A 144,179-nucleotide genomic window follows, 5' to 3' on the forward strand; every position below is an offset into this window, starting at 1 on the left:
TCACAACGCCTCATGACACTCAGAAAGCTACTTTCTCATACAAGTTTAAATCATGTAAGCAGAGACAGACAACAACGTTGTGTGTGTGTGTGTGCGTGTGTGTGTGAAGAATCCACTAGGACATGCTCTGCTTGATGCATGATGTTGGAGAGAATCAGAAACTGAGAATCAGAAGACCTGAATTGCCTTCCTGACTGTACCATTAACAGCTGAGTGTGAAACTGTGGACAGTCAGTTGACCTTTAAAACATTCTTGCTGGAAACTAAGAATTGTATTCCTGACCTGCCTTCCTCATAAAGACATTGGGAAGATCAATATAATGGATGTGAACACTCCTTAAAATCCTAAAGTGCCATGCAGCCCATCACAGATACGCAAATAATACTCCTCGAGCTCTTTGATATCTACAGTTACAGAGAAATTCTACAAGTATGAATAGAAGACATTTTCTTACAATCAGTTCTCAAGATGATGTCTTTTTCCAATGTTAAACTTGAGAGTAAAGACAAAGGAGGAAGGAAAGAAATGAGGTCATATAAGAAACCTAAACAGATAAACAAAAAGTTTTTTATTTTGAAAAAAAACAAAACAGATTTAAGGAATTCATTTCTTATTAATGTTTTCTTCATTGTACACTGTAGGTAGAGCGTAAGTCTGAGCACTAAAGAGAAAAAGAATTCCTCAAAAGCTTTATAATCAGATTAAATCATGAGGGTAACCAAAATTCTTGAAAATTAGAGTGGATACATGGAAAAAGAGACAACTATGTAGGAACGGGTATTACGGGTGACTTTTTTTTCTTCCTAAAATTCCCTTTCACTGTTTGTTTAAAGAAGCCTTAAATGTTGCTCTAGACTGAATGTGTCCTCCCAGCATTCATATGATGAAATTTGATGGTATCCCCAACATGATGGTATCAGGAGGCAAGGCCTTTGAAATGTGATTAGGTCACAAGGGTGGAGCCTTCATCAATGGAATCAGTGCCCTTATGAAAGAGACCCCAGAGGATCCCTTTCTCCTTCCACCCACATCAGGACACAGCCCGGAGACCCAGACCTGAACAAGAAGCCAGCTCTCCCCACTGAACCTGCCAGTGCCTTCATCTTAGACTTTCCAGACTCCAGAATTCTGAGACACACATTTCTATTGTTTATAAGCTTCCCAGTCTATGGTTTTTCTGTTAGAGCAGCTCAAACTGACTGAGTTAAATGTAACTGAATGATCATGAAAATATATTGGTATAAAGACAGAAGAGGATACGGAAAGCTGAAAATGTTTCTGACATTGGTGGAAACAACATATTTGTCAAACTTTCTCTAGAGTTGGTCTTTATTTTTTTTAAACTGATAGAACTTGTTTTAAGAAATGCAGCTTTATTATTATCGACTCTATATAGTAACTTATACTCCCAACAAATAAAATGTTTTTCAAAATTAATAAATTTCTATTAGTCCTTTAAAAAATACATATTCGGGATCCCTGGGTGGCTCAGCGGTCTAGTGCCTGTCTTTGGCCCAGGGCGTGGTCCTGGAGTCCCGGGATCGAGTCCCGAATCGGGCTCCCAGCATGGAGCCTGCTTCTCCCTCCTCCTGTGTCTCTGCCTCTCTCTCTCTCTCTATGTCTATCATGAATAAATAAATAAAATCTTAAAAATATATTTAAAAAATAATAATAAAAAATAAAAGATACATATTCCTCTGGATTAGAATTATCACAAAACTTTGTTCATTTTTTAATGAGTCCTTTTGTGATCTCAAAGACCTGATTTTATTGACTAGGCTCATTATATCAGTGTAATCATATTTATACCATAATTGTTTTGCTTAGTGCCTTCTTCAATTTTAATACAAAGGTATACTAAAACTTAGCTTTCATCAAATAGTCTTACAAACTGGGTTATGAATTCATCCAGATATATTTATGAGCTTCTCTAAGTAGGAATCATGATTTGTTTTGTCTTTTCAATCTCCTCTGTCCTGGGAACTAGAGCAGATACAATGAATTCACTGAAGCCCTAAATACTCTCGACATTTTTCTACTTATAAGGAACCATCCATGTTATATTACCAGCAAACTCTAAAGATTAAAACACACATTATAGGATTTAGTATTTAACTCAATTACAGCTGAAAACAAGTGAACTGATCATACTTAAGAACTATTCAGGGACTCCTGGTGGCTCAGCAGTGGAGCGTCTGCCTTGGGCTCAGGTCGTGACCCTTGAGGTCACGGGTCCTGGGATCGAGTCCTGTATTGAGTTCCTGGCAGGGAGCCTACTTCTTCCCTCTGCCTGTGTCTCTGCCTCTCTCTGTGAGACACTCATGAATAAATAAATAAAATCTTAAAAAAAAACAACAACTATTTATGCGCTTCATAACAACCAAGCATGAATAGTAAGCAGTGATTTGACTCTATCCAATAAACATATCCAGCAGGTTAGCAATGAACAAAAAAAAGCTGGAAATGCAAAAATAACCAAGCCACTGTCCTGATCTTCCAGAAACTTAAATCGTGGAGGAGATAGACGAGTTTAAAACAGTTGTAAAATGGCATGGGTGAGGCTGATGCTCCAGATCTCTTGGTATGACAGCTCTAAAAGCACAGTGTCACTTTCTTTTTTACACCCAGCTTCTTAGAGCGCAGGCACCCACACCGCTTAACTCCAAGAAGCTGCGCCTTCCACTAGATCCCTCTCATCCTGAGCGTCCCTGGGACTCGTTGGAAGATGACTACCTCTCATACAAATCTCACTTGCCATCTCAAGCAACCCAGTGCTGTACGTGACACCACTGACCCAACCCATATCGGCAAACAGCATTGACTGTGTCCCCCCTTACCCCCAGCTTGCATCCCTTAGGACCATGGCGAAAGCCTGCCTTTTATGTAGAGCTGGGAACAACAGGAAACGATTGCAAAACGTAGCACTTAAACCCAGCTGCCATTTGTGGACCCTCCCAGATCCTTCTCCATCCTTCCACCCAGCTCTCAGGGCGTCAGGGTGCTCTGCAGGCCCACATGCTTAGCTCCTAAGCCTTCTGCCTTCTAAGGATTTGGTCCATGGGACCCTGCCAGTAGGAGCTGAGAGAGAGGTGAAAATAAAGACAGGATATTTTTCCCTCGGGTACCTCCTCTTGTAGTTGCCTCTGGATGTCCATATCCTTTCAAAAGCTATTACTCTTAGAGCCCACTGCTCTACATGACACACCTTCCAGGTTCCAGTAAGTTCTCCCCTTCCCACCCCATAGCAGCTCTCCTCCCCAGCTTCCTACATAGACTCTTATGATTGCCCTGCACCCCTCCAACTTTGTAGGTAGTCTCCTTATTAAGAATCCTTCTCTGGGGGCGCCAGGGAGGCTCAGTTGGGAGTCTAACTCTTGATTTCAGCTCAAGTCATGACTTCAGGGTCATGGGATGGAGCCCCGTGTTGGGCTCCACGCTCAGTGTTGAGTCTGCTTGAGACTCTCCCTCTGCCCCTCCACCTGCTCATGCACCCTCTCAAATAAATAAATAAAATCCTTCTCTAAACTTCCAAATTCAAGTGTAGCGTCCGTTTTCTGTTGACAGATACCAAACCACGATTGCCTGAGAGCACAGCACCCCCAGACCCAAATGCCTCCGTGAGGGCTCTCAGCCTGCCACTGTGCTTTTGGGAACAGTTTACTTCCCTCCAGCAGCCTTCTACTCTTCCAAGCCCAGAGAGAAATAAATGGTTTCCTACAAGTAAATATCATAGGCAAACCTAAGACTCCAGCTGCAAAGATAACCTTTGATATCCTTCTACAAAGCCACTTCGTTTCCTAGCCTCTGTACCTACACCTAAATGGTCTTTACTCTCCATCCCAGAGAGGACATTTGCTCTCCTTTACATAACCAAAGAGACCTGTGAGAGTGTGTTTGGGAAGGTGGGATGGGTACGGTTTGTCTGAAAGGAGAATTTAAACTTGGAGCTTAAAGATAAAGAAGAAGAAAGGCATTTCTTCCCCTCTTCAGGCTTCAAGGTTGAGCACAGAGATCTTGGGGCCCATCCCCAGCTGAGCACCCAATTACCCACGTTTGGATGATTACTAATCATGAGTCATCCCAGTCAGCCTGAAATGAAAGGCAGGGCAGCTTCCAGACCGCCAACAACAAGCTCTTTACTGATGAAAACGCAGCGAGGCCACCAAGTAGGCATCACACCCCTACCGAGCTTTGGGGGTCTGTTTAGGAAGGTGATAATTGTAGATAGATGCTCCTTCTCCTCTGAGTTTCTTATCAGGCCTCTCAGGTGGAAAGTCTCTCAATCCATTTTTAAGGAAAAACATAATTGCCCCACTTAACCAAATCTCATATCTTAGACCTCTGTAAACTAGGGATTCCCAGAAGGCTCTGCCTTTGGACCAGTCTTACTGAAGAATCTGGGAGGCCCAGCCCCTGACCGACCTCCCTGGCTTCTTCCGTCTGGCAGCCCCACACCTGCCATCAAACCTACACAGAACTGACTCACCCTTTGGCCCTGCACCTGCCAGGGAACTTCCTCTTTATCCTTAGATGTTTTGCTCCAGGGTCACTTCCTGTGAAAAGTGTCCCAATGCCAGGTGGAATGAGGCGCCCTCTCCTCATATTTCCATACTAACTTTTCCTTACATATCACTTTGTCTCCTAACACATTGTTTACTAATCCAGCTCACTCAGAGGTGGGGTCTTTTGGCAACTAGAACTGCCTTGCCTTCCATTAAGGTCTCACTGCCCAGCACACAGGAGTAGCTCAATAAGGATCCAACTAATGAATTAATTAGGAAATAGAAACCACTGCCTACCTCCCTGACTCTACAAGTAGTAAGAAGAGCTGGCATTTGTGGGGATTCTGTTCAAAGCTTGGGAGCTCAGCTTCGTGGAGTGGGTGAGCCGAATGAGCAGGACCAAAAGAAGGGTATGTGTTTAGTCCCATGATTGAGACTCTCCTGAATGCCACAGGATCCCAAGAGCCTGGGGCACAAGATGTCAAGGCACCACTTGGGAAAAGCCCAAGCACTACCGATTTTGGTGTAGTAAGGCTTTGTAGACGTCCAGCCAGAGCTATGACGGTCTCATAGTGCAATGCCAGTCCAACAGCAATTTCACAGATCTCACCATTGTTCGGCATCACTGAGCTGCTGCCTCTTCACATCTTTCCTTCTGGTTTGAAAACTGGTGGAAGATAAGGCTAAGGGGACTCCATATATCAAAGTGACTTCTCGCAGCTGTGCTGTGATGAAGGACCCTGACCATGACTTCGAGCCCTAGAAAACAGGTCCAGTTGCCTGGTAAACTGTGGCCCAGGATTCAATCCAGCCAAAGGCTTCTCTCTACACTCTTGCTTCATCGATCCTTTCTGTGCCATCTCTCTGGATTCTGAGTCACAGATCTGGGTGGGTCCAGACACTAGAGTTTGTTTGTTGGTTTGTTGTTGTTGTTTTTTTGTTTTCATAATTAGGTTACCGTACAGCTAGGGCTGGGAACCAGTACTCTCAGCAATCAACCAACTGGCTCTTTCACTGCCTTGTGCATCTGCATCAGTCAGAAAACCAGAAATATGGCTCTCAAGTGACTTTTTAGGTCTCCCTGCCTCCGCTCTTTCCCAAAGGCTTTGTACTAATCTAATCTCAAGACAATCTGTGTACCTTTGGTTTTACATTAGCCACTCAGCTAGCTGGTCCCATTACCCAGGGATCACTGCAACATCAAACTTGTTCGCTCTAATCCACACACGCTTGAGGTTGAGCTCCTTCTTCAAAAGGTGTTGTTGGGACAGTACAAGAGAGGCACTTTTCATTCACTCACTTATTTATTCATTTATTCATAAACAGAAACTGAGTGCTCATTATGGATCAGACACGGTGCTAGGTTCTTGGGAGAAAATGGTCTGTGATACCAAAGAATAGATCTATGAGAGAGAGACTAGCTTATATCACCAGCATTGGACAAGAAGCCTGATTCTGGGTCTGTTTTTTCTCTTCCTTTCACATATCATCCAACACAGATTCCAGACCCATGAGTGCTTGTCTAGGGCTGATGCTGGCCTCGTGGATTGCTTTGCATAAAAACTGCCACTTGCCATTTGCTCTACTCCTCAATGTTTGACACCAGTTCTCCTGATCCATAAATGATCAAACACCAAAATTCATTTACTCAGAATGATTGAGGCCCAAGCCTTCATCCCCAAATAGATTTCCTTTCTATAGACATCTTGGTTCTGGTTCCATGTGGTAATTATGTAGTTTGAGGATGGAGTCTTCCATGCCATGTCTGCACAAAAGACATCAATCAATCCATCTCCTCCCCCCATTTAAGACTCTTTTGAAATTCACATCCATGAGCCAGTGACCCTGTCCGTTGTGCTGGTTCCACTGCCAGCACTAATGAAGATTCCTCCTAACACAGAACGTTCCCCAAATATCCAAGTGTGTGTGAAAATATCTTTCCAAGTGGGGCCAAAAAACATGTTTGTGTCCATCACAGATGTGGAATATGACACCTATTCTTAGGAAAATGGCTGCCGAGGATGGAATGACTCAGCAATGGACATTAGTAATTCCATTATTTAATAATTTTAAGTTCTAATGTTTAGTTTTCCCTTTTAAGTTCTCAAACTAAATTGTATAGCTATATGGGCAAAGGCGAACCCCTCTATGTAGAGTCAGATTCAGGCTCAGTTGAAAGTTCAAAGTCCTTAGATATAGCTTGTCCCAGGGAATGAGAGCAAGGACTCTGACAGGGTGAGTTTGGATTGTGGGAACCAAGTCCTCATTCCTCTGGACATTGATTAGATACAAACCAAAAGAGAATTTTTTTAAGTCAGGGAAAAATTGATTTATAGCGATTTTCAACATAGGAAATAAGAACTGAGCAATAGGGGCAGCCCGGGTGGCTCAGCGGTTTAGCGCCGCCTTCAGCCCAGGGCCTGGAGTCCCAGGATCGAGTCCCGCATCAGGCTCCTGCAGGGAGCCTGCTTCTCCCTCTGCCTGTGTCTCTGCCTCTGTGTGTGTGTGTGTGTGTGTGTGTGTGTGTGTGTCTCCCATGAATAAATAAATAAAATCTTAAAAAAAAAATACTGAGCAAGAGACCTCAGAGATATGCAGAAATAAGGGCATAAAAAAGTATATCAAAGAGATATGAGCAGAGTACCTGGGGGACTCAGTCGGTGAAGCATCTGCCTTCGGCTCAGGTCATGGTCTCAGGGTCCTGGGATCAAAGCCTGTGTCGGGCTCCCTGCTCAGCGGGGAGCCTGCTTCTCCCTCTGCCTGTGCCCCTGCCCTGCTCATTCTCTCGCTCGCTCTCTCTCTCTCGCTCTCTCGCTCTCTCTCAAATAAACTTTTTTTAAAAATTCTTTAAAAAGGGAGAGAGATGAGCCATGTGTGCCAAATTCTAGGACTGAGAGAGGAGAGGATGACACGGAAGGTGGGTTCCTGTCGCATAGTCTCACCTCCTGGAAGCATTGCTCTCTTGTCCTGGGTGCGAATTACTTTTCGTAATACCTGCTTTCAACCTGCCTTTGACATGAGGATGCGCTGCTATGACGGAGTGCGTGTTGCCGCCAGGATCTGGAACACCAAGACGGCCCGCCCGGCGGGGCAGAGGTCAAAGGCTGCTTCTACTGTTTCTGATGACTTATGATGTCGGCCGGACTAAGGACTAGCTCGGGACCTCGGTGCACTCATCTGTCACTTGGGGCTAAGGTTGCCCACCTCACAGGATTGGGGGAGGACAAGACAACAAAAATGTTTAGTAAAGATCACCTTCCTTTCGTCTTCTTAAAATATTTTTGGAATAGACAATTGTCAGGAAAAGAGCAACATATTTGACTGGAAGGACGAGCACGTGAGCTAAGAACATCTAACACATTTAAAGAATTCGGAAATTTCACCTACTGCCCTTCAAGTCCAGGGTTGTTTGGGTTTTTGTTTGTTTATTTATTCATGAGAGACAGAGAGACAGACAGAGAGAGAGAGAGGCAGAGACACAGGCCGAGGGAGCAGCAGGCCCCATGCAGGAAACCGACACGGGACTCGATCCCGGGACCCCAGGATCACACCCCAAGCTGAAGGTGGCGCTAAACCGCTGAGCCACCCAGGCTGCCCCAAGTCTGGGGGTTTAGGAAGACATGCCTTAGATCAGCACTGAGGAGCAGAAGGTTCTGCAATGACAGCCGGGCCCTGATCCACGCGGCCCCATATGCCCACTTGAGAGGCAGCTGGTGCACCTGCGGGGTCAAGTGTTTAGCTTTGTTCACTTCTAATTATTATAAATTTGAAGAGCCACGCGTGGCTAGCCGCTGACTGAATTGGACGGAGCTCCTTTAGATCTTTCTGGATCTTTGACCATAAGGTGGGTTTTCCGTCACTGGTCTGGACTTAAGGAGGCAGAAGGGGGAGTATGGGTGCATAGGCTCTGGAATCGGTCTGCCTGGACTCAAATCCCAGCTCTGCCGCCGGTTCATCTCACATAAGCATCTTATGCCTCAGTTTCCTCCTCTGTGAAATAGGAATGTCAATGACGCCTGCCTCACAGAAGATGTCGGGAGGAGTAAATGGGTTAACGCAAGTAAGAGCCTCAGAGGGTGTTGTGATTATTTGCTCGATAAAAACAGTCTTCACGCTTTCTTGCAACTGTGCATTTCCTCCCCCGGCGCGCCACGAGGCTGTCAGCATCGCCCAACGCCAGGACCAAGCACCACGCTTGGCACGTTCAGACTCTCGGTCAACGGTTTGCAAAGTATTGAAGGGAGAGAGGGAGCAGGGGAGGGACGCAGGAAAGGAAGGGGAGCAGAAGGAGGAGGAAAGAATGAATGAAATGGGCTGCGAGGTTTGCCATGAAGGGTGAAAAAAGCTTCTAAAATAAAATGAATGACCCAATATGAAAGCTTTCAATAAAAATTCCGGTGGCGATGACCACTGGGGATGAAGACGGAGAAGGCACTCTGTCTGGAAGACACGCTCCCGCCGTGATAGTGAAGGGATTTGCTAGCTCCGAGGACCAGAGAGAGGGAAACGTGGACGTAAGGGCCTTTCTAATACCACGTCTACAAATGTTAAAGCTTCCATCACTTAAAAAGTGTGCTTCGCCAAGCTTCTTCCAGAGAACACGAGAGTGGGATGTGTGACCCTATCTGATCCCAAAGGGCCCCGCTGGCCTCAAAGCACGTGTTCTGGTCACTTTTCAGATGCAAGTTTTTATTGGCGCTATATTCACCGCCAGTTCCCCCAAAAAAGCAGTGCTGGGCAAATTCTCATAACTGTTTATTCATTATAAATAGTAAATATTTACTGCACTTTTTACATGAAAGACATTTTTACAACACATCGTTGTTGGTTGAGGCTGCAACACAAAGATAGCACTTCTCTCGACCCATCACCCTCTACGACCAATGTATGAACTAACCTGAAACTACGTCTAGTCTCACTAACCCACTACGTCATCGCTCCTAACTCTAAAGGGAATGTATTTGTGCCTACCTCGTTCATGGTTCCAAGAATTGAAAGAAATAAATAACACTGCCTTCCACCTTCTCGTTCCTCTTAACACCTCGAAAAACAAATTTATTGACATTCTACAATGTCACCACACAAACGTATGTAAACCTCAGTTCCTATAATCTTTTAATATTGGGTATCCTTGTATAATTTAAACAGTACATGAGAGCCACGTGGACATTTCTGCTCTTGCCCTGCCTTTCATAGAAAAAGAGAAGAATGTAAACGTCGTCATCTTAAAAGTGTTATTCTGGAACACGGTCTCTAGTCCAAAGGAGCAAGCCGGGTGTTGGATGTCCATTAAATGGCGAACGTCACGCATCCTACTGCAATGAATCATGGGCTGCGAAAATAAAGCACCTGCAAAAATAGAGTTCTGATTCTGTTTCTACGGCCCTGGCCGTGGCCAAAGCGTCCGTGAGGTACACAGTATTGCACACCGATAAGCAGCTGTGGGAATGCACGTCACTTCTTCTCCACCGCGCCCTCCCCCACCCGGCCAGGTTGGCTTCAAAATGAAAATGAACGGGGAGAAATTGTCCCATACCTGCCCCCCCCCCCCCCCCCCCCCCCCCGGGGAAGGAGACGAGCTTCTCTTCCTGCCATCCCACATCCTGGTAGCAAGGCCGTCCGCCCGGGATGTTTATTGACAACCGGGTTACCAATGAGGACAAGATCACAAATAATTTATTTGGGAGGTCCTTTACATCTAGCCTAACTTCCTAAAAAAAAAAAAAAAAAAAATGGTGCCATTTCTTTTTATATCAATTTCCAGTGTGTAAAAGTCAAGGACTCCTCCATTCCTGCTTCGGTACGTGAGCAGTTTTTCAATTGTCTAAGTGTCAGCATCGAGCATCAACCGGGTTATATTTAGAGTGCTCTCCGCCTAGGTTTTAGTACATTCTGCGTGCCTGAGCCAGTCCGGATGAGCCTCACACACACAGACACGCGCGCACGCGCACGCACACACACAAATGGAATGTTTTAGCTCCTTGATCATCGGCACTAAAGAGTCGGGGGATTTGATGTGTAGCCACGTTCAATCATTGCCTTAAAATGTTGCATTTATCTTTTGACTGTTCCAGGCCTGCCTTCCTTCCGCTGCTTCTGTCCGACATGTTCAAAAGAATTTGAAACCAACTACTGGAGGAAAAAAAAAAATCAATCACTCTTCTCCGTCTCCTTGGAGAGACTGCCCCCCACCCCACCCCACCCCAAAAAAAAGGTGATTTGCTTTTTTTTCTGAGAAGATCCTTCACGTGGAGGCTGTGGAGACCGGAAACAGGGCCAGTTTGAGCTTCCAAGTGGACAGTTCACTTAGGCGATATCTGGCTTGAGATAATGAAAGGCACCTGTAAGGAAACACACGTAGCTTTTTAGGTCACGCTAGGACAACTCACAGCACGGGGCAAAATCAGCTACAGGCTGACAATGTCATATTTAATACCGTGGTATCAAAGGATCGAGACTAATATTTTTATTCCTGAGACAAGTTTGACACAAGTCTGTGTCCTTGGGATTATACCCCAGATGATCCTTGAGCTGACCTCATTAAGAACATGTGTTTCTAATGCCAGGGGTTGTTTCATTTTGGCCAACCCTCGTGTTTTACCTAGTGGCAATCAGGTTTCACATCTCAGCAATTAATAACCGCAAGATGTTGTTGACATCGGTCAAGAAAATAATTATGCAAGGGGGCCCCGGCCGGAACCGTCGGCCGCTTCGCCACGAGGCTGCCAGGGGCCGCCGGGCCCATCCCGCCCCCGAGGGACCGAGGCTCACTTTGTCCGTACTGCCCGTACTGGTAGCCCGGCACCGGGTCCATGCTGTAGCCCGTGCTGCTGTAGGTGGGTGGACAGTAGGACTGAGACGTCGGCAGGCTGTCCAAGCTCTTCATGTGGTCTAGTCTCTGGCTGCAGCTGGCCGACACCGTGGTGGCAGGTTCCAGGCCCCCGGTGAGAGGCGACAGAGCGTAGTCGGTCTGGGGCTGGTGCGGCACGCCGCCGTGGTTGGCCAGCAGTCCCATTACCTGGAGGGGACAGGCGGTGAGCTCGCGGGGCGCCTTTGCCGACCGGCTCTTACGGCCCAGCTGTCGGCAGGGGGCTGGGTGCCACGGGGGGGGATGCTGGGTGCCGGGTGCCGGGCCGGGGGGTGCCCAGGGGAACGGCGGGTTCGAGGCGCAGGGGGGACACGCGGAGAGCGAGCCTCGCCGCGCCTCCAGGGATAAAATCGGACTAGAATTTCTAAATAAATAAATAAATAAATAAATAAATAAATAAATAAATAAATAGAATATCAAAGATGGGGGGAGGAAGGGGGAACAGAAGGAAGGAGGGAGGAATTATATCTGTTCATATCAAACACAGAATAATCATATGTACATCTGGAAGTTTCACATGTGACTTTAAACAGACAGTAGCTTATATATATTTTAAAATTCGATGGATTCAAATAAAATTTTGTTATGTTTTAAGACACCTGCATCTGTTCTTGTAGTATCCCCTCTTTTGTTTTTTTTTTTTTTAAGAGATTTTATTTATTTATGAGAGACACAGAGAGAGAGGCAGAGACACAGGCCGAGGGAGAAGCAGGCTCCATGCAGGGACCCGATGCGGGACCCGATCCTGGGACTCCAGGATCACGCCCTGGGCTGAAGGCGGTGCTAAACCGCTGAGCCACCCAGGCTGCCCACGTAGTATTCCCTCTTAAGAAAGTTCCTCTCCTTATCTTGGCCATCCTTAGGTCATCAGAGATAATTAGTCTCTCCCTGATGCCCCAGAGGGCTTAACTCATCCCTCGCACTGTGCAGTCATGACTTTGGTCACCTATTTTGAATTATGAGAGTTTTGAGGGCAATAACCTACTCACCTTTATATTCCTAGCACCTAACATGGTACTTGACACATATTAGGGAGGGAGGGAAGGAAAGAAGGAAGGAAGGATGATGGATGGATGGACCTGGTAATTAACTCTCCACCAGGTAAGTAACTGCCTCCATGACTTGTCTTCTCATTTCGTATCTAAACATTTAATATACAAGAAGGTGTTAAAAGGGAAGAAAAGCTCCAAATGCAAGCACGTTGTAAAAACTCTGTTCAGTTTTGTAAATAACCCTGAAGAACGAGAACTGTTAAAAGGAAAAACAAAAACAAAACCCCACCACCACCTTGTGATCACAGAACAAGGTTCAGATCGCACAGGGATGTGTTTTGCACACTCAAGCTCGCTGACCCTTGCAGCTCCTGGCCATGGAAGTAAGTGGCTAATTAATCTGGCAGCTGGAAAGGCCACCAGAGGGTGGGAGTGACTCTTCTCCACCCCGTCCCATCTAGCGGCAGGGGTCACGAAATAACTGCAGAAGAAATCAGGTACTGGGTGAAGAGCCTCCAACAAAGGGTGACCTGTTTCCCGAGTGTGTGGGTGCAGGAGCCCTTTGCCGCACATGAGGCCGTGATATCTCTGCCATAGCTGAGGAAGCCTGAAGCACACAGGGGTTGAAGTTGCAAGAACAAGAGGGGAGGTTAGCGGGAAGCCCCGAGCCCTGACTTCGGCCTCATGGTGTCCACCAAGGTCATCCAGGACACAGAACCCGGGATGTTAGGGGTGCCAGCAAGGTGGGACAGAGGGACTAGTCTTGCATCCCAGAGAAGATGGCTTAAATTAGATTCCAAAACCAACGATGCCACAATCCCCTTTGGGAGGTGTCTGGGTGATCCTCATAGCTAAACAAAATCTGCTTGAAATTCAGCTTTAAACTGATCTATTTTCAACAGCCCCAAGAGACAAAAGGGGCAGGTCTGCTCACCACCTTCTATGGAAGACCCTTTTTACCTCTATTTTAAACCAACCACCAATTTCCCTCACCTTTCCCTGTATGTCTCCTTGTCTGCCTTCTCATCTGAGTTGTGGGTGTGAGCGTGTGGGAAGTGGGGGCCAGCATGCGGAAAGCAACATGGCAAGACCCACTTTTTTAAAGATGGTCCAGGGGACCTAAATTTTCTTGAGTTATATGGTGAAATAGCGTTTTAAAAAGCTTTAAGAACGATTTGTATTCTAAAAAATAATCCTATGTGACAGAGAGTAGTTTTATTTCACTGGGGATTTGGGGAAAGTGAGAGTCACAAAATAAAGAGCCAGTAGATTCAGAATTCCAGGACAGTCACCAGAACGTGGGGCCCTCATGGGCTCTACCCAACACTGTTTATAGTAATTACTTCATTTTCTCATTTAAAAAACCTGAACATAACCCAGAATGCATTTAAGTTATTTTCTGAATGTTCTTCCACCTACATGGCTTTGTTTTTGTTTTGGGGGTTTTGGGTTTTGGGTTTTTGTTTTGTTTTTGTTTTGTTTTGCCTCTGAGTTTGTACAGGTGATTTATGGTACATATACTTGAAAGATTCACAAAAATGCTATTGATATACTAATTTATTATTAAGCATTTTATTGCAGCCCAAATTATTCAGGCATGTCTACTAGAAGAAAAGGATCTAAAATAGAGGTTGTTCAGTGTCAAGCATGTCATGCTCCCTTTCAACTCAAAGGTACCTCTTTGGTCTGATGAGCAAGAATGGATGGGGAAGATAAAAATATAACAAGTGTGACCACGTCCATGATAATGACACAGGGTGCAAATATTTTACTGTAAATAAACTGTGCTAAGTAAAAACAAACACTTAGGGGGAAAAAAGCAATTTTGTGATTATGTTAATCCAGAGAAGAAAAAAATGGCCAATGGACCGGGATAAAATAGAGTCATGTTTAAATCAATAGCATCCTTCATGAAAATACTTACTTGAAACTTAGTTAAAATTATATCACTTTAAGGGAAAATGGAAAACTCTAAACACAATCATAGTTGAAGAGTCAGAGCAAAATGTTATTCAAAAAATGCACACTCTCCCATGAGCTATATGTACATTTGTGTGATAAACTTTTTTTAAGCCTCTGCCATATATTTCTCGTTTGCATAACTTTGAAAGCAGTAATAATTCTGTCCACGGGAGGAAACCATGAAGATTGTAAAAGAGAAGAAATGACTCCTTCCTGTAAGCAAAATTCAGCTTATGATGTTCATGGAGCAACTTTCTGCAGTTATTGATTTAGAAAATACTTTAGGACAGGTCTTTACATCTAAGACCTAGAAGTACATCTCCCGGAGGATGGATAAGACACAGAGCAACATCCCAGGGCAACAGAAAGATAGTCCCTTAAGGTTCCAGGACACGGTGTCCTTAAGACGTTGGGAGCATGACCCAATGGAACAGAAGGAATCCATGCAGGGTCTTCCTTTCAGTATCACCCATGGCACATACTGGAAAGCCAGGGACAGTTTCTGCTGGAGCAAGAGCCCTTAGCTCAGCAGCCCTGCATTTGCCATGGCTAATGTGAAAAATTAAAAGGACCAACGATCAATTATCCTTGCTCCCCTTGACTTCCCTGATAGAGTCCAAGAGACAGACATTCTACCACAAGTTCTAATTTCCCCTGCGATGGTCACAATTTGTCATCGCGATTTCTTTCTTGAGAATTGTATAAGGAAGGGAAAGAGGCACTAATACTCTCCTACCTATGGCCCAAAATGGAAATTAACAAATAATTAGAAACTAATATGGTTTATTTCTATATTTCATGTGGATAAAACATGAGAAATAGACACATCTTTTTAAGAACTTCTAATTGAAAATTGAAAAGGAAATCTGTTGGAAAATAAAAATAGTGAACATATCAATACAAAATGCATTACTTTCCCCTAACATCATTTAAAACCTCAAACCTCTATGGAAGGGTCCCATTACACTTTTATGTACATTTCTTTAAAAGCTATTTTGTATTTCATGTGGTTGGAGGGAAGCTATGGAAATTTCTTTTTCGCTGTACAAACAAGTTGGTAAATGAACTTCTTTTTTTTTTTTTTTTTTTTTTTTTTTTGGTAAATGAACTTCTTAAAACTCCCACAAATATGGTTATGGAATGTCTTCCAGTCATATTGTCTAAGAATATCGTCACCACTTCTTTTATATATATATATATATATATATATATATATATATATATATATATATATATGCTTTTCCTACAAGCCATATGTCATTCAAAAATCTAAGATAAAATCTTCATTTGCTGCAAAGTGGGGTGTCTTCCTCCCACTCATAGACCACTAGTAAGCTGTTTCTACTAACAGGACTGGCATATTTGCCTGATTTTTTTTTAATTTGGGGTTAAGGGACGTATATTTATTATTTTTCAAAGAAAAATAAATAAACTCAGGGCTATTCATTTCTGTCTACGGAACACTGACCACACTCTTACTAAATGGCAGGTAAGTCCAGGAGATGCAATGACCAGAAAGAATTTTCCTATAATAACGTTCCCTGTTCTGCCCACTGGGAAGGGATGTAGGAAGAGAATTTCGCATTGAGTACAACTCCTAGGTAACACGTCTGGGGAAAAAAACAACAACTATTAAGTATATTTGTAAATCGTTACCTCCAAAAACACTTCTGAGACAACCTTTCTAAACGGTTTTATGGATAACCTTTTTAAAAAATCCAAAGCCTTAGAATCGTGTGCCAACACTTACTCTGATCTCTCCGTCATTTGAATTATTAGAGACATTTTCAAAAGATTCTTGAAGGTCATTTCAAGTTTCAGAATTCCAAATAGGTTGTTTATATCTTGATTGGAAGATTATATGGTTCAGGAAAAATGAGCCTTTTTACCATTGCTTCATGCCATATTTCTCTTGAATTAATTTTCCTATCGTATGATTAAATATAAAAGATAAAAATCTGTAGGCCAAATGAAGACTTACGTTCAAAACGATGTATCTGGAAAATATTTGTCTTAGCCTAAGTGTTATGGTTTTGCTGTCAGTTGCAAGGGCTCAGAGCTAATCAGAAATCTCAAATGATTTAGCAAATTATGCTGTACATCCAGGCGCGTCTTTTTTCCTTAGTAGGGATCCTGGTTCGTGTCCTTACTTTCTTTTTGATTCTTAAGTAATCAGATATCCTTGTGATTTAACATTTAATGATACACATTTCTGTATGTTTTAGAAAATATAGCTGTGAAATACAGCTACATATGATATAAAGAGGTTTGCTTTTTAAGTTTCTACCTTCCCCTCCAAAACTGTGTTTACTGGCTATATATATTTTTAATTTGGATACAATTTATTTTCAAAACCAAGCCAAAATGCTCACATGTCTAAATGTGTTTTGCTAGCACAGATGCTACAGGAGTCCTCTGATGGTTAAATTTCACTGACTGTATCCTTGAGCCTTGAAATGCCTAAATGTGAACAACTGAGAACCAGAATGTTGCCTTCAGATTCAAATGCCTTAGGAATTATCCTGCAGTTGATTAGAATCTAAATAATTAGATTTTTGGCCCTGTCTGCTTAAAAGCTGTAAGAGGGAAGTTGCCTGAGGGCAGAAGTTTCTTTAAGGTAAGAATGGTGACCTTCTCACCCACACCCACAGTTACGGGGAGGGCATGCCCGCCCTTTCTTTACCCAACCAGATAGAAAAACCAGTGCTTGTAAAATATCCAGCTAAACACATCCTTCATTTTTATTTCAATCCTTGGCTCCTTAGCTTCTATTTTGCAAGGAGCTATGTTTAATATGCATGATTAAAGAGTATGAGCGCCAGACAAGTGTGGCTCATATGCTGCATGTAATTCTAAGTTCTATTTGTAAAGAGCATAGTAAGTCTTGTCTCAGAAAAACTCTGAGTGACAGATGTGCTCTCCTCTGCAGCCCCATGACCCATCCCAGAATAACTTTTATGTCTCAGTGCTTTAGAGCACCTACTTCTCAATAGAGCTAAGCTGTTAAATTGATAACAATATTCTCCAGGCACTGCTGACTAAAATATAAATCCAGGCAAAACTCGACATAGGAACAGCTTGCAACAATGACGTGTACACCCACATACACACACGCGCATATATATATTGTTTACTTCCAGCCAATGATGATCGTGTCCATCTATTATCAATAAAATAAGGCCCATTCAGAAAAAGCCTATGCCACCTAAATGAAAAAGTATGCCAGTTAATACAGTTGGTATTTGACCATGTTAGACCCACCATGGGTCGTCATAAAATTCTCATATGTTTTAATTCATTTACGCATGCCTGCATTTAATATGCTTTGTGACCATGTCTACAATTAATATGATTTATGAGAAAAGAACATGTGCAATATTGGAGGTGGGGGGGGAGTGGATAGCATGGACTTTTTTTCTTCTATGAATGAAAAATATAACAAAACGGCTCAAGGAAAATTGTTGGCTGTTAGCCTATTAAGGTGGACCGACACAGCCCTGAGTTAACTTGAGGGAGTTAATGATATCCTCTTATCTGACCCTGACACATTTGCAGCATGTAATTTACAGAAGCTCTGTCCAGGGAATCTTGACAAATGCTCCTAACGATGTCAGGGCAATGTTCCATTCTAATGTAAAACAGATGTGGGTCAGATACCCTCATTCATCACTTAACATAGAGAGTCTCAAACTCTCTCTGGGAGGAATGGCATTACCTGCTGTTAACTCTTACCACCACCACCACCACCACCACCACCACCACCACCACCACTGCTGTCCTCCAAAAGGTAAGCCATCAAACCCGTCACCACTTCAAAAACCTGCCTGAACACATGACTGTGGAAAATCCGACATCTATCTTGGTTTAATTTCATGACTACCTCAGGACATGTTTGCTAAATACTAATTGACCCTTTGGGACCTAGGATTCCAAATCTAGGAAGGGAAAAGCTCTACACTTGGCCAGCCCACAGGACTTGAGGGAGACAGATTAAAACTTCATCTCTAATCGCCCATAAAGTAAACCTGCATTCAAGGAACTGCGGGGCAGATTCACACTCATGACCACTCATAAATGCAAATCTTGCTGCATCTTAACTGCCCAGCTCTAAGATACACACACACGTGTGCACACACACACACATACACACAAATATTATAAACTGGAAGTCTATGTTGGCTTCTAGAAAAAGGGATCTAAACTCTGCCCCTCTGAAACAAAGAATGTTGGGCAGCACTGTATTCTCTTTCCCCTGAAATTTTCCCTTGCACTCAATACCCTAACACAGAAGACAGACATTACAGCCTATTAAGGGAGGAAAACGGTGTGGCCCATCTCAACAAGGAAATCTCTTCTTTCCTCCAAACCCAGTGTGATGTAGGCAAATAGTTCTATGGCTGCCCAAAGTCAATGTCATAGGACTCCATCTACTAAATGCCTAAGATCACTGAAGAGAAGCTTCCCTACCCTTCTTTTCCTGTGAAAGAAAGTGTGTTCTCAGAAAGAGGAAAGAGTCAGCTGAAAAGACCAAGTGATACTAATTTAATGAGTAGATGTCAAGAGGGTTATCTCTATTAACCGTGGGAAAGCAGAGGACAGCCTTGCAGAAGCCTAAGAATGAATATACCTCTTAGGAAATACGTTCTGGCCTATTCCACAGGCTTTGTGGTGAGGCGGAATAAGCATCTGTACAAGATGCATGGAACCTTGTAGTAATTCTAGATATCGGACAACATCTGAGAGTACAGTCTCCCAAGAACAGCAGCTACTACCCCACTAACCTAAAAGCCTATGTATTTCAATTCCCTCCATTACCCCAGTTCCACGAGCGCTGAACAAATAGAGATGTTGTGCTGCTTTTCTATCTGAAAATTTACTTATGTCCTTGATCATAAATTGGCCAGTGGCTATGTCTCCTCTTGCATAGTCAACTGGATGTGTATGCTGGAACCATCTAGGGCCCACGGTGAAACCACTTACATAGTTCTTTGAGCTGCAGAAACGAACTCTGCTCCTCTAGGACTTAAAAATCCTCTAGGATTTATAAGGACAAAGTCCTTATAAATTTAGCGATTTATATTATTATTAAGGAGTCCTTATAATTTAGCAATTAAAAGAACATTCCCCGCTTGATAACTCAAAATTACTTGGTAAGATCGTCCCTTACTTTCTAAGACTTTTCCATTTCATCTGTTGTTTTAACTACCTTTACTCTTTCCTGAAAGAAATAGCATAGCCTCTATCAGATTTGCTTATCTTTGAGGAATCCAGGACCACAGGAGCTGGCTATAGATCTTTAAAAATGTGTTCAGGTCAATATTACATTTCAGTAAATCAAAATAAGAATAATAAAAGGAAACCATTAGCATAACCCGGTCTTTTCCCCCACTCCTGGCCCCATCCATGGTATAAAGGACCGTTGGCTCTTATTACTGCCATCCTGAGTTCTTATGTTATTGCAAACTGAATTTCTCAAACACAACCAAGTTCTGCACATTGTATTTCTAGGGACTATCATGTCTCAAACACATTACAATTACTGGCTCCTGAACGGACACCCGTTCAAGTCCTTAGTTCTTTAAAATGTCTGAGTAGAATACCTGAGAACACTCCAGTCCACCACGAAACTGCCTTTCTTTTCAGTTTCCACATTTGCCATCTTTGGCAGGACAAACACAAAGGTTTTGTTTTGTTCTGTGTCGTCTCCCAGAGGTTCCCAGCTATTTTGGAGTAAACAGTAGTGAGAGGCCTGCTGCAATCGCATGAGTGCTTGACCAAAAAGCGTTTGAATTTCCAAAGTACCGTGTTTCTCAGCCTCACTCTGTAGGACGATTCTTTTTTCAGACCTTCCCAGTCTGACAAGATGAAACAGAGGCTCAGATAGTCTAGGCAACCTGCCCGAAGACACCCAGCTGGCGAGTGACGCCTGAGCTTAGGAATCTGTGCTTTTGACCTGGAGGCCCCTTCTTTACATCAGGGTGTTCCATCCCCACAGCAGTCGAGTCACTATACAGGAGTTCCTTCCTCTCTCTACGTCTATCTGAACATTTTTAAGCAGTTTACAGCCTCTTCCTTAAAATTACTCTTTTGCCTGCTAAGTTATCATACAGATGGGGGTACGATGGTGGAAGGGGAAGATAACATCGGACATCACATACAAAGAAGAATCACGCGTAAAAAAAAACAACAAAAAAAATCAAGGCAGACGTCTTAGACGTGGACTAATCGTGAGCGGGTCTCCACCCATGTTTTGTCTCACTCAGCACTTCCTAGGAAATGTTCCTCGAAACCTGATAGTTTAATATGCAGCCAAAGGGCTCCACAGTTAAACCAGAAAACGCTGAGTGAGACAAACATGTTTCCACACTGCGAGACTTGTCAGAGCCTTAGTAGGCTAATGTGCCCTGGGACTTTGAAAGGCGGCGGGGTTGGGGGGAGCCTGGGCGGGGGGCTCTGTTGGTGAAGCACCTGCCTTGGGCTCAGGTCATGATCCTGGGTCCTGGGATCGAGCCCATGCCAAGCTCCCTGCTCAGGGGGAAGCCTGCTTCTCCCTCTGCCTCCTCCTCCCCGCTCGTGCTCGGTTTCTCTCTCTCAAATAAATAAATAAAATCTTAAGAAAAAAAAAAAAAAAGAAGAAAGAAAGAAAGAAAGAAAGAAAGAAAGAAAGAAAGAAAGAAGAAAGAAAGAAAGAAAGAAGAAAGAAAGAAGAAAGAAGAAAGAAAGAAAGAAAGAAAGAAAGAAAGAAAGAAAGAAAGAAAGAAAAGAAAGAAAGAAGAAGGGCTATAATTTGTAACATTTAGCAAACTGTTGATTCAGAATCCATTCTCCCCAAACCGCCATTTCAGGCAGCCCACTATGGGGTCCGAGGCTTTATGATGAGGCCCTGCTTTTTTCCTGGGTGTTCCAGGATGATCGGGACCCAGTCCCACGCCTCTAGAAGCTCCTGGTGAAGGGGGCCGTGGCGCATTGTCATATAATACAGCCTGGTTGTGTTGTGTGTTTTCACAAGGTACAAAGACACCAAGGTACATCAACGGAGGCTGAAAGAAAAAATTCTACCTGCAGGGTTGCCACTGACCTACAAATTTTCTGGTGGAGTCACACAGATAGAGGCTCAGCGTTGCAGATGGTTCGTCAATCAAAAGTTTAATTAGATCCTTCTAATGCAAGCTGCCCAAAATGAGACCTCAGCTTTTGGTGAGATGAGAAGATAAGTTATTTATTTTAAATAACGCCCGCTGCCTTCAGGGGTTCAGCGCTGGGAACGGGCTGCCATCCTGTCACAGGTAGGAAAGATTCCCTTCCGGGTGGAAATCCACCCTGTGAGTCTCCAAAATTCGTGGTCTCACAACTGCCCATCTTTTTTCGTTGACCAGCAGGAATGATGCAATCACTAACCTCCGGTACTCTAGTTCACTCAACTCTAGCTAAAATGTCAAGAGTAATTTTTAAGTATTATACCGTACATTCAAAAATACACACCTCTGATGAGACCCAGACTGTTTCGCAGAAACAGATTTCTTTAGAAAAAAAAGAAAACAAAAAATAGTACACAACTAATGAGTAAGTCCAGTCCTCTGTGTCTGCAATACAAAGCATACATTCAGCCCCTAATTGAATAAATATGCAAGTATTCAGATTTCTGTAGATATTGCCATTTTGCAAATGCAGTAATAAATTAAAAGCTTTACATCGCATTCCAACCACATATAAAGGGTTGATTCAGACCCTTGGCCTCACACTAGAATCCAGCACGGCTTGCCTATGCCTTACTGGCTACAAAGACAAACTTTTTATTCTAGTAGCTTAGTTGTAGGCCTAGCTATCGCACTCCATTGTGCCTCCCTGATGGCTAAAGGAATTCAAATGGGCCCCCAAACCAGAGGGTTGCTTCATCCGATGTGTCCAACGTACGGGGGAAAGTAGCTGACGGTGTTTCTCTTTGAATCAGTTCAGCAGACACACACACACTTAATTCGGCAAGAAAGGTTTGCTTGTGGCTCATTTCAGGGAGATGATGTAAGGCTCGGTCACTGATGCTGCTGCTCCCTGCCTTCTTTAAAAAAAAAAAAAAAAAAAAAAAAAGGAATTTGGGCCAAGTAGTTGTTTCTTGCAAAACTCTCTCGCAATCCGTAACAAAGTCAAGAGGCCCTGCCAGAGGTGACATAAAGCAGGGCTCGCCGCCTCTTCTGTGAGGGGAGCAAGTGCCTGGGCTCCGGCCTGCCCTGTTCCCACAAACGGATTACAGCGACGTGCCCCCAAGGAGCAGAGCCCACTGGAAACACGTGTGGTCACCGGTGATCCTGGTGGAGCCCAGGTGGGCTCATTGACGGGCATAAGCAGCCTGGAGCCTTCGCAACCCCACGTGCCTCTGCATCCCTGCCTCGAGCTCCCAGGCTGCCCCAGAGATGAAACAGAAGGAGGCTGGGGGCGGGGGCAGCCTCTTTTGCATGGAATGTCTCTCCGGCCCAGCTTTGTTTGACACCCAACCAATCTCCTTAATCAAAATCACTCCCTTTTCCTCCACAGGTGAGTTTCTGGAGAGTGTAAAGGGAAGGAAGTGCCTCTGTTGGGAAGCGGGTTGGTGGCAGGCCACCTGCCAGTCTGGCTCTGCACGGGGCTAAGGGCATCGATTCTGCAACCTGTGGGTGAGATGGACCAAACCAACGGCCTGGCCTTGAGCAGATTCTGCACGTGTCCCCCAAGATGGCCAAAGAAACAGCCGGAATGGAAGCCGGCCCCGCCAGCAGGGTCAACCTTACCACCTTCCCGTGGATCAATGGTCTAAGAAAAGGTCAAGGAGTTACCAGGCCACGGTGCAAAAGATTTCTCCTTCCATGCATGCAGCAAAAAAACATCCATCACAACTGTTCCTAATGACGATACCTCATCCACGTAACAAGCTGATCCGCGGTAAAGCCCCTATTCCTTCGCTGGACAAAGAACCATCATCTTGCCCTGCAGCTAAGGAATCTGAGATAATTGTGAACACTGTGGTGCAAGAAATGACAAGCAAAATCAAAAGGATTCTTGAGTTCTGTGTACACATATTAACACTTAAATGCTTCTCCCTAATAAGTTTCGGGATTAACAAATGTTTGTCAAAAGACACTGGGCTAAGCAATTGAAATCTGATTTGAAATGGAACCACGATGGTCTAATACATATATGCATGAAATGAAGAAGCTCCCTAACAAGCGTGGCTGCCACCAAATATGCAATTTACATACATTACACACTAATAATCTCAATTTTAATATTATTCTTTAAAGGCAACGGGATGGGTGGTTGACTTAAAGGTTTGCTTTTGTAAAATGTGAATAAGAACAAAAGTTGATCCCAGTTGTCTTCTGCCATTAACCACAGCCTCGTCCGTATGACGGTCTATCTGCTCTTTCTTGGGTCTGTCCCATCCCCACAGAGCTGTGATCGTGCGACCACACTTGACGGACGCGTGGTCCACAGGCTCGATGAGGTGTGCAGACCTATGTATGCTCCATTTCGGAAGTGTTGAGCGGCAAGCAAACATCCAAGCATTTTTAAGCCTGGTACGCAGGACTTTATGGGAATTTTTTTCTTTCCTCAGTAGATTATCCATGAAATAGGACAGGTGTACCGGTTATTCAATTACATCTTATCCAAGACCTGGATGAAAATTTGAAATGAGGCCTCCGAGCATAGCTCTTACCATACGGGTTTATTAATAACAGTTAAACGTTCCTCAAAACAAAACTTTTTTTTGGTAATCTAAGCCTATTTTCTTATTTTGTCATTGGTTTCACTCATAAACCAGAAACAAAAATCTCTGCCCATCTGCTCTAAACATAAAATGTGTTCATAATAATCCAGATTTATACCAAATGTATTTTTAAGTATTGCTGAATTGAGAGAGTGCTCAAAATTTATGGCCTCTGAGGTTGCAAAGAGGACTTCCTCTTTTTAAGGAAGAAAATGCTTAAAATGAACGGAGGAAAGGCTCAGAAAGCTTCTTGGATATCAAATGGCTCCGTAGGAAAAAAAAAAATGTCAATGATATAAGAGTAAATGAATCAAAACCATATGGATCAAATTTTCCCTAAAATACACAGTTTGAAAAATTAAGGAGGAAAAGTGCTTGGCAAAATGTGTTTTAGGTTTTACCAAACCCAAAACATTTGAAGAATCATTTGCAATGGTTGATGAACCCTAAATGCAGCCAAGTTGGCCCATTTTTGTATACAACATAACGGAAAAAAGAGAGAGAGAGAAAGAAGAAAAAAAAAAAAAGAAAAACTTTCTAGAAACCACGTAACCCCAATGATACTGTATTTCACTCAAGAAATCATTAGACGCTGTCACCAAAAACTATGGCGATTAGAGCCAAGGGACGGGGTAGGGCACAGAATGATAAAAGTTTGTTAAATTAATTGGCCTTGTTTTTGGGGTTTGGCTCTGAACGTTGTGGAGGAGGGGGCGCAGTAAGGGTAGTGTTTCTTGCGGAGGGAAAGTTAATTGGAGGAACACGGGCCAGATGTTAATTAGTCTCATGTCTTAAGCATATGGTGGGGTTTCCCTGGCACTCTGTATCCCAGACCAGCATTCCTTCTCTCCTGCATGTCCAGCAAGGTGCTGGGAACACGCCGCCTCGGCCTGCAGGGGAAAGGCATGGCCTCCCCGTGTTCTCTCCGTATTGTCCCCGCACAAGACAACACAACCTCTCCCCCGAAGGCCGCTACTGCAGGGGAGAGCCCTCGCTGCAGTGACTCCAAAGCTTTTCTTCTCAGAGGCTGTTTGTCGTCCAGTGAGAGAATCCCCCCATCTCCTCAAGGGCTGTGCGGGTCACATGAAATGCAATTCAGAGACAGTGAGAAGTGGGGAGGTCACAGCCCAGCCCCTCGGTCACCCATCGCTGAGGCTCCCGCCTCAGGTTCCCCCGACACATCCCGTCGTTGGGGGGATGTGAGGCCAAACCTTCCATTGGTAAAGCCTCTGCACCAGGCCTGCAGGAAAATAAGGCCAAATGTCAGTGCCGGGGCCTATGGAAAACTTGCTAGGCCCTTGCGCTTCTTCAGCAAGTGAATTGTGTAATTTGTGTTTACACGAGAATTAGTAACAAGTGGAAAAGAGGGAGATTTGGCTTATTTAGACGATGGTGCTGCATTGGTCTCAGCTTTTCCCTGAGAAAAATGGCCACATTCTTCAGATAGGGACAGATTCTCTCAGAACAAGATACGCTCACCAGAGATGGAGGAGTGCGCAGTCCCTTTCCGCAACTTGAGGAAGGATATGGCCAAAGTTTCTAAAAGTGTTTGTCAATACATACATACATACATACATACATAAAAGTGTTTGTCAGTATTCTGATCTTTTGTCAAAATACATGGTGGCCTGTTGCTACTCGAATCTGACCAGCTGGATTGGTGTGACCATCCTGAGTCACTGCCTCACACCTGTCCCTCACGAAGCTGAGGCCCTCCCTGAGAAAAGCTTGGAAGGTGTTGAAGACATACCACTTGGCTGAAGGCTCTGATTCCAAGTTTTAGAGGCGTCGTTGCTCGAGGGAGCAGATTGGAGGGAGAGGTTGGAGACTTCCAGAAGAGAACCAACTAAAAGACATGCACGCACAGAGAAACAGTTGTCATCCTGGTGTCTAGTAATTCCTCGACAAGAAACTAGAAAGCCCATTCCGCCACAGTCCACACACATTCTAACTCATGAGATCCAAGTCTGAATGGCCAACACCACTAGGGAAAAAGTCAAATGCAAGGCACAAATTATTATGAACATGTCGGACAGCCTCCACTGAAAAGATCTACAAAGATCTGACCAAAACGACTCAAAAACCTTTAGATTCAATTGTAATGATAGAAAGAAAGCAACGTGCAAAACTATATACACTATCATCTCAATTATACATATATTTTTAAAAGATGTAAGACCCCAGAGAGCCAGAAGGCAATATGTAAACATATTAACAGTGGTTGCCCAGGGGAATTTCTTTTTTCTACTCTGAAGACACTTAAAAAATTTTTTTGCCCATTTTCAATTATCTGGGGGAAGTTAAAAGATTGATAGGAAAAGTGTGTAAAGCCAAAAAGCATGCAGAGGGCATATTAGCGAAAAGAGTCAATTAACCTGCACCCAAAAGTTCAAGAAACTCATCTCCACGAAATGATTTTAAGATATGATGAAAGCCCCCTGCCTTTATTTTTCATGAAACCCATTCCCTCTCTGCCCAACCCTGTGCTACCATGGGGGCCAGCCCAGACTGAGCCCAGCATCCCGGGCTCCAGCCCCCATTCTCTCTCTGGCACCTGATGGTCTCCACAGCAGGCCTCGAGCTCGCTGAGCCTCGGTTGACTTGTCCACCTATTAGATGTCCAGGGAGAAACAGAGGAAGTGGAGGAGGAAAGGAAGGAGAGAAATGGTAAGATTAGATCCATCGTGAATACCGTGTGAGCCAACCTAGTAATAAGCACTTCTGCATAATCAGCAGGAAGGCTGAAGGGCCTTTCTTTACTCTCTTCTTTAGTTACCAGGTAAACCAGACTGTTCGAAGTGGGCTCTTGCCTTCAAATTTTCTTTAAGATATTCCTAAGAAAGCCAGACAACCAAAAGTAGGGTTGATCCCCCCGCACACACACACACACAGTTTGCTTAAGTAGAGGCAATCCTGCAAAGCTATGGATCCCAAGGTTACAGAAATCTGAGTCCTCATTTCCCAATCTCCTACTCTGTTGTTTTTTCGATATGTTTGGCGTGATTCTCATCCACTCACTCTCATTCCCTGACTCTGCTTTGAAGAAATAAGGAGGAACGTCCTTATATTATCTGTCCCTTTTCTAGCTTGTTGGGGGTGCCCCAAGCACGAAGACAACACGGATCCCTAGTGGTGGCTTCAGGAGGAAAGGTATGGTGGAAATGCAAAACACCCGGGATGTGTACAAAGAAGCAAGGACTTAACGTGGTATGTAAGAGCATAATAAAGAAATATAGGAGGAGTTGCCTGTGAATTTTCCACTGCTTGCTCTTGGAATGATTTCCATCCTACTGCCAACGCTGGGATCATAAAATCAAAGGTTAACAGTCTCAAGACGAAGTGCTAGTGACTCCAGCTACATGATACTAATAGACTACAATATAATACACGTATTATAACACACAAGCTCATACACTTCCAAGAAACTAGGAGACCCACTTCTGGAAAACAGATCCGTGTCATTATTTCTGTTCTGATTGAACACGAAAGAAATGCCAAGGGAGTCCTGGGTCCACCTTGCAGAAGCAGACAGGGTTAGTTGACTTTTTATGAAAACTTTCAACCAAATCGTGTTCAAAAAAGCTCTGCTACAGCCCCCAAACTACTGATGTTAAAAACCGCAGAGATAACCACTTCTGATGTTCCTTCTAAACTGTGGAAGAAGCCGATGTGCTATAAATCTGGGCATTTTAAAGAGGAGTCTACTAATAAAAGTCCATGATTTTCATGCAAAATCACACTCACAAATGCCAGCACTTGGAAATTACATTTATTAAAGTCCTGTAGGAAGGCACATTCATTGTTTTCATGTTGTTATTTTTCGGCCGAGGTTTAAAGCCACCTCTTATTTCTTATCCCAGGATGTGCTATAGGAATCTATGAAACTTAATTACATTGACTGTTACAAAAAAGGATTTATGAACTTTTGCCTTTAGGCAGAAATGTTTATTTCATTGCTTTTGCTATTCATTCTTTTCAACTCCGACGGCTTTGAACTTTTCAGCTGCTCAGAGTTATCACCGTTGTGCAGAGCCCGGGAACTGCACTCCCAAGACGCAAACCACAAGTTGAAGAAAACGAAGAAGGCAAAGATATAGGAGTCGTTATTTTGGCCACCCTTTGTGCCATTAAAATCTCATTTTCTGCCTATTAGAATGCCCTCTTGGTGCTTAGGCGGCGGTGATAGTCGGTGATTAGTGTGTAATTGAGTATAATTGTCTTTTCACTTTTCATTTCTGTCATTCTGAGCTTCTCTCTGTTTTTCCAACCACCAAGAGGAAAAAGGGGGTTAAGAAAAGATAAAGCTGTTAAAACTCTCACTCTCGGTCCCGAAGAGATTCTCGATCGCAATTATAGATTGCAACCCCTTTGTGACACTTCTCCAAATTTAGTGGGCAACTCTCCTCGCCACCTGGGCCAAGAGCTCTCTAATAAAATCAAGCGATCTGTATTTAAACAACCGCTAATAATGTCAACCTCAGACAGATGCCACATGGAGGAAATTTATCCAACCCTCTGACACGCAATTATCAAGGCAATTTATTAATACGATCTCTCAAGAAAGGCTCATAGTCCAATGCAAATTAGAAAAACAATTACAACATTCAAATATCTATATATTCCCAAAGTAGCAGTAATTCTCCTAATTTGCGCATTTATAGCTCATTTATCCCAGAGTTCTGGAGTCATCAGCTGGTCTCTCTCCACCCAACTTGCTTGCTTCCTCTCCAATTGTGTTATAAAAGCTTTAGTGTTTTCGGACTAGGTGCTTTTGTTCACAACCCTATCAGCCGATCAAGTACCTTTTTTTTTTTAAAGAGAAAACAAACAAACGACAACAACGACAACAACACAATGCGTGTGAGCTGCTGACCCAAAGCCCAGAACGAGGGGTGGAGCTGACTAATGCCTTGACAACTACAGATAAACACAGAGCCTCCCTGATTACATTAAAAATCACTTGGATTTTAAGTCCAAGCTACAACTTTTGATACAGCCTGTAGGAAGGGTGGAGAGAAAGGAAACCAGAAAACTGAAATCATGTGGCTTGTATAAAGAATACATTATGGTTTAAATTTGGCAATTCATTATATGACCGCCTCGGGGAATTGACTGTTTGGTTCTGGTATACAGCAAATCGTCTGTCTGGAAACACGGGACTGACCTGAGGTGAAAGGCCATTGCCAATGGCGGGGTTCATGGGGTTGGAGGGCCCAGATGGAGGCACAAAGCTGTCTGTATAGCTGGAAAATCCATGCCTGGTGCTGGGGAGGCAGTAGGCAGAGCTGCTGTCTGGGTTGGAAGGAATGGTGCTTTGGTGGACGGTGCTCGGAGGAAGCGGCTGAGGTCTGTGAACAGTGCTGCTGGGATCCGACACGGCTGCAATGAAGAAGACGGTCAGCTCTGCGGCCCGGGCAGGCCAGCAGGAGGAGCGCACCTCCCCGCGCCACCGCCACCGGCAGCCCCGTCGCTCAGACCAAGCCCTCGTTTCCAACTGCACTCCTTAACACGCACGCACGCAGCCACGTGTCCGCACACGAGCACAAGTACATGACTCACCTACACACCTCCGTGGCATGCCCCCCCCCCCCCAGCCGACGAATGCAGAAGTCACAGTACCAGTGATGACGAACCTCTGTGGGCAGCGCAGGTTATTAGTAACGAGCGTAAGGATTAACCAGTGTCGGAATGGCAAGTCTCGCAATTCATATCAAATATGCTCTGAAAGCACCTACGTGTTAGTGTGGGATGCCCGCAGTGCTATCTTTCCTAATCAAAATAACTCGGCCTTATCACTGATCCCATCCATCCGCCTCTGTGTGCCATCAAATAGTGACCCTATCAAAGCTTACCTCGGCTCTATTACTACCGCAGTTAGTGACCATCGTGGAGCTGCACTCCACTGCGGACCAGAGCACAAATACAGAAGGAGAAATTTTAACAAAGGAAAAGCAAGTGGCACACTGATGGAGGAAAGTTGTTTTGCGTCAGAATACCGAAATACTACGACATGAGAACACTTGGATCAGAGAGATCCAAATACGTCGTAGAACCAAGCATGCTTCCGAGATGTGACAGGTACATTCAGGATACCCTGATGTCATGTCATTAACACCCAAGCAGCTGCAAGGTCGGCATGGAGGATGATTTCCCTGCCCCTGTAAAATAAGCAGCAGAGAAGGCAATGGGAGTTATATGCGGACCCCTCGACTCCCTCCGTACCTTGCGGAATAGCTGTGGGCTGGTAAGATGTCTCCGACAGCTGGTATGTTGGCAGGGTCGGCATGGCTGTGGGAGGGAATCCCCCCGGAATGAGATGGTTGAAAGCCATCAGTTGATTGGCGCCAGCTTGCTTCCTCCATCTCGCACGGCGGTTGCTAAACCAAACCTATGGATTTAATTTAAAATTTGAGGATTTCACTGATGAAATAATAGTACATTCTTAATGAATTTTTCATGCTAAAACAGATTAAAGGCCCCTTACTGACAGGGCAAATGGATGCAAGAGCCCTCCCCTCCTGTGTTGTATTGTCAGGGGAGAAAGGAGAGTTAAATGTCAGGGGTCAGGAAAGGGGCTTCCTGGACCTTCCAGGGCCCTGCAGAGCTCCCACAAACGCCGCAATGGCCATGGGCAGGGATGGCTGAGCAGGGCTGGAGACCACAGGAACGCCCCACTGTCACCGTCACCAACACCTGCCCACCTCCATCTCTAACACCACTGTAGGGAGGGGGTACGAGCCTCTCTGACCTGTACATGACCTATGTCCAAATTTGGTCTTGCCTATCACACTAAATTTGCATTTGTTATTTTTATCAGGCTGTCTTTGCATTGCTATGATCACTACAGGTAGAGCTTCTGTATCATCATATAAATTGAGCAAGAGGCTAAGTGGAACCATTTTAGCATCCCTTTCCAAGTTGAGACATGGTTCTAATCTTAATGGAAATAAGATCAGACCTCTTTGGCATAAGGTAAGTGTTTCGAGAAATGAAAGCATTTTATCTAAGAAGATCCCTTAAATAATCAGTTTATGATTTCTTTCAACAACAGCTTTAAGCACCTCTAATACTCTGTGCCAAGCGCTATGATAACTAGATACAATTTGGGGGAAAAAAATTGGTATAATGTAATGAAAATCTTTCAAAGAGTTCAAAACCCATATATTTTGGCAAGTAGCTGGGGAGAAATGGTGATAATAGGAGTAAGACCCATAACTGGGCGTCTGAAACTTTAAGGAACAGCGATATGAGGTTTTTAATGGGTCCCATCATCTTGCCCAGCTTTTGCATCTGCAGCTTAAATGTGGAACTTTGAATCATTTGACAGAGTGCATTTATGAGGTTTCTCCCAAAACCACAGAGCATCTCTACCAATTAAAGAATATTCTAATTTCTATACTGAAAGTTTATCGAAAACTTCATTTGGATAAAGCACTGTGCCTGCAGTCAGAGGGAGAAAGGGATGAATGAAACGGTGGGAGAAGACGGGAATCCTCCGCTCCAGCAGCTTTCAGACCTACCCTCCCTTGGGAATCCACAGAGCCCTCACGGAAACCCAAATCACTGCTCACAAGACGTAGAGGCTCCATATTTGGAAATGCAGAGAAGCAGGGAAAGTTTGGAGTGGAGGCAGAGTTTGAACTCATTTTGGAGTACGGATACGATTTCAACAAAAGGTCACTCTAGATGGAGGTGATAATGCAGGAGACCAGCGTGTCTTAGGAAAGGTAGGACTGCGTTTCCTCACAGGATAGACTAACAATTACACAACTTAACTGTGATTTTTCTTACGTTGTGGACACTTAGAAAAGTGAGGAGGCAAAAAAAGAAAGAAAAGAAAAGTGAGGAGGCAGGAATTCCTCCCTTTTGGAGCAAGAAAGCCCAGTGTAACAAAGACATCACCAAGGCATCTTCTTAAACTCTTGCTGTTGCCCAAGCATCTGTCTGGAAAGGAATCTGCTCTTCTCCAGGCTTGTGGTAAGACACTGGTCAGGAAAGCTGCTTGAACTTCCTCAAAGTACTCACAGTTAATACTCCTTAAGTATCCAACAGGAAGCGAAGGTAAGTCAATATTTTCCCATGTTGATACATAATTGAATTAGAGTTTTACTTAACTTAATAAATTGCCACCTGGGATAATAGAGCCATGAACTAGCCAGCACTCGGCTTCGGGTCTGCATCAGTGTGTTGGCTCACTGCACATCTGAGCGTCTGTCACCATGATTCGCAGAAGGCCTTGGGACAAGCTGTTTAGGCTGAGGGTAAGAAATCTGGGCCGTTTCCATGCCTGAGTGTGCTGTACTACATACCACACACCGTGGCCGTATTGTATATTGAAAACCTTGAGAGGGCAGCCTGCGTGGCTCAGCGGTTTAGCACCGCCTTCAGCCCAGGGCGTGATCCTGGAGACCTGGGATCGAGCCCCACGTTGGGCTCCCTGCATGGAGCCTGCTTCTCCCTCTGCCTGTGTCTCTGCCTCTCCCTCTGTGCATCTCTCATAAATGAATAAATAAAATCTTTTTAAAAAAAGGAAAAGAAAAGAAAAGAAAAGAAAGGAAAGGAAAGAAAAGGAAAAGAAAGAAAAGAAAAAAGAAAAGAAAAGAAAAGAAAAGAAAAGAAAAGAAAAGAAAAGAAAGAAAGAAAAGAAAAGAAAAGAAAAGAAAAGAAAAGAAAAGAAAAGAAAAGAAAAGAAAAGAAAAGAAAAGAAAAGAAAAGAAAAGAAAAGAAAAGAAATTTGAGAAAGGGGCGCCTGCATGGCCCAGTGGTTGAGCATCTGCTCAACCATGACCTGGCTCAGGTCATGATCCTGGGGTCCTGGGATTGAGCCCTGCATTGGGCTCTCTACTCAGGGGGGAGTTTGCTTCTCCCTCTCCCTCTGCTACTTCCCCTGTTTGTGTTCTCTCTCTCTCTCTCTCTCTCTCTAATAAATGAATAAAACTTTTTAAAAATAAAAACTAAAAAAATTAAAACCTTGAGATGAATAAGTCACACCTGGCTCAGGGGAAACGGCCTCGGACACCTATCTCAACCAACGTATGTGCGGTGCACCACCAGCTCTAGGCTGGGAAGAGCACTGAATTTCCAAAGTTTCGATGCGATTTCACTCATTCAGACTTACGGTCCCTCCATTCCACTGGTGAGATCCTTTAGGAAGATCTCAGAGCTCCCACTTCTGTCGGTGAAAGGACACGCTGCCAATCTCTCTGTGCCAACTTCCTTCTGTAACCTTTAGATAAGTAAACCGAGTTTGATTTACCCAGTGGGTGGCCAAGCCTGATGGCTCTGTCGATCTCAACCTACTTTTGATCCAAGATCAGTCTAACTCCTCCATCACCCAATTTTTTTTACCTCAAAAATGTCTCTGCTCAGACAACAAATACCAAGAAACAACACAACTTTCTAAAGATATCTTCAGATTATTCAAAAGACCCAGGATGTAAGGTTTAGAGGTTTTCTTTTCATTTTTCCAAAATGATACAAATACAGAAGACACTGAGTAAACCCACCAGGAGTTATATTTAAAAGATCTTACATTTACAATACAATCTCTATTATGCCTACTATAAAAGTAGTAAAGAAGCAAATCTGTACTAAAAAATCTTCTACGGGAGGTTCAGAAGTTTCCCAAGGGGAGGAATTTAAATGATGTTTAAATTTAGGCTGAATAAATCCAGAAGGCTATTTATTCCTGAGAGAACCAGAGATTACTGAGGACTGAGGACTATCCTTCCCATCTCTGGACATTTAACCAGACTTTGTTTTATCATCTTGCCATTGTCAGCCTTCTGCATCTCCTCAGACCAGCTGTGTCTGCCAAAAGAAGCATTAAATACAGATAGATAGGGCTGGGGGGGCTCAGCGGTTGAGGGTCTTCGGCTCAGGGTGTGATCCTGGGGTTCCTGGATCGAGTCCCTCATTGGGCTCCCCACAGGGAGCCTGCTTCTCCCTCTGTCTGTGTCTCTGCCTCTCTCTCTGTGTCTCTCATGAATAAATAAAAAAAAAATCTTGAAAAAAAAGATAGATGGATACACACATACATACATATACTAAGGTTGTAAATGGGAAAGTGGTCCTTGCCTCCTTGTACTTTGAAACTCATAGAAGACATCTCTACTATTTTTTAATAGGAATAAGTTGCCCTTGAAATAGCTTTCATTTTAAATACCCAACACTGACCAAGCACAGTGATCCTGGGATCCTCTATGGCCCCATCCTCTACCGAAAGGCATTCCCTTTAGTGCTCAGAGGTCTCAGAGGACTCTTTCAATATTGTCTCACTAATTCCAACGCCAATGAATAATCTGCTAAGTGGGCTGCATGACTGTCTAACACCGAATTAGTTCATCTAAAATGGGTGGAAGGCATTTGTGATTCAGTTACAATCACCAGAAACCCCTCTTTGTTTTGCAAAGCGTAACAATGGCAACAGAAACAAACTGATTTTTGGCGTTCTAGAGCCGATCAGGCGTGTTCTGCCCATTTCTTAGCCAGAAGGGCAGAAAGGACACATCTCACAAAGTTGGCTATCACCTCTTAAATGTAACCCTATGACCTATAATTCGACATAATCTCACTCTCCCCACACATTACCCGGCCTTCGGCGTCACACCTACCTGGTACGGAAGTGGGGCAGGAGGCCTACGCCGGCCCATTACTACTATTAGCTACAGTTAAATGCTAATAATTGCCTGCATAACATCCCACAACATCAAAACACTCCCACAAGGCAAGTTTCTACTTCATTTGATGAACTGCAACCTGGTTTATCTTCATTGGCCCCTGGATCTTCCCCTACCTGTCTCTCTACAGAGCCCTTCCAGAAAGCCATAGTCATGCTTTTTGCAAACGATCTTCACACTCATTTCTGAAGTAATATAATATCCAGTGAGTGTTCTAAGCAAAATTTAAATTGAAAGATCCTCATCCCATCATAATAACCAGGGAGAAAAGATAACCACCAAAAAAAAAAAGAGGATTTTCATAAAATTTTCTCTTCGTGGGTCAAACAAGTAACCAATTTGTTCAGACTCTCAACAGTGTTAGTTGGGGAAAACTTTGTACTTTATTTTTTCTTAAATATTTATTTATTTATTTATTTATTTGAGAGAGTGAGAGAGGATACATGCGCATGAATGCAGGGAAGGGGCAGAGGGAGAGAGAATCTCAGGTAGGCTCTGCGCTGAGCACAGAGCCCAACATGGGGCTCGATCTCACGATCCTGAGATCATGACCTGAGCCAAAACCAGGAGTTGGACCCTTAACTGACCAAGTCACCCTGGCGCCCCAAAAACTTCATGGTTTAAATGATATAATAATACTTTTTATTCACACAGATGAAATGCAGACTAAGCAAAAGTTGACTCCCAGGACCCCCACCTTGCTAACTCTGGGACCTTGAACCGTTTATGTATTGTCTGTGGGCCTCTGCTTTCTCATCTACTAAATGGGAGGGGGAAAACTACTTCACAAGATTGTTGTGACAATTAAATGAGACAATACAATCAAAGCCCTTGGAAGAGTACCTAATTGGTATTAAGTGTTCAATAAATGGTAGGTATTAAGTATGAATGTTGCCATCTCTGTCTTAGACACCCAAGAATTAAAGCCTTGTTTTGTTTTCCTAGCCTGTGGTCTACAGCCAAAGCCTTTGTGCCCATGAGCAGACAGGAGAATGCCCAAATAACACCTCAAATAATTGAAAGCCAGTTTGGCTTGAATGGAGACTTAGGTCAAATTTGCTTCCAAGTTTCATGGATTAGTGCTAATTGTCCCATGGTGTAAGCCTAATTTTGCCCATCAAGAAATTACTAGTTCACATTTTTGGTGTGGTCCCCAAAGGCAATCTAACCTACATTATTCCAGATGGGTTGTTTCAAATGCAATTTGAAAATGGGGAGAGAACATAATACTTAATGCTCAGAAAGAGAATTCACAGCAAGATTTAAAATGCCCTGAGTGGCTCAGTCCATTGAGCATCCGGCTCTTGATTTCGATTCCAGTCATGATCTCAGGGTCATGGGATTGAGCCCCGTGTTGGGCTCCCTGCTCACCAAGGAGTCTGCTCCTTTCTCCCTCTGCCCCTCCTCCTGCTCATGCTCTCTTGCTCTCTCTCACTCTTTCTCTCTCTCTCAAATAACTAAATAAATCTTTTAAAAAATAAAATGCTTGATTAAAGCATTGGATTAAAGCATTAGCACTAGATTCAGTGGTGTCTAATGTGAAAATGCCAAATACAGTGCTTCCCAAGTAGGTAAATTGAGGACCAACTGCTCATTCCCTGGTCCTTCTCATTCACTCTCTTCCTCTTCTCTTGCCACATCACACTCTCCCAGCCCTCCCATTATTGCTGTTCTCCAGCTCTGACCACTGTATGAAGAGCAGATTGGGGAGAGAATGGGTAAGGGTGATGAGGAGAAGTGCCCTGCTCCCAAGAATGTCAGAGGATCATGGTCCCACAGAAAAGCATACTCAGCTGCATCTTCATTCATCCCAAGAGCAAACTCTCACAGAGAATTTCAGGATGATCATATTTATGAAATAATATTTCCATATTATTTTGGAATTCAGGCCAAATATTCCATGCCTATCTTAACTTCTGAACCATATAGATCTGTTGGATAGTGTTAAATCCCCACTGGATCAAAAACACAAGAAACAAGTGTTGGTGAGGATGTAGAGAAAAAGGAACCCTCATGCACTGTTTGTGGGAATGCAAACTGGGGCAGCCACTGTGGAAAACAGCACAGAGATTCCTCAAAAAATTAAAAATAGAGCTACATTATGATCCAATGATTCCACTACTGGATATTTATCCAAAGAGTATGAAAACACGAATTCCAAAAGGTATATGCACCCTCATGTTTATTGCAGCATTATTTACCACAGCAAAATTATAGAAGCAGCCCAAGTGTCCATCCATAGATGGATAGAGATGTGAAATATATACACAATGGAATATTACTGAGCCATAAAAGGAAAATGAAATCTTGCCATTTGCAAGAACATGCAGAGATCTAGAGAATGTAATGCTAAGTGAAATAAGTCAGCCAGAGAAAGACAAATGCCATATGATTTCACTCATTGGTGGAATTTGAGAAATAAAACAAGGGGAAAAAAGAGACAAACCAAAAACCAGACTCTTAACTATAGAGAACTGATAGTTACCAGAGGGGAAGTGGGTGCAGGGATGGGTGAAATAGGTGATGGAGATTAAGAGTACACTTAGTGTGATGAGCACTGACTAATATATAGAATTTTTGAATCACTCTATTGTACACCTAGAACTAAGATATCATTGCATGTTAACTGTACTGGAATTACAATCAATCAACCAATCAATCAATCCCTATTGGGCTTTGGTGAGAATCTCCGATTACTGATGAAAATTCATGGAGCTAGTTATTTTTAGTTGGGGTATAAGAGAGGCGGCAGTGGCATTTGAGAATATGACAAAGCCAGCCCCCTCCCCACCACTGCCCAGTTAATGCTCGTGTACACACACACACACACACACACACAGGCAGAGGCACAACATTGTGTGAACAGATCTCAAGTCTCCTAGACTTCCAGAAGTCCATCCATGATTATCCTTGTCATCTGTGGACCCAGACTGAGATCATCTGATCTAACCTATCCCATATTTTAAAATTTAAAAGAGAAAAAAAATAAATCTGAAGCCAGCAGGATTACTGCAGAATTAAGTGACTTCCTTAGCAAAACACACTTGGCAAGATGAGACTTGGAATCAGAAAACCCACATTTTCTGATTCCTCCGTATACGCTGTTTCCTCAAACAGCTTTCTTTGCTGTCTTCCATTATCTTGGTGGTAAAAGAGTGATGCTTCCCTGCTTTGTGGAGTTCTTAGATGGAATATTTACTAAAACTTTTGCACATCATAAATATTTGCATTCTTTCCCACAAAACTTTAATGCTTGCCATTATTTGCATGATAATACACAGGAGGTGAACTAGGCAAATTCGGCTTTGGTGTACAATAATTCTTAGGTTGTGTACTCAGGTTTGGCTGTGATAAACACAACGGAGCTACTGTCTAAACAGATTTTTATGAAATACTGACAAAGGCCTAAGTTATTATAGCTTTAGTGTCATCTCGATCCAGAAGACTTTAGAGATATTTTACTCAGGAAAAAAAGAAAATAGAATATAGACTTGCTTGAGGGGTTTTTTTCATTTGGTGTTTGGTTTTCCCAGGTGCCCCAAATTAAACTAACTCACACTTTCTGGCTATCACTCAAACTGAGTTGACTTTGCTACTGCTTTCCCAGATCCTTCTAAAAACTAAAGGATTTTGTTCTGGCATTTTAATCAGTGATTAACTACTCCCTTCTTTTTCCTGCTGTGTTAAGTAAAAGATCCATATGCCGGGTGTTGTAGGGAATTTGTTAGGCCGTAGATCATAGCTGTGGTGCAAGACATGATGTGTCTCAAGGGAACTAATGAAGCCATAAGGAATGTAAAGAGTCACCGGGTTAAAGCCACATTAGGACAGCTGTTAGGTTAATGAGGGCCCTGCTTTGGAGAGGAGGTCACTGTATAGAAAAATATGAACCACTCTTTATTGGTTTGATCCCATGTCCTCTGCGAGTTAATGGGCCTTTCTTATTCTCCTTTGACATTCATTGGGCCAGATGTGAACGCTGGGCACCACACAAGCTGCACGGGTCTGAGATTTATTCTGTCCCCGTCCTTGTTTTTGTCAAAGGCAGCAATGACCTACGACAACCCAAACACTTTCAGTTTTCCATCACTCTCTTTGTTTGATTTCTTTAAAAGTTGGTGTTTATTTTTTGACCCTGGGTGCAGAGCTGATCTTCTCTCTGTCTAAAGGACAGACTCGGGATGCAGGCTTGGCCAGCCAGGGAATAGAGGGACCAAATCCCGGGATGCAGCGGGCAGTCTATACCGGTTTGCTGGAAGAGTGGATCTGACTTCAGATTTAAACTAGGTAAACACAGAACTGTAATAAAAGCTATTAGATTTGATAAATGCAATGTCTGTAACCCTGCTATATATAAATCACAATACATACATGACATATTTTCTATATATAATATTTACATATTATGAGAATCTGTGGTTAGCGGTGGTCATTTCTGGAGAGGAGCACCATATCCCGATGTAACAGGTAAACAGAGTCAATAGCTCCAGCTGTAAAACATCTGCACTATAGGCCTCTCCGTATCTGCGACTCTTCTCTTCATTCACCCTTCCACCCATCTCTTGCTTACGTAATCCATTACCTACACTCCACCTTCTGAATACCTTCTGCCACTGTCCTGTCCTTTCCATTCCCGTGTCCACCAGCCCATTCATGCCCACAGCCTCCACTGCCCATCCCATTGACTCTGAGAGACCTCACCTGAAACCCAAGCCCTCCACAGGATGTCCTCAGCCTAGAGATCCAACCATATTCCTCCCACCACCCTACCTCTTCCTACCCTCCACCCAAATCCAATGATTCACTGTTCCTCTGACATGAGCAAAAATGAAAGATCATCAGGTATGTAACTCATGTGTGTCCAACCGTCCACGCTTTTGCTCACATCATTTCCTCTTGCTAACGTACTCCTCCCACCCTCGCTGTCTGGAGAGCTTCTATTTAGCTTCCAGTATTCATCTTAAATCTGCCTTATTTGTGAGCCTCTCCTTATCCAGCCAAGATCTCATTCTTTCCCCTTCTCAACTCCCACTGCATTTTGTTTCTCTTACAGTACTTATCATATCTGATTATTATTATTATTATTATTTGTATTTACTTTATTAACCATATTAGACTGAAGCTCCTTGGGAGACTTGTCCTACTCCATCTTAGCATTCCTTCACTATCTTAGCAGGACGATTATACATGGCAAGTCAAGGTCAATAAGACAATGGCTCTCACTGGGCTCTGTAGCCTGGAAGAGGCCATTTCTGTAGAAGCCTAGAATAGGAGAGGTAATCAGCTGCATAGGAGAAAGTGCTGGTCAATCGAGGGACCATATCAACTGACTAGTTATTGCTGAGTCTCCAGCCTCAGTTTGACTTTGAAAGTCAAGTAGTTGGGAAGAACACATTTGCAGATAAGGTAACTTTGCTTAACAAGTTTTAGGACACCCTAAGATATTTTTAATACTTCAAAGACAGTATTTTATTATCTCTATTAGTGATGAAAATGTTATTCTACCAATCAATAGAAACATACCAAAGTAGCCTTTCCAGAGAGTTCAGAGTAATTCTGAAAGTTCAAAAGATAATGCGAACAATTCTTAAAATAATATAGCCTTTTGAAATGCTTCTAGACTGTGGCACCCATAGGAGGAATTGTACTTGATACACCTTTGCCCATCTTCATAATTTGAAAGACCATTAAGAGGAAGTATATGGAATCCAATTATTATATGGAATCCAGCATTGACTAGCTTCATGACTTTGGGTAGTTACTTCAATAGTCTGACAAACTGGTGATAATAATAATAATAATAATACAAACATACAGTTTTAATGATGAAGAAATGGGTTAATTCATGGAAACACTTAGAAAAGTGCCTGGCACAAAGGGATCACTCAAAATTTGTTTGCTCTTGTCTATATACTGCCCCTAACGTCCAGATAGTACCCGGTATATAATAAGGATTCCTGAAATCCTTTTTTTAAAATTACTTCTGGGTGTACACCTGGCACACTTCTGGGTGATATATCTGATATAACCATATCCTCCTAATAATGATAACCAAAGGCCAACATAAGAATGCACATTTTCATAAATAACCAAAAAAAAAAAAAACTGCTCAGAATGCAAAGAAAACAAAAAGGTCACTTTGAAATCTCTCCATATAAAACACTTGTATCAAGCAACATGACAGAAAAGGAGTCAACCCCATTTATCACATGGATAAATTTAAGCGGACTTACCAGCCTATTAAGTGAGAAAAAAGTAAAATAAAGCTGTGACCAGTTAGCCGAGTAAAAACCCCGCTGTTTACACTCGACACACCTAACACAAAAGGGATTCAGTGCAGGGGGATGAGGTAAGTACAAATGAAAATTACAAAGAGGTCACGGTCCTGCCAGCGAGGCAAGGCAAAGAGAAGGCACAGGAGAGGGGAGGGGGAGCTTCGCGGCCGGGCTGCAGCTGCCCGTGAGGAGCCTTCCCTAACATGGCCCCAGGAGCCGTCCCTAACGTGGCCCCAGGAGCCGTCCCTAACGTGGCCCCCGGAGCCGTCCCTAACGTGGCCCCCGGAGCCGTCCCTAATGTGGTCCCCGGAGCCGTCTCTAATGTGGCCCCCGGAGCCGTCCCTAACGTGGTCCCAGAGCCGTCCCTAATGTGGCCCCCGGAGCCATCCCTAACGTGGCCCCTGGAGCCGTCCCTAACGTGGTCCTGGAGCCGTCCCTAACGTGGCCCCCGGAGCCGTCCCTAACGTGGCCCCCGGAGCCGTCCCTAACGTGGTTCCCGGAGCCGTCTCTAATGTGGCCCCCGGAGCCGTCCCTAACGTGGTCCTGGAGCCGTCCCGAAGGTGACCCTTGGAGCTGTCCCTAATGTGGTCCCAGAGCCATCCCTAACGTGGTCCTGGAGCCATCCCTAACGTGGTCCTGGAGCCGTCCCTAACGTGGCCCCCGGAGCCGTCCCTAACGTGGCCCCCGGAGCCGTCCCTAACGTGGTCCCCGGAGCCGTCCCTAACGTGGCCCCCGGAGCCGTCCCTAACGTGGCCCCCGGAGCCGTCCCTAACGTGGTCCCCGGAGCCGTCTCTAATGTGGCCCCCGGAGCCGTCCCTAACGTGGTCCTGGAGCCGTCCCGAAGGTGACCCTTGGAGCTGTCCCTAATGTGGTCCCAGAGCCATCCCTAACGTGGTCCTGGAGCCATCCCTAACGTGGTCCTGGAGCCGTCCCTAACGTGGCCCCCGGAGCCGTCCCTAACGTGGCCCCCGGAGCCGTCCCTAACGTGGTCCCCGGAGCCGTCCCTAACGTGGCCCCCGGAGCCGTCCCTAACGTGGCCCCCGGAGCCGTCCCTAACGTGGTCCCCGGAGCCGTCTCTAATGTGGCCCCCGGAGCCGTCCCTAACGTGGTCCCGGAGCCGTCCCTAACGTGGCCCCCGGAGCCGTCCCTAACGTGGCCCCCGGAGCTGTCCCTAAGGTGACCCTTGGAGCCGTCCCTAACGTGGCCCCCGGAGCCGTCCCTAACGTGGCCCCCGGAGCTCTGCGGGCCGGGCGGGGCCGGTGCCTGGGGTCGGTACCTGGACTCGGGCCTCGGTGAGCTTGGCCCTCTGTGCCAGCTCCTCCCTCGTGTAGATGTCGGGGTAGTGGGTTCTCTCGAAAGCTCGCTCCAGCTCTTCAAGCTGCTCCGCGGTGAAGGTGGTTCGGCTCCGGCGCTGCTTTCTCTTGAGGGGCAAGTCTGGTTCCGAGTCGATGTCCGAGCCTTCGTCCGATTGGGGCGCGGAGGCTAAATGCACAGGAGGGAAAGCGGTAAGCCGGGCGTCGACACAGTCTGGCCGCGCTGAACCCCTCGTCCTGGAGCGTCCCCAGGGGCCTCCCGCGGACGCCCAGCCCCTCCTGCAGGGTTACTTATCAAATGATAAGCAATCTCTTGCCCTACTTTGTCTCCGAGCCCCCCAGGCAGATACCACTGTCCTCGGCACCTGTCACTCCGGGCCCACTCTGAAATCTCCGAAAACAGGGACGGGCATTATTCCAGCCTATGGTCCCGGAGCTTCGCCCTGAACGGTGCTCCATTTGTGTTTGATGAAGGAATCAAATTAATGTGGTTCCAAATAAACCTTCACTACCTTTTACATGACGAAAGCTGTTAACAAAAGTAATCTAAAAAAATTCCAAAACTGACTTAGAATCTAAAAAGTCCATAATGGGGGGGCCCCTGGGGAGGGTACTCAGTCGGTTAAGCACCTGCCTTCGGCTCAGGTCATGATCTCAGGTCCTGGATTCAAGCCCCAAGGTGAGCTCCCTGCTCAGCGGGGAGCCTGCTTCTCCCTGGCCCTCTGCCTGCCGCTCTGCCTACCTGTGCGCTCTCTCTGTCTCTCTCTCTCTCTGTCAAATAAATAAACAAAATCTTTTTTTTCAAAAAGTCAATAATAGCAAATGGTTACAGGATTCCTACAAATTTATAGACTCTACTCCCATGAAAGAAATCATATTTAAATTTAGTCTCTTATCACTAGATACTGAGAAATATTTAAGGAGAGTTTAGATATTAGTAATGAAAACCTCAAGAATAGGCTCAAGGAAAAGCAGGCATCATCTAGCAAACTGTCCCTATGCCGAAGTTCAGAGGCCCTGGGTCTCTCTGCTGAATGGTGAGCAGCTGCCCAGGACTCTGCCCAACTTGAGGAACACAGTGCAAAATAAAAATGTTCGTCCCTGTGTTCAAAAATTATTACAAATTTTGGGATGGCCACAACAGAGCATAAAAACCAGAGGGCCCTCTGGGCGTGGGGCCACGGGTGGGTGACTGCATAGGTCACACGTCCCTGCAACCAGCCCTGCGGCAGGCCCTTCCCGCAAAGTTTGAAGCAAAGTTTGAAGTTGCCTGTGTTCGCAGGCATCAGGGGAGGAGATCTTCCACACTGAGCGTGCAGGTATCTCTACGAAAGGGAAGGAGAACTGGGAAATTAGGAATTTGCCCCGATGATATGGTTTGACGTCGGTGCATTCTGGCCTGTAACAGAGCACCTGTCAGCCTCTGCAGGGGTCTGAGGTTGGAGTCCAGCGGACACAGGGCTCTGGGAAGATAGCAGCCCTCTCCCCGAGGCCTTGGCACATCCAGGCGCTCACAGATGGCCATCATGGGGCTCCCAGGCCATCTACTCAGCAGAACTCAGCAGCCCGAGAGGCCTTGCTCCTGAACACATCCAAACACGCTCTGAAAACTCCCCCCAAATAACTGGGGGATCCTCTGGGAAAGGGGCTGAGATTGCTGTTAGCAAACAAGGAAGGAAATCCAGAAACTTGTAGATTGGTAGTGTCACTGTCGAGGTAACTCCTTTGCACGCTCAGGCCGTATTGGACCTGGGGAGATCCATCCAGGTGGTGCCAAGGAGCAAGGTCAACATGCAGTACTTCCTACACCACTCATTCTCTTTTACCTTAAGCTCAAACTCAACTCTGCCCTACAGAAATCCAAAATGTCATTCTACGTCAGGATATAAGCTACCCAAAGTGGCGTGCATCCAAATAACCAAATAAAATGACATATCATTTTAGGGATTTTTTAAAAATGTCTAATACTTTTATAATTTATTCACATTCAAATCGTAAAATTAAGAGAGTGAATTCATAATCTATATGACTGAGGAAAACAGGTGCTTGTAGGGACGCCTGGGTGGCTCAGGGGTTGAGCATCTGCCTTCAGCTCAGATAGTGACCCCAGGGTCCCGGGATCGAGTCCTGTATCGGGCTCCCTGCCTCTTCCTCTGCCTGTGTCTCTGCCTCTCCTCTCTGCGTGTCTCTCATGAGTAAATAAATAAAATCTTTAAAAAGAAAAAAAAAGCAGGTGCTTGTACATAAAAGTAGAAGGGAACTATAATACATAGTGCATCTACTCTCTGTTAGCCATTATGCTTACTGATTCAATCATGTTGTGTCATTTGAGATAAAATGGTCTCATTTGATATAAATCTCATTTTAGGATTCTGAAAAAAATAAAATAGACCTGCTTTAAGTATGGGAATAGTTTAAAGGAGAACTAACATGCTAAGAAATGTGCCATTGATTGTACCATAAAATTCAAAAGCTCCCAATACAACTTACATGTGTATATGTTTGCTAAATGTGAGTCAAACTTTACAAAGCGATAATTGGTGCATCATTGCCGAGCAATGGATCTTGAACTTTTGGAGCATTGGAATCACCCAAAAAGCTTATTAAAATCCAGACTGCTGACCACCCCCTCCAGTTTCTGTTTGTGCGGGTGGTGGATGCCAACATTGTGGGTCCTAAGTGACCCTTTGAGAATTCCCTCAATAGAATATTTCAGATTATTATTTTCTCTCTTGAAATTCCCAAGTACATAAAATACTTCCGGCTGCCACTTATCCAAACAGTGTTTCCACATACATATTTTTGAATTATAAATAATATAGATTTCCCAAGAAACAGATTATTCTTTCCCCTAAGACAATAAATCACCACGCAATGGTTACCTTTCTTCACTTGCTCTGACTTTTCCGTCTTCTGTGAATTCAAGTGAAAAACCCAACAGCATTTAAAGACTGACCAAAAGATTCCCCTGCCTGTGAAAACCTTAAATCTTTGCTTCCACTCTCTCTTACTATGATCCCATTAGGATAATAGTATGTGGAAATTTTCATGTTTCCTCTGGGAGTCTCTAAGGTTATTAAATCCTCCCAAGTAAATATGATGTGCCATGCACTGTCAGGTCAATTAATCAAAACCATCTCTAGTTTCTGAAGAAAAAGGGGCTCCTTCAATTTACAAATACCAGTGAGAGTTAATTCCGAGGGTCAAGACCACCATGTTTCACCCTAACAATCAACATCCCCCAGAATATAAGCTTTGTGAGCTCAAGGCCTTTCTCTGCCTTGTTCACTGCTGGTTGCCTTGGAACATAGTAGGTGTTTGATAAACACACGTTGACAGAATGGAAACTAGTGGTAAAATTGCAGTTTTGAGCCAACACTGATTTCTCTGCCATTATTTTGCACCTTTAAATGGGAATTCTGCTCTTCTGAGTCTCCCAACATCTACTCGAAGTGAAATCTGGAAGTTTCGATCCTCAAAAATGATCTAGAAGATTTTGCAAGTATTTGCCTACCTGAATATTTCCGGGAAATAACTGTCCATTTTTTCTGAGGATTGTGATGTTTAAAAAAGGGAGAAGAACCACCAATAGCTAATGATTAAAAAGACTTAGAACATCTGGGAGTTCCGTAGGACAGCCTTCACCACTAAAAATCAAATTTTCTTTAACAGGCTAATAAGTCACTACTTGTATTTCTAGACTGTTTATTCAAAAGCAATCCAATGGTCGTATCTAACTAGGAAAACCTCTGCAAGACATCATTTCAAAAGACACTGACTTGCCTGATTTTTCTGCTGGAATGCTATCTGAACCAACTAATCCTTTTTGGCAATATGAAGCCACAGTTGTACAAGTTAATTCTAACTTTCCTCCATCTGTACACCCCAAAAGGATGTGGGCTTTAAAATATGTTAAGTCAGCAACCCAAGATTAATCTACCAGCTATGAAATACTAGCTATTTCTAAAGATGGAAATACTACTGGGTTTTTCTTATATCACTCAATAGATATAAAATGTATACTGAACATGACTGACAATAATGTCATGAACTTGAACCTTCAGTTTTTATCAAAGACAAATCTGATACTTAAAACCCATTTTGTTTATTTTTTTTTTAATTTTTATTTATTTATGATAGTCACAGAGAGAGAGAGAGAGAGAAGCGCAGAGACACAGGCAGAGGGAGAAGCAGGCTCCATGCACCGGGAGCCCGATGTGGGATTCGATCCCGGGTCTCCAGGATCGCGCCCTGGGCCAAAGGCAGGCGCCAAACCGCTGCGCCACCCAGGGATCCCTTAAAACCCATTTTAATAGCACAAAAGAAATCATTTTGTTGAAATATCTTTATTCAACTTTAGATACTAGATACAAAGTACCCAATCTGGCTAAATATTACACCAAAGTAAAAAAAAAAAAGGCTTTTTTTTTTTTCAGACAGCCCCACGGAAAGATTGCAAGGCAGTTATCTAAATGAGGTAACAGATTGCAAGGATACAGCAATGAGATTAAATACACTCTCTTCGGTAAAATGATCTCTTTGGATTATTTCTGCTGCCTGACCCTAATATTGAGGGGACATTTTCAATTACATTTAAGTTGCTCAGTCATATTCTACACATGCCTTCACAAAGTTTGCTCTATTATTCATTAAATAGAGACATTGTTCCCCAATTTGAAAATTCGGAGTCGTGCTCCTAGGAAATCCATGTTAACATACATACACTACGTGTTCATTAACTGAATTTAAATTTAAAACATTTTTTAAAAAAGAAATCCATGTTAACATATAATACGTGGCTTTTTAAGTGGAGATTGAATTGCTTTAAATTGTGTAATTCTCAGATTTTATCCCAATCCATATTCTTGTCAGATTTTTTAACTCTATTTTCAAAACTCCTTCACCACCCATTCTCTGACTTACCCATTCATGTGATTCAATGACTCTAATGAACCTGTAGCAAACCTTAGCAAGAAGACAAGGATTTCTCTCTCTTCCTAATGTTACTACACAAAGACCCTGTGAAATAAATACACCATTGTACAGAAAAAGGAAACTGAGACTCAAAGACATTATTCAGATCACATGACCAAGGATGCTAGGATTTGACCCAGGTCTATGGGGCATCAGAGGACATACTTTCTCTCTTCTAGCCTGGTATGTTCTAAATAGGTGCTAAGTTCCTCTCTCTCTTTCTCCCTCTCCCTCTCTCTCTCTCTCTCTCTCTCTCTCACACACACACACACACACACACACACACACACACAGAGTCCTTTTAAAGAGGAGTACCAGAAACAAATCCAAACAGGAATTCCGATGCAAATTATTTAGCTGCTTGCTACCTATTACTCTCCTCTGTCCCAGATTTTCAAAAACATCCTAGAATCAAATGAAATTTATGAAAGCACAACAGTTTGATTAATATTATACACCGAGGGGGATCCCTGGGTGGCGCAGCGGTTTAGCGCCTGCCTTTGGCCCAGGGCACGGTCCTGGAGACCCGGGATCAAATCCCACATTGGGCTCCTGGTGCATGGAGCCTGCTTCTCCCTCTGCCTATGTCTCTGCCTCTCTGTGTGTGTGTGTGTGTGTGACTATCATAAATAAATAAAAATTTAAAAAATATTATACACCGAGTCAAATAATTTTCTAATTGAACTTAATTCAATCAACGAACATTTATTGCATTCTTTGCATATTTAAGTGTAACTGTTAAAATAAGGATAAAGCTCTAAGAAATGAATCAATTTGCCAAAATAATGAACTTAATTCAGAAAACAAAATAGTCAGTCTGACCATCTGCAGTCCCCTTTAAGAATCACCACCGACTCCTGGTCCTACAATTCCCAGGTCCATCTAGAACATATTATTGATCACAAGTGGTTGAACTGATCACTCATTTTCTATCTTTACTAAATCCTTCTCTCTCTCTCTCCCTTTTCTTTTTTTTTTTTTTTTTTTTTTTTTGCTATTAAAAACATGGTAGTGAAAGGATCTCACGTGCTGGAAAGTAACCTCAAACTATTTTTGGACACAAGTGCAGGAATAAAAAACTTGAAATCTGTTGGGATAGTCACAAGCTATTCAGCAGACACCCTAGAGTGATCACAGGATGATATTGTCTCTCCTCAGGTGCCTCAATGTTTCAGCTCGGAGCTTTGTAAGAAAGTTCTTTTCTTCCTTTTCTATCTCCAGCTAATTGTAGGTCTTAGGAGCCAAAGTTTTTAGTTATCCCAATGATTTCACTTAACTCCCAAGATTAACCTTGGGAAAGTGATCAGCATCGATTTAAAAAAAAAAAGAAGAAGAAGAAGAAGAAGAAAAGAAAAAAAAGATCAAGCATAGGCCACAATCATACCCCGCAGGATTACAAATTCTTCCTTCGGAAACAAATCAAACTGGGAGGGGAACGCAGAAGTATTACCACCAGCGGACCAACCATGAAGTTTAATTAAAGAAGGAATTACAGAATTAGAGAGTATGTCTTTGTCCGTTAACCCCTTGTGACCTCTTCTGTAGCCCGAAGAAATATTTCATCCTAGTTAACGCTATTATACATGAGATCTTCCCTCAATTTTATAGGGATTTAGTCACGTGGAATTCTATAATTATTGGTTTCCAGACCGATATAATTCAGAGATGGGAGACAGGCAAAAAATGGAGAAACAAAATAATTCACAAGCATGAATTTGGCACACTGTCTTTCTTCTCAGCAAGACCTTTCATTTGAATAATTAAAGAATCAAAACATGACAACCATTTAAACTCTATGTTTGTCCCAGATAGAACACAATGCAATTTACAGACACAGAGGAGGTTTGGGGGGGTTGGGGATCTCTCTCTGCGGGCTCTGAGGCTGACGTCCTTAGTCATCGGTCATTTCCTCGAAGATGGCCCCAGACCAAATCGGATGAGGTCTTTCCATCTGTCATCTTTGCAAGCTAGACTTTTGTACTTAAAGCTGTGTCTCGCTGATTAAAAATAATAATAATAATAATAAATTAAAATGAACCTAGGAATCGTGCCTGAGAGCTCCCTGAGCTCATTTCCTCCCATGTCTGGCAGGGATATTCCACAGGGTCTTCCAACGGGTCAGCTCGAAGTCGGGTGCACCTGCTTGGCTGACCGCGGACTGTCTCCCGTGCTGGCGAGTCTCACCATGCAACGTGAAGGGGACGATGGGACAGCTCACTGTTTTCTGCTGTGAAGTGAGTGGCCCTTTTACACTGAGAGAGATGTGAATGACCTCTCTCGTGTTTACTCGGGTGAAAGCCAGGAGGAGGGAAGCAAGACCGATATTCCCTCACAGACCCAGAGTAAATGACAAATGACATTTTCCCTTTGTGATCTTTGGGATTTTTGTTGACTTATTTGGAGCCTTTTGTTGGATCCCAAGAAATGGCCTGTGGCTGAGGCCTATTCTCCCGATTTCCACGCTCCATCTGTGGAATCCATCAACGGGGCATTTACCCTCATTCAGGGCTCTGACACCTGCCTGGCAGGGAGCAGCAGACACAAAGAAAGCCGGGAGTGGATGAGAAAGGGGAGGTTGGTTTTTTTTTTTCCAGAGGAGGGAGGAGAGAGGGGGAGGTTGAAATGGATGCACAGTAGGGGTTAATCCAAGCCAGTTGAGAGACTTCAGCACCTGGAAGCTTCTCTTCCACATTAATTCACAAGCTGAGAAGTAATCGGTGACATTATTTTTTTAAGTGTGTTTAAACTGTACACACGTCAAGGAAAGAAAAGAGATACAGGAAAGGAAAGAGATACACCTCGGAAAGCAATAAACGGAAGATTTAGGAGAGAATCCCAAGGTAGATCTAGAAAGCCTGCTTGACCTAACACACCATCCAGCATCAAAGTGAACTCCGCAGAACTCCTAAGTCAGGAGCTAGGAGCTGAGGAGCAGTAATTTTGTTAGTTGCTAAACCAGGGGAGATGGTTTATAACCTCATCAGTGGCCCATCTGGGGGGGGCGAGGGGGGCTTGTTTTGTTTCTGTTGCCTCTACAACTTCTCCAAATGTGCCAGCCTCGAATCTTTAACAAAGTCCAAAAAAGATAGAATAGAATAGAATAGAATAGAATAGAATAGAATAGAATAGAATAGAATAATAGGATAAGATGGGATGGTTAGGGATAGGATGGGATAGGATGAAAATAATAAAATAAAATAAAATAAAATAAAATAAAATAAAATAAAATAAATAAATAAATAAAATAAAATAAAATAAAATAAAATAAAATAAAGTAAAGTAAAATAAAATAAAATGTAGGACAATCTATGGTAAGAATTTCGTGGGCTTTCTGGCAGAAAGGTTCTTTTCAGAACACTAAGTCTAACTCGGAGCCTCCGCCATCGGGCACTCCTGCTCCTGCCCCGCAGCCCGCTTGGGGCTGGAGCACTGTAAGGCTATCCCCCTCCCCTCTGACCCAAGCCCTTCCCTCCGAAGCCGCCTTCTCCCAGCACGGGGTCATTAGAAGGAAAATAAGCTCCTGCCAGGTTGGTGCTAATCAAAATAGCACAAATAAACCCTGACACTCAACAACTCCCCGAGTGCCTGCTGCCCTGGGAGGAGAGTACAGATTGGTTCTGAACCCGCCGGGGCGCGGGGCGGCAGCCACAGGCCCGCCTGCACCCCCCCACACACCACCACCCCCCCCTCCCCGCCCGGCCTCCAGCCCCGGGCGAGCGCACAACACGGACCGCTGGGTGTTCACCTAAGATAAGGGCGCCCGAGCCGGCACACCTGGCCAGGCAGCTCGCGAGCCAGGTGACCCCAGGGCTGGCGGTCCCAAGAACTTTGAATGTCAGGTGCAGGCTTGGACCTAGAAACCTCGCTCTGGATGCAGTCCCGTCCCAACAGCTGTCGCCACCTCACCCTTCGTCACCCAGAAGGTCCCCTTTGTAACAAGGAGGCTAGAGAGAGGAGCCTTGCTTTGCCTGCGAGCGTCGCAGCCCTGCTCGTGGGCATTCTTACTAACAGGACGTTGAAGCACACAGCGTGCTTGCGCCCTTCTCTGCCCCGACCCGGCAGCAGCCCAACTGCTTGAAACCCCAGGCTTCCCGCGAGGAGGACGCGCTCCTTGCTCAGAGGCCCTGACGCTGCCCGCATGAACTCATGGCTCTTAAACCCTTTCTGCCGGGCCGCGTGTGCACAAGGGCTGCCTTTACGAAAGGAATCTGTCACCGAGAAGAGATGAAGTCGCCCTTCCCACCCCACCACCCCTGCGAAGGATTTTTATTTCGCAATTTTTTTTTCTTTTTTTGATGATTGCCTTGAAAACTCCATGGTAACTGCCACCAGGGCGTTTCAAAGAGAAAACGAGAGGAAAGCCCCAAGAAAATGTGTTGCTATTCAATTAGGAGAGCTGATGAGTTAACTAATTAATCAGGGAACAGCTTTCGAAGAATAGTCTCCCGTGATAAGAATTTTCCCCCCTCAAGAGCTTCAAAGTCGGTCATAATTAAAATTAAGACCCAGCGCTCTCTCGGCAGGCGAGTCTCGGTGGCCCTCGAAGCAGGGAGCCGGGTTCTGGTCTCCCTGGGACCGGGCGGCACAGGGCAAGGGAAGGTGACTTGCAGGCCGAAGGGGGAACAGGTAAACAGTAGCCGCCGCCGAGAGAGGAAAGGAGCCAAGTGACTTTTATTTACAATCGCCAAGAGAGAGGCTATTACTGACCATATGTGCCACAATTGCCCTCTTATCACGGGCTGGCCATCATGTCCTTTGGGAGCTGTTAATGAACTGGGTAATTGAGCTGCTGACATGTGTTACCAAAACAAAACAATAGGAAGAAGAGACAAATGAACATTTTATTTGCCAATCAGAGTAGGTTCAGCTTTTCACAGAGCTGCCGCTAAGTAACTGGCTGAATGCATAAAACAGTGCATTGAAAGCAAGCAGATGCAAGCACAATAATAGTTAACTGACAGCTTATGGCCCATCTGTGCTTAACATTTTGTTAAAGAAATTACTTGACTTGCTAAAGAGACAAATCATACAGCTGCCCCGAGCGCGGCATTGTAAGAGATAAATCATTAGCTAAACTGTTTCATGCTTAAAATGACAATGCTTATTAACAGTTATGTGGGGACATTTTGTCAGCACAGCTTGACGCAGTTATTACTTGATAAAAATGTGGCAACTCGTAGATATTCAAGAGGACGGGGTTGGGGGGGATCACCGCGCACAATCTGAAAGAACGGTGGGCGTTTTGAGTCTCTGATGGTGAAATGTGCATTTCTAAGATGACACAAATGGAGGGAAAAAACAAAACAAGACAAAAACAACACACAAACCAACCTGTGAAACGGACCACAAGACCATGTGCCATGGGGCAATCACGGACCTTCCTGCCATTTGCACCTTATTGACCCAGGACAGCAAATGCTCCCATTCTGGGGTGAGAGCCATTGATGTCACCCATGATATCAGAACAAAAAAAAAAAAAAAATAAGCAGCTTAAGGAGTAACGGCGTCTAGCCCCTTTACTTTCTCAAACATATTCACCTTCCTCCTTCGGAAAAGGATCTCTCTAAGAGGGAAAGAAAAATCATGCTGCAAAAGATTGGCTTTATGAGAGGACTGAGCTTATGTTTTCGTTACTTGAATTGAAACCACATTTTTTTGGGTCCAAGCGTGGTTCAGCCAGTGCCATGGAGAGCGACTTACCTCTGAAATCATTTCTGTGTAAACTGGTTAACGAGAGGCAAAACAGGGATCTCTCAAAGCCCGTTTTGTGATGATTCCTTTGACATTCTGGGCAAAATTAACTCAAGAGTAGCTATCGTGGTATAAAAAAAGGCTGCGATTCTGACTCACTGACAGCCTATGAGGGCCAACCCCTGCTTCCTTCCTCCTTTAGGTATATTTTCTTTCATCTCTCCCAAAAAAAAACCTATTTGGAGGCGGATTGTCATCCCCATCTTATGGATGAGAAAAAAAGGAGGTCTAGAGTAATGTAACCTACGTGGTCCATGAGAACTCGGAAAGGTTATCCAAATATAAGATCATATATATAGAATATGAGATCTAATTAACATCACCATTGGAGGAACAAAACTGATGTGGGTTGGAAGGAAAACTGAAGCCAATATCATCACATTTTTTTCCCTTCCTGGCCTACCGTGCCAGGACTCAGATGTCACAGTCAACCCTGTAAATCAGTTGTGAAAACATGACCATAAAAGGTGAGCCGTATTCTCGGCGGTGGTTGGTGGATGTGAAAATTATGTTATGCACAGTTACTAACAAAGTTTCTGGCAGTGAAATGTAAACCCTAGCTATACATACAGAGCTTTAAATAAGACACAATTAGACTTGTGACACGGTCGACAAAAACAAAGAACCACCCTGCCTTCATCTTTATTTCCCACAATTGGATATTTTTGCGATTATGAGCACCAGTCATGTTCAAGTCAACGAATAAACCCAAGCAGGATGTAGAAAAGAGGTAACAAGTGACACAAAGAGCCTTTCATGGGACAGGAAACAAAAGAATGCTTTTGCCACCCTTATTAAGACAAGACTACAAAAGACACACAAAACCTAAACAACTAAAATGTTATCCACAGCTACATTTTGCCAAGATTAGCATGACAGGAGATGTTTGGAAAAACAGAAGAAAGGCAGATTTTTTTTGTTTTTGTTTTTGTTTTGTTTTGTTTTGTTTTGTTTCGAAAGGCAGATTTAAGAAGAAAGTTAAATACCATACTTTTTTCGTGCCACAAACCTCCACCAAGAGATAAATGACTAAGCGACTGGAGATGCCAGGGCAAAGCATTTACAGAACTGCAGGCTCATCAGATCCCCGGAGGCCAGCCCCTGCGTTTCGTAGCTGAAGCCCAGGGAGCAAGGAGGGTTGCCCCAAATCACACATCCTTCAAAAAACAGCTATGGGCTGCCTCGGATGTGGCTGATACGGTCTCTTCGACACCAAGGTTGCAAATGTGAATAATGTATGGAGGGGGGGCCCGGGGGGCTCCGGGGTTGAGCGGCTGCCTTCAGCTCAGGGCATGACCCCAGGGTCCCGGGATTGAATCCCGAATCGGGCTCCCCGCAGGGAACCTCCTTCTCCCTCTGCCTGTGTCTCTGCCTCTCTCTCTGCATCTCTCATGAATAAATAAAATCTTGAAAAAAATAATGTATGGAGCTGAAACTCAGAAAGTAAAACTCAAATCACCAAGCTCCCACTGCAGTGCTCTCTCCACGGAGGCCACGCAGGAGTCTATATAGCAGATAATCCAGCCATGCCCTGCAGCAACAGGAAGATTAAATGGCCTCTCAAGGCTGAAAAACCTAGATACATTATTTACCAAATAACAGAGCCACAGATTCTGTGAGCCTGCGATCTTTACTATAGAGACCAAATTAATACATAGATGCTCTAGCTGACGCCCCCCATACGGCATTTCGAGATTGTTTCTTTGCTTTTTGTTTCCTATAGGGTTCCACAAGGAAGAAAGGGGGCAGCGCAGGAAGCTTGTTTTGAAAACCCAAATCTTATCTGGATCCATTATCGCTTGTTGGGAGGTAGGAAGGTATTAAGTGGACACAAGTGAAAGAGGAAACTTTTCCTGGAGGCCACAGAGAAGCCTCGGCTCCCTTCTCGCTGGCACAGGAATTAGTGGAGACATCTAGGTCACCATCAGAAATCATGCACGGAACGGCCACCGGGCAGGAAAGGCTTCGCCAGAGGCTGGGAGGAGAAGGATGAGGAAGAGACGGTGATCGCTCCCCTCGTCCCGCACAGGTATGAGGCTCAGGTGTCGGGGGTTGGCCAAGCGGTCAGGATGACTGCGGAGACCATACGAATGACTTACCACCCCCCTTAGATGGGGACAGCTGCTTTTGGAAATTTTGTTTTCTCTTCTTTGTCACCACTGAACTCAGAAGAGGTGATCGATTCCAGAGGTTTTGGCAAACGAACTGTAAGTCTTGGTGGAAGGCCTCCTGCTCTGGAGACAAGTCGATCTACTCCAGGTGCCCACTTGGCTGGCCACTTCCTCTCGGATTTAGGGAAAGTTGTTTAACCCTCCGAGCCAGCTTTTTTCCTTAATAAAATGTGGTTCAAAACACCTGCTTCCAAGACTGATTTATAGGAAAGGTGATAGGGGCACCTGGGAGCTCAGCGATTTAGCGCCTGCCTTTGGCTCAGATCGTGATCCCGGGGTCCTGGGGTCGAGTCCCGCATCAGGCTCCCCGCGGTGAGCCTGCTTCTCCCTCTGCCTGTGTCTCTGCCTCTCCCTGTGTCTCTCATGAATAAATAAATGTTTTAAAAAAATAAAAAGGAAAGGTGATAGATTGTAAAGCGCAGAAGGGTTCCCAATAAACGAGATGTCCTCGGCAAACGCAGCCCCCTCTGCCTCCTTCGCTTTTGTATCGTCCAAGCTCGCCGGGCATAAAGGAGTAGCAGGAGGAAAATGCTCTCTGTGTTTTAAGACTGAGAGAAAAGCAATCACCGGAACTTTCTAAGAATTCCCAAATTTGTGAGATGAGAGCATCGTCCAATGTCTCATCTGCTCCCTCTTTCGAAGATCCTGCCCATAATCAGCCAATGTGTATGTATTCACTTAAAAGGATATTCAGCTCTTGCACCATTTCTAATTATCTTAAAAATCCAAAGCGTTGGCCAGGGTACGCTAGTCATGGCCCAGGACACGTGCCTGCACTGTGGGATCAACGATGAAGGCAGCTATGAAAGTGAATACATTCTGTGCTCCCAAGTACCTCGGGCCTACACAAGAAGGCTGGCTGAACAAAAACCAGGCAACTAGCCTGAAAGAAATGAAGTATACTTGGGCTCTCCTTTATGCCAACATTCATTTTGGTTTCCATGGGAAGGAACCTTGAATGTTGTCTGTTTGGGGGCAAATCCCCTTCTTCCCTCATGCCTCTTGATATGTGTCTAAATAGCAAAATGAAATACAGCTTTGAGCAATTCACTCTCTGATCATTTTGATTCGTGTCCACAGCTGATGCGAACAGGTCAGGCACCCAACCTCAGGAAGAAAAAAAAAGAAAAATGCCAAGCATTTCTTCAGTAGCCGGCTGCTTCATGAATTCCTGGACAACCGCCTTGCCTTTTCAGGAACAAGGTTTCAGAACTGAAGGGGAATGAATAAGGATGTGCTAGGAAGAAGAGAGTAATGGAGAGAAGAAAGAAGAGAAGAGGGTCAACTTTGCCATCCTAGCAAAGACGAGTCAGAATGCGCTAAGTGACTTCAGAGTCAGTGGGCTGACCCCGGGCACTCCTTTCCCAAAAGACTGATGACAAGTCCTTTTGAGTTGGGAAGGCCTGCTCGGAAGGACGGGAGTGGGAGAGCGAGGCTCTGAAAACATGTCCTGATCCTTGGCAGCTTTGAATAAATTACAGACCCTCTTGGATGCAGACCAAAGATAGTCCTACTCATGTTTTCCACCCACGCCAGCCAGTGATTTTTAACTGGGAATCACCCCATCAATACGTCAGGGCAACGCCAATATTTAATTCAATTCAAACTCAAGTTCTGCTCTTCTGCTACCCAACCGTTAAGTTTATTCCTAAGAAGAGTTTGTCGGACAAGATATAGTTCCTATTTTTGGTACATTTTTCTTTTCACATTATAAATGTGTATTATGTTATAAAATGAAATTTGGGTGGTGCCTAAAAATAAAACTAAAAAAACAATAATCCCAGAATCCAAAACAACACTTGATTTTAAATTATAGGTTAAATAAATGGTTGGTTGGATGGATGGATGGATGGATGGAGCAAAAGTGAAATACTTAGTTTCTTTTCATCCTTTTGTTCTGTGTATATTATTAACAAAATGTACGTTTTTAAAAACTCTTTCTTGAGGACACCTGGGTGGCTCAGTGGTTAAGCATCTGCCTTCAGCTCAGGGTGTGACCCCAGGGTCCTGGGATCAAGTCCCGCATCAGGCTCCCTACAGGGAGCCTGCTTCTCCCTCTGCCTGTGTCTCTGACTCTCTCTGTGTGTGTCTCATGAATAAATAAATAAAATCTTAAAAAAAAAAAAACTCTTTCTTGATCCACTACACCTTAAAAAGGTAAATAAAAAACTTAAAAACAAAATAAAAAAGTAAATAAAACTTTTCCCTCCTGCAAATAATTCCAATGAGTTTATCTTTGTTGTTTTAGTCACCACAATAGATTTGGTTGATAGTATGACTGACATGTGAAAATTTAATTTGAATTCTGAAATGATGTAGCACTGTTCCTGCCAGTTTGCTCATGTACACCTGTAGATACATTTGAATGTGCAAATATGAGTGTTTGCCCGTCTCCATACATGAGGATCACGATGAATGGCATGTATTCACATTGCGTTCCCATGATGCAGGCATGTAATTCATTCAAACGAGCACAGAGGCCGTTCCTTACATCTCGCTATAAATGAGCCAGTTGTATTCAGATCTTACCAAAGCCTGAAGCGTCAGAGCTGGTTGTCTTTACCGACCACTCCTGTCAATCCTCATCCCCATTTCTAACCAGGCTGTAGCTAAGTAACCAGGGCCTCTGCAATGCTTCCTTCTCCCTGAGAGAAGCCAGAGCAGGACCAGTGCGTGAATATCTGAGCATAAGACTGTGCGCAGAGAGAGACAGCGGCTAGAGAAGAAAACCAACAGAAGAAAATCAGCTGAAGCACAGCAAGACGATACCCCGGGTACATAATAATGTAAACTACAGGGGCAAAAATTAGGAATACGTCACTGTTTAAAATTTTTGTTTCCACTGCTTTCTGGTGATCATGTTGTTGTTGTTTTAGATTTTATTTATTTATTCATGAGAGACACAGGCAGAGAGAGAAGCAGGCTTCATGCAGGGAGCCTGACATGGGACTCGATCACGGGACTCCAGGATCATGCCCTGGGCCGAAGGCAGGCGCTGAACCGCTAAGCCACCCAGGGATTTCCCTGGTTTTACGTTAAACTTGAGGTTTGGCCTAGAATGTGAAAAGCTAGAAATCACTTTAAATCATCATCAGATATTTAACCTTACAGACTAAAAGCAAAACAAAACTGAGTTTCAAACAGATAGCATGACACCTCTATCAACACCTGGCTTGTTAGTAGCAGAGTTAAATCTCAAAATCTCAAAACTCAAAACCTGTGAATGCTAAAGTCTGGCTCTTTCCTCTCTATCACACTGGCAATTCATAATTTTCTGTGGATCTCTAGTTGAATTGACTTATATTTTTCAATCAGCTATAGTAGCTAGAGTCCCCCTACTGAAATCACTGAATCTAAAAGATGATTGAGGAGCACCTGGCTGGCCCAGTCGGTAGAGCACATGACTCTTGATCTCGGGGGTCTTGACTTCAAGCTCCATGTTGGATGTAGAGCTTACTTTAAATAAGTACATACAGTATACATAAATAAAAATACATAAAAATACATAAAGCATTTTTTTAAGAAAATTAAAATGAATAAAATGAAATGAGGCACTTTGACTCAAATAGGGCCTGGGGGAGAAAATAAGCATTAACCTCTCAAGCATTCCATATACACATAGCCAACATGATGCTGTTTTTGTACCTAAATTTTTTTAAGGATTTTATGTATGTATTTATGAGAGACACAGAAAGAGAGGCAGAGACAGAGGCAGAGGGAGAACAGGCTCCATGCAGGGAGACCAATGCGAGACTCGATCCCAGGACCCCAGGGTCACACCCTGAGCCGAAGTCAGACGCTCAAACGCTGAGCCACCAGGCGTCCCTGTGCCTAAATTTTAACATTCTTTACCTCATAGCTTTATTACAACTCTGTGAGTTGGACATTGTCATCCTTTCCTTAAAAATAAAGTTGACGCAAAGTGTTTAAAAGGACTTGCCCAAAGTCTCAGCAAGCCAACTAGGTGTTAGTCAACTAAGCGCCAAGAAGATAATCACCAGTCTTCCTCTTAAAATGCACAAAAATTATTTCTATCATCTATTAGAGTCATTCACAAGTTTCTTCACTCCAGTAACATGTATATTCAAATATTGTTCACTGATAACTATTGTTCTAAGAAATAACGATTTATGTATTTCTGAGTAAATCGGCTTTAAAACATAGAAAGTTATTAATTAATGTGAAGTTGAACATGTACACAAAAATCTGCTAAGGGTTCACTGAGAGGAATTTAAAGTTTTATTTGGACCAGAACAAACCCGTGTTCCAGAACCCCAGGGGCTTGCCAAAATAGGCCAAGGAAGGATTGATCATATCTTACTTTCTTGCCCTCACTCATTGCTCCACCTGGAGTGCCTTTCTGCCCATCTTGACATGATGTCCACATAGGTCTCAAAACCCAGATCCACAAAACTTCACCTGAACCTCCCACTCATCAATACCCTTCCTTTCTCTGTACTTTGAGAGCACTTCATATTTTCCATATATTCAGCACTTGTCATTCTCAACTCAACTACTGACCAAACTTTAAGGTCAACTCTTTAGCAGCCACATAGTCCTAAGACTGACCTCTTCCTTGGATTTGTATGAATTTAGCTGTGGGTCCCAGCAGACTTTTTCATTCAAAGGGTCAAACAGTCATAGGTCAGGAAAGCAACTAGTAAGTCCATACAGACAAATCTAACAAATGCAAACCCTGCCAAAGAGCAGGTTCTGAGAAATCTTGGTTCTTTGCTTGCCAGTTGAGTAGTTCTGCAAGCAAAAAATTAGAGGCCATTCTATGAGCAGTGGCTTCATGTCTCAAAAGTCAATGGTTACTTTGACTGCTGTGATGCTGGGAAGCTTACAAATGAAGAGAAACAGACTGATGGTGCCGTGGCTTTATCACAAAATTAGGGAAGAATAACTGAAAGAAGGCATGAGACCATTCTACTTCAATCTTTCCTCGGATTCCAGCTAGTCTGGGAGGCATCCACAGGCCATAGGTAAAGAGACCCTTTCTTGGCTTCAGCAGTTACCAATGAGAGAACAATATGTGAAAGTATTCAGTAAAATGTAATATTCACAAAACATATATGTTTTTATCATCATCACCGCCACATTGCCATTATTATTATAGTAGATAGTGCAGCACCAATTATACAAAACTTACAAGCCAATAGTAAATTAAAACTGCATTATATTAAGCCTTTCACTTTCCCTAGAAAATAAAAACACACATGTGTAAGAGGTTCTTCTCTGATCAATTAAAACACTTGCCCCTCTTTCCCCAAACGTCTCTGTTTTCTTTGAACACAGGAAGACACACAGTGTCTACATGTTCGTTTCCCAGAGAAAAGCTTTCCTTTTCACTATTTCTTCTTTAACCTTAGGCCTTAGAGAAGATTAACTCTCGCCTTCCAGAATCTTACATATCTCTCAACATAGATGTTCTTCTCCCCTTGCAAAGAAGTTTGAGTAAGTCCCCAGCCTGAAAATAGACAAATGTTTCATGGAGTCTATAGCCTCTATAGTTGGGGGGGGGGGGGGGGGGCGGGGAGGAGGGAATCCTCTAGAAAAAAAGAAGAAGAAGAAGAACACAAAACTCGCTTAATTTTGCATGTTTTACAAAATCACATGATATTGTTGGGGCCTTTGCAGGAATTTAAAAGGAGTGCTTATCAATGAAGGCTCTGAAGTTTGCTTCATTGTAAACCCACTTCTGCTCATGAACCTCTGGTCAAACCAGAGAGGCCCTAAATGCAGTGCATAACGTAGAGATATTCTCTTTCCAATCCACCCTTCCTCCCACCAAAGGTGTCAATCATCCCTCAACAACAGCAATGACAACCCATTCTACCACAAGCAGTAGAGACAGATGAGTCAACCAATACTCATGATTATAAACTACCTGGAGTCCTCAGAGGCACCTGGGTGGCTCAGTGAGTTAGGCACCTGCCTTCAGCTCAGGGTCGTGGCATTGAGCTCTGTGTTGGGCTCCCCGCTTAGCGGGGAGCCTGCTTCTCTCTCTCCTCTGCGCCTCCCTCTCACTCATGCATGTTCTCTCTCTCTCAAATAAATGAAACCTTTTTAAAAATAAACTAAAATACCTAGAGTCCTTCACAGGGGCATGGCATTTCTTCCTCAATTCTGCTGAAATCAACCCTTGAAGTAGGCACTTCCTCAGCCTATCAAGAAAGCTTATCCAATAAACCATAACCATGGAGACGTGCACATCATAGATAGTTCAGAGAATCTAATGGTGAATATGGAAAGCTGTTTTGCTTTGTTTTCTAACCTTAAGGAGGAAGTATCTTGGAACCTGAAGCACATCCTAGGTAGCGATCTCATGAATGTGGTGATACCCTCATGAAATCACTACCATGAGTGTGGCACCTTTATGTGTATGTTGCTGATACTTATGAGGCCTCAAAAGGAATGCATTGAAATAATTTGGAAAATTCTGTTTTAAATACTTTTCTGCAATAGATATGTATGACTTTTATTAATAATGGAAATAGTTCCAGTATTGAGAAGTATCCTCATAAAAGCTGGGGTATTTTTTACAAGAATCTGCAAATAACCTTGTGAGTCAATTCAACATTTTTTAGCCAGCGTGAAAAATCTTTTTATACCTAAAAGATGACACCACTAGTAGCCCCCTAAACTTGAAAATAAAATCAGAGTAAGAATCATAAATCCCACAAAAATGTTGTGCATGTAAGTCAACTTTGTAACATCTTGCCTAGGAAATATTTTGCACTGCGGAGACTTGGAAAGAAATATGGTGAAAAATGAGACTTGCACCAGACTTAGTCCAGTGCTCTAGAAATTGAAGAGGAAGAAATAGGACGATCACAAAATTACAAGGAAAAAATAATGCTTTTCCTTCAATTGTTTGGCTATTCCAGGCACCAGGATATTAGAGCTTCACTTAGCCAAATATTACCTTGCATTTCTTCTTTACTTGCATCTGAAGATGCAGTTTTATTCTCATCTGAGATTTCTTAAATTCTGAATATGATACAGGATTTCACATAACTTTACCCCAAATGACTTACTTGGGACTAGAATTCTTTACATTTCTTCCCACTTGTAAATTGATCAAATACTAATTTCTGCTCATTCAGAACACTTCTAATACATCACATGAGGAAGATTCACTCAACATGAAACTCAGAGCCCGACCTTGCTAAAACCCCACAAAAGTGGAAACGCATATTTGCACTGATAGACCACCTACCCCATCACTTCCATTGTCTTCTAGAAGATTCCATTTGGATAGCCAATTTGGGGTGAGCAAGGAAGATTGCCGACACCCTGTCACATGCTCTGCTGCATAACCAGAAGCTGTCAAAAGAAAGAGCTCGAATGATGGGCATCACCACAAACCCAGATATGGTGCTACGGAATAAAATCATTTCTTCCAATGGAAGACGTGAAGGTCTACACCAGGAATCAGCCAAACACAAACCACTGCCTGTATTTGCATGTCCTATAACCTAAGGATGGTTTTGACATTTTTAAATGGTTGGGGGGAAAATCAAAAGAATAACATCAGCACAGGAACACTTAATTAAGTCTTGGTGTTCATAAGCAGAGCTTCTTAGAATATAGACACACCCATTCATGTATGTATTTTTTTATGATCACGTGCTACAAATGCAAGCTGACAGAGACCAAGGGTCTGCAAAACCAAAAGTATTCACTATATAGTCCTTTACAGAAAAAAAAAACAAAAAACAAAAATCAGCTGGCCTATCCAACCACTGACACTATACGGGCACTCATCATACACAGGTACCATGTCAAGCATCTCTACTTGCTCTCATTCATCTAGTCTTCAAATTAACACTATTCTCTCTCTCTCTCTCTCTCTCTCTCTCTCTTTTTACAGAAACAGTAACATAGTTTGGTATGGAGTGGAGGTGGCATAACACGTGTAGATATTCACGTTCATAAATTCTGTGCCAAACTTCATCCCCACACTCCCTGTCGCCACTAAAGCCTGTCATCACTACCACCATCCAAAGGCAAGCGAAATACAGAGCTCAAACTCTCACTCTTCCATGACACGACACGTCCCAGTCCTCCTGCGGTGTGGATGGAGGGGCACCTTGTCCTAGCTCCTCCTGCTGTCACTCCCCCGTGTCCAGGCGTGGATGAAGCCACACCTGTAGGAGACTTTTTCCCACGACAGTCCAGGTCTCTGTGCCATTACTCGACCTTACATGGTAGGTGCCAGGTGTATTTCATGGACTACTTACACCCAGGAACCACGCCATTGCTCAATTCACAAGGAGAGAACAAGGAAACGCTCTTGACTGGACACCAGTTTTCCAGGTGATCTGAAGTCTTGCTGCCACGGTTGCTTTAGTATAATGTTGAACCTTGCTTTGACTTCAGACTCCTGCGTTATCTTGCAACTCCATGCTGTGCACTCGACCTGGGCCACGAAACACTCACTGGCTACACCTGCAGAAATCCTGGGACCATACTTGTCGACTCACTCCCTCTGCCCTGATGCCCCATACACTACTCCCATCCTTTTTATCTAAATAGCCACCGCCAGGGCAGCAAATTTACCCATCAGATAAACAGAGAAGCTTGGGGCAGCGCAAAAGAAAGAAGCGGTGTTCTAGTCCCAAGATTCCAGTCTCAACCTCGATGGCCTGTTGGGCAAGTTGCCTAAACTGCGTTGCTCTCATATTCCCCACGTGTAAGGAATAGTAACAACCCACTGGTGATTGCGAGGAACAAATTTACAGGGGTACGATAGACTGTGCAAAATGCAGAGTACTACAGGAAGGTGAAACAAAGGCAAGCCGCAGTGGTGAAGTATCCAAGGTGTGTCTTGGCTGGCAGCAGCACGCTGACCTTCTCAAACCCTGAAGACATTTTGGGCTGTGACTCGAAGATCCAAAGCTTCACACTGACGAAGATCCTGTCGGTCTACACGAGCCAATGGAGATGATGCACCATCAGCAACAGCAATAAAACAAGCTATCAAAGCTGTAGCCAGAGGCCAGATCACAGGACACAACCTACAGCACGCATATGTTTAGACATATGCTTTCTTTTCTAGGGAGGGAAAAAAGAAGCCAACGTGTTTAAAAGCCTCATCACAAAAAAAAAAAAAGCCTCATCACAAAATGTTCCCCTCCTTCTACCTTCAGTTACAGAGCAAAGACTACTTGGTGCCCACTGTCTGGCCCATTCTGTGCAAAGCCACACACGCAAAGAGGTGAACAGAACAGAGCTCGCAACCTAGCAAATACCGCATTTTCAAATGGTGACATCCAGTCTCCAGGAAATGCCAATTGCCAATGTCTTGTTCTGTTTGGTTTAGACGGAGAGTTTCACTTCAAGTTTTCAGCCCGACATGTTAGATGGTCAACTAGATAACAGTTGGATTTCTAATCCCATTTTCTGTTCGGCGGATGTGTTATTTGTCGGGGAATGGGGGAGGGGGCTGTCACAGGCGGTCTCACCTTACGTTTACATTGCTTTTGTTGCTCTGAAATATGCTTGTCTGTGCTGACATGCTTCCTCCCGCTGTAAGCACCATCAACGCTTCATTTTTTAATTTTTTTAAAGATTTTATTTATTCATGAGACACACAGAGAGGCAGAGACACAGGCAGAGGGAGAAATGTGGGACTCTATCCCGGGACCCCGGGATCACGCCCTGAGCCGAAGGCAGATGCTCAACCACTGGGCCACCCTGGCGTCCCACCATCAACGCTTCAGGTATACAAGGTTACCCTACAGGTCTGAAATTCAGTGTCTCTTAGAAGCCCAGAAAGACTTTTGGCAATCTGGGTTTCCCAGAGTCTCTGAGTATTATTTTATCACAAAGGCATCTCTGAGGGGCACCCAGGTGGCTCAGCAGCTGAACGTCTGCCTTCCACTCAGATCATGACCCCAGGGTCCTGGGATCGAGTTCCACATCAGGCTCCCTGTGGGACTGTGTCTCTGCCTCTGTGTGTGTCTCTCATGAATAAATAAGTAAAATCTTTAAAAAACAAAAAAAAACAAAGGCATCTCTGAGAACCTCCTCTGGGTCTGCCCCTGAACTGATGGAGGCATCACTGCCGTGATTACTAAGATGCAAGGGAGTACAGTGGCTGGCTGAGAACACGCGGAGATCTCTTCGAGACTATTTTGTAGCATTTTCCTATCACCCTGTCGTAAAAGCCAGTCAACTATCTTAGTATCAACAAGCATTTGTCACAGAATCCCACGTGATTACGGAAGACATTCTGTTCTCAACTCAGCTGAGCATGTTGCAACATTAATAGAAAGAGGACTTTGGTTCAAGAGCCAGACGGGTTGACAAATTTCGCAGGAGAAAGAGGGCACACGTAGTCTTCAGGAGTCACGGGATCTGATTTTATTTTTTTTATTTTTATTTATTTATGATAGTCACACAGAGAGAGAGAGAGAGGCAGAGACACAGGCAGAGGGAGAAGCAGGCTCCATGCACCGGGAGCCCGACGTGGGATTCGATCCCGGGTCTCCAGGATCACGCCCTGGGCCAAAGGCAGGGGCCAAAGGCAGGCGCCAAACCGCTGCGCCACCCAGGGATCCCAGGATCCGATTTTAATACTGAGAAGGAGCAAGGTCCTGCTCTCGAGGCACCTGGTCGGAAAGGTCTGTCCCGCGTCAGCAGGATCCAGGTCTCCAGCAGGCGGGTCAAGGGGGGTCCGGGGCCGCGGTCGGTGACCACGTGCAAATCCTCCACCAGCATCTTGCTCGGACTCACCTGAGCTGCTCGCGGAACGTGGTGATTTTAAGCTGCACCCAGACCAGCAAAAACCAAGCTCCCCCGAATCGGACCCAGCAGGATTCCTCCCAGCGAGGAGCCCAGGAACGGGCAGTAGCGGCAGCAGCGCCTGTCGGGCCTTCGCCGGGCTTGGCCGAGCGCTTCCACCGCGCCTCGCGCCCTCAGAGCGCAGATGGAGCACGTCGGTGAACACGGGCCAGAGGCAGTCACCCGCGGACAGGAAATCGTGGCTCTGGCCCCCCTGCGCGGGTCGCTTAACCTGCTCCGACCCCAGGGAACTCACGCGTCCGTTGGGGTGATGAGTGTCACCTTGCGGGCTGTCGTGGTGGCGCGACTCGTCCCCGGAGGGCCCCGGCGCCCACCCGAGCTCAGGCGCGAGAGAAAGTGGCCGTCGTGGGGCCGCCGTGAGGCCCACCTTGGGAATGCGCCGTCCCCCCAGGCTTGGGGACCGGTGTCAGGGCCCCGGCCTCCCTCCGGGCCACCTGCAGAGTGCGCCCTGCCAGGCCCCTCCTGTCCAGGGGGAACGCGGGCCCGGGCCCAGCCTCCAAGGCCCTTCCAGAGTTTCCCCAAAGGACGTTGGCTGCTCACAGAAAAGCCACTCTGCCCTCCAACCGCCCACGGACTGTGCTCACATCCCCTGGAAGATTCCTTGATCCCGCCTGCCCGACCTCCTGGCCCCGGGCTAAGGCCCGGCCCAGAGCCCCTGCGGTCCCTCCTTGATCCCTGGGCCCCCCCATGAAGGCACTTCCTGACCCCCACGCCCCTGCCCACTCCCACCGAGACAATCCCCTGGGCACAAAGACCCCCTAACCTCCTCCAGGCTCAGGCCCTGGGGGGAGACTCGGAAACTGCTCTTTGATTTCTCCACTTCGAGGAATTAGCTGTAGCCTGAGGTCTCAACTTCTCACAAACACAAAATAAAAATACTGTATGTGACTGTGATGTTGAGGGGGGCGGGTCTGTGGAAGTTGGGGTCCTCAAAATCGGAGAGGGGACACGAATGCGGGACCTCCAGTGGGATGCCGGACTAGGCGACTTGTTTCAGGGCCAGTAACCTGACCCCGCCGAGAGCAGCCCTGCAGCCCTGAGCGCTCCCTGCACGGGCTCCCATGCCCGCCGTCGGGCCGGACTCCCCCTGGGAGCACCCGCGGGCCCCTCAGCGCCACACCCCGCCTCACCCACCTGGAGCCCCACAGTGGCCAGAGAGTTGAGTTTAATAAGGCAAGTTGGAGACAGTAAATATAACTAGTAATAGTTACAACACACTGTATAATGCACTGGTAAAATCTGGAAAGTATTCACAGAATGAGCACTCCCAGGCCCAACAGGCCGCAGGCTATGGTGAGGAAAGCAGTACGAAATGGGGGGGGGGGGCTTCCACATAGATGCACAGTTTAAACGGTCTACACTTCATTTAAACGTCTCCAAGTGCCTTCTCCCAACAGGGCCACAATAAATATTTGTTCAGTAAACGGCTCAGTGTGCTCGGAACCCTCAGAATTTCTCATGCTTCACCCTCTTTGTCCGACTCTTGGAGTTTGCCCATCATGGTAATTCAAGAACGGATTTTATTTTCCTTTGCTTTTAACTCATGCAGCCAAACATAAAGGGCCAATTAATAACACACTTTCATGTTTTAAAGCATTACTACAAGCCTAGAACAATTATTTTTCTGCACCAACAGCTACCAGAAAAATGAAAAACCCGCATAGCTTGTGAATTTTTAAGGCATTATTTGAGGCTTTATCACCCTAATTATGGAGACCCCTGTTCTCAGAGATCTCCCCTGAGTCACTGCCTGTTTTCCAGACATTGATGCAAAATCGTCCTTCATTTGGGGGTAGAAAAGGTCATCAAATGAGCTACCTGCCTCCATTCAGCTGTTGGAAGGGCCAGAGGAACACAGCCGAGGCCACTGATCCAGAAGTCCCCCTGCCCAGATTTTCCCAAGAAACAATGGGGAGTCGAGGAGACTTGGGGGATGGGGTGGGGGAGGACAGTTCGCATGTGAGCGCCCCACAGAGCCAGGTCCTGGGGGCTGGGAGGCTCCTGGCCCCCGCAGGAAACCGACCCTTGCCTCCAGCACTGTGGTCGGGCTCCCCCGTCCTGGACTGTGAGAACCCCGGAGGGTACAGAGGAGCCTTGTCACCCCAGACTTCAGACCCTTCTGGGTGAAAGGGGAGAAAAGGGGACAGCCTCAAGGAAGAGTATTCCAGGGACACCTTTCCATTCCAAAACTGGCTTGATTTTCTGGAGTGCTCTCAAGCACATTTATATATATTTTCTGTTAAATCAGATTAAGACTAATTCACATCCTCACCATCCAATTTTTTTTTTTTTTTTGGAGGAGGAGCTATAGTAGTGGAAGGAACAGTGTGTTTCTCTGCCTCTTACTATCTGCAACCTCAGAAGAGGGGCCCATCTAAGCCTCAAGTATCTCATCCGCGAAGTGGGCATATTTACGTTGCCTTGACGACTAAACTACACAATGCACGTCAAGCTTTATTTTAATGTTATCATTATTCTTACTCCACGGTAGTTATAAGTCAGGTCAGTTTTTATTCCATCATTAAATAATCTCTCCTAAACCGTACAGGGTGATTTAAAAGACAAAGTGAATACCTTGCCACAAATTTATTTAAATACAAAGCTTATATTCAGAACTCGAAGGATGGCCCTCCCCCCACCCTCCTTTTCACTGACCTAGAGGTCAACTTTGACCCCTTGTTTGATAATCACATTTTTCTGAAGATTCCTTGTTCCTTTCAAGAAGGACAGCTTGACCCCAGAATCTGGAAACCGACATGCTTCAATATACCTCTTTCCTCCCTCGTTGGCTTGCCGGCAAGAACCTTTAACCTTTAGACTTGATTCCTAAACCTTGCATATTGTTTGCAATGAGAGACTATTTGGGGCAGCTGGAGAATTTGTTTCGTTCGAAGTTGTTGTATCGGTTTGCTGACTACTATCTTTCTAAAGTGTGGATCTGAAATTCAATTCTTAAAAAAAAAAATTCTCCTTCTGGTAACGCTGAGATTTTTTTTTCCTGAGTCTTACTCTCTTGGGTCGAGTCTGGGATTGACTGCACGGCGCTGATTTAACACACACTATAAAAATCTCAACCCCTGAGGCATCCTGTGAAGTGAGCCGCTAAAATGACCTCGACGAGAAAACTGGAATCAGGCAACTTTTTCCCGCAGATTTGTACTGTTTATAGCTTCCTTTAAAAAATCAATCTCACATTCTGAACTTTCCTGAACTAAATTTATTCTATATTTTACCTTTTCCACAGCAGCTGAGATGTACTTTCCAAGCATGGTTTGTGGGAAAGGAAAAACTTGCTCCCACTGCTTCTAGCTGAACACACACGTGCACACGCATTTGCACACATGAACACACACGTAAACACTTGGGAGCAACCAACACAACTTATCCAACAAAATATCATTGTTGAATACACCCACTCCCTGCGTCCGGCTGCATTCTGGGATGGAAACTCAAATTTTTGGAATCCTGTTACATTAAAGACAGGAATCACATTGCTTCTGCCTGTTTTATATCTAGATCAGAAGGTAAGACTAAAAGATCACACAAAGCAAATGAGCACTTTGCAGGTAATACATGATATCTCAAATATGAAGACTAGGCATGGGAGTGAATGGGTGACGGGCACTGGGTGTTATTCTGTATGTTAGTAAATTGAACACCAATAAAAAAAATAAATAAATAAATAAATAAATAAATAAAAACCTCCAGTGGCTTCCCATTGCCTCCAGAAAAAAAAAAAAAAAAAAAAAAAAAATGAAGACTAGGCATGGCGTGATAACAAGCAACATCTACTAAAAACATCAAAATAAAAGGGGTTTGATGACTACTACTCCAAACAGTGAAAATACGCTGGAAAATAATACTGATTGTGTTCAGAGGGAAAAAAATGCAAGTGACCACATTTTTAAAAAATATTTCAGGGGCACCTGGGTGCCTCAGTGGCTGAGCGTCTGCCTTCAGCTCAGGGCGTGACCCCAGGGTCCTGGGATCGAGTCCCACATCAGAGTCCTTGCAGGGAGCCTGATTCTCCCTCTGCCTGTGTCTATGCCCCTCTCTCTGTGTCTCTCGTGAATAAATACATAAAATTTTTTTTAAAAAATTATAAATATTTCAAAGTCAGAGCTGACACTACAGAATTCAGCACTTTTGTCTTTTTCTTTTTTGTTTTAATGGGGTGAGGGAATCAAATAACATTTGACTTAGCATCAGAAGTTTAGTACTTTGGAGTCATCATTCCCACAGATACTCAGTAGGAATTTATCTAAAAGTAAAATGCCACTCACGCTGGCCTCAGGAATGGGGTTCTCACCCTGATTCTGCTACTTACTACTGACTCAGTGGCCTTGTATCAGTCACCAAAGTTCTCTGAGCCTTACTCTCTTCATCTCTGAGGTGGGGAAAGCAATGCCCTTCTGCAGCCCACCACAACACTAAAGTGGCTAATAAAAACTACATGTAGGAGAACTAGAGAAAAATAAAACACTGTAATTATCATTGCTGGATTGCGATCATTTTACGGAGCTGGATTTCTATGTTTTTATTGAACTAGGAAATCAAATAATTACTTTTCATTTACACGTGGCTATATTTCAACACCATAAGGTCTTAGTTGAGGAACAAAAAAAGTATTTCTAGTAACATAAAATTTAAGAGTCATACTTTTCTTAGAACCATTGAAGAAGCACATAGAGCCACCTACACTTTGTATAAATAATGAACTCCATCAAGTAGCCACAAACATGTCCAGTCTCAATGCAAAACTCCTAAAATTACTTAACTGATAAGCTTTAACCTTGGCTATTCATCTCCACATATAGTTTTTCAGGAGTCACCTGAATTAAGCAGATTTATCTAATCCAAAGTTTCCAAAATTAGACCGACAAACTGAACTCCTCTGGCAGGCCCAGGATGCACATAACAAGCTGCCAAGATGTCCAGGATGACTGGTTTTAACAACCTCCCTCGAAAAACCAGGAGTTTTACAGGCCATCTCTGCCAATTTGAGTTTTACATGTTGAATCTTTAGTTATATTTGAGATTCAAGTGTTGGATCATTGGTAAGTGTGAAACGTTAATTCTATTCTAAATGTTAGAAAATGCGTAGGGAAACAACATGCTAAATTCCTGGCATATGTGTCAGTTTTTATAAAACATGATGACAGGGCATTCAAAGTTCATTGGAACTTTGCAATGAAATTCTAGACTGGGAAGAAAAGATATCAAGAAGATTATAACCTCTTTCTCATCGTCCCCTTCTGAAGCAAAGCACAGGATGGTTTTCTTTCTTCACTCAAAGCAAGAAAAAAAAGCAAAACTTCCTACCTTCTACTTCCCTCTCTGAGTTCCTGATATTTTTTAGCTTTTAATTCATGGGCCAGAACATTGACCTGGAAACCCTATAGTATTGCACATTTGCAAATGTTTTTGAAAGGACCCAGACTTAAAACCATATAAATTTAATAAATGATGAAAAAAAAAGCCAAGGGCAGATTGACCTGTTCTTCACGAACATACATCAAATGCCTTCCTTGTTCTCTGAGGCTGATTTTTAAGTGCTGCATGACAAATGCAGGAAACAGGTGAAACGTGTGGTGATTCAAAGTTCATCTCTGGTGTAGACAGCCTTTCCTCGACTTCTCTGACTTACATAGCCAAACGCTAAAACCGGGCACTTATATAGAGGAAGAATTGGTGATAGAACATCCCCAATTTGGGAGATAATTTTATTAATTTTACATGCAATAGAAGTAGATTCATTTTATTATCATTCTCTGATTTCCAAAACTCTTCGACACCGTGACAAAATAGCTTTCAATAAGCAAATTGTTCCCAGCAGGAAATGTATATGGGAAAGCAACAGAATAGTGAAGAATAATTTTGAAAAAGAAAAAATGGTTAGAGGAATCACATTACTGGATCTTAAGAATTACTACAAAACTATCATGATGAAGACATTGTGGCATTCGTAAAGGGATAGGCACATAAATCAATGGAACAAAATAAAGTACAGAAACAGACCCACACAAATATGGCCAGTTGATTTTGACAAAGGAACAAATGCAATTCAGTGAAGAAAGGCCAGCCGTCTCAACAAATGGTGTTGGAACAATTGGACATGCAGATGCAAAAAATAAATAAACAAACCTTGCCCTAAATATAAAACCACATGCAAGAATTTACTGAAAAAGGATCATAGGCCTAAATGTAAAATCTGTATTTTATATGAGAAAATCTTCATGACCCGAGGCTAGGGAAAAAGCTCTTAGATGTGTTACTAAAAAGCACAACCATAAAATTAAAAATTGACAAACTGAACTACACTGAAAGCAAAAATTTGTGCTGCAAAAGACACTGTTAGAAGAATTTTAAAAACAAGCTAGAGACAGAAAATATTAGCAAATCACATATTTGACAAAGGACCTCATCCTTTTTATTCTGTATCCGGAATATAAAAAAGAACTCTCAGAACTTAACAATTTAAGAGATGAAATAGCAATTTAAAAATGAGCTAAAGAGTGGAACACTCACCAGGGAGGATATATGGATGGCAAATAAGCACATGAAAGACATTCAGGATCATTAGCCGTTAGGAAAATGTTCATTAAAACCACGATTAGGGGATCCCTGGGTGGCGCAGCGGTTTGGCGCCTGCCTTTGGCCCTGGGCGCGATCCTGGAGACCCGGGATCGAATCCCACATCGGGCTCCCGGTGCATGGAGCCTGCTTCTCCCTCTGCCTGTGTCTCTGCCTCTCTCTCTCTGTGTGACTATCATAAATAAAAATTTTAAAAAATAAATAAAAAATAAAAAATAAAACCACGATTAGGGGCACCTGGGTGGCTCAGTCGGTTAAGCGTCTGACCCTCAGTTTTGGCTCAGGTCATGATCTCAGGGTCATGGGACTGAGCCCCACACTGGACTCTGCACTGAGCATGCAGCCTGCTGAAGATTCTCTCTCCCTCTCCCTCGGCCCCACGCTCCCCACCCCCAACTCACACTCACGCTCAAAAAACAAACAAACAAACAAACCAAAAAACCATGATTAAGTTTCACTGCACATCCATTAGAATAGCTAAAATCTTAAAAAAATACCAAGGGCCGGCATGGACGCAGAGCACCTAGAGTGCCCACGTACTGCTGGTAGCTCGCAGAATGGCGCAGCCACTGTGCCAAACAATTTGGCAGTTTCTTATAAAGTGACTCACACGCTGCCCAGGCCATTCAATTCCACGCCTAGGCATTTACTCCAGAAAATTAAACGTGGGTTCACACAACACTTTTACACAGACGTTTGTAGCAGTTCTGTTCGTAATGAACCAAACCTGGAAGGAACTCAAATGTTCCTCAGGATCTATGATTGGATAAACAAACCCATCCACTCAGTAGAATATTATTCAGGATTAAAAAGGAATGAAATGTTGATACATGTAATGACTTAGATGAATCTCTAAGTAATTCTACTGAGTGAAAAAAGCTAATCTCAAAAAGTTACATACTGTATGGTTCCATTTATAGGAGGCTCTTTTTTTTTAAGATTTTATATTTATTCATGAGAGACCCAGAGAGAGAGAGGCAGAGACACAGAAAGAGGGAGAAGCGGGCTCCCCGCAGGGGACTCGATCCCAGGACCCCGGGATCACGACTTAAGCTAAAGGCAGACACTCAACCGCTGAGCCACCCAGGCATCCCTCGATTTATAGGATATTTTTTTAAAAACAAGACAACATTGATGGAAAACAGATCAGTGGTTTCCAGAGTTAAAGGTAAGAGGAGGGTGTGATTTGAAAGGGTTACCAGGGGGAGCTTGGGGGGGTGGTTAACACTATTCCCTCCCTGAATATGATGGCAGTTACATGAATTTAAATGTGTGTTAAAATTACAAAAAAAGAGGGATCCCTGGGTGGCGCAGCGGTTTAGCGCCTGCCTTTGGCCCAGGGCGCGATCCTGGAGACTCAGGATCGAATCCCACGTCAGGCTCCCGGTGCATGGAGCCTGCTTCTCCCTCTGCCTGTGTCTCTGCCTCTCTCTCTCTCTCTCTCTCTCTCTGTGACTATCATAAATAAATAAAAAATAAAAAAATAAAAAAAAATAAAATTACAAAAAAAGAACAAATACACGTACACATATGTTCCTAGCAGCATTACCCGTAATAGCCAAAAGGTAGAAACATTCCAAATGCCCACCAATGAATGAATGGGCGAACAAATGGCAGGATGTGCATACAATGGAATATTATTCAGCCATAAAGAGGAATGAAGTACGGATATAGCTACCGTATTGATGAACCTCTAAAACATTACACTAAGTGAAAAGAGTCAAGCACGGGAGGTCATATATCATATGATTCCATTTACATAAATTAATCAGAACAGCTAAGGCCGCAGAGACAGAACACAGATCGGTGTTTGCTAGAGGATATAGAGACCTATTCCTTTTACTTTTGCTTAAAGGGTACAGGGCTTCCTTTTGGAGTGACAAAAATGTTTTAAAATAGTGCTGGTGGTTGTACCGCACAATGAAGGTACTAAATGCCACTGAATTATTCAATGTTATTTGATTCAAATAGAAGAAATCCAAAAAAGTCTATTTTACTATATGACAATTTCAAAAAAAAATTTTTAAACACAAAAGGAAGGAAAGCATAAAATATTAACGAGTTTGTTACTCCATGCTCTGACTACCTCCTTGAACAACGTATAAAAGAAGGGTCAGAGTAAGGTTATGTTCTAGAAGACTTCCTGTTTCTGTGCATGAGGCTCCATTCTTCCTGAAAATGCTCCTGCAAAATGGTCACTTGTAATAGAGAATTATCTTGTCCATTAAAAAAAAAAAAAAAAACCAACTGTATACAATTCATTTTCTTTTCTAACAACATTTAAGAACCAATGTTATGGGACTCCTGGAGGGCTCAGCAGTTGAGCATCTGCCTTTGGCTCACGGCATGGTCCCGGGGTCCTGGGATCGAGTCCCACATCGGGCTCCCCGCAGGGACCCTGCTTCTTCTCCCTCTGCCTGCATCTCTGCCTCTCTCTGTATCTCTCATGAATAAATAAATAAATAAACCCTTTTTTAAAATAACCAATGTTAAAACTGATCTACCTATTGGAACAACACAGATGAACCTTCAAGGCCTTATGCTGAGTGAAGTAAGTCAGAGAAAGACAAACACTGTATGGTCTCACTTATTTTTTTTTTTTTATGGTCTCACTTTTATGTGGAATCTAAAAAAGCCAAACTCATAGAACCAGACAACAGAATGATGGTTACTAGGGGCTGAAGGGGGACAGGAAAAGAGAGAAATTGGTCAAAGAGCACGAACTTTCGATTAGAAGATGGCTAAGTTCTGGGATCTAATGCACAGCATGGTGATTACAGCTAACGATACTATATTAGATGCTTGGCTAAGTTGCCAAGAAAGCAGATTGTCAATGTTCTCCACCCCCCCCCCCACAAAAAAAAAGCTATTAATTATGTGATGTGACCGGGTGTTAGCTAAGCAATGGTAGTAATCATTTTGCAATATAGAAGTGTATCAAATCATCACAATCTATGCTTTAACACAACGTTACTTGTCAATTCTATCTCAATAAAACCGGGTGGGGGAGGGACTGACCGAGCCTTTGGAAAATGTGGGTTTTTTGGTTTTGTTGTTTTTTTTTTTTAACCGAAGAGACACAAAGAGAGGAGCTTATTTTGCCTTTTAAGACTGAGGAATTCTGGGGACAGGGCCCCTTTCAGCCGCTTGCCCATTCCCACCTCCACTATGTGTTTGGCTGCTCTGAGCATTTGCCAATGCTGTTCCCTTGGCCTGTAATGGCTTTTCTCTTTTGTGCTTTTTTGCTCAGGTCAACTCCTAGCCATCTTCTAAAATTCAGCTCCGAGGTCTCCTCCATGAAGCCTCCCAGGGCCTGCGGATGGCCAACGGTCACCTCCCGCGTTCCCACAGCGCACTGGCCTTGACAAGTGGTAAAACAGGTGTTTGGGGTGATCCGCCCCTGTGACCACCTCCCCCGGCCACCCTCCAGGTGGTCGGCCCCTGAAGAGAAGGGGGCCTCTCTTGTTCACCGTTATTCTCCCCAGTAACCCCCGCAGAGCAGACATTCACTAAGCCTGGTAGGTTCGCGCGGATTGTTGTATGTTCCCCATAAAACGATCTGAATGGGCAAGTGGACAAGTTCTGGTCTCTCCTCATTCACACAGGTTGCTGCCCTCGCTTTACAGTGAACTTTGATTCTCTGGGTTCTGTTTTCCCAGTTGTTCTATGTTTAAGCCTCAGGTGGATACCTAACATGTGGAGTAAGGGTTTTTTCCCCTCTCGCAGAATACCAGGAGTTAGGACCTTTGGCAAAACAGACTCCAAACAATTCCAGAAAAGGATGATGGCTTCTGGCTTCTTTAGCTTGTGCGCATTTGCATAAAATCTGACGTAACAGCTAGAAGTCTCAGTTAATGCCTGAGAATGACTCAAACTCCTAACCAACCAATCAGAAAAGTAAGCCACCCCCCTCCTGCTGCCAGAACCCCGCTCCCCCGGTGCCAGCGAGGGCATCTCTCCAAGGGCTTAAAAACAGGACCATCCCAATAGTGCTGGAAGTATCCAGTAGTTGACCTAGGTTTTGAGGGACTCTCTTTTTAAAATAGATTTACAAACACAGGAAACAACAGGTGTCAGCGAGGATGTGGAGAAAGAGGAAGCTCTTTCACCGTGGGTGGGAGTGCAGGCTGGCACAGCCACTCTGGAGAACAGGATGGAGGGTCCTGCCAGAAGTTGAACATATTGCTGCCCTATGATCCAGCAATTGTACTACTAGGTAAAATTTACCCAAAGGATACCAAAAATACTGATTTTAAGCGATACCTGCCCCCCGATGTTTATAGCAGCATTATCAACAATAACCAAATTATGGAGAGAGCCCAAATGTCCATTGATCGATGAATGGATAAAGAAGATGCAGGATATATACATATACACACACACACATATGCGGTGTATGTACATATAGAGAAAGAATATCACTCAGCCATAAAAAAGAGTAAAATCTTGCCACTTGCGATGATGGGGATGGAGCTAGAGCGTATTGTGCTAAGCGAAATAAGTCTGAGAAAAGACAAGTACCATATGATTTCCCTCATATGTGGAACTTAAGAAACAAAATAGATGAACAGAGGAGGGGGAAAAAAGGAGAGAGACAAACCAGAGAACAGACTCCTCACTATAGAGAACTGAGGATTCCCGGAAGGGAGGTGGGCATGGGGGGCGGGGGCTGATTAGACGGGAGAGGGGCATCAAGGAGGGCACCTGTGATGAGTGCTGAGGGCTGTATGTACGTGGTGAATCCCTAGACCCCACACCCGAAACTGTTACACTATATGTCGACTAAGTGGAATTTAAATAAAAACTAAAAAAAAATAATTATAAAATAAAATAGATTCACAAATACAACATCCAGGTACAAAGCATCCAGGTAAAAAGTGAATACTTGCTTAGAATGGGGGGGACATCGGGGGAAAAAATCATGGTAACTTACTGGAGCTCCCTGTTGTGTGTATCTGTCCAGACGATTTCCAAGGAATGCTTACACAGAAACGATTCATGATCGGGGTGCCTGGGTGGCTCCGTCGGTCAAGCGTCTGTCTGTCTTTGCCTCAGGTCATGATCCCAGGGTCCTCGGATGGATGAGTACCACTGAGGCCTCCCTGCTCCACGGGGAGTCTGCTTCTCCCTCTCCCTCTGCTCCTCCCCCTGCTCCTGCCTTCTCTCTCTCCCTCTCTCTCTCTCTCTCTCTTTCTCTCCCTCCCTCAAATAAATAAATAAAATCTTTAAAAAAAATTGGTGACCACATCCCGGTTTCATCTCCCCACCTAGAACACTTCACAATGCCCAGCAAACCCCCAGCACTCTCGAGGGTTCCAGGCGTAAGAGCCCTAAACCTTGAGCTCCTTAGCTTCCTGGGAATCTCACCTCCGAGCCACACCCCACAAATAAGATTAACAAAGATAAAACCTGAAGCCTACCGAGGGGCATGAAGCGTCCCTGTGTATTCTCTCCTACAATTAATTTTGAATCCCCTTCTGTAAGGCAAATACTGGTGCCCTTCCCAGGTCCCCTTGTCCCCTTTCCCAGTGCTCCCAGCCGGGATGCGCTTGGCACCCTCCTGGCAACAGCCCCAGGCCTCTGAACCTGCTGAAGGCCGGGCCTTCCCACAAGCCACAAGCCAGTGGCACAGGTGGCAGCTGGAGCCACAGGTCCTGGAGTCAAACCCGGACACCGAGCCCGGCTCTGCCTTTATCAGCTGCACCCCTCAGCCTCCAAACTTCTGCATCCTTAGCCACAAAGTAGGAATCGCATTCTTCGTTTTTTAAAAGAGTTTATTTATTTGAGAGTGAGAGCCATCGAAGGAGACACGTGCCGGGGGAGGCAGAAGGGAGAAGCAGATGCCTGCAGAGCAGGGCGGCCCAGGTGGGGCTCGACCCCAGGACCCCGAGATCATGACCTGAGCGGAAGGCAGGTGCTCAACCGACGGAGCCACCAGGCGCCCCTGGGAAGTACATTCTTAGGGCTGCTGTGCTGCTCCCTGCCTGGGCCCTAAAGGGCTGACTGTGGACTCAAGCATCAGTTCTCGTTCGGGAGAACCCCTGAAACCAGAGGATGGCCAGGATCACACAGTGCACGGGATCCCCGCAATCTCTAGGAAGCAGCTCCAGATTGGGGACGGGGCCTGCCAGCGTCGCGGCCTAGGAAAGCACGCGGGCCCAGCGGGACCCTGTGGCTCTGCTGGAGCAGGTCCCGCCCTCGCCACCCGCCACCGGGCACCAGGCGGGGACAAGTACTCGAGCCCCCCTGCCTGTCGGAGCCCGGCGCACCCAGAGGTGGCTCTGCGGGCTCGGGCGGGCGGGCAAGGCGACAGCGGGAGGAGAACGGGGGTGCAACTTGCTCTCCATCTTCACGGTCCCCAAGCCTTCGCTTCTCCACACAAAAACCGAGGGTGCGTGTGGGAACAGGAGTAGGAAAAGTTGGCGGAGCTTCGTGAATCACCCAGAAGTGGGAGAGAGCACGGGGACGGCACACGTTCTCAGTCTTCCCTCCAGAGCTGACTTTGATCTGAAAGTACATCAGGATTTGGGAATATTCTAGGATCCTGGACATCTCCTACAATTTCCAGATGCTGTGATTTTTAGTCACCCTGAAGTAGGACATCAAAGTGAGTCCTTTGAAGAAATCACTTCGAAATAAGAAATGCCTTCCTTCTAGAAGCAGAAAAGTTTCCATGGTTACTACTGATGAAAATGTCTTAGCTTACGTATTCGATTTTTATTGCCCTTATTTTACAAGGATCGTTTGCTTGGGCTTTTATTATTTTGGAGAGGGGGAGGCAATTCTGTGGTACTTTCCTCCCAAGACCCCTAAAGGAATTTGCAAATTCGTGTAGTCCATTTCTGGGATTTGAGCAGCTACAGCTCTGTTGGCTGTTTCTGTGGTAGAAACGCCCCTTTGCCCCTCAAACATTGTTCCCTTGTAGCATCAAACAGGGCAGGAGGGAGAATGGATAGGTTGACTCTACTAAAGAGCTGAAGTTACTCACAGATTAAAAAATTAACCATATAATTAATTTTTCTAATTTTGTATCCAAAACACCCCCAAATCAGGATTTTCTTAATTTTTTTTTTTTTAAGGAAAGCTTTCAAGCACCAATGTACAATCAGTGTGTTAAAAGGCAGAGTGATTGGGTACTTGTTTCAATAATGGACTTTTTACAAAGGCAGAAACTGTTATATTAATAGCTACATTCTGGAACGGTATGTCAGAAAGCTGTGCAACAGACCCTCAGATCTATTACTGTTCCTCTAAACAAAATCCATTATGCACGAGACAGGGACATCAAACAACAATCTGCAACAGCCCATGTTACAAATAATCTGAACAGAGGCCTCCTCGGGGCCTCTTTAGGAGCCGACCCCTGCCTTTGGTAATCCAGAGACACAGTTCGACTTATGTGCAGACATGGATTTGGGTGCTCGGGGGTTTTCCTCTCTCTTACCTACTCTCCCCTCGATGAGAACCCGGAAATCTTTTCTTAAAATTGGTTTGCTCACACTTTTCAAAGAAACGCTTGGTTAGTGAACGTTGTTTATTTTTTCCCCAATGACCAATAACAGCGGAATGCAAACTTCCCCTCCTCCGCACACTAATAGAAAGCGATCCAGCCGCCCATGGACCCCTGGCCCTTGGAGGGGACGTCTGCACCCCAGGATGGCTTTCCAGCCGCCTCCGCCCCAAGGGTGTGTCAACAGGCAGGCACAATGGGGCAGAGCTGGGACACAATCTCACCCGGAATCTCCTCTTCTCCACAAGGCCAGGGCAGAGCTAAATTAGCCAAATCCTTCATACACTGTAAGCACAGCTTTTGCTGGCTACTTTTTTTTTTTTTTTTCCCTAAAAAAGAACTTTCCTAGATGGGTAAACATGTTTGTCTTTAAGCGTTGTTCAAGAAGAAATCCTGCATACTTCAGCCGGCTCCAGATGAAACGAGTTAAGTGATTCTCCAGCATGCTAATGTTTGAAAATGCCATATTTGTGCCATATTTGGATGTTTTACTAGGAACTCGACTTCAATGCAGCCCCCGCCCCCTTACAGCCCCCTCCCACCACCCCCCCCTCCTCCTTTATGTATATATGTTGCATAATTACGGAGCAGTGAGTATTTATCACCTTTTCTGGGCAGTAAGCAGAAAGAAATATAATACCATTACTTCCAGTTACTGCCTTTCCCAAGATAATTAGGTAACACAGCAGAGGGAGCCTCCGTCCGCCTAACGCTGTCCAAGTTAAGTGATTGACATGGCTCTGTCTGGCTGCTCTATTAACTGTTTCATTTTGTTGCTATTTGCAGTTTGCTTGGCTAATACTCCGAACAAATACAGACTGTTTCTTTAGCCCTTTTTTTCTCTTTGACCTTCTCCTGCCCATTTTCTTTGACTCACTTCAAACTGCCTTGAAAAGGCCTGTTGAATACACACAGTCCATCAGAGGTCCAGGTTCATCCCTACCCTTGCTCTGAATGCCTTACTTCAAAGATGGGCCGCATTCTTTAATTGCCCTTTGAATTAATATCAAAGGGTCACAATGCGAGTGCCAAAAGAGAAAGGGGCTTTAATGAAGCGAAGAGCTGCCATTCATTTGCAGATAAGCACGTTTTTATGCCTGAATGGTCACCCCCAGCTAAAGGCTTGGGGACAGGGATGGGGAGGCTGTCCGGAGAGGTCTTTTCCTTAAGTAGTGATTAGTTCAAACAAACAAGATAAACAACAACAACAAAAAAGTCTACAAACACTGACAACATAAAATAAATAATAAGGCTAAATTCGTCAGCCGCACACTCCCCTCCCCTACTTCCTTAAAAAAAAGAGAAAGGAAAAGAAAAAACTGCATGTAATTAGCAAATCCATTCACCATTTTTAATCCCATATTTCAACACTGAGACTCCAAGGGCGGGGCTCAGCAACGTGCCTGAGATCAAGTATTTCCAGCTTGAAATTTTACGCCACAGGTAACACGGAGGGAAAATGTTATGACTTTAACATGTAGGAAAACCCATAACTTTCGAAAATAAATAAATAAATATATATATATGTATATGTAGTCCCAGAGCTCACGACATCATTACTTTGGATGTGACCATTTGTGTTTAAATTATTGATCCTTCCCTAACTCTTCCAGTACAGAGAATTTAGTTAGGGTCTAACATAGGAAAACACATCTATGTAGCTATCAATCTCCCAGAGGTGGAGGCCAAATTCCCCCCAGGGCCATCACCGTTTGGTGGCCGCTGTCCTCTGTCTCCTTGTGATACATAATCCTGTAGCTGCAACTACAGGAGATGCACCATGGGCCCTGGAGGTCAGCATAAGGTAAAATACAGCTCACATCATAAATGATGACAGAGCGAAACAGTAAGCCACCACCCTCTTTTAGGAGGGGTTGCTGATTAAGGAAAGACTGCAGTCCCAGTGAACTTAGCATCCTAGCGCAGGCTGGAAGGACATCCTTGGTGCCCCGCTACCAGGTGGACCACGACACCTGGACTCCCCTCTCTCCAGCCGATGGCTGATAAGCAGGGTTTCTGTTACTCTTGGTGATGGAACAGGGAAGATCCCTGTTGGAATGTTTCAAATGGTCTCCAAAGGTCAGGTACCAATTTTGGACTGGGCGCGTGTACCATTGCCCCCTCCAGGTCAGACGAAAGGAAGAAAGGGAGTGCTCCCTCATCTTGGAAGAAAGCAGAAGCATCGCCTCCTCCCCGGCCTTATTTTCCATGAGCTTGTCCATCTGGTTCAGAGTTGCCAGAACAGAGGGAGAAAAGGGCAGCAAATAAATGTCAGAGAGTCAGCCAATCTGCATAAATCTCCAACTCCTTCCAGAGCAACTCCTTCCTGGCCTGCTGGGCTTTCTAATCTTGTGACATGAGCCAACAGGCATCGGAACAATGTGGGAATCAAAAGCCTTATTTAGCCCAAATCCAAACCCCCGAGCAGCACTCTCTCCCAGACCCGCTCATCCACCAGATAGGCACCAAAGCAATGTGATCTCAGCAACGACGTCCCTGCCGGCACCGGGGGACAAAAGGAATTGTGTATTTTGGCCTGGCCACAGGAAGATCCACTTAATTCCTATTAACCTGTACTCTGAGGAAGCATCTAGGCAGCTCGAATCGGCTACCAAATCTTGTGTCAGTAAGTACAAAAGCAACGAGCAGGTCACAAGTAAACAACACTTTATGTTCCATCAGAACTTCGAACGTGTTCAAGGCCGCTGACCTATCACAACAAGCCTTCGAGGTAGTGAAGCCGATAGGATCACTGCCACTTGGGAAGGATCCAGCTCAGAGGGGCTGGGGAGTTCCCCTCCATCACACAGCCAGCTGAGCGACTGAACTGGGACAAGTCAGTCTTTTCACCGCCAAAGCCTTTCAGAAAAATCACAGTTGCATCTGGTGCCGAAGTAGATCTGGGCGGTCCAGTGTGCTCTGGGTTCTTCCAAAACCCACAAGTGGAAAAACCTCAAGACACTGCAAATTCAGCTTCATGGGCCACAGGAGAAATGTTTGGACCAGTATTTCAACGCTTCCCAGGGTGCTGCCACCAATACACATGCAGCCGTTGATTAGCTCCATCGCACAAGGCGATAGTAGTGATACCAATGGTAATGATTATCCTTTGCATTTGTCCAGGGTTTTCCACTTAAAAGTGTGTGCACACCTGCTATCTGATGTTATGGTATGACTTTTTTTTTTTTTTTTTGAGACGAGGAAATAAATGTTTTCACCCTAATTTCAAGTGCCTAGGAATCAAGCAATGTGAATCGCCCATAACGCCTTGGTGTCAGGTGAAGCAAAGCAACATGAAGTTCTCAACCCCCAGCCTGCTGCCTGAAGCCGCCCGAGGGACAGGTTTCTTATTTCCTACGTAACTCTCAAGAACACCGAGGGGCATCTGATACCCAAGCACAATTCATGTTCACCGAGGGGCATCTGATACCTAAGCACAATTCATGTTCCCAAGGAACGAATCACTCGGGGCGGCGTTCTCTCCTCCAGCCACTTGGCCGTGTACAGCCTGAAACAGTGCTCCTGAAATGCAGGCCCCTGGGCAGGACCCCTCTCGGAAGCCCATTATCCCACCAACTACGAAAAGGCAACAGGGACGGCATCCCCACGCCACTCGCAGCTGTCTTAGTAAAAGGCTTGCCTCGACTTAAATGAATGTCTTGTCCAGAGGCCAGCTGGACCTCCGGCCCAAAGGGTGTCACTTTGTCCCCATCACCGAGTCCCGGCGTGGCATGCAACCCTCCCACCACGCCACCTGGACCGCGGCTCTGATGACTGCTGGGCGCAGGCTCCGCTCCTTCTCCCCGTTAGGAATCAGAAGCCCACATGCAAGAAGCTCTCACCTCCGGCGAAGAAAAAGCGGAGCCGCCTGTCCTGAAATGTAGACTTAGAAAAGTCGTATTCCTGGACTTCTTAAAAAAAAAAAAGACACACACACACATTAACTGTACCTCTTCCGCTCTTGCTGCTGCTTCTCCCAAGAACCAGTGCGGAGTAAGTGTTATGTCAACTAAAGAGGCTTAAAGGGGAAGAAAATGTGATCTAAACAAACCCCTAGGAGCAGACATCCTGCTGTAGCCTTCAATGGGAAACATTTGTTATGAAGTAATAAGAATTTGCATAATTTTGGGGAAGACTATTTTCAAAGTCATTGCCTTTTTCACCTGCTTAGGCCTTTGCCGTGTATGGCTTTGGTTAAGTTTTGTTGATGGAGGCTCATGTTTAACCAACTGTTTTTAATTTACAAATTAAACTTGTCAGAAGTAGAAATCCTTCCCTTGGAACTCTTCCAATATGTCAAGAATTAATTCTAATGAAAACGGCATTGCCTAAATGCAGGATGGCCAGTCACTTATTTTATTTACACAAAGTCCTTCTCAGTTTCTTTGATAAAAGCAGCTAAATCTTTTTCCTCTTTCATGTTTTGTCAGCACTTGATTCCTTTTGTCCCTTGGCTATTTGCCTAGCTGTGGACAATAAGGCAGGAAGAATAGAAGCAGATTGTTGGAATGGCCCTCAATAAACCTAATTATGACATGTTGACTGCCCTCACCATGACACAGTCAAGGGACCCAGGCTTATTCAATTACCCTTGCCAGGTTTCTCTTTCAGACCTAAAGTTATCCTTTGACTGTTTGTATTTCTGAACAGTATTCATGTTCATTGTGAAAGAAAATCCCCTGGACTTTGAGGGGTTTTTAAGTTGATGCTGTTATTGTAGCTAATTTTTATTAACTGAATGATAACATGATAAAGAAATAGACTTTTGTTATGTAATAAGAACAAATCAGTGTGTGCTGAAAGTTACACCTCTCTTTCCTTTCTCTTCCAGCCAGGCTGGCAGGACATGTAACCTGGATTAATAAACAAAATAATTTCTTCAACCTGCGTGTCCCTTACAATAGGATACTGAGTCTAGCTCTACAGAATGGGACCGTTGCTTCAATGGGATTCCTCGTAACTTAAAAATAATAATGACATGATCAGGGGGTGGGGGATGTGCGTGTGTGCGTTCTGTTTTGTTTTGCTTTTTAAGCACCAAGGAGGTTCTCTGCCCTATTAACACCAGAGAACATAAGTTCATTGATACCTTTACGCCAACAGCTATTTCTGCAGCTGTTTGAGATAGACAGGATGGACAGTATTTAATTAAAACTCCGGCTGCTGGTTGGAGGAGCCCTTTCCTCCTCGAACAGATTGTTCAGAGATCACGCCAGTGGGTCCCGCAAAGCCAGTGTATAAAAGCTGTGTGTCAAGTGAACAAAAGAGTGGAAAAATGAAAGAATGCCAAAAATCAGCTCCTGATCCATCCTAGCTTTTAAGTCAACTAGGTCTGATAGAATTAATATTCGATTGTATTTAGAGCCGTACAAAGCTTAGCAGGAACAATTGTTTTGGAAGTTACAGCATCCCTGGGTAATTTCTTTTTCTTCTTTTTTTTTTCTTTTCTTTTCTTTTTTTTTTTTCTTTCTGTTGAGAAACTCATTGGTTTTTTTTTTTTTTTTTTTTTTTTTTTTTAGGTAATTTGGTAGCCCTCAGGACTATAAGAGAATTAAAATTCAACCACAAAATGACAAAGTAGGTGCTACAATTTCTGAAATTTGTTTGTCGACTCATTCCCTCTGTTAGAAGATTCCCATCATTCAAATAAAAACAAGGAAGCCAAAATTGTGATCTGCCTTGTGAGTGAATTTGGAGTTTGGCGTTTATCTGCTTTCTAGGGAAATGACTTTTTTTTTTTACTCCTCATGTGAGAAATCAACTTCACAACAGGCTTGAAAAGTGAAATACACGGAATCCTTAGCGTTTGAAGAATGTTCAGCACTCTCTAGAATGTGTTCTGCTCTGCTGGCCCCTCTCCTTGCACACAGCAACACTTTCACTTTCTCCAGATCCTAAAGGCATCCTTTTTATCTCAAACATCTAAAACGAAGTGTACAGCAAAGTCTTAGAGCATCATTAATATAAACAACTTCAGTGCAATGTATCTCTACCTTACGTTTTATAAAATGTCATTCCACAGTTGGGCTTTAGCGTGTGATCTCATTTCTTTCATGCACATAAATCTGTATTCACACTGACTTTAAAAATCCCTCTGGACAATTGCAAAAAAAAAATTCTAATAGCACTCTACTTACAAAATTTTAAAAAACCACCGCCTTAAATAGCAAAGTGGCAAACAGTACATGTATCAATCAGCAAATGTAACCTCCTGTGTAAAAGAAGTCTAAAAAATAAGGCTGCCCTCGCTACTTTATAGTGGAAATGTTGTTAAAATACCCGAGATGTCTCAATATTTTAACCTGAAGCATATGTATTTCCGCCTTCCCCACAATACTTTAATGTTTTTATATAGTTAAATAGAATGGCAACTCTTCTTCGAACCTCCACTAGCACTTCCTTAAGAAAACATGAAAAAAAGTAAGTCGAAGAAATCAAATACTCAGATCAAGTACTGCTCGCCACCCCAAACTTGGCAAAGCATTACAAATGTCTGCCCTTCTAAAAGTTATATGGTTATCTTACTATTCGAACTACATTAAACAAACGTTAGCTCTCACCAAATCTACTCCTTCAGACCTGTCGGAGCACAAATTCGGGCAGCGGTGTAAGTCAGAGGTTCGCTCACGGATACAGAAAGGAGAGTCGACAACTCGAATTGTTTTGATTTGTATGGAGTTACTCGGCAAAAATTCTAATGTTGGCTAAAAGTAGCAAAGATCAGATTTCTTCTTTAATCTACAGGTCAAGTAGTGACTTTCTCTCTTATCAAATAAAAATTTTAATTTGCGATTCAGGGTTCAAAATCGCAGTACATTTGATCTGAGTACAGGATAATCACTAAGAAAAATAGAAACAACCCCTTTCATATGGTAAACAGTAGTACTTATTATTCTGAATGTATAAAGGGGCATATATAGTTCCTCTTCCCGATGTTCTGGTTTTATAACGTTCAGCTTCTATTTCAAAAGATTAGTAGATATTTTGTAGCAATATTCGCTCACATGTGTTTCCACAAATCTATTTGTTTAAGATAAAGAAGGCTACAACAAACCTTGAGCCATAGATTATCAGATACATGAGAAAAATTATGCATGCAAAGATTAGTTTGGATATTTCATGTGCTCTAGAAATTCTTCAAAAAAATAAGTTTTCACAATGCATTTGACATTGTTGATTTTGTCATTGGGTCTTTGCTGTTAAGGTCCCCTGCATTTGAATGATTCATCGTCTATTTTCAGAATATAAACCTAAAAAGTCAATACGTAAATGTTGACTTTAGAAATGATTTTCTTCCGCCAAAATAGAAGAGTGAAAAAGTGAAGAGGAAAAGATTATTAAAATCTCTACTTGATAGGCTGTGACATCTTTCCTTGAATTGTTTTCAGCATAACAAAAATATTTCTTACATTCAAGTTTCTGAAATGCTTAATTGCAAAGTCCTTGCAAAAGCAAGGACTAAGCAAAACCTAAATATTTTTAGGTTTGAAATTATCTACCATTTAATCTTTGAGTTTTCCCTCAAAACTCAGCTTTTCATGGAAAAAATTAATTGATTCAAATCCAATTTTTTCCCTGTGTCTATGCATGTCTTTTGACCCAAGGCAAAAAAAAAATTCTTATTTATCTGATTCAGTTTTTGACAACTACTAATGAGGGAGTTAATTTACATTTACAACACCACAGCAGAAACAGATGAAGTGAATGGACCATCACCCGATTCTCTCTCCTCAAGCCTGGTTTCTGGCGTGGACTTGGTCAGCTACCAGAAATCTCATGTGGCCCTCTCTGGTCACACAGAAAAATATCCAGACACAGATGACTTGAAAGAGGGAATGTTACTGTCCTGCTTCAGCAAATCTAACCTAGGGGGAAACTCTCAAAACCATACCCCCAGGGGTCTCCAACTCTTCTGGAAGCCACAGTTTTGACAGGAGGTGTAAGAAACCGTGCACTGCCCTGCGTGCATGGGAAGAGGTGGCCTGGCCACCTGTTCCGCAGCACAGCAAGCTTCTAGTCCTCCTCACTGTTCCAGCACCTTCCAAAGACGAGACAGGTAGGACTTCCTCACCTGCTAAGACATCGAGAGGTCACAGGCCCCTCCATCCCTGCCCTGACTCCCCGGCTGCCTGGGGCTCCCGAGGGTCTGCCGAGAACGGGACCTGGCCGTACGTCCCGCCAGAGCCGGGAGACACCAGAGCCTTCGCCTCACCAGGGCTTCTGCTTCCCGCAGGAAGGGGGAGTGAGGAAAAGCAACCGGGTCATGGGCATGGTTTTGGAGACCTACGAGAGACATCTAAAATTTGCCTCATCTAACTTTTACAGCTGAGGAATCCAAGTCCCCCCACCCCCAAAATTAGGGCTCTTGCCCACCTGCCTGTATCCCACGAGTGGACAGATGTTCCTCATCTTCTTATAAGGAATCTGTGCAGGATCCCTCTAAGGGGCTCCCTGCAAGGACCAGGGATATTGTGTAGTATAAGGGCCACACAGGTCAATTCTTAGCAGCTCTGGGTTGCTACACCCAGACTTTGGCTCCATAAGTAAACAGGATAAGGCATGAGAAATAAGGAAGCCTCCTGACAACCCTAAAGTCCAAGACACAGTAGAGGAGAAATTATTATTATTATTATTATTATTATTATTATTATTATTATTACTATTATTATTTTGCTCTCATACACATCCATGCCAGGCCTTGTCCACACACAGGGACTGTCTCTCCTCGCTTCTAGCTTTCCTACCTGAAACCGAACAAAGACGAGGATAGATGCAGTTTTGTGGGACTTGAAGCCTTCATAATCTAGGGAGCCCCTCTTAGAAGCAAACACCAGCATATCTTGATTTTGTGACATTTGCAGAAACCTAATAGCATGAAGATGGGTGGGGCCCACACAGGTGAGGATCCCTGGAGCTCCAGCTTCATCCCCTCTGCAGTACGCTCACCTCGACAAGGCTCCTCTTTCATCCTCCACTTGAGGGGACCTGGGGGAAATGTAAACTGTTTCTACATGCTTGCCTCTGCTGTCGTTACCTCATACTTATAAAACATCGATCAAGTCTAAATGCCAATTTTGGGGGCTCAGCAGGAATTCAAGATCATTTCATAGTTCACAAACATGACAGGCTCTTTCTGAACCCCATATATCACAGATGGAATAAATCCCAGCTGTTCCCTGGGGCGTTCACGGCCTACAACCTCCGAAGCAAGGGGCTCTCCGAGACCCCAGCACTGAAAGTCTAGGAGTCTCTGGCCTTCTAGAAGCCTCCTGGAAGTGCTTCTGTGCACTTTCCAAAAGCTTTCCCAGCCAGCAGATCCATCCTGGCTGCCCCTTGGGAGCTAGTCCCTTTGATGGGGGGAGGGGAGGACACGACTCATTTCTGCTGACCTCTGACATCAGTCCAGGTGCAGCTAAAAGTGTGAGAGAGCTTGGGGCGCCTGGATGGCTCAGTCAATTGAGCATCTGACTCTTGGTTTTGGCTCAGGTCATGATCTCATGGGCAGTAGGATGGAGCCCTGCATCAGGCTCTGTGCTTGGCAGGGAGTCTGCTTGAAGATTTTCTCTCTCTCCCTCCCCTGTCCCAGCCCCACTACTTCCCTCTGAAAGGAATAAATAAATCTTAAAATAAATAAACAAAAAGTGTGAGAGCTCAGATCAGATGTCTGCTCCTTAGAAAAGGTTTTGAGCTCTGACGTAAGACGGGCCCCACAATACCCTCCCTGTCTACAGCTCTAGGCCAGACCAGACCTTTCATGTTCTTCTGGCCCTGCTCCTTGCCAGGAAGCCCAAAGGACACAAGTCAAGGCCCTTCCCCGGCACCCATGAAGTATGGAAAATCCACTTGTGATGGAGAATGCTCTCGGCCCCACCTGGACCTGCCTCCTCCTGGACAGCTCACCAGTGGATACCATGCCCTGGCAGGTCAGACTCACCGGCAAGGAGCTCCCTCACTTCAGAACCAGTCTTGCCATTCACCATGAAGCTAGGCTCCACAGGGGTGTGTTTTGAGGGGCAGCAGAAATCCATCCCTTTCCTCCCTGCCCCCAAAAGGTTTCCTTCCTACGGGGGCATGTGGAATTCCACCATCAGGGATTCATTCCTCCGTGTTAGGTTATCAGCTCCCAGGGTCCTTCTGGGAACTGCAAACACCCCAGGGAGAGGTAACCAGTCGAGTCTCCAAGCAAACCAGGAAGAGGTTGGTGGAAGGATTCGTCACACGTGTGTGTGGAGTAGGGGTGCACAAGAGGAAGACAGGCTAGATGACGGCAGGACAGTGGTGGGGGACACAGGGAAGGAGAAGGAACAACATCTGAGACAGACCTCCCTCTTTTACCCAAGGTCAGCCCAGAGAGGCCTTTGTAAAAGAAAATGGGGGGGAAACACTTTCAAAGGATTTGAAAGGCAGAGTGGGGCGGGGGCGGGGGGTGCGGTGCGGGGCTGGGAGGTTTTTAAGCATCCCTGTAAAAAGCCCAAACTTGTTCTGGTAACATCAGTTCCTACAAACTCTGGTTTGAGTGACAGTTTTATTTTTCCTAAAGCTTTTCCAAAAGGATTTTCCAAGTACCAGGAATTTCAATGTGAAAGATAGTCATTGTCTTTTCTAATGAATTTAATTTGTGTTTTCAATAAAAAAAAATAATAATCATAATAAGAAGGATTCATTTCATGGGAAGAATTGTTAGTTTAAACTAGTAACATTCAATTATAGTAATTCAATAAAATGATAAAGCCAGACAGCAAACAAAATTCAGACCAAATTTGGTTTTCTACGTCATTTGTATTTTGTAATAAGGAAATCGTTCCTCTCCTTATCTGCCCAAGGTATACGCTCATACTCCAGTAGGAAAATCAAAGCCTGGGGAGCACCTGGGTGGCTCAGTGGTTGAGCATCTGCCTCCGGCTCAGGACGTGACCCCGGGGTCCCGGGATCGAGTCCCACATCAGGCTCCCTGCATGGAGCCTGCTTCTCCCTCTGCCTGTGTCTCTGCCTCTCTCTCTCTCTGTCTCTTGTGAATAAATTTTTTAAAAATTTCCCTAAGAAAAGGACAGACCACACGGCCCAGAGTGCGCCAGGCAACGAGTACCTGCTTGGACCAGCACCCCACTCCGCTGACCACTTCTTGAGCCTCTGAGGAAAACCAGGTGAGGGGGCCTTCCCAGCCCACTGGCTTCCCACCCAGGAATGTCCCAAGACACCCGCTGACACCTTCCCCAGGCAAGAAGACCTTGAAGAGGCAAGGCCCCAGTAGGTCGCTGAGAAGCTTCCAGAACCTGAATCCCACGGAGGCCACTGGCCTTTGCAGCCGGGCCTCCACGCTGGAGCCCGGGCCCGGGAGAGCCTGGCCTCACAGTTGCCACCCGCCACCGGTGCTGAGATCCCGCCCTTCCCCTCGCCAGCTCCTTTGCAGACAATTCAGCAAGTATTCAGAGCCTGGCAGGCCCAGCAACCACAGGCAGGCAGGCGCTGGCTCCCAGGAGGAACTGGTAGACGGGGCCTCCCCTGCACCCCCCCCCCCCCCCCCCACAGCAGCCAGGCCGCCTGCCACCTGGACGGAGCCCCCAAACCGTACCCCTCTCTTGTGCTGCTGTCCCCCCCGGGGCTATGAGGACACCCCATTCATCAGTGGGACGTCCGGAGACAGACTCCTAGCCCCTGCCCTCAATGCTCTGAGGGGCCTCAGAAGCTCCAGGGCTTTCCACCCAGAAGCCAGGATTTCGGACACTGAGACCCTATTCGTCAGGAAATCATGAGCCCGAAAGTGCAAGCACTTCCTCCAGGGGATCCCTGGGTCCCTTTCCATTTGGAGAAGGTGGCAAGTCTCCAGATCAGCAGAGGGAGCGGCTCTCACTCCGATCCCTGCTCGCCCACCCGAGCCAGCCACCCCCGCCACGCCCCGGAGAATGTTCTCCCTCGACCCGGGCGCGTGAGAACAACGTGGGGATGCGTGGGCCTCTCCAGTGCGGTGACTCGGCCTGTGTCACCGACAACCTGACCAACCCATCAACATCTCTGCCAGATGAAGCCCCCTGAGGCCCTCCCTCCTGTGTGGAGGGCCGCACGCGTTTGCAGGTACTAATCAGACACACAAACTCTGGGCCTGATTCAATCCAAAGTAAGTACAGAGCTGGGGGGGCGGGGGGGGGGGGGCTGCTTTTGATTCTTCTCGGCTCTTTGCAGATGCTCTTAACACCGGGCCTGTTTACACGTTCAAACGGACTCCCTCCGAGTTCCCTGAGCAGTTCCCTGAGGGGCAGCGGGGAGAGCGCCCAGAGTGTCCATCTAGCTGCCTTCTCTCCAACTGCAGACAAAAGTTCTAGAGTGAGGAGAGGGTACCTTCCTGCCCCGGCCTAGCTCCACCGTGCTGGAGCCCGGCTGACCAGGAACGGTCAAGAGAAAAGATTGGTTTTGTTTTTCTGATCTTTTTTAAAACCAAACCAAGATACTGCTTTTCAAAAATGAATCCTTAGCTCCTAGCTCAGGCTCCTGTTTCTGAAAGACCCATTCCTAAAAAAGGAATGACCTGAAACAGTTACTTCATCATATGTATTGGCGTTCACATCTTCAGTTTTCCCAGGAGGGTTTGGAGAGGGTTGTTTTTCTCATACGCCTGAAACACAGTTCTTTCTGGCTCATTTCACAGACTCGGACTTCCAGCTTAGGTAAGCCAGGTACTCAGCAGCATCAAGAACTGAATTCCTGGGCATCAGATTTAAGGGAAAATAGGCTGAAATGATTTGAGGGAGGCAAGGTATGTGCAAAAACATAAAAAGTCCTTTGTGCATAGAAAGGAATGGATACATGCCCCTTAAAAGTTCGTAAAATTAAAAATCAGCCTTTACCAAATTCAAGAAACCCCAAGAACACGGGGCCAGCACTTCTCAAAAATTAGAAATATAAGACCCTGTTTTATTATTCATGACCTGCTCTCTTACTAGTTCAGCCCTGATTTGGTGACCCTGACCAATTCTCTTTTGCAAACTCAACAATCAGAGTAAGTCACCTCTAAATTGTTATAAAATCATCCATAATTTTTCCAGCACAGAACAAAAAATAGCCAAGAATGCTGATCATAAATATGTTCATACATGATGGGAGGCAGAGAGTGAAATGAACAGGAGACAAGGGAGAAAAAAAGAAGAATCAAAAAATTAAAGGAAAAAAAAAGCTTTCCTTGGATTTAGAGAATATTCCATTTGGAACAACAACAGATTAATTTCCAGAGGGTAGTCACTGTTGGAAGAACAAATCCCTAAGCACAACTTTGCTTCAAGAAACGTCCAGGGGTAGAGAAAAGTGTCTCATTTTTCCCGTGCACGTGGCCACAGCAAACAGGCCCCTGCTCCCTGCCTACCAGGCATTCCCCGACCTGTGCTCAGTGCAGTCCTAAAATGCCACCGAAGCTATCAAAATTACAAATGCCTCCCCTTTGTCCCTAGCGTGGACGAGTTATTTTACAAATAAGCTCACACACATGCCAAATGGTGCCGTTCGACTGGAAACTCTCCGATGCTAAATAAATCATCATTCACCAGCGCAATGGAATACTATACAGCTGTGCAAACAGGCCCTGACACGGACTTGCTGCGATCTCGGCTCAGGGGGGCGGGAGAGGGGGTGTGAGGAAGGGGAAGCAAGGCCCAGGATGGCCTCTGTAGTGGGCTACCATGTGCACAAAGGGAGGAGAGAATCTTTTTTAAAGAGGGAAGGAGATGGAATTGCTTATTTATGCCCAGACCCTCTGGGAAGGCGACCACGATACTGAAGGACACGGATGGGAAGAAAACCTGTTACTCTATTTTCCTCTGTATCCTTAGAATGATGTAAGTGAATCTGTTACCCCGTCAAAATAAATAGGGTGATTTAAAAATGAAATCTGACAAAGCATATGTTTCATGTGACTGTTTGCATCAACAGGAGTGCAATGCCCGGAATCAAAGACTGTTTCCCTTTTGAGGCTGAGGGTTGGCCCCCATAATCCAGGAGTCCTCCTGCATCTAAAAGCCTTAGTGGGGTGGGGGTGGGGGGTGAAGGGGGGAAGCACACGATTCAGAAGGAAGGCCTGGTGGCTCGCCAGCAAATTTTTAGCAGTTCACTGGGGGCCGCCAACCAAGGCACCCAGGCTGCCTGCCGGGACGCCTAAGCCCCAACAGCTGCATAAACTTGCTGTGCCCCAGCCTGACCTATTTCGGAGACAGGTCAGACCAGTGCATGCAGGGATAAGAAAACAACCTTGCTTCTCTGCAGTGGCTGCACCAGCGAGCTGCTCCAGCGGGGACACGCGGGGCAGGGGCTCTCGGCACCCCCCTCAGCCCAAAGCCTCACAAGCCAGGCTACTTTGTTTTCAGCTCTCGCGTTGCACCCACATAACACACAAGTCCCGAGCTCTGGGAAATGGATGGGGGGGAATCAAATAGAAAGGTCCTTGAAATGTATCCTCCAGCTTAACGCACGTTCCTTGGGAACATTTCTTTAATATTTCTGAACTCATGTTTGAGAGGAGGGAAGGAGAATCATGCACAAAGAGGAATGTATACAATCTCACATGCGGTGCAGAGCTAAGAAGATATTTAAGAACAATGGAGTTAGAAGAGGGGGCAGAAGGAGAAATGGTGCAAAAGCGATTCTGTAAAACCAGGCACTGCCACAGAATTCCAGGAGTGGGGATGCATGCATGCATGAGACTCATTTTCAAAAAGCAACTAGTTGTCAGTCTCCGATGGAGCGAAAAGAACGTGTACCCCAAAAAAAAAATCAAAACAAAACAGAAACAAAGAAAGAAACGTTCAGTTTGGAGGACTCTGAAAAAGCCAAATTAATCTAAGCGAGAAAATCTGCAGAACTTGGAGAAAAAAAAAAAACAATTTAGAAATATCTTTTGACAACCCAGTGAATGGGTTTCGAATTTTGTTATTTTTCCTATCTAGTATGTCAACAAAATCTATTATGCTAAATAGTTGCTTACCAACTCAACTTTTTTGACTCAGTGAAAGTGGAGTGAGTGTGTGTGTGTGTGTGTGTGTGTGTATTGCTTCATTGTTGCTCCTAAGCCCCGAATTAAGCTTTTTATCTGCCTTTGGGCAGAGCCCATCTGCCAGCAGGCTGGTCACTTTCTGCATGTTCGGAGAATTTTTCTCCCCCAAGATTTTGAGTTTTCCTATGATACATGCGATTTGCACATAACTTGCATCTCCTCCTTCTCTTCTTATATCCCCCTGGATGTTGGTATGATGTGCCTGCCCCATCTTATAGACGTCAGAACTGAACTTTGAGGGGTCACACCTGAAATGTGCGTGGTCTCAATTGCTCTAAAGCTGCAAGAACAGGCCACTTTTTGCCTTGGGTCCTGGGCTCTTGCAGTGCAAGCAAAGGCAGGGAAAGGGATGTGGGGGTGTGTTTAAGTCAGAACAGACAAGAAACACTCAAATGCTTTAGTGAACCTCATCGGGAAAACGGCCAAGTAGGGATTCAGAAAGAAGGAACCTGTTGCTTTTCTTATAATAAAATGAATTGGACCAATTAATTTTCTTTAGTTCAGGTTAAGCTCAACCATGGTAATTGAGACACACACACACACACACACACACTCACCCCCACTGGCCAAGATTTTCTTAATCGTGATAATATATTTGAATATGGGGAGAATTTTAAAATATGTTTGAAAATAGACTCCATAAGTCTACCATTACTTAAAAATAAAATGCCTTTTTATAAAGATAGGCCCTATAAGGGAAATAAGGAAGATATCAGCATCTCCATACCATGCCCAGGTGGTTGTTTGGGTAAGTTATGCCTATATTGGCATTTGTATGTCTATGTACCTGTAAAATCACCAGTCTACAAATGTAGGCTATTAAAAATGCAAATTTGTATGTCACCATATAAGAATTCACTAGGAAAATCCGCAAGCAATTAAAAAATTAAACCAATTCCATGTTGCAACATAAATTGCACAGCACTTAACTTTCTTTTTGTAACTATTCTACCCTAACTTATTTATCATTTCCATCTAATGACATAAAAGCAGGGACATTTAATTCAGTGGTTATTTCCGGAAATATGCCTACCGGCCGATGTCAAAAATTCTAAAAATTTACACTTAAGCCTCCATAAAATGATACTGTTTGAACTCATGATAGATATGACCCCGGACATTTTTAATGCTAAAAATCAGTGGTATTTCCTCTCCCTCAGTTCCACGTTGGTCAGCCAAGAAGAGCCTCCCATCCTTGTCACAGAGCATTTTGAATGGATTCAAATGGATTCTATTTTTAAATGGAATCAATTGATTGGCTCCTAGAACTGAGATTTTGTTACTATACTGTTGTAGCTGCATTAAATCTGCCCAAAGAAAATTACATACAGTTGTGAAATTCCTTAATGGGTTGAAGGAGACAAATATCCAGCTATTCGGTTATTGCCTGTCATGAGTCCTAATTTGTTTTACTGAGGAAGATTGACTTCCCAATCACGGCAGTAAGGAGGGCACAAAAACTCAGACTACTTTGATCAAGTCGCTTCACCCCAAAGAGAAGACGTTCTTTGTTATTGTTGTTTGCTTAAAATCCTGCAGCAAACATCCAAATGCTACAAACTTTGCTGCATGCAATGTGCAAGGTAAAATTCTTTGTCAGGATTTTCCTTCCTAAGAGAAATGTGCATCAAATCAAATTCTAAATTTTACTTCACCCCTTATTAACATATGCTCTCTTCTTTAAAGAGAAGTGGCCACTTCCATAGCAGAAGTTGTTTGCTAGTTTTTTCTTAGTTCTTATCAAGAAGGAAAGAAAACAGACATTGAAGGTAAGAATTCATAAAACCTTTCCTCAAGCATTCTCAGCAACTATGTTCCATGGTTTTCATATCTCCTTTTGACAGTGGTGAAGTTTCTAACTCATCTCCCTTGAACAGATGTTCTGTAATGTTAATGGGCATTTTGATAATGGTGCATGTTCCTTACAGTTACAAACTGGAAATTGCATTTATTCTCGTTATTTGAGAGCATAATCCTAACACAGATCATTTGAGAGAAAGCTTTCTTAGGAGACAGATGTCCTGATTCCAGCAAAAAAGTTCAACGCTGCTGGGGCTCCGTGTTTGGCCCAACACTGCAAGACAGAGCTGACAGCTGAATGTGACATTCTCTACCAGAGACCAGCAGCAATGGGGCAAGAAAATCTTTCCCAACAGAGCAGAAGATGGTCCTCTGTTCCTACCTTGGTGTGCATCTTCCAAGAGAAGGGCAACTTCTGAAATTCCCTTTCATTTTCTGGGATCACAGTTTCTCAGATAAAGGCAGCCAGTTCTTTTTGTTGTTTGTTTGTTTTTACTATAATATCAAAATCGTGTTTATTTTCCCCAACTTTATTGAGATGGCATTGACATAAGCCAGGCCCTGAATCAGTAATTCTGCCTTGGTACTGACATCAGGTCCAATTTGGAGCTCAATCCTGCTGCCCTCCCCAGCAGTACATGGACACGTAGCCTGATACCCAAGGAGAAAAGTTACTTTAACTCCATACATGTACAAAATATACATGTACATGTGGAATATGCAACAAAGAACTCTCTAATGCTGCATCTGGACCCAGGACAGGGTAACCATAACAGATCCGAGCTGACTCACACTTCCAGCTTAATCCATTTCAGGCAGTTCTCTACACTCTAATGATTGGGACTCTATCAAAGAACATTTGAGCGTAGGTAAAATATTAATTAATTGGGAGATTATAATAAAATGCATTAGAAAATATCCACTGGAGGGTCTATACATCAAGACCTATCTTGTTCAAGAATGAACCAGAAAGAATAAAAACAAAATGAAATAAAGATAAATAGCCCCATGCACAATTATTTAGCTCCGCAATAGGCACAGAGAAGGGGATTCAGAAACACAGATCTAGGATGCACATTTGAATATCCAAAGCCTGGATCTGGCATAAATTTCACAACCTCACAGTGATTTGTTGGCATTTGCAAATTAAGCGCAGAGATGGTATTTCCAAAAAAGCCCTTGCAGGAATTTTAGCTCTCACGATAAAAGAAAAATCTATCCAAATATATTGAATTCTTGCTCTAGAAAAAGAAAGTCTAATAGTTCATCTAAAAATCATGAGCTGAAAAGTCATAAAATCATTCAGGGAAAGATTTTTCCTAGCCCTCAACAGCAGTACTGAATAATAATTGGGAGGCTGTGCTGTTACCTCAAATTCTGGTGACTCTAGAAAGTGTAATCCACTGGACAAATGAGCTTTTATTTTGTGCAACTGGATATAGTTTACTGCCAGCATAATTCATAGTGACGAACTTATAAATAAACTCTAACGATGTACAAACTATACACACAAATACGTATCTACTCCTACGTTGCGGGCGGGGGGAGGGGGTAAAAAATATACGTGAGACTCGTGTAACCATCTATAAACACACAAATATAGAAACACATGTAGAGAAATGCAGTCAGTATAACTCCCAGTTTCCCGTGTATTTAATTATTCCCCACCCAACTTTACATAAAAAAAAAAAATCTGACATCTTTCCTTTACATCATTGCAGCTTAGAAGACAACTTTGGTGAAAGTTCCACACTTAGAAATTTAGGGACAGGCGGATAGTAGCTTCCATGCCTCCAGCCACCCTTCAAAAATGAGAATCTATTTGATGATAAATTCACCATCTTAGCCTAAGCTCTAAACAAGAAATCACCATAGGATAATTAAAAACACCCCACGAATCTCTTCTCTACAAACCTACGACATGTAACTGGTTTGGGTTCCAATTTCTTAAAGAGAATTTGGTCAATCCTCCTTAGAGGTTTCAGAGGAAAAGGAGGATTTTCCAAGACAGATAAATTGAAATGATCCCTGCTTTGATCTCTGTGGTTCAGAATCCCTCACAATAGAAGATGGCCAGTGAGGGGCCGCGATCCCAGCCTTTTAATGCGTAACAATGCTATCAACAAACAGCTACTTAATCAATATTTGGCCAGAGCTGCTGAAAACTTCCTTTTCAGATTTTAATTCCTAGTTGTAAAACAACCCCAGAGCAGCCGGTGAGATAAGGCATTAAACTGACTGCTTAATTGTCTGTTAGTGTCGTGTTAGTTATATATGTACGTTCTTAATGGTTCTTTAATCTTTATTTACCCGCATAAATAAGTTACCTGTCTAGAACCCCAGAACGGACCCTTCCCTGTCCCCAGTCCCCAGGCTCACTCGTTGTGGCTGCTGCTGCTGCTGCTGCTGCGACTTTTAATTTTCGTTGGCAATTTACTTGCTAGGTACGACTTCAACTTTTAACCTCTCGGTTAGAAAGGATTTTTTTTTTTTTTTTTTTTGTCTTCCAAATATATTTATGCATGGATAGTGCGACTGGGTTCGGTGGCAACGCTCCTCCTCACCTGATTGATCTCGGCAAATCCCACTCCTGAACCGCGGCGCACTTGCTGGTTCCGCCTCACCGCCCCGGTGGGTTTTATTGCGAAGCCCTGGGGACTCTTAAATGACCCTTCAGTAATTATTACGCACTTGAAGCCCCGACGTCCCCCGTTCCGGTGCTATCAACAATCAAATCAAGCCCCAAAATAAACATACGATTTCAAGCATTAATTAGAAAATCTGCATGTTTTCAATAAGGCTAGAGAGTAAGCATACAGCAGCCAACCAAACAAGACCAACAAGTAAAAAAGAAAAACCCACAAGACCTGAATTCTGCTGGTTTTTTCTTTTCTCTCTTTCTCTTTCGTCTCTTCTATCGCGCCTCTATCGGTGCGGATGATCTGGGGGAGGGGAAGTGCTGGATGCCGGGCGGGATCGGGTGGGTAGTGAGAGGTGGGGGCTGAGGGCTTGTGGAGCTGTCTTTCTTTCGTTCTTGCGTTTCTTCTCCTTCCTTCTTCCTTCTTCCTCCTTTCTTTCTTTCTTTCTTTCTTTCTTTCTTTCTTTTTCTTTCTTTCTTTCTTTTTCTTTCTTTCATCATCCCAACAAGAAAATTGCTACTTTTACATCCCTGAAAAGAACGCAGCGTGGGGTTTTAATTTAATGCGAGTCCTGATATTTCCAGGACACTTTTAAATGGGTGCCAGTTCCCTGTTGGGCATCGTAAGGGCTTCAGAAAATATAAAATTCACTCAAGAGACTAGAGGCGACATCGGGGTCAGATTTGGCATCCTGGCAAAGGGACTTGGAGAGTGGGCTGTCCGCGTTAATAAGGGTTCCGAGGCCACAAACCTAAGAGCTTGTACCCCGCGATTCCGGGCTGCGGGAGAACGCCTCCCGGGCCTGCCCGGCCTCCCCGCGCCCCCACCCACCCCTGCACCCCGCCCTGCGCCTCCCCGCGCCCCCCGCGCCCCTGCGCCCCAACATCCTTCCCCGCTAAGTCGGCCTTCCGCTCCTCTCGCCTTCAGCAGCCCCGCTAATGATAAAGTGCTCTTTTCATGATTCCATTGGAAATGAAATAGTTCAAACTTTTCTGCGCTTCCAACTGCTTTCTCTCCTGTAAAGCCGACGGCGTCCCACTCATTGCGGAAAAGCTCACAAGTTTACAAACAACGGGACTGGAGCAAAACTTTTGTCACTTTTACTTTCTCAAAAAAAAAAAAAAAAAAAAGACCCGCTTTTCATAAATGTCAAATGGGAAGGGAGAGATAGGAACGGAGGGTGCGCCCCAATCCACCTACGCTGGGGGCCTCGCAGCCTCATCTCCGAAATGGTTGCAAACCTCCCACGCTCACTGGAGATTTCTAAAGGGGGGGAAGCCAAGTCCTATGAAAGTGTATCTCCAGCCCCAATCAAAACAGCAACTGGGCAATCTGGCCTCTCTCCCCCTGCGCTCCCGAGCTGCCACTTCAAAGCCGCGGCAACAAGTCAGTAATTGTAACGTTGCATCTAAATATTTAAGCGAGAGTCTTGCCGTCGCGTGTCCCATTTACAGTCCTCATCTGTCCTCTAATTCCATTACGGCACAAAGCAAAAATGTTTCCCAAAACTCACAAACAGGAAAAGCGTCACCCTGCTGGAGGAGGAGGGGAGAGAGGAGGAGGAGGAGGAGGAGGAGGAGGAGGAGGAGGAGGAGGAGGAGGAGGAGGAAGAGATGAAGGAGCAGTTTCTATTGATTAGTCACTGCTTTTGTGTTAAGGGCTTTCTTTAAAATAAGAAAAAAATGGGGGGAGGTTGCAGAAATTTCACTAATGTGAGCCTCAGGCAAGAGAGAAAAAAAAAAAGGAGAAGGGGGGGGGAGGCGGGCTGCGTCTAGATGAAAGTGAGAAGGACATAAAGGAGGCAATTGAGTCGGCTGCAGCCCGGCGAGCTAAGCTTCGAGCCGGCCGGAGCGCAGGGGAGGGGGCGGCGCGGCGCTTTGGCGCAGGGCGCAGGGGTGGGGGCCGACCCATTGTGGCGGCGCCCGCGGGCCCGCTCGGCCGCGCCGGGGGAGGAACAGAGGCGCCCATTGAGTGGCCGCCGCGGAGGCTGCGCCCGCAGCCCCCGATGCTGCGACCGGGGCTGGGCTCCTCCGACTGCGCCCGTTCCGATCTCGGTGCTGGCCCCGGAGGGCCGGGAGCAGGCAGGGGGGAGGCGGGGGGGGGGGTGCGGGGGTGCCGTCCCGGGCCTCCCAGCCTTCTCCTTCCGCGCGGGGGCGAAGGCGCCGGGAGCACGCCCCGGGAGGGGTGCGCGGCGTCCAGGGCGCGCCGGGGCGCGGGGCGCGGGGCGCGCGCGCAGCGAGTCTGCACCCCAGCAGCTCTCGGGTCGGGCGAGGGAAAGTGTCCAAGGGAGGAGAGGTCGCCCAGGAGAAGGCCGAGCACTGCACAGAAAGACCAGGGCAGTTCTGACCTCCAGGGCGCCTGCCTTCCTGTGTCCGAGTCTGGCACGTAGAAAGACGCCCCCCTCTCCACCCCCTCGCTGGAACCTCCAGAGAGCGCGGTCACCCTTGCTCCAGGCACCCCAAGATCCTTTCTCAGCCAGCCTCCTCTCCCTCCCGGCTCAGGTCGCTTTATCAACATTCATGTTCTATGTTACAAGCGGGACAGCCAGTGACTTTTGGTGCCCAAACAACAGAGGTAATGCTTGGAAGTTTCTGGACTTCCCATTGCTACACTTCACTCTCTCCCTTCGCGCTGCCCCTCTTGCCCTCCCGGGCTTCTCTGGAAAGGGAGCTAGGGCCGCTGAAGAGAGGGACCCCGCATCTTCTCTGACAACCCCAAATTAAATTAGGCTTCCGCCTCTGCGGAGTGTGTGTGTTTTGAACGGTACAGCCCCCGCTGGGGAGAATACTCTGATTTTAAAAATGGTAGCAATTGCCCTTGAATGGCAGCCGGCCCAGCTAGACGGCCCAAAAGACTAGAAACATTTTGTAGGTGAAATAGCCACTTTTTCCACGCTGGAGAGTCCATAAAACTTCCTGGCGCAGCAGCTATTGGAGCTCATTGAATAATTCATCCCTCATTGCAAGCCCATAATGTCTATTCTCGGCCCTTTGTGGAGCTGTTTTCTCTTCTTTTCTCCTTGAATTATAAAAAGGTTGCCTTCCTTTGTTCACATCAAGCTGCTGCGAGCTGGAGCTTTGTCTGGGCCGAGCTAAAGTGTGAGTTTCAATGGACTCTCCAGGCTTTGTCTCCCAAGTTCATCTCCAAGTGTAGATTGTGTAGAGAAGGCCTTCTTTGTAAAAGCTGGAAAAGTTGTACAAATGTTTGACCAGCTCATTTGGGGCGTTTTGTCTCCTGGGCCTCGGCTGCCTGTGCTTCGAGGGAGCGGCGGGTCTGCCGCCGGCGCCTCCAGCAACAAGTAGCAAAGCCTGCTTCCTGAGCCTCTCCGGGAGCTCTGGGCTTCTTGCCCCTCGGCCCACAGGGGCCCGTTGGGTTTGGGATTGGCTGGTTTCTCTCCTTCCTCCCTCCCCAGTACCTCTGTGCTGCCTCGAGGCCTGGAATATAGCTGGGGTGTCCTCTCAGAGACTGGAGCAGAAAAGCACCCCTCCCAAAGGAGGGGCTTACGCTAAGAATCCCGTGAGTCCCCTGCCTGTAAGGAAAGCAACCGCATCTGTCCCTCCTGCCCAACCTGTCGTGGTTTGGGGTGTCTTTTCCTGATTGCCCGCGTAAGCCAGAGCATCCAGGCTTCTGTCTATCCCTGAAATCAGCTGTTGGGGTTTCTCACATCTAAATCGAAGTGTCTCTTCAAGGTTCTGCCCAGATTTTGCCCTGGTTTGTAAAGCTGCTGCCCTGCGCCGGGGTTGGGCCCTGAGAGCAGGAAAGGGACCAGCCCCCCCCCCCCCCGCCCCCCCCCCCCGGGCGGTCCTACTCCAGAGGCCACGTGCTGAGGGCTGGGACCCAGCTGGCCGCAGGGAGTGTCCGAGCCCACCTGGACTGCCGCCTACCCTTCCAGGTCAAGTCAAAGCTCAACTCAACCCACCAGAGTCCTGCCCGGCCCAGAAGCGGCAACTCCAGCGGCAGCCGGGACGCCAGGCGCCTCCGGCCCTCTGCCACTTTGTGGAGGCGCAGCCATCCCGGGGCCGAAAGTGCTGAGCAGGGAACTGCTGCAAGGACCCCTCTCCTGTTCAGCTTCTACTTGGTTCACTTTCCTTTTTGGGGGGGAGGGGAGGAAACCTTTAGATTCCCAGGACCCTCTGCTGCAGGTATACGGGAAGTAGGCTGTACTGATGGCTCCTGAGCAGAGCCTTTCTCTTTGGCGATGACAGGTCGCAGGCGGCCAGGAGCAGGTGGCCTGCACCTTAGGTGGAGGCAGTGTGCCAACACCAGGGGCGCAAGAATCCACATCTTGGGCGGGTTATACTCCCTGACACACACAGACATCGAGCCCTAATCATTTGAAAACCAATGTAAGGACCAGCTTACATATACGTATCTATGATGTATTATGTATGTACTCCTAAGGCGGCTGGCACGCCCCCAAAGACTTGCGAGTCCATGTCTCCTCTCCCCTCCTCCAAGGATGGGAAACCCCCTGGGGATCTGGACCTTTCCTGAGAGCGCAAAGGTCCTGCGGCCTCCGGAGGCTCACCCGCCGTCCCCTGGCCCCCAAGCCCGCCCCAGCCGCCGCCGAGGGCAAGAGGGTAGCCCCGCACCAAACCGCAGTTCTGGGTCCTAGACCCCGGAGGGGAGAGCGGTGCAGAAGAAAGACTTAGCACGCAGGAAGAGAAAGAAAGGAGCTCTTTTGTGTTCGGTCCGGGGGCGCCTGCGGCCTCCCCCGGGTGCGGTGGATGCGGGCGAGCAGGCCCGTGACCCGGGCGCCCCGACGTGAGAGCGCGCAGGGCCCTGGCTCGCCCGCCCCGGCCGCCGCTTACCTCGCTCGCTCAGGATGCCGTCGATGCTGTGTTTGGCCTTCTTCTCGCTCTCCTCCGCCTCCTTCCTCTCCAGGTCGGCCTCCTCCTCTTCGCCTTTCCCGAATTTACTCCTCAGGATGCGGCTGATGGAGCTCACTGGAGGTGGGAGGAGGGGGGAGCGCGCAGCCTGAGCCTCCCGCCCCGAGCGCCCAGCGGGGCCCGGGCCCGCCCCGCACCTCGCGCCTGCAGCCTGGGGCTCCTGGTCCTTCCACCGCGCTCACCCCGGCTCCAGCCCCCCGCCCCCGCCAGCTCCCGGGGGACCGAGCCCGCACCTCCGAGGTAGAGCTGGGAGCCGCCGCCTCGGTCCCTCGCGTCCCGGCGGGAAGCATCTCCCCTTTCCGCCCCACAGCCCGGGCGCCAAGTCTCCAGGCGAAGAGAATTGCCCGCCAGCCCACCCGGAGCCCCTACCACCGCCTGGGGATTGGGCCTCCGCGGTTCGCGCCAAGGGAGGAAGAACCGCAGCGGACCCATCCCTTGCAATTCAACTTTTTTTTTTTTTTCCGGGCTCTATATAGGGTTTAAATTTCAACTGCAGAATCGTTTCCTATTGTAAAAAAAAAAAAAAAAATCAAAAGAAAATGCACTCTCCCCCATTTATTTTTTCCAGATCCCAGTCTGGTAAACAAATCCATACTCTGAAATATCTCGTTCTCGCAGGGGGGAAAGGGAGTTTCCTTTTAATTAAAAACAAACTCTCCCGCGCGCCCCCGCCTCGCCCCTGCGCCCGCTGCCGGGGCGCCGGAGGGTCCCTGCGACTCTCGGAAGAAGCGGCCGCAGCGAGGCCTCCCCTCCCCGGCTGCCCGGCGAAGCCTGGGCTGGCGCAGCCCCATCTCCCTTCGGTTGGGGTTACCCAAACATTTGTTTCTCTTTAAAAGGGAGCATCAATATTAATAAACGCTTGGCCTCCGCCTCGCGTTTCCTGCCTTTGCCTCCTCGACAGAAATCCTCTTCGGGGAGCCCTTGGCGGTCTCAACCCCGGGCCCAGCAGCTCAGCCCCTCTCCTGAAACACCGAGACCGCGGCTGGCTCGGGAGTGTTTCAGGGCCCTTGGAGCGGCTGCCTCCAGATCGCCCAGATGGATCTTTGGGGTGATTATGACTCGGATGGCCCCCCTGCGTGCGCCCCGAGGAGGGGGGGACAGCGACTGGCCTCCGCGCCTCCAACACGTTAATGGGCCTGGTACCTGAGGGCACAGTGTTTCGATCACAGACAGCGTCCTTAAGTAATTTGTCTCGAATTTCCCAGCTGAACATGCCCGGGTTCTCTCTTTTGTATTCCTCAATTTTCTTCTCCACGTCAGGCGTTGTCACCTGCTTTAAAAGAACAGGCAGGCAGGCGTTGGTACCCAGTACTCAGGGCCAAATGTGGAGGCCCTATGGCCTCCAAGCCCTGTGAGATGCACCGTCCTGCACCCCCTGGGGAAGTCCCCCTTGTTAGCAAAAGGACCCCAGCTCCGTGAGGCAGTTCAGTTTCAGGAAGGGGTAGAAGAGAGATGGCCCCACCTCTGGAGACCCTCTTCCCCCCTAGGCAAGCTTGGACAATCAGGATACATTAACAAGACTTATAATATCTTGTGGGGGTGGGGGTGGGGGAGGTGCTTTCTGATCCCTGAAAATAAGGAAAGTCAACTCGTTACACAGAAACAACGGGAAAATGAAACTAAAAAGGGGGAATGTTTGAAAGAGAAGAGAAAAAAAAATCAGGTTAGATCTGTAACTTGTATCTCTCCCCCAAAAAGCACAACGTTGGAGCTAAATTGAAGAGCAGAATGAAATGCAAAAGCTGATGGTATAGGTTTAAAAAAATTAATCAGAGTATAACAAATATGGATAATTTGAGAGACTGGTTCTTTTTTTTTTTTTTTTTCTTTCTTTCTTTCAATGAAAGTAATTTCCAGAGACTCTTGGAGAAGGTGCAAAAGGAGCTGAGGGTGGGGGGTGGAGCAGGGTGTTTGGAAGTCTTCAGTTTACCAGAACCTTCTTTCTGATTTTGCCCTGTGGCAACTAGAAAATTATATTGGATTTTCCCCACATCCAGAAGAAAAGGCAGACCCTATGTAATCCCCTCCCACTGAGCCTTAGCCAGTGTGACTCTTTCATTTTTTAAAAAGGAACCAAAATAATTTGAAGATAGTACCAAACTGCTTTTTAAATGCCAGGTCAGCTGTTCATCACAAAGAAAACAAATCACCCTAGCTTTTAACTCCCTGAAGACAATTCGGACTGAAGGGGGTTGGGGACAGAAGGTGGGAGAGAAACCATTAGAAAACCAAAAGTGGCTCCTTAAAGGAGGTTTGGCGAGGGCGAGTGAAGTGGGTGGGAGCTGGGAAAACTCTTGCGGAAGAAACCAGCAACAGGTGGGCACATGCAGCTGCATGCTTAGGTGTCTGCCTATTAAAATGATTTCATGAGTATTCTAGGGTTCTAGAACAGTTTTTAAAATGCTATATTTCCTTTGCAAGAAGGCTGGAGTCTTCCCTTAGCGTTTAGCCCAGGCGGCAAGCGAGTCCTCCCACCTCCACCATACACACACACCCCACACACCCCTTCTCAGTCCTGAAAAATAACTCCTTGGAAAACCCCCCAAGACAGTCCCTGCCCCCTGCCCCATCTTCCCTGAGCCGGAGACCACAGGGCCGGAGGCCTATAGGGCCAGACCCGTGCGCTCACCTTGGGCTTGCTGCCGCCGATGGCACCGGGGCGGATGGAGCCCGTCTCCTGGTACCTGCACAGGATCTTAGAGACGCAGCCGTGGGACACCCGCAACTGGCGGGAGATGACACAGGGCCGGATTCCGTGGTGGGCCATCTCCACTATCTTGTGGCGGATGTGGTTGGGTAGCGGCCTGCCGTTGATAAACACCCCTCCGAGCTGATTGACTCGGCCCTGGCCGAGGGGAGTGGACACTGGGAGCAGAAGGCGAAAGGAGAGGCAGAGGAAAGTCATCGCGAGAGAACAGAGAGCCCCGGAAAGATGAGCCCCCCTAACTTCACACTCTGCTGGACAATCGGCCCGCTGCAGCCCCAGCGCTGCAACTGTGCGGCCTCCGGCTGCCCGCCCCAGACCCTGTTCCAACCACATCTGTTCAAGTTATTAAGCAATTCGGGAGCACTTAACTTGCCCCAGAGAAACTGCCTTCCTTTTGGGCCCACTGAGAGTGGCAATGTTGGAAGGGGGGAGACCCTGAGGCCAGAATCTTGAGGTTTGCTCAAGAAACAGTGCCCTGGCCGAGAGAAAAGTCTACCCAGACGCTGGCCTTCTGGAACTCCGCTCACACCAAACCCTGTTCAACTGGATCTGCTCCCTCTCTGAGGAGCTTGGGGGAGCTGACAGTCCTTGGGGTTTCTGGCTAAGAGTGCAGCAGCCAAAGGTCAAAGAGGGTCCGGAAAAGAGTCTCCGGTGGCAGCGTGTCACCTGTTACACCTTGGGACAGAGATGACAGCAAGGTCTGCGCACAGACCCTTCCCCTCTAGTCACCTTCAGGGTATGACATTCTACTCTAGACCCTGCCTGAAGGCCGGCCCCGCCGGATCAGCATCCCGCTCGGTTGCTCCAACCTCACAAACTATCCAGAAGGGCTCGGACTTGTAAGTCTTCCTGCCTTAGGAGTCCCTTCTGGGTGTAGGAAAGGCAGTTAACCCAAAAGTGTTATGGAAACTTCCAGATGCCACTAGAGATGAATGGAACTCTAATTAATGAATCAATTAATACTAAAGATTCCAAGCACGGTGCCCCGCACGCACGCACGGCTGCCTGCCCCTACACTTTGCACCGGCAAGAAACTCCTTACGGAGCTAACAAAAGCTTAGCAAATATGGACGCAGCTGGACGATTTTGAGACGCCTTGGGAGGCGGAGAGAATGCGGAGAAGTTGCTTTGGGGGGGGGGGCAGAAGGCGGTTGACCCCCTCCCCAGCGCGGCATTTCCAAAACTGCAAAGGAAAGCGGCGGCCTGCAGCAGGCCCGGCCGCCGAGCTCCGCCAGGGTTTGCAGAAAGCACTGCGCTCGCTGCGTGCAAGGGGGAGTCGAGTGGGGATCTCGGCCCGACCGTTCCCTCCGGGGCTGGGCTCCCAGGGCCTGCGGGGAAGCCGGGGGAGCCCCCGGGGGTGGGTGGGTGGGGTGGGGTGGGGGCCCGGCTCCCGGCTCCCGGCTCCGGCTCCCCGGCTGGGCGCGCGCAGGCCCTCCCTTACCTTCCAGGGGGAAGCCGCTGCGCGGGTAGTTCTGCCCCGGGCCCGGCCGCATCATCCTGGGCACGGCTCCGGCCAGCGTGGTCATCCTGGGGCGGCTGCGCTCGGGAATTGTATCCAGGTGAAGGCGAAGCCGAGGGGCAAGCGCGGCGCTGGCGACCCCCGGGGACTCCGCGCCCCAGGGAGGCCGAGGACAGCGGCGGGGACGCGGGCGGGGACGGCCGCCACTAGCCCGGAGGCGGAGGCGCGCGGGGGGCGCGGGGGGCGCGGGAGGCGCGCGGGCGGGGGCCCCGGAGGCCAGGACCGCCAGCCCGGGCGCAGGGGCCGGGTCGGGGCGCGTGTGCGCGGGCGGCCCCGGGGCTGGGGCTGGGGCTGGGGCTGGGGCGCGGGGCGCGGGGCGCGGGGAGCCGGGGGCGGGGCGCGCGCGGCCGGCCCGAGTCTCCTCCCGTCGTGACACCGAGTGCGAGTGCGGGGATCCGGGCTCGGGAGCATTTATTAGTCCTTTCACCCAAAGCTTGGTCAGGAGCCCTGAGCTGCGATTGGCCGACGGGGAGACCGTCCCGGGTGGCGGAGACACGCGCTGATTGGGCGACAGCGGCCACTTTCTCTTCCCATCCCCGGCGATGCCAGGGCCTCGGCCGGCCCGGAGAGCGACCCACGCTGCGCCCCTTCCCCGGAGGAGAAGGCAGGCCCGTGGAGACCGGCAGAGGCGGCCCGAGGGGGACGGCAGCCGCGCCAGAAGGCTCCCTACTTCTCCCCCTCACCCCACGGGCGCCTCTCTCGCCCCGACTTTCTCTTTCTTTGTCTCTGCCTGTCTCTGTGTATCTCTGTGGCCTTGACTCTATCCTTCTCACCCCACGTCCTTATCTATGTCTCTATTTTTCACCTGTGACTTCTCTCTCTCTGCTTTTGCTTGGTTGACTGCCACTGGAGGGGGTGCCATTCAGTAGGAAGGCATGGGGACCCCCCCCACGTGTGTAGCCTTCCTGCCCCTGGTCCTGCCCCTTGGGCCTAGGTTCATTAGAGGGGTCCTCCTGGTGGGGTTCCTCCCAGGAGGAGACCAGGGTGTGCTGATAAGGTCTTTTGTCCGCTCAGCCTGGAAAGCCCGAGTGGTGTGAAGCTTAGGCAGCCTTGGGGAGGCCCCAGGATTCACTAGTTGAAGTCTGGGGAGGGGAGGGAGAAGAAAACTGTCTCTTCTTGACGGAAAAATCCACTCTGGGAAGCCCCAACTCTAAACCTCGAGGTATAGATCCCCAATGTGGCGTGTGTCTATATGTTAAAGTTTTGCCCGGCTGCAGCGTTTGTTCTCAGGAATTTATTATGGTATTCAGACTAAACTGCTGGAAAAATAAAAGGAGCGAAGTCTTGGCTAGGAGCTGAAGTGTCCCCAGCAGGATATGACGCCAGGAGTGTTGTAAAGACTGTCTGTCCTTAGAGAAGGTACCATTGTGCATAGCCTTTTATTTATAACTTGGTAAGTGCCAGCGAACTCGCCTCCTTTACACCCCCGAGTGCCAGCCCCGCGCTCTGCACTGCGCTTTATGCGCTCGAGTCTATTCAGGGACTGTCACTCTGGGGCTGCGAGGTATTCAGGGCCTTAATCAATCAAAAGGATGAGAATCGGGCAGGTTTTTCCCTTTGAAATAAAGGAAACAATGACTTCTGGGCTTCAAGTTCCCCCTTTTCCTTTTACAATTTTTGAATTTTTCCTGGGCCAGAGTTCTCCACCACCCCCCTCTCTCAGTTTCCCATCCCCCAACTCCTTTTGACAGTTTCTACGTGAACTCGGCCCCCAACCCCACTTCCCCACCCCCTAATTAAGGCAAACACCGAAGGGAAGATGGGGGGGCGGGTGGAGGGGAGCGTATAGCTGCTCGACCCTCTGGGAGTTGGCCCTTTAAAAATCCACTCGCAAGTGGGAAAAGCAGGCAGCTTTCAGCTGGGCTTCAACATTAAAAGGTTGGCCTGACCTCCAGAGCAGCCGGGCCGGGGCTCTGGAAACACGGAAAAAGTCTGGAGGTGTCCTCACCCACCCAAGGGGGGAGGGCCCACGTGCATTCATAGTACAAAAGGAGAGACGCTCCTTAGAACGAAGCCCTACTTAACCCGATTTTATATAAAATGATTCAATTTGTCAAAGGGAAAACTTTCTCATTTTCTTTCCGCAAACTTGGTGGTCACCAAAGCCTGTGTCTGGGTTTCCTAAGCCCCTTCTCCGGGATTGCCTCTCGGAGCCAGGATTTTTTCAAGTTTTCCGTCTTGAGAAGGTTGAGTGGAGCAGACAGGGAATTTTCTAGGGTTAGAGGTAGTTGGGAGGAGAGGTACCCAGGGTGTATTTTAAGAGGGCAAATGCAGCCTCAACTCGCCCGCGGAAAGAGCCCAGGAATATCCAGGACTGAGTCTCATTTGTTTCTGAGCCCAGGGCTCGGTCTCCAAACCCTGCGGGCGGTGTTCACTCTCCCCGGAGAGCCGGGGATTCGTGACCGCTTGCTGCAGACTCGCTCCCCGTTCCCCGCGTGGCGCGTCCAGCCCCCGTGCTCCGCAGGGCTGGGGAGATCCTGAGATGGAAGGGCTGCGGCTTGAACTGGATCTGGATTACCCATGGGGCCATCCACAGACCGACCACCGCTTGCTCTAAAAATGTACAAATAGAGACCCCAAGGGTGTGTGTGTGTGTGTGTGTGTGTGTGTGTGTGTGTATGCGTGTTGGGGGCCTGCGGCTCCAGGATCTGTCCTTCTCAGCCTCTACCGGGCCAGAGGGCTCTGAGGTTCTTCTGTAGCCAGAGATCAGCTCTGCCCCTCTCCAGCCGGGCGGCGGTCAGGGGACCTCAGAGACCCGGGGCAGGGTGACAGGGCACCCTCGGTCTCAGGGCAACTGGGCCAGGAGGGCTGCCGGGGTACTTAGGATCCAAAGACCTCGGGAGTCCAAGTTCCTGCACTTGGTATTCCTGAAGTCCGACCGGGAAAGGCCAGACGTTGGCTGAGGTTCTGGGGCCTCCGAGCCCACTCACAGCTGAACCAGGCCCAGAGCCCGAGGCTGGACAAAGTCGAAAGCAACAGGTCGCACGGGGGGGAGCGGGGTGGTTCCCGGTTGTCAGGATTACTTTTGCAAAGAATGAACCCCGGCCCTACACTTCAGCCACTCCTTCCCCATCTCCGGAGCCCGTGCCTCCCCTTCCTTCTCCGGAAGCAGAAGCTACCCCCGCCCCAGGCCCCAAGCAGGAAGGGAGTCTCCACCCAGGCCCCTGCCCGGGTCCCAGCCGGTGAGCCAGTCTCCCTGCCGAGTCTGGGTGCGACACTGGTGCTAATTAACGAAGGAGTGGCCCCACAGTGGGGCTTGCAAGGTAAGCGCAGCGCCCGCAGCCCTGGACACAGGTCTGGGAAGCAGCACCATTTCCCAGGCTGACAGATCACCCAGAGAGCAGCAGGGGAGTCTCTAGCACAGTTTTGAGGAAGAAGAGAAAGGAACGTTGTGTCCAGTTGACGCTATCAGTGCATGTGCAGAACGACTGAAGCCTTGAGGGGAATAATAAGATAATTGGGGGCGGGGAGGAAGGGGGGATAACCTGCCGATGCCTCCTCAGCAAGAGTTTGCGAAGAACTGCAGGTGAAATAGCTGGCTGCCTGTCCAGGCCCGGGGCGCCTGTCCCGTCCACTTGAGGGTTCCTGGCTCCTTGCTTGGGCTGGATGGACCGTCCAGTGGCCGCAGGACGCCCCTTAGCGTGCATCTCCCCGACTTGCCGACTCAGGCTTGATGAGCCTCTCAGGGTCCTTGGACTTCCCGTGGCCTCTAACAGGTGACCTCATTTCTAGCCAGACTACAGACCTTAAGAGAAAATTATGATCTATGTAAAAGAATGTCCCCGACTCGCGGGTCCATCCAGGACTTTTTTTTGCCCCAACTGGAGGGCCTGGCGTAGTAGCCCCTCGGAGGCATGCCGGCCGGCCCGCGGGGTCCCAGGCATCTCTCAGGACGCAGTCTGTGGTTTGAGCAAACACCCCAAGCCCTCGATTGAAGGAAATGAAAGGACCGAGTGGTTGAGGCGCTTGGTGGCCCGATGCGCTGATAGGGGATCGGTGAGCGTCGCTTAGAGCCCGGCCAGCGCTGCGCCAGGCCCGGCGACCTCCGTGAGGCCCCCCGCAGTGGTTTGTCAAAAGCTTTGGCGCCGCTATTCTCCCCACTGGAAAATCAGTCGGGATGAGGTCGGATTTAGGGACTGGACGGGGATCTGGGCGCCACACTGAAATGGGGTGTGGGCCAGCCACAGAGATTTTGCCCCTGTGGTGCCCCCATGATGGCCCTGCAGATGGGGGGGGCTGAGAACGTGCGAGCGGGTTCTCAAGAAAGATCATATGGTTTGTGGGAAGCAGGAAAACGAGGAAAGGAAAAAGAAGAGAGGGGAAGAAGAGAGATGTAAAAGAAAAAAAATATTTATAAAAGGCAGCGAGGGAGGGAGAGAATGAATCTCACGGCAAATGGGCTCCTACAGACATTTGGCTCTACAAAAATTATTTTATGTAAATAAGGAAGACAAGATGCCAGAACCTAATTCTCCAGGGGGAAAAAGCATCTTGTAAAAAAAATTAGAATAAGTCCTCTCTAATCTTCAAAAATGCTCTGCCCAACTCAGTGAGAATCCACAGGGGGTGGAGGGATTTGAAGTCTAGAAGAGAGATACAACAACTGGCAGGGTGTGTGCCTTTAGCAGGGATGTCCTGTGTTCCCCTGGGGTTGAGGCCTGAGGGGTCCTGGCGGGGCATTGTCCTATTGGGGGCACTGTAGGCCTTGGGGAAGAGGCGGGGGATCTGAGGTTGGGGCAGCAGGAGCGCTAGAGAGTATTGATAGGAGTGCTGGGGAGACGGGAGGGGTTGGATTTCTTTGAGGTTTGAAGCAAAAAGCAAGGCAAATGACCACACCAGGAACTCCTGCCCCAGGGTGTTTGGGGGCTGCGTCGGGAGGAAACCCTAACTGGGTTCTGCTCCGGGAGGTGGGGTGGGGGATGGGACGGGGGCGGGGGGACAAGGAGGTGGGGGTGGGGAGAGGAGTAGACAAGGTGGGGGGAAGCCAACAGGCCTATGGTTGGGATCCAGCCAGGTCTCTGCCCAAGCCAGAGCCCTGAGCCGCCGCTGCTTCCCAGCCTGAATATCCTCAACTCCCGCAGGAAATTTTTCCCCCGAGGTGGATTTCAGAGGAGGGATGCAAGGAGCAAGAAAAGGGACCTTGGAGGAGAACATCCAGACGCAGGTCTCTAGTTACGCCTGGACTCACGTGATGGTAAGGGCCCGGGGAGCCCAGGTGGCAGACCTGTGAGTAAACCCAGGACCCGCAATCCGCAGGGATTAAAAACGAGAGACTGCATAGCCGACTCCGTGTAGCAAGCGCAGCAGGTGGGGGGAGGTGGAAGAGCCCAGGCGCCCACTGGGACAGGAGGGATGTGGGACGTGGCAGGGAGTGGCGGCCCCTGGGAGCTCATCGTGCACAGGAGAGAGGAGGGGACACCTGCTGTCCTGGGATGCATCCTTTCTGGACCTCACCAGCCTTTCTGAGGGGGGAGGAGGAGGGGAGGAGGAGGAGGAGGGGAGGAGGGGGGGGGGGAGGGGAAGAGGAGGAGGGGAGGGAAAAGACGGGAAGAGACGGGAAGAGAAGGGAAGGGAAGAGAAAGGAAGGGAAGGGAAGGGAAGGGAAGGGAAGGGAAGGGAAGGGAAGGGAAGGGAAGGGAAGGGAAGGGAAGGGAAGGGAAGGGAAGGAAGAGAGGAGAGGAGAGGAGAGGAGAGAGAAGAGAAGAGAAGAGAAGAGAAGAGAAGAGAAGAGAAGAGAAGAGAAGAGAAGAAGAGAAAGAAGAGAAGAGAAGAGAAGAGAAGAGAAGAGAAGAGAAGAGAAGAGAAGAGAAGAGAAGAGAAGAGAAGAGAAGAGAAATCACCACAAGCCAAACCGGATGCCTCAACCCTTCCAATTTCTACACATTCCATGACATTCCTTCCCAGACCTAAATGTTCTCTCCATCTCCCTTCCCCCCAGGAAAGCAGCTATTTCGTGTTTTAAATTAGCGGGTGTTTTTTTTTTTTTTTTCCTTTCTTTCTGGAGATGGATCTTTAAAGTAGTCTTGGGCTTTGGGGTGAGGAGTGAAAGAATAATTTTGATTTAGAACCTTGGAGTTGGGAGCAACCTGGAGGGGGAAACTCTGAAAAGCTGAAAACTGACCATCCAGGATGCCAAAAGCAATGGAAAGGAGCCTGGCGGACAGGGTGGTTTATCCGGAGGGAGCGGCCGAGGGAAGTGCAGCCCGGCACTGACCGGCTGCCAGGAGCCCTGTCCCCGTCGGTGGTGGCCTGGTGCGCTGGTCACTCTCTCAATCTTGCTTCTTTCCTCTGGAAAACTGCGAGAGAGGTATCCCCCCACCCCTAGACCCCCAACAGCCCAGCCCCAGCCAAGAGTTAAGACAAGTAGCCCCAAGAGGAATGCGCTTCGGAGAGCCTTTTCCTTCTTCCCATTTCTAAACGAAATCTAATACTATCTGGCTGCAAATATATATATCACTGGCCCAGAGACTGAAAGATTAACATTTGGATACGTGGGAAATGTAATCTGCATGGCTAATTGATTCCTAGCGTATCAGTTTAAAGGATAAAGATCGATATCTACATGATGGATATTGTATTAATAGGGGCATAAAGAAAGGCCGAGGAGTCGTTACCGAAACCTTTGAAGCCTCTTCCTGGCTCTCGGGTCCTCCACGCGCCCCCCGGCCCCCCCCCCGGCCCCCCTGGGTGGGGAGCATCTGCGGCGCCGCTCCCGGGAAAGGCGGCCCTTGCCTTTTCCCCCTTCCCGGGCCCTACGAAGCAGGTGGACAGCAGGACGGGAGGGAGAGTGGTATTTTCGCAAAACTCACCGCTCCCTGCTGCGAAACACACACGTGACCTTCACACGGGGACGTGCAGGTCACGCGCGTCGGCACAGGCGCTGGGACACGGCTCGCACCGGCGCTCGGGCCAGGTTCCCGGGGTTTCCTCGGAGCTGTAGCCCCTCCGTCCATCCCACGCGCCCTCCTGGCGGCCCCCACGGAGGCGGGGCCCGGCGATCCGACCTCCCGGAGGGGGGGGGGGGGCTGGGCGTGGGGGAGGGGAGTGGAGGGGGATGGGAGGCGGCCGCCCTCCAGAGGCGCAGCGGGGCGCGTGGGGGCGCAGAGTGCCCTCCGCAGCCAGCCGCGCCCTCGGAGGGATCGCGAGCCCGCCCGGAGCTGCGGTGCTTTCCCGGCGGGGTCGGCGAGGGCGTGTGAGCCCCAGGGAGCGAGGCGAGGGGAACGGAACCGGGGATTCTTGGAGCCGGAACCAGGCAGCCCCCACCGGCGGTTGCCAATTAGTCCTGGGTCCCCGCAGCCCCCCGCCGTCGAGCCCGCGCGGCCGAAAGCACTTTGCAAATGCAATTAAATCACCCTTCGCGCCCTTCTCTCCATTAATTAAGAGGGACGTTTGGACAAAACGGGCGTAATCTTTATTAATTACGCAGCCCTCGGAGCGCCGTGGGCATCAATCACGCCCAAAGCGAAAGTACTGGGGGCGCCTAATCCCTCCCCAGAGCGCTTCCGAGACGGAGCCGGGAAGCTGGCGTCTCCTCCCTCGCGTCCACCTTTCTTGCTGCCGCAGCTCGGGACCCTCGCGCGGTGGCCCCTCCCCAGACCCAGAGCCCGCTGCGTGGGGTGTCCCTCCCTGAACCCAGAGCCCGCATCGTGGGGTGTCCCTCCCCACACCCAGAGCCCGCTGCGTGGGGTGTCCCTCCCTGAACCCAGAGCCCGCATCGTGGGGTGTCCCTCCCCAGACCCAGAGCCCGCTGCGCGGAGTGGTCCCTCCCCACACCCAGAGCCCGCTGCGTGGGGTGTCCCTCCCTGAACCCAGAGCCCGCTGCGTGGGGTGTCCCTCCCTGAACCCAGAGCCCGCTGCGCGGGGTGGTCCCTCCCTGAATCCAGAGCTCGCTGCGCAAGGTGGCCCCTCCCTAGACCCAGAGCCCGCTGCGTGGGGTGTCCCTCCCCACACCCAGAGCCCGCTGCGTGGGGTGTCCCTCCCCACACCCAGAGCCCGCTGCGCGGAGTGGTCCCTCCCCACACCCAGAGCCCGCTGCGTGGGGTGTCCCTCCCTGAACCCAGAGCCCGCTGCGCGGGGTGGTCCCTCCCTGAATCCAGAGCTCGCTGCGCAAGGTGGCCCCTCCCTAGACCCAGAGCCCGCTGCGTGGGGTGTCCCTCCCCACACCCAGAGCCCGCTGCGTGGGGTGTCCCTCCCCACACCCAGAGCCCGCTGCGCGGAGTGGTCCCTCCCCACACCCAGAGCCCGCTGCGTGGGGTGTCCCTCCCTGAACCCAGAGCCCGCTGCGCGGGGTGGTCCCTCCCTGAATCCAGAGCTCCCTGCGCAAGGTGGCCCCTCCCTGAACCCAGAGCCCGCTGCTTGGGGCCCCGCGGCTCCGGAGCCTCCACCCTCCCGAGGGTCCCCCAGTCCGGTCCCTGCACGCACTGGGGCCCACACACCCCGGGGCTCGGTCTCCCCACTTCTTGGCCAGGCCCACGCACTTCTCCACCTTCCTCCCTCCGTCGCTCGGAGGAGCCCAAGTCCTCACTGAGCAGCGGTCCTGGGACACTCAGTTTACCCCTGGGTTGAGGCGATAGAGGTGTGGGACAGAAATCCCAATCCAGTGACCCCAGGATGGAGGGTGCCCCGAGGGTGGAATGGGGAGGATCTTAGAAGCGGTGCAGGTGGCCCACCAGTCTTGGGTACCGAGGGTGCCAGAAGACCCTTGCCTTGCACAGGTGGAGTGGGAGGGCGGTATCAAAACTCCAGTTCTGGGCAGAGAGCCCCAGGGAAGCTGGAACCTCCAGACCACGCATGGGAGAGCTAGCTGGAGATGGGCTCCACAAATTCAGGTTCCTTCCCCGCAGCCCCGCTGACCTCAGAGGGCAGGGACCCTGTGCTCACTCCGGACAGGGCCCTAGGAAGGGGTGTCTTAGGCAACCGCCCCTCCCAGTGCGGCCGGGGTTTGAATCTGGACCATCCAAGCTAAGATTCTCCCAAAGGAGACCCTTAAGGAGATTCTGCTGGATTAAAAAAGAAGAAGAAGAAGAAGAAGTGGGACACAAATCTAACAGGACAGTGATCTCTGAGGACCTCTGTGCTCTGACAGCTCAGACCCCGCGGGTCACTGGGTCCGTTCCTAGTTGCCTTTCTGGGTTTTGCCCCCCAATTATAAATGCTGTCAAGCCTGGCATCGGAGGTCAGGCCCTCAGTCAATTCCCACCCGCAGAGGACAGGCCTGTCCACCCTGACATCCCTGGGTGCCCTTGGCCCAAGGAAGGCTCCTCTGGAAGTGGAAAGTCGCATGAGCCCTGAGACCTAAGGGCTATCTCACTGTGTTGGGCTGTTCCTGCCCAACCAAGAGGTTTGGGAGATAGGGGCCGGCTTGTACCACCCTTCCAGCTTTCTCTGAGCCTTCCCCACCGTGTCCTTCTTGCCCAGGCTGGGTGCACTCTGGTGTCCGACATTTTCCCATTCAATCATCTGTTAACCCCTGGGAAAATTCGCATTAAATGCTGAGGCTCCTTTGCTCACCAGTCACCTCCGGGGCCTGAGACGCCTGCAAAGCGTGCCCTTGAAGCCTTTCCCTGGGAAAGTTTCGATTATTTTATTCTACCCCGTATCTCCAAGTGAATGGTCGGCTGAGCCTGTCTTATTCTGTGTCCTCAGCAGATCACAGAGCTGGCACATAAGGACTTTCATTCATTCCACACATACTTACTAAGCTTCTGCTATGTGCTGTTCCAAGATCTCGGGCTACACTAGTCATGGAAACGGACCAAAGTCCTCCTCTTGGTAGAGCTCGGTCCAGAAAATAACTAAAAAGAATATAAATGCCGCTGGTCAGGAGTTGGGTGGCAAGGATGAGGCTCAGCTCTGAAGAAGTCGAAGGACCTGGGAGAGGAGTTGGGGGAGGAGCAGGCCTGGACCGCTGGTGGGGTGGGGGGCGTTGCTATTCCAGCCACAGAAGTCTGGGCGGCTCCCCTGACGTATCTTACTGAAGAGAAGGGAGGATGGGAAGGAGCGTTTGGTGGAGAAGGCCAAAGGGATGGAGCGAAGGAGCCACATACATTCACTACAGGAGTGAGTAACAACTGTCGTTGGACATTCTGAAATCCTGACCAACTGGGGCAGGCCCTGGCCAACCAAACCTGCAGATATGTTCTGCCCAGAAAGAGGCAGTTTTGGGGTCTTCTTGGGGGCTCAGTGTCCCTCTGGATGTTCCCCCACTCCTCTTTCTGAAGACATTTCCTTCGGGGTACAAAGTAGTGACAGGGGACAGGATCTTCTCAGGAACAGGTGGAGGCTTCCTAGGGACCCGCCCTCTCTCCTCTAGCAATTAGGCAGATGTCACTGTTGGAGGTCAGGGGATTGGGACTGGTGGTTCTTGAAGAGATAAATGGGAAAGAAAACAGGGACATTCAGGAAAGAGGCATCTCCAGACCTGAGCTCCTTATCTCCAAAGCCGGCTAAGAAGGTTCTCAGAAAGCCCAGGCTGCCCTGTCACAGTGGGGTCATAAGAGTCACCCCGGAATAGAAATAGTACTTTCAGGTCCCTCAGAATAAGGTCTCATTTCCCTGGGGCAAGGGCAGGGGTTACACTCCACCCCTCTGATTGGTGAGGAAGCCCCAATTTCAGGAGAGTAAACAGTGTGCTTTCGTGGGGGGTGGATGACCCAGGAAGGCAGGAGCCAGACCCTGGGGCATTCAGGAGCAGAGTGGCAGGTCACCCTGGGAGGGAGAAATGAAAGAAGCTTTTGGAGCTCAAAAAGAGGGAAGTGCCACCAGAATGGAAGGTTTGGGACCGGAAAGAAAAGGAAAGGAAAAGAAAAGAAAACTAAAACTGCTGGATAGAGAAAAGATTGCTTCAAAACTGAAAAGGGGACAGGAGGGAGGGAGAGGGAGAGGGAGAGAGGGAGGGAGGGAGTGAAAGAGAATAAATACAGAAGAAATAGTATGGCTAAAATATTTCTGAAAAAATGAATCCTAATTGATGTCAGTCAAGGTGGGTTCATACTAGACAACAATGAGTGACTTTCTGATTTGAAGGACACATTTACACCGGAAGTGATCCGAATCCCCATTCCACTGTTCTGGAATCTGTGGGCATGGAGGACACAGCAGGATATAGGGGATTGAGAGAAAGAAAAGGACAGTAGGAAGGAAAATACAAGAGTTGTAACCCTTCTATGTGCCAGACATGTCACATATACCGCTACTTTAATATTGACCTAAGAATAATTCCATGTGCTTTGCTCCCAAGGTTTTCAAATTCATTTATATTAAAAAAAAATAAATGACGTAGAGGTTGGGATTTGTCAGCTTATGCATTGACCAAGTGCAAGGTGAGGGAAGAAAGGATGGATCTAAAAATAAAATCAACCCTCAACACAGACCTTTTAAAAGTATCAGCTGGGGTGGGGGTTGGGGGAGGAGATCAGGGAAAGGAGCCCCCCCATCCTTTGTCTGCTACCTCGGGTTGCTTTGCCCTCTCTCCACCTCCTGCCCGGGATTCGGATCACGCTTTCCCTGAGGACGTGCTCGGTGTCCAAGGGGTTGGCAGCATGAGCGCTTAGAAGGCTTCCTGTACCTTGAGCCAGCTGCTTGGGTTCCCAACCTCGAATAAGCTATTTTCTGGAGAATTTCAAATATACAGGGGAAGACCCAAGTCCATTATGTAGTGACGACAGTCCTCGATGTTCCTGGCACATTATCATCACACAAATATATAATAGTAATATCATATAATTAGGTTACTATTTCACGGTTATTTTTTTATTTCATGGTTATTATGTTACTCTGCTAAGATGGTGCTCTTGTCCGTTTTGTAATGTCAGATATGTTATTTTATGACACTAGCATATATTTATTGGGTACTTTGAAGGTGCTGGCATTATGCAAAGCACTTTACAGTTTTACAATTTACTTACTTCTCCAGACAGTCAGATTATATCTACCTGAAATGAGGGAAAGGGGGCCCAGAGAGGTTAATTAATTTGCCTTAGACACACAGTCAGGAAGCCTCAGAGCTAAGATTTAAATCGAGCCCATTCTGTTACCAGTCCTGTTCAGTTAGAAAACCCTGGGTTTCTGGGTTGCCTGGCTGGTTCAGTGAGTAGAGAATGTGACTCTTGGTTTCCCGATTTGTCTTGATTTCTTGATTTTGAGTTCAAACTCCACGTTGGGGGGTAGAGTTTACTTTAAAAAAATAAAATTTTAGAAAATAAATTAAAAAAAAAGAAAGCCCTAGGTGTTCACTACTCTGATTAGACTCCAAAGGGATGAGATCTGGGAGCTGCCTAAAGTCTTCACCTCTCCGTTTATTTGCTTTGTTCCGGTTGTAAATAATTTTCAACTAAAGTTACCTATAATGTTTCTGGGAGACACTGATCTATCTTATCTCAATTGAAAAGATTTTGGAAATTTACTCTACCGCAGCCCCCCTTTAAAACACACTCAGTGATATAATCCCACTTAAAAAAATTTTTTTTTTATTTATTCACAGAAGGAGACACAGAAGGAGAGAGAGGCAGAGGGAGCCTGACGGGGGACTGGATTCCGGGTCTCCAGGATCATGCCCCGGGCGGAAGGTGGTGCTAAACTGCTAAGCCACCAGGGCTGCCCTATAATCCCACTTAAAAAAAAATTAAATTAAATTTTCCAACATATAACACCCAGTGCTCGTCCCATCACGTGCCCTCCTCAGTGCCCAGCACCCAGTCACCCAATCCCCTCTCCCCTTCTGCAGCCCTTTGTTTCCCAGAGCTAGGGGTCTCTCACCAGTTGTCTTCCTCTCTAATTTTTCCCCACTCAGTTTCCCTCTCTTGCCTTATTGTCTCCTTCACTATTATATTCCACGTATGACTGAAACCATATATAATCCCACTTTTAAATTTTTGCTTGTGTGGTTTTTTTAATTTTTTAAAATTTTTGCTTAAACAACTTTTTTTTTTTTTTATTCCCAGGGACAATGTTCATCATGATGATGTATTATGTTAGCCTCTGTTCCATGCGGAGGACACCCCGAGCCAGGTTACGCGGTGGCCCCCCCAAGGCTTGTGGGAAGAATCCGCGTCTTGGAGGCTCCGCGAGGCCGGGCTCTGTACCTGGCACGTGTGTCGCTGGGGCTTCTTGCGGCCTCGTGGGCGCTGGCCCAGGGGTGAACCCTGCCTTCTGCGGGCAGGTCCAGGTGGTGCTGAGAGGTGGGGAGCAGCGCCTGCCGCACCTGCCGGGAGGAACCCAGGGGCGGGGCCCGGGCGCCCTCGCGGTCCTTCCGAGGACAAGGGCACGGGCAGTCCCGACGCCCTTCAGGTCCTTGAAGGCGGCTGCTCCCCTGCGCTGGGAGCCCGGGAGGGAGGAGGGGCCGCCCGCCCCCGCGGGATGCCACAGCCACGCGCCGCATCTCTTTTCTCCTTTACCTCTGTACTTGGGCTTTTCTGCTATTTTTTTTTTTTAAGATTTTATTTATTTATTCATGAGAGACACACAGAGAGAGAGGCAGAGACACAGGCAGAGGGAGAAGCAGGCTCCACGCAGGGAGCCCGACGCGGGACTCGATCCCGGGTCTCCAGGATCAGGCCCTGGGCTGAAGGCGGCGCTAACCCGCTGAGCCACCCGGGCTGCCCTTTTCTGCTATTTTTAAGAATAGTTGAGAACTCAGAGCTTTTTTTAATTAATGTTTTATTTATGTATTCGTGAGAGACCCAGAGAGAGGCAGAGACCCAGGCAGAGGGAGAAGCAGGCTCCCTGCGGCGGGGGGTGGGGGTGGGGGTGGGAGGGGAGGGCGATGCGGGACTGGATCCGGGACCCCGGGGTCACGCCCTGGGCCACCCAGGTGCCCCCAGAGCTCAGATCTTTGAGCAGGGCGCTGGGAGGGTCCTGGGGGACCCAGGGACTGCAAATACGCCATCGGATACTAAATAACAGACCCCTCGGGCCCTGCCCTGGGGGCGAAGCGGTCACGACATCCCGGGCGTTCGGGGCCAAGACCGGTTCCAAACACGAAGGCGCTGCGCGGAGCCGCGGGGCGCGGGCGGGCTGATGGGTGCGGTGCCAGCTGCCCCGCCGCCCGCGCCTCGGGCCCAGGCCTCCAGCCGTCGGGGCGAGGGCCCCCCTGCGGCCCCGGAGCCGCCCCAGCCGCTTCCCGGCCTCGCTCCGAGGGAGCCTCCCGGCCAACCGGGCGCAGCCAATCCCTTTACACCCGGGGCCAGGAGCGTGGAATTCGTTGGCGCGCCCAGGGGCTGCTCCGGGGCCGGCGGCTCTCCCCGCGAGGACACCCCCTGGCGCCCGCAAGGCTCCCAAAGTTCGACCTCGACGCTTCCCGGGTTACCCGCACAGTCCCTCCCCAAATCCCCACATTGTCCCTGAATTTCGAGGACTCGGGGGACCTGGAACCTCTTTTGAAGGGAAGAGGGAAGGGGGCCCCCATCAGTGGGGGGGAGCGCAGAGGGGCAGCCAGTCACCCTCCGCCCTCCTTAGGAAGGATCACAGCACTGCAAACGGGGATGCAAATATTTGACTTTCCTGGGAACACAAAGTCAACAAGGGTGTGCGTGTGCGTGTGCGTGTGTGTTGGGGAGGGAGGGGACCCACCGGGGTCTGCGGCCACAGCCCCGACTACAGAGCTATCCAAACTTGTTATCTAAACAGGACCACTTGCAAAATCTAAGCTTTGCTCCACCATCTCCCCGTTCCTCAGAAACCGGGTGGGGTTTTAGTTCATTAAAGTGAGATTACGCAGAAGGTCGTATTTCAATAAAAACCCGGTGAAGTACAATGGCTTTCCAATCTCGCTGCAAAGTATTGTCACCTGGGGTGCCTTTTAAAAGCAGGGATGCGCCTCCCCTCCCTGCCAATTAAATATATGTGTCTGGGGGGAGGGGGCTAGTCCGGTGCTTGCCCCCCCCCCTTTTTTTTCAGCTCCAGGTAATTCTAACCTGCAGTCCCTGCAGTCAGGATTGACAACTACTGCTAAGGTTCCCACCAGGCGGTAAGTCTGCTGTGCAGGAGTTTAATAAGAAATGGGCTCTAGGGACAAATCATTTGCCTTGCAGGGATTGGTCCCAAAACATTCTTCCTAAGGAGTAACTGTCTGTTTCTCACTAGGAGTTAATCCTTCCCCTAAACTACACGGCAGCTACAATTGTTCTCTACCACCTAAGTTTGACTAGAAGATATTTTTATTTATTTAAAAGGTTTTTAAAGAAATTTATTTTTTCATGAGAGACACAGAGACAAGCAGAGAAGCAGGCTGCCTATGATGAGCCCCATGCAGGGCTCGATCCCAGGACCCCGGGATCACAGCCTGAGCCAAAGGAAGATGCTCAACAGCCAAGCCACTCAGGCATCCCCGTAAGATATTTTTAAATCACACACAGTAGACACATAAATGTGCTGTTTCTATCCGACGCAGATAACTGTCATTACGGTAAGAGATAGCCGAGCAGCCCAGATATTGCCATGGTTTTTTAAAATGGTAACTGTGAAAATGATAGTGTTCTGTTCTTGCAATGATTAAACATTTTCTCTGTTCTTTGTTGGTGAATCTTTTGCATATCTTTCCTATCCTCTTTCTTCTCACTTCAACATTACCCCACTCCACCCCATGGAGATGAGGTATTTCTAAACCAAAGATAATCCAATTTTACATGCAAAGACATTTTTTTTTCTAAAGGAAGTGTGCACATTCTTCTTGAGCTCCTAGGAATATTCTTGGAAATTGGATATTGAACACTTACTTTCCTGAATGTGTTTTGTAATCAGGAATGGTGGTAAATTCATTATAGAAACAAACTTGCACATTCTAGTTTTGCATAAAAAAACAGATGCTCCAAGTTTGTTTGATGGAGAGACACATGCTTACGGTATACACACCAAGCTTTTCTTAAATGGACAGTCAAAAGGTATCAACCAAAAGATGGATAAGATCTCTCTCATACATTGTTCACTCATAAGACTTCAAATTAAGATTTGGTTGCACTCGTTTGTAACATTTATTTCAGAAAAGTTACTGTAGTAAATATTAGATATTCCCCAAATTACACTGTGAGGTATACACAGTGTTTCAAAGGGAAATACGTAAATGCATGCTTGACAGGTATCCAGTTCATTGCCTAAGACATGAATTTAATCAACTTTGGATCATAGCAGAAATTTAAAACACAAATGTTAGCTAATGGGAAATAAGTGATTAAGGAGGATGAGCTGGATCACAGAAGGACGGGTTTACTCAGTTACTAAGATTATAAATTTAGCAAGTTGATGAAGGATAAGTTATTTAAAATGGCAAAGATTGAAGAATTAAAATGGAAAAGGAACAAATGTGGGAAATCCCACTGCAATGTAAACTTATCCCACCAATGCAAGTGTTACTAGCTTTGGAGGGGGTGGTGCAGTCGTGCTCACAAAAAAAGGAAGCCGGGGCGCCTGGGTGACTCAGTCGGTTAAGTGTCTGCCTTCAGCTCCGCTCCTGGTCCCAGGGTCCTGGGATCCAGCCCACTGTTGGGCTCCCTGCTCAGCAGGGAGCCTGCTCCCCCCTCTCCCTCTGGCTGCTCCCCCTGCTTGTGCTTTCTTGTACACGCAGTCTCTCTCAAATGAATGAATCAATGAATGAATGAATGAAAAAAATTTTTAAAGAAAGCCAAAAGCAGTCATACCTCGAAATCTCACAATGCAGAAAAGGATTGGAAATTGTGGCCAAATGTCCTTCAGTCTCTCCAGTGCCTTCTGTCACTGAACATAATATACTTAAGATTTTCCTGGGATGACCTAATTTTTCTCAAAAATCAAACTTATTTTCCAGTATATTTTTATATTTTTCTGAAAATCCTTCTGAAGTCAGGAAAAGCAACTGTTTACCTAGGTCCTCCAGGGCCTTGGGAGTTACTAAGTGGTAGTATGAGTAAGGGGAGCCAAGTTGCTTCACCCTGCAGTCCAGGGTTTCCCATTCAAGCAACTCTACAAACTAGTTATCTGCCACTTACCATATGCCAAGGGCTGACCAAGGTTTTGTGGGTAAAGTGTGTGACCAGACTAGGTTCCTGCTCTTATTTTTGCCTTCTGGTTGCTGGAGATTGAGATATAGCATGTAGCAATGAAATAAGACCACTGCAGACAGAAGAAAGTAAGAAGAAAATAAAACTTTGGTAGATAGTCCTTTGGGATGGAGTGGTCTGGGCAGACCTCTCTAAGGAGGTGATATTAGACCCTTGGAAGTCTGAATGAAAACAAGGCCACAGATCCACAGGGGACTTGAGTTTCCAAAGCATTTTCACTTACATGCCCTCTTGTGTGTACAAGACCTTAAGCCAACCCCATAAAGTAAAGCAGAGCTGATACTTGGTGTTCTCATCCCCTAGCAGAGGAGCCTAAGCTCAAAGAGGTAATAAAATTAATTGCCAAGGTCCTTCCAAAAAAGAAGAGAGCCCGTATTGACTCACATCTCCTGGGTGCCATTACTAGTCTGTAGACCCCACGTCAATGCCCTTTCTAGATATGGACACCGTTCACCACATTGTATTGCATTCAGAGGCTGAACATTTAATCTATCGCCTGCAAGATGAGTTTCTTTCTCTCACTTGAAATTTAGACTCTATAGAATCATGATAATAACTCTAACCTGCAATTCCAGGACCTAAGCAGAACCTAGACCATGGAAACTATGAGTTCTTGAGCAGGTGTGCAAACCAAATTAGGACTGGCTTTTTACAGAGACTTTACTGGCAGTTAGCACTTAAGAGCTGGAGATGTGTCCAGAATTGGGTCAAGCTCTTGCAAGAAGATGAGAATTTCCAGGAGAAGGGAGAAAAGCACTCCCCTGTCACCACGAGGCCTCCCTACAACTCATGGGCCATTTCATCAATTACTTTGTAAACTCCTGTTTCGTCCAGGGTGCTGGTGTACCAGGACTCCCCACATGAGGTAGGAATGATTAAAGCACATCTGCAAAATGGGAGATACTCAAATAACAGAAAACCACTGGAAATAGAACAAATGTTTTCCATTACTCTATCCTGTCACTTAATTCCTGATAAGGAAGTCAGAAATTAGCAGTAATGCAAAGTCAGCCAAGAAATAAAAACAAAAAACAACCCTCTCACCATGTTTAGGTACTAAAATACTAATGTTTTAAAGTATTCTAACTCAAATTTCTCATTACAGGAAATTTTCATGTGCAATTTATGGGAGGAGCAAAAGGTGGCTTGTATTGTGACTGAGGCCATTCAGGTATCTCTCTCATTTATGAGGAATAATTCAGTTTAGGCCCTTGGTATTCCTTCCTCTGTAGAACATAAATAAACTCTGTAAGAAGCAAGCTGGTCCCCCAAGTAACTTTAGACAGACTTCCAGGTTGCCAATTTGAGGGAATGAAATAACAAACATGTGTGTGCACACATGTACACATTGTTACATACACAAAGCGAAGGTCTGTTACTAGCACACACACATACGTGTAGGTACACTTGTGCAACTAAAGAGTTGTGAATACAAACAATCTCAGCACTGGAAGTAAATAAAAAGTAAAAGATAAAAATGAATATAGAAGTAACACAAGTTACTTGTTGGAGGTATAAACGAACCAAAACTAGTCTCTGAAATGGGACTCTTAACTATTAGGAACATAAAACCCTTAGGAACCTGAAACATTCAGCAGAAACTGAGAACAAAATCTGACAACAGAGTATAGTGGAAGTTATTTTAATGGATGGGTGTACTGCTCCTCCCACCAAAATACAACAGATCTCCCTTGGTCTTTACGGGTCCTGTTAAACCCTTAAGAGATCATTCCATAAAATACCCAGCCTAGCAATGACATTCCTCCCATGTGTGAGTTATTTCTCCCAGCCCCATTCAAAATGTGAAATTGGGATTTGGATGGGGGATGTGTATTTCAAGAAAAGTGTCATACACATAACTCGGACTGTAAAAATAGGTTTTTCTATAAATGCCTCTTGTTTTTTATTAAGACAATGCAGACATAAAACACACCATATGGCAATTCCTAAATTGCAGCCATAGCACTTATCAATGACCAATAAGTTACTTCCCTCTATAATAGATACAAATGCTCCATTCAAGTTCAGTTAATAGAATAGTGTGAGGATACCATGCAGACAGCTTGCATAAATACATGAGGAACAACAGCATACCCCTCAACAGCTTAGGGATTTTTAGACATGAAAACTCTGTCTTATTCCAAATGTCAAAAGATGGAATAAAGAATGTTTTCATATAAAATACATTGGGAACAGTGGGGGTTTTTTTCTTTAAAAAGGCATCTAATAGTCCACCCTTTCATCTTTTTAGTTACAAAATCAGGTAGATATGTATCCTTTTTCCTCTGATGTGACGGATGCGAACATCTCAGTGATTTCCCACAATACCAAACGGTTAGATTCAAAATGATATTTTCCTGATAAGTGTGATGTACATTCGTAATCAAAGGAAGAAAGACTTGTCAGTTAAGACCTCACTTTCACCTTTGGGAGCTATTTCCTATTTTATCAGTTAATTGAAAGCCAGTAGTTGTTTCACAGTATAAGATCTTGAATCAATTACCAACACTCCTTTATTTCCTGCTCCTAATTTTGAAATGGACTTGGACGGGAGGTATGGGGGAAATATGTTTATCAGAGTCTCCCGGAAATTTCAATGCCCTAAACTTCCAGATTTATATGTCCTAACATAAATTATTTAAAAAAAAAAAAAAAGGAACTAAAAAAAGGAAAAAGGCGGAGGAGCCTACAGCTTAGATCCTGCGTGAACAGCTTTCGAGATCTTCCAGGTGGGGGCAACAGTAAGTCAGTTTTGAGAGACGAGAGCCGGCTCCGGAGACTCCCCGAGTCCAGTTGCAGATGAAATGAGTTCCCGGCAGGAGCTCCCCGAGTCCCCCGCGGAGCGCAGGAGCCGGGCGGCCGGTCCGCGGCGGGGGGGGGGGGGCGGGGGGGGCGGGGGCGCACGTGCGCAGCGCACCTGCCGGGCGGGGGCGGGGGCGGGGGCTGCGGTCGGCGCCCACCCCCCACCCCCGCGGTGCACGGAGCGCCGCGGCCCGCTGGCCCCCGGGAAGGCCCGGCTCCCGGCGACGTGTCCGCCAGCTCCGGCCCTTCACGGCCGCCCGCGCGCGCTCCGCTCCCCTCCTCTCGCCGGGGCGGCCGCCGGGGTCCCGCTCCTGCCGCTTCTCTCCGCGCATCCTCGGAGTCCGGGGGCCGCTCGCGCGCTCCGGCGGGGACGGGGACGAAGGCGGAGGCTGCACGGGCCGGGGCAAGGCGCGTGCCCGCCCCCCCCCCCGCTCCCCGCCCCCGCCCCCGCCCCTACCCGGGCCCGCGCGGCGGCGGCGGCGGAGGGGCGCACGCGGAGGGCGAGGCGGGGGACCAGGCGGTGGCGACGGCGGCGGCGGGAGGAGCGCCCCTCCCCTCCCCTCCCCTCCCTTCCCCTCCCCTGCGGCGGCCCCGCTACGTGTCGCTCCTCCTTGCGCCGCCCGCCGCCGCCCGCGCCCTCGGGCCGCCCCCGCCGCCCCCCGCCGAGCCCGCGGCCGCGCCCTCGGGCCGGTACTTGAGCCAGCAGATGACCCAGGTGACGACGACCGAGAAGAGCGCCAGGATGCTGGCCACCGACAGGCAGATGGGCCCCACGGGCGACGGCGACGGCGACGGCGACCCGGGCCCCGGGGCAGCTCCAGGGGGCGCCGCGCCTCCGGGAGGGCCGCCCCCGCCGCCCCCGCCCCCGTAGTGGTTGACGAAGATGAGGCCGGTGAAGAGCAGCACCACCATGGAGAGGAAGGAGAAGACGACGCACACGCAGCCGGCGGTGAGCGCGGCGCGCTTGCAGTCCTGGCAGCTGTCGTAGGCGCCCGGGGCGCGCAGGCGGGCGCGGGGCGGGCGGGCGGCGTCCTCCGCGGGCGGGGCGGGGGCGGGGGCGGGGGCCGGGGCCGAGGCCGGGGCGGCGGGCGGGAGGCGGTCCTGGGGCAGCGGGTCGTGCGCGGCGCGCAGGGCCAGCGGGAAGGCGTCGGCGAGCTTGGTGTTGACGGGCAGGCCGTGCACGCGGCTGTCGGGCAGCGGGGTGCGGTGGCGGCACACGGGGCAGGCGATGGCGCCGGGCGGGCCGAGCCAGGGCGGCGGGCGCGGGGGGCGCTCAGGCGCGGCGGCGGCGGCGGCGGCGGCGGCGGGGGGCGCGGGGGCCGCGGGGGGCGCGGGGGCGGCGCGGAGCTGCAGCTGGCGCAGGCACTCCTGGCAGAAGGTGTGCAGGCAGGCCAGCAGCTTGGGCGCGCGCCGGTCCGCGTCGAAGTAGTTGTAGCAGATCTTGCACTCGTAGTCCTCGAGCGGCGGGAGGACCCCCGCGGCCGCGGCCTCCCCGGCGCCTGCCGCGCCCCCGCGCCTGCCGGTCGGGCTCCGGTGGCCGCCGCTGTCGCTCGCCGGCGCGGCCATGGCCGGGCGCGCCCCTCATCGGGGGCGGGGGGAGGCGCCCTCGTGCCCCGCGGCGGCCGCCTGGGCTGCGGGCGGCGGGAGGCGCCTCCGCGTCCCCCTCGGGCTGCTGTCGCCTGGCGGGGGAGGCGGCGCCGGCGGGGCCGGGCGGGGGCGCAGCGGCGACCGCCTCCCCCCGCCCCCCGGCGCCGCCCGGCCGCGCCTCTCGAGCCGCGCCGAGCCGCTGTCCTGGCCCCGCTGGATGGCGCCTTCCGTGGCGCTTGGAATTGGAAGTGGAGGGAGGCTGGGGGGGGGGGGGGGGGGCGGGGACGAAATTTGGGGTGCGGCCGCTTAGAGATGCGGCGCCGTGCACCCCCTCCCTTCCCCTCCCCGGCGAACGGGGGCGGGGCAGCCTGGCCCTGCGCGCCCCCGCCCCTGCGCCCCGCCGTGCTCCCGGGGCCCGGTCGCCCCGTGCTGACTCCCCTGGGCCTGGGGCCGAGCCCGGCCGAGCCCCCCTCCCCGCCCCCGCCCCCGCCCCCGCCCGCCGAGCTCACCGGTGATGCACTGCGGGACCCGCGCGGGGAGGGGCGGCGGCTGCGCGGGGTCCGGTCCTCGGTGATCGCATCGCTCCGTCCGAGGGCGAGCGCCGGCCGTGGCCCAGCCGGTTACACGTTCCACTCGCGCTCGCAAAGCCCAGGCGGCCCTGCAGCCCTGGCAGGCTGGGAGCCGAGGGCGGGCATCCTCATTCCACCCATTGGAGGAAATTTTGGAGCTGATCAGAATCCGTCTGTGCCCCCTTGAGATCCCGCTGGCTGAGATTTATGCTCGCGGCCAGGCCCTGCTGATCCTCTGGCGCTGACCACAGGGGAGGAGGCAGCTCTCGTCGGTGCGCAGGCGTTTCCAGAGGCAGCAGGGGGGAAGCGTTGTTGTCAAACAGATTCAGGGAATTTCAAAGTCCAGCTCAACTAACCCCTGGCACCATCCAGCTACTTCCACTTAAACGTTTAACATGCAAATGTAGAGAGCCCAAAATTCCGTGAGTGAGTGACAGGGCACAGGTATTCCTGATTTATTAAAACTGATGGAAGCGCCCCCCCCCCCCCACTGGGCAGGTTAGCAAGAGGACTTCTCCAAGGAGCACCTAGTAGGATGTGGGGGGGACCATCCGAAAGGGCTGTTCAGATACTCTTAACCAGAAAGTTCTGTTTCCCCGTTTCTCCAGGTTGGACATCCTCCCCATGAAGAGAGAACCGCAGCAAGGGAGAGGAAGAGGATGGTTCTCTGGGTTCCCATGAAGTAGGAGCATTTCCACTTTTTCTCCAGGTTCTCTGCAGAAGGCAGTGAGACACTCCAGAGAATGTTTGTGGAAAGGGCGAATGAGCACGGAAGCAGCTGGAGGGAGAGGACAGAGGGAAACCAAAAAGCCACTAGAGCAGGAATTGTCCTAAACAACTTGTAAGTTTCTATGACATTTGAAAGTACGTTTACTTTTTACTGTTGGTGAAGAGTGAGTGCGATACATGTCTTTAAGTGTGAGGGATCTTAGGAAAACTCATTAGAGACTCCTTTACCTTTCCATTTCCTAGCTTCAAATTTTATAAATATGATTTGCTTCTTAAAGCATGTTTCTTACAGCATGTCATTTTGTGATGAGAGCTGTGATGAGTAGAGGGCAGGGTGATGGGCCATCAGGACAAAGCCCTCCCCTGGCCTTGGAATATTACAAAATTATCCAAGCCAACTCTCAGTGAAGGAACTGGCTGCCTGTTCTCTTTCCCTCCTTGAGCTGTATGGTTGTGAAGAGCCCAGGATCATGCATTTTATGTGCAGTTTTAAACTGGGTTTTTCTACTTAAGCCTTTTAAAAATATTTAAGTTTTTAAAAAGATTTTACACGTGGAGCGCCTGGGTGGTTCAGTTGGTTAAACATCTGCCTTTGGCTCAGGTCATGATCTCATGGTCCTGGGAGTGAGCCCCATGTCGGGCTTTCTGCACAGTGGAGAGTCTACTTCTCCCTCTTCCTCTCTCTCTCTGCTCTCTCTCCCTTTCTCACTGTCCCTCAAATAAATAAAATCGTTAAAAATAATAAAAGATTTTACTTGTGTATTTGGGAGAGAGAAAGAGAGCGAGCACAAGTGGGGGGCAGGGAGAGAGGCAGAGGGAGAAGCAGACACCCCACAGAGTGGGGAGTTGGACCGGGCTCAATCCCTGGACCCTGGGATCATGTCCTGGCCTGGACTCTGGGCTCAATTCCTGGACTATGGGATCATGACCTGAGCCACCAAGGTACCCCTCTTCTATCTACTTAAACCTTGATCATCCCTTACTGACAAGAGGCATAATGCTGATGTAGAAAACATTTAAAAACAGGGCATGAGGAAAAAAGAAGCACAGAACTAGGAGAGCTAGTGTGTGTTTATGTCTTGTCCTTCCCACCCACCAGGTTCCTAGGACATACCAAAGAGGGGATGGAAAACAAGTTCTGAAAGTCCACATGTCTGCATTTGGGCAAAACAATGGAAGATTTTGAATTTTCACTCTGTTATGCATTCTCAGCATCAGATGGCAGGATGGAGAAACGGAGCATGGGGCGATGGGAGAGTTTCTTAGCCTCAGCACTATGACATTTTGAGCTGGATAATTCTCTGTCGTGGTGCAAATCTGTGCGTTGTCAGACGTTTAGTGGCATCCCTGGCCTCTACCCACTTGATGTCAGTAGCCACTCTTTCTCAGTGGTGACATGGGGGTAAGCTGACCCCTGGGAGTAGTTTGAGGATCACAGGTCTCTACTAAAGTCACAGATTTGGTTATGGGGAAACCAAAAGCAAAAACATTTTCCAGCTTTCAACTAGCGCAAGCAAACATTGCCTTGGGAGTCAAAAGGAATTATTTAGAAGCTACCAGCATTTCTCCTACGGCTTATGGTCCCTGAGTTCCCCTAGCACCCTCTTTGAGAGGTCTAGGTACAGCTCTTGTCCACAATACATTCTGTTGATGGGATCATAAATGAGTACCAGGATTTAGTTAGCAATGCTGGAATTTACTCTCTGCGTTTGGATGGCTTTTTAAAGGGACCCAGCATCTCCAATCATTTATATCCTGGGGCCAATCACCCGTTTTTAGGACTCATAAAGGCATCACAGCGGGGCTTCTATCAGTGCAACGAGGAGCCACGACATGCTTGAAGGGTGTAAGTTTGTGTGCCGCAGGCCACGGGCTTCTGCCCTAATGAGCTGTAAGGCCCACTGCTCACAGTGTCGCCTGCAGCCGTGAGTAGTGAAGCTCGGTCATTCTTGTAGGAATTAGGCTTTCCCTGTGGTAAAAAAAACTGTGTCAAAAGGGATCTTAGGTCAGGAACAAGGGACTCGATATTCACATCAGAGTTTGAACTGGCTTTGCTCATGAGCTCTGCTCCAGCCTTGATTATGTTAGACACTCACTATTGGCTGCATGGCTTTCTTTTTGAAGACCTGAATAAATGAAAGATACCAATGGTAACTTATATGTATTTTCTGCGTCAACGATCTAAAGAGAGAATGTTTTAGCTTTAGGATTAACCATCCTGCGTCCAAATGCTAGGTGTCCTCCTTCCTCCCCCCGTGTAGCATTAGATTTGCTAGTTAGCCTCTCTGTGCCTCGGTTTCCCAAACTTTAGACTAGGGGTGAGTAGTTCCATAAGTCTGTTGTGAAGCTTGAGTGTGTTCTACACATAACACACCGAGTTCCCAGCCCGTTAACACTCGTTATTGTTTCTCTCAGAGGTTTCTATTTTTGATCTCAGCAGTCCTCACAAATGTCCCCATGAGAGAGGCCTAGAAGGTATGTGTAAGCAGCCTACAGTGACGAGCCAATAGCGACAAAGTGGTTCTAACCCACGTCTTCCATTATTCAGAGACAGATCCAGTTAGCATCTCAGTCAGAAAGACAAGGGGGAGGAGCCCTGACCTAGGAATCTCACCACATATTATTGATCTGTTAGTCACAATAAATAAAGTCCTGTATAAAATATGAGGACAAAGTGAAATCTCATTGGTAATATTGGAAGGCTAGATGTATAGGCAGATAATGCCACTCAGAAGCAAGTAGTACATGAGTCAATCAAAAAGTTGACATTTTGGGGCAGCCCGGGTAGCTCAGTGGTTTGGTGCCGCCTTCAGCCCAGGGCGTGATCCTGGAGGCCCCGGGATAGAGCCCCACGTCGGGCTCCTTGCATGGAGCCTGCTTCTCCCTCTGCCTGTGTCTCTGCCTCTCTTTCTCTCTCTCTCGCTCTGTCTCATGAATAAATAAATAAAATATATATATTTTTAAAGTTGACATTTTAAAATAGAAACGGGTTTGATTCGGTTGGACGTTTACTGCGGTCCTGTTCTGGCAGGCATCGATGCCATGTGACGAGGTACCTGGCCTCCAGAAACCAAGACTTTAACAGAGGATGTTAAACATGCGTGCAGAACTCAGAGGCAGAATGAGGCAAGTTTGTGGTCCAGGGACAAGGTCTGGTGGGAATAAAAAGGAGAGATGTTATTTCTGCCTCTAGGGAAATACGAAGGTTCCACAGACTCATGGTCCATGAATTGTAGATGGTTTAGAAGCTGCAGAGAGAAAGACATTCAAGGCAGCAGGGAAAGCAGACGTGCTGAGGGCAGGTGGCCTACTTCAGAGAGAGCGTGCAGTGTAGACCCTGTCCAGGGAGCCGGGGATGCTGTACTAGCAGGGCTGGGCTTAATTCTGTAGACAGCGGGCTGGCCGACCTCAGCACAGGGCAGGAGTGCCTGTGGGAGTTTGAGCCTGGGAGCGGTGGCTAGGCTGGAACTGGAACTCTCAAGAGGGACCCCTGTCAATTAAGAGGTTGCTTTAGGAGCTAGATCTCGTTGCTCTGTACTGTAGAGATACGACTTCTACAAGAACTAACGTGTTCCATTTACGGTGATAAGTCTTCTGTTGTGTAGAGGCAGTATGGTCTAACCTACTGTATGCTTGCTAGCTGTGTAGTCCCGGAGAAGTTACTTAACCAGATTCTGTTCCTCTGTTTTCTGTCCTGGGAAATGGGAGAGTAGTATCTACTTCGTAGGGTTGTTGCAGGGTCACGATGAGTTAATATTTGTTGAGCTTCACAAAAACATTGCCTAGTGCATGGCAAGTGCCACAAACGTGTTACAGAAAGAAGCCACCTAAACAGGCCCAAATTGCCGCGACTCAAAAGATGCTTTTTCTGGGGTGCCTGGGCAGCTCGGTGGATTTAGCATTGGACTTCAGCCCCTCCTCAGACTCTAAACTTGGTGCAGAGTCTGCTTATGCCTCTCCCTCCCCATCTTGCCCTCCTCCACTCGCTCCTGGGCACAGGGGTGTTGTACATGCCCTCTCCCTAAAATATATGAATAAGGGGTGCCTGGGGGGCTCAGCGGTTGAGCATCTGGAATCTGCCTGTGTCCTTGCCTCTCTCTGGGTCTCTCAATGAAGGGAAGAAAGAAGGAGGAAGGAAGGGCAGGAGGAAGGAGTAAGGAAGAAGGAAGGAAGGAAGGAATGGAAGGAAGGAAAGAAAGAAAGAAAGAAGAAAGGAAAAAGAAAGAAAAAAGAAAGAAGAAGAAAGAAAGAATAACCAATCCTCCCGCCTACCACAGCCCCAGCCTACAGCAAGCACCCCATACACACTCACATCCCGTCCCTCAACGCCAGGCCCTCCATCCCCACCCCTCCCTCCCTCCCTCCCCCCCCCTCCCCTCCCTCCCTCCCTTCCCCTCACTTTGCTTTCTTCGCTTAGTCCTAGGAGGAAGGAGGGAGAAAAAAAGAAAAGAAAAGAAAGAAAAGAGAAACTTCAATTTAAAAAAGTTGAGAAAATCCAGATTGCTTATGCTAGACTGTTGGCATAAAACCTCCAAAAAGCAGAGCTGGTTTTAGTGATGGCTGTGACCTTTCATTGCATTTCCCTGTTTCTGCTCCCTTCTCCCCCAGTCAACCATCTAGGCCTTTCTTGACCTTCATAGGCCTAGAGGGTCTGCTGCCTTCTGCATTCAACCTTTCCTGAACCATTTATAATTCCCACAAGCAGAGATGCATATAGTTGGATGAGTTCTTTTAAAAAAGATATTTATTTATTTTAGGGAGAAAGAGAGACAGAGAGCAAGTCCCTACATGAAGGGGGAGGGGCAGAAGGAGAGGGAGAGAGAATTCAAGCAGGCTCCCCACTGAGCGTGGAGCCCAGTGCAGGGCTCGATCCCACAACCCCGAGATCATGATACTCAACTGACTTAGCTACCAGGCACCCTATAGCTGGTTGGGTTCTTGAGTGTCACAGAGTCTGTCACTGGCACCTCACTGATGACTTAACTGAGACTCAAAGAATTAAAGTCATTTTCCAAGTCTCATGGCTAGTAGTCCTTGGAATGGGGCTGGACAGCTGCTGGACTTTTGCTTAAGTTTAAAAAGGACTATAGACAACAGTCAGGCTCCCGGAGGAGCCTGCTTCTGCCTCTCCCCCTGCGTCCCTCTCTCTCTCTTGTGAATAAATAAAATCTTTAAAGAAAATAAGCAAATAAATAAAAAAAAATCTTAAAAAAAAAAACTTAAAGGAAAAAAATTTTAAAAACTTAAAGGATTCTCTTTTTAGGGAAATTGTCATTTCTTTTTTGGTAAATAAAAAACAATTCAGAATAAAAACTCTCAGTCGTGCAAAGTTAACATCAATAGTGATTAAGTCAAGTTGATCCCAAGGCCACTGACAGTTCTTGGGATTGAGACATCTCTGCTCACTGTGCATTTGTATCACCTCAAGTAAAATCTAGTAAGCAAGGTGTGCAAAACCTTCCAAGGAAGCATTTGGTTTAGTATTTACCACATTAGAGTATCTTAATACTTTTTACAATGTGCAGATAATAGTAATTTTTAAAAATGTATAGAAATGTTCAACTACTTGGAAGAAAATTCAGGAAAGAGAATTTTATTATTTTTTCAAATATCTGTGTTTGCTTGTTTTAAAATAATCTCTATACCCAATGTGGGGTTTGAACCTACAGCCCCAAAATTGGAGTCCCACGCTCCACCAATGGAGCCAGCCAGGTGCCAGGGAAAGAGAGTTCTAAAATCACCTAGAACCCAGTACTTCAGCATAGCTATTACCATCACTGAGTTTATTCAGTTAGGTTTATGTTTTACATACTTGTGATAGTAATAACCATGTTTTGCTTTATACCTATTTGATTTATTCATTCGAACGACTATGGTGTCTCCCTTGTACCAGATTGTGTTTTTAGGTTGATAAGGTAGATCACACAGTGAACGAAACAGACAAAATGCTTGCCCTCATGAAGCTTATGTTCTTGTGTGTACGTGTCTGGTGGAGAGACACAGTCAACAAATAAATTAATAGGGAACATGATAGGAAGTGGAAACGACTATGGAATAAAATACATCAGGTGTCAAGGGGGGGGTGGATTACTATTTTAAATAAAGAGGGCAGGAAGTCCCATCTAATAAAGTGATGTTTGAGCAAAGACATTAAGAAAGTGAGGGACAGAACCATGTGGTACTCCAAGAGCGCCCAGGCAAAGCGAAGAGCACGTTCAGAGGCCCTGAGGTGAGAGCTTACCTGATGTGTTCCAGGAACAGCAGCCCACGGCAGGAGCCGAGTGAGGTAGGCGAGGGGACGGGCGATGAGGCCACTGAAGGTGTCAGAGATGATCATGTAGGGTCTTGCACGCCATGTTAGTGATTCTTGGTTTTTAGTTAGAATGAAATGAGAAGCTATTGAAGGTTTTTTTAAATATGATTTTATTTATTTATTCATGAGAGATACAGAGAGAGAGAGAAGCAGACTCCATGCAGGGAGCCTGATGTGGGACTCGATCCCAGGACTTCAGGATTATGCTGTGGGTGGAAGGCAGGTGCTAAAACCGCTGAGCCACCCAGGGATACCCTATTGAAGGGTTTTGAACAGAGAAGTGCAGGATCTGCTTTGGGTTTCAAGGGACTCACCATAGCTGCTGTGCCAAGAAGAGATCAGAGGGCAAGTTTAGAAACGAGGAACCGGGGTGGGTGGCTCTGGTTAACCAAGTAGAGGAAGGCGCCCGGAGTCCCTGGGACGCCCGGATTCGGATTCTGTGCGCGAACACGAGGCTGGCGGCCCTGCTGATGTGCGGAGGGAGGGATTGAGGCCGTTCCTGAGGATGTTCCCAGGCTTTGGTCCTGAGTCCAAAAACCACCGTTTTCATGTCTCAGTTGTTAACCAATATGCAATACGCGTTTTTCCATGACATTGCTACTTTTTATAATCGGGACGTCCTTTGTCTCCTCGCCCGAGTAGCCTAACAGTGACGCTTGATGCTGACCACCTGATCCAAAATCGCTACCTCCTCCCACTTCCTGTCCTTACCTGCCGTATTTCATTCTGTAACTGCATAATTCTGAGGGCCCAGTGCAATCTGAAAACGTGGAACGCTTGTTAAAAAATTATTAAGAACTTCAAGAAGCCTTGGGCACCTGGGTGGCTCAGTCGGTGAAGCCCCCAACTCTTGGTTTCCGCTCAGGTCGTGATCTCGTGGTCATGGGATTGAGCCCCACGTCGGGCTCAGCGCTCAGTACAGAGCCTGCTTCAGATTCTTTCTTTCCCACTTCTCCACCCCTCCCTGCTCGGCTCCCTTTCTCTCTCTCAGATAAATAAATAAAATCTTTAAAAAAAGGATTTCAAGAAGCTTGCTGGCAGAGCATTAAAGCTCCGAGTGTAGGGCTGTGTCACAAGCCAGTCCTGCATACACACGTCATATATTCCACTAGCTGTTTTGTTTACTCTCTGTACCCCTCCCTTGTATTCACAGGAGTCTATGCAGGATAGGGTTTTTGTGTTTTGTTCCCGGCCCCATCCACAATGGCTGGGATTGTACCTAGCATATAGTAGATGCTCAATAAATATTTTTAATGAACAAATGATTTTATTTTTTTAACGATTTTATTTATTTATTTGAGAGAGAGAGATCATGAGAGACAGCAAACGTGCACAGGGGGAGGGGCATCAGGAGACGGGGAAGCAGGTTCCCACTGAGCAGGGTGCCCCACCCAGGGCTCAGTCCCAGGACCCTGGGGTCATGACCTGAGCCGAAGGCAGATACCTGACCACCCAGGCACCCCAGGAATATGTGGTTTTAAAATGGCTAATTAACATTTTTTCCAACAACCCTACCATAATTTTCCTTTTTTAATTTTCTTTTTGGGTGTGGCACCCAGCATGGGGCTTGAGCTCACAACCCTGAGATCAAGACCTGAGCTGAGATCAAGAGTCAGATGCTTAACCCACTGAACTACCCAGACACCCCTCTGTTATAATTTTCTTATGCTTTCTTTCATCAGTGGATATTTGGGGAGAATATTTTGCTGCTGTAGATCACGTGGCAATTAAAATCATCATATAGCTTTTGCTATATTTTGGATTAATTCTCTAAGACTAATTCTCAGAAGTGGGATTTTTGTAGACCATTTTCCTTGAAAAATGCAATTTCCAAAATGTAGTGGCTGGATGACTTCACATTGTATTAAGCATTAATTATCCTTTGGCAATTTGAGTTGTTATTTAGAAACACATTTTTATCACCCAAGGAAATGCTTTCATTTTGTTAATATATATGTTCATGCAAGAGGAGTTTTTTCAAAAAGAATAACTTTTTTCTTTTCAAGAGCTTCATGATAAGTATATAAGATCATTTCTTTTCCTATTGCTTGTGTTAATTTTGTTCAGCGAGATATGAGTGAAGAAAGAATAATCAGGTAGATTTTGTAGTTGACATAATAAATCTATTTCTTTGAGTATTTTCTAGTTTCGTTGGATTTTTGGTGCTTTTTAAAAAAGATTTTTAACTTATTTATTCATGAGAGACACAGAGAGAGAGAGAGAGAGGCAGAGACACAGGCAGAGGGAGAAGCAGGCTCCCTGCGGGGAGCCCGATGTGGGACTCGATCCTGGGACCCCAGGGTCACGCCCTGAGCTGAAGGCAGATGCTCCACCACTGAGCCATCCGGGCGTCCCGCAGTTTTGGTGTTTTAATATTTTATCACTGCTATGTGTTTCTGTGTTTAAACTGTAGTTTATGCAAGAAAATGCATGTCTCCCCATCGACTCCCCAAGGACTATTAGTTACTTTTAAGAGTTTTAGCATTCTGTGAATGTAATTATTAGAGCTGCTCACCAAAAAAGAATAGCCAGAGGCTTCAGGGGTTTACAGTCCCTGTATTTGCCGTTGCTCATGTAAACCAATGACGTGTTTGACATCCCAGAGCTCCCAGCAGCTGGCGGACTGTGCTTAGCTTTTGTGTCAACGGACGGTCACCACGGCTGCTGAGTGTCTACACACCAAAGTGAAGCAGAATTGGTCCTAAACAAGCTGGAAAATAGGTCAGAGCGGCATGGACTCTTGTGTCTTAAAATGGTTTTTTTGCTTTTATTTAAGAAATTGGAAAAGATGCTTTTCCGTTCTTACATGTGTAGACCTTCACAGCAATATCTTGCCATTTCTTTGTTTTTCTTCTCCCGTTTTCCAATAAGGGTGCTAATTTAGGCCGTGAAGCTCCAAATCACTTATCCAAGACCACCGGGTAAATGCAACTAGAATCAAAACTATGTTTCCCTGAAGGCTTTGGCCGGCAGGAGTCCGTTTCCTTGACTCTTCCAGTTGGTGGAGGATGCCTGCATTCCTTGCCTCATGGCTGCATCACTCCCAGCTCACATTTCCTCTGACTCTGGCTCTGACCCTCCTGCCTTCCTCTTCTAAGGATCCTGTGATTGCACCGTGCCCTCCTTCATAATCCAGGATACCCTCCCTGTCTGCAAATCTGTAACTCGTCACATCTGCAAAGTCCCCTTTGCACATATGTAAAGTAAAATATCCATAGGTTCTTGGGATTCACATGTGGATGTCATTAGGGGTCATTATTTTCTTGACCACATAAGCTCTGCAGCCCCCAGTAAGGCTGCTCATAACCAGTGACTGGTCCCCAGGTTGCATCTCACCCAGGTCCTACTCTGTTGCAAAAGAGCTGAGAGAAGCACTATTCCCAGCCCATTATAGTCCACCAGTGGGCTGCAGTAGACCCAGGAGAAAACTTGGCCATAAAATAGAATAATGTAAAAGCAGATTTTTTTTTTGTCATAGGAGCACCAGCGCCTGTATTTCCATCCCTGAGAACTTTCTTTCTCAACCAAAGGCTTCTTGGCTGCCTGGAGTATTAAGAAATGAATGCCCCCCATAGTAGCCCTCAACCAAGGACTTATGAGAGCTGGTGTATTCATACCCCAGCTCCCTCATCCCTCCTCAGGCATGTGAATTCTGAGACGTGTGTTTTCTCCTTGCTGTCATTGTTTCCCCAGCAGAATGAAGCTCCCGACGCTCACAGTGGGAGCTGGCTTGACAGGGCACCCTCCAGTGGCTGTCTTCCCTTTCCTGCTTCCTTACTCTCTTATTGGCATTCCTTTGGGATCACCTCTTAGCTCCTGGTTCACTTCTGGCAGGACTCCAATTGAGATGTGGGGAGAAGCTTTGAAAAGAAGGGGGAGCCGTACAGAGATGTCCAGACGTGTTTGCAAAAGCTTTTCCTATTGAGCCCCTCTTGAACTAAAAACTGGAGTGGGAGTGATAGTAACCTGGATGTAGTTTAGGGGATTCCAGGACATGAATGTTTGTCTCTCACATCTAGAGCATATCCTCTAGAGAGATTCCAAGCCCCTAGGAGAAGCTGCACCCTGAAGGCCCAGAGGATATTTTAGCAGTGGGGTCGGGGCGGTTCCACGTGGGCAGAGTTCGATACAGCTCATTGAGCCACCCGGTTCCAAGTGAGTGTGCTGCTGCTCCAGTGCTCTCCGGGAGCACACACAAAGCTTCCTGAGTCTGAGTGCAGAGCTGGTGTGTCTGAGACAGTCCAGAGGGAGATCGTGCTTGGAAGAGGAAAGAGGCGGATGAGCCCAAGAGTGGAAGTGCCAGCAACAGAGCATTAGGTGCACTGGGGACCAGGGTGGGGGGATGGCCACCTGAGCAGAGGCTCCTACCCACACCCTGCCTCTGCCCTCTTTGGCCCCTGATGCCATCCAGAGTAAACAGAGAGAGAAGCCCACAGTCCTGACTGAACCGTTACCCCAAAAAAGGTGATTTGTAAGCTGGAAAAGAAGGGACCAGGTTTTTGGCAAAGCTAAGTTTGTTCTTTGGCTGTTATTCAAGAAAAATGGAAGGGGAGGCTTATAAATCAGGAGCTTATAATATTGCACCTGCCACTGGAGAAGGTCTTTCATTTCCCATTATTTATTTTAACGGTGGTCCACTGTTCCCATGGCACCCTGAAAATAACTCCAGGAAAACATAGGTGAACTGGATAATATGGGCTAATGTGAAGGTATTAAACTAAAACCAGTGGGTTTTTCAGTGTGTACGTGCACATGCACATGCACACACACACACTCCCCCCGAGCTGCTGTACCTTGGTGGCTCTGCAGAGGTGGCAGGGGGATACCACCTCGGGAGAGAGGGAGGCCTGGTGAGGAGCTTAGGTAAGGCTGGCTGGGCAGGGGCCTGTGGGGAGACGACATGCAGGAGACTGAGGTGTTGGCCAGGTGTGTCCCGGCCCCTTCCCTGGGGCCAGGGAGCCCAGGCAGGTGAGGTGGAACCTCCAGACTTGCCATTAGGTGATATGAGGGGGTTACTGTTGATTTTGTTTGCAATAATAACAGCAGTGGGATTATGAGAAAAGTTCTTATCTTCTCTGTCTACCGAAGGATTGGAGGAGAAAGAGTGTGACATCTTGGGTTTGCTTTAATATACCCCAGCGAAAATGTATCAATAAATACACTTAAAAGTGGAGAGGGGCACCTGGGAGGCTTGGCTGATTCAGCTCCAGCTCTTGATTTCATGTCAGGTCATGAGCTCGGGATCCTGGGATAGAGGCCAGGGTCAGGCTCTATGCTCAAGACGGAGTCTCCTTGTCCCTCTCCTTCTGCTCCTCCCCTGTCTCTCTCTCTCTCTCTCTCTCTCTCTCTTTTTCTCTCTATCAAAAATAAATAAATAAATCTTTAAAAAAAATAAAAGTGGGAGAATAGAAGAAATAAGATTGTCACAATGTATAAAAATTGTCAAAGCCGGATGATAGGAATTGAGGTGTTCGTTTATACTACTTTCTTTTGTGATACTTGGAAATGTTCCTATCAGTTCTTAATATTAGAAACAGACTGGGGGGCGCCTGGGGGGCTCAGCGGTTTAGCGCCTGCCTTTGGCCCAGGGCGTGATCCTGGAGTCCCAGGATCAAGTCCCGCATCAGGCTCCCCGCAGGGAGCCTGCTTCTCCCTCTGCCTGTGTCTCTCATGAATAAATAAATAAAATCTTTAAAAAGAAAGAAAGAAAGAAACAGACTGGAAATTGGGAGCATTCTCATAAAAATAGCCCAGTATTGCTCACATTTTTGGAGGTCTCACTAGCACTTTGGTTTGAAGGGACTAGAGAAAATCATCTTGAATTCAGCTCTTTCATTATTTTTTCTTAACTCTTTCCTCAGCCTCCCTTAAGAAATCAAAGAAGAGCCAAGGGTGTGTGTGGGGGAGCAGGAACCCAGGAATCAAATCAAGCTTTTCAGAGCTCACGGCCCAGTGCAGGCCCTGTGGGTTCTTGTCTCCTGTCTGTTCCCCGCCCACCCCACCCCCCACCCCCCACGTTGCTCAGGCACCACCGGAGCTCAGAGCCTTACCCTTCTCATTGCAGAGATCTCTGAGTCATGGCTCCAAAACCCAGAATGAGTGGATCAAGGGAGATGAAGAGGATGTGTAGGAAGTTATCAATGAACATTCTAGGAGCAGAAGGGATAAACCAGAGCCTCCTGTGCAGTGACTGTATGTGGTCTGTGAAGCTCCTTGTTACTCAGATCTTTTCAAAGATGCAGCTCTTGGAGGTGGGGCCTCTCCTCATCTGGGAAAGTCTAGGAGGCTCAAATTGCCCCACCTTCATCCCTGGGATCTATTCAAGAGCTCATGCTGTATGTGCCCACCAGCTGCAGCCTCAGTTCTAGAACAGCTTCTTCACGCTCCAGTAATTTGGTATCCTTTGCATGACAAAGGC

At 47.1% G+C, this 144,179-nt stretch overlaps 1 protein-coding gene and 1 long non-coding RNA gene across 5 annotated transcripts; one reads left to right on the plus strand and one right to left on the minus strand.

Moving 5' to 3' along the window:
* Nucleotides 1-10,073: 10,073 nt before the first annotated feature.
* Nucleotides 10,074-108,816, minus strand: PAX3 (paired box 3). 3 transcript variants are annotated; one of them, XM_038585118.1, is made up of 10 exons: nt 108,654-108,816; nt 107,135-107,370; nt 105,649-105,778; nt 104,428-104,562; nt 42,295-42,500; nt 30,287-30,452; nt 29,229-29,443; nt 11,275-11,521; nt 10,814-10,844; nt 10,074-10,632 (listed from the first exon to the last, which is right to left on the minus strand). In XM_038585118.1, exons 1-10 carry the CDS (start codon nt 108,736-108,738, stop codon nt 10,536-10,538), a joined length of 1,548 nt encoding a protein of 515 aa, XP_038441046.1. In that variant the 5' UTR covers nt 108,739-108,816; the 3' UTR covers nt 10,074-10,535. The 3 variants fall into 3 exon arrangements, with proteins under 3 accessions (XP_038441046.1, XP_038441045.1, XP_038441044.1); XM_038585117.1 differs by lacking the exon at nt 10,074-10,632 and having other exon boundaries at nt 10,714-10,844; nt 105,649-105,775; nt 108,654-108,812; XM_038585116.1 differs by lacking the exon at nt 10,074-10,632 and having other exon boundaries at nt 10,714-10,844; nt 108,654-108,811.
* Nucleotides 108,817-129,403: 20,587 nt separating this feature from the next.
* On the plus strand, nt 129,404-134,459 carry LOC106558331. Of its 2 annotated transcripts, none has more exons than XR_005385436.1 (3): nt 129,404-129,512; nt 131,328-131,560; nt 132,548-134,459. It is a non-coding gene; the product is annotated as an uncharacterized LOC106558331 (long non-coding RNA). The 2 variants fall into 2 exon arrangements; XR_005385435.1 differs by lacking the exon at nt 129,404-129,512 and adding an exon at nt 130,730-130,991.
* Nucleotides 134,460-144,179: the final 9,720 nt, after the last annotated feature.

The sequence above is a fragment of the Canis lupus genome, chromosome 37 (assembly GCF_011100685.1).
Source record: "Canis lupus familiaris isolate Mischka breed German Shepherd chromosome 37, alternate assembly UU_Cfam_GSD_1.0, whole genome shotgun sequence".
Lineage (NCBI taxonomy): Eukaryota > Metazoa > Chordata > Mammalia > Carnivora > Canidae > Canis > Canis lupus.

Excerpts from the sequence above, each read along its gene's own strand:
- PAX3 (XM_038585118.1), bottom strand. The coding sequence starts at position 108,738 with ATGACCACGCTGGCCGGAGCCGTGCCCAGGATGATGCGGCCGGGCCCG. Across the intron at positions 107,371-108,653 it reads CAGCGGCTTCCCCCTGGAAG|TGTCCACTCCCCTCGGCCAG; the intron begins GTAAGGGAGGGC and ends TTCTGCTCCCAG. Across the intron at positions 29,444-30,286 it reads GCCCACAGCTATTCCGCAAG|CCGTGTCGGATCCCAGCAGC; the intron begins GTACGGAGGGAG and ends TCTTCATTGCAG.